Here is a 144179-nt window from a genome sequence, read left to right as displayed (position 1 = left end):
AGGATTTTCATGGCAACATAACAAAGTAGGAAAAATGTCCTAAACAGAGCGGACCTGAGTTTAGGACAGTGAGCTCATCTGAAAGCCTGCTAGAATGAACATGAAACTGCCTTCTAAGCATGGCCTACAACATGGTCTGCTTGCCTGTCAGGTTCTCAGGCTTTAATACACAGTCTCACCACTGCTTCCTCTCACAATATCCAGCTTTCCTTCTCCTCAGATTTTCCAGTTCTGTATCTGTCTAGATTTTTGTACTTAGATTGCTATTACACAGAAAGCATGAGAATGTGTGGGGCCATGGGCTGGGGAGGAGGTTTGTGAGGGAAGAGTAGACACAGATGGCAGGAAGTGAAAAAGGGAATAACAGGGAGGGGACTACAACAAGGGAGGAGAGAGAGAGGTCAGTGTAGATGGAAGAGAAGGAGAAATGATTCCCCGCTTGCTTGACAAAGCCTCAAGGAAATATGTTATGTTTACCTAGAATTATATATAATGCATGTGATGTATGTATAAACATGCACACAGGAGCATGCATGTACATGCTCACGTGCACACACACACACTTGGAAGTTAAACCACTTGGGGTAATAGTACTTCCCGGAAAAAATCATAGGCTAACAAAAACTTCTTTTTTGCAGGGTTAGTCAGGGTAGTTCAAATGACTCCCAAAACAATGTAGATTATCAGTAATCAATGTAGGCTTTGGTTGCCTCTCTGAGGTTGAAGGCGGGTCCTTATTCCTAAAGACACTGCACATTTAGCACCACACAGGACTCTAATGACTTGAGCTGGATCTGACCTGAAAGTCTCTTTCCTGTGGTCTAGCTTCTATGGTTCCTGAAAATACTATGCAAGCTGCCAAGGGAGGGAAGCAATTAAACAGTCCTACCCAAATGCAACACCTATGAACCATGACAATTTCCAGCATGGCAAGATATGCACAACAGTGTAAGAAGCAACAATCATATATTGTTGGCAACCAACAGCTATATAATTGGATTCAAGGCCAATTTAACAGGAGGGAAATTATTTCTGGTACTGGAAACCTATCCAGATTCCCTGGGTTCATGAGGCCATGGACATAGAAAACAATCCAACTTTGCTAGACCAGAATAATTACTTACCACTTTCTAAATCTTATCTGTATACTCACAGATAAGTATAGCTGTCACCCTTTCATCAAAGAAGCTTCTCTTTACAGCAAATGGAGACCGTTGCAGAAAGCCAAAACTAGACACAACATAGAGTGTAGGGAGCCCATCCCCAATGGACATCTGTACATTATGGTTCCTGTATTTATGGTTTAGGGAACATCACAGAAGAGTGGGTGGAAAGATTGTGAGATCCATACTACCAGGAAGTCTGCTGTGGAACAGTCTCTCCTAGAAATGGCTGTGTAAACAAGACTGAGACATTAGCAATATCAAATCAATATCAAAGAACATGTTAACACATAAGAGAGAAACTTTCATTGGGTCCCACCTTTAGACAGAGAACTACAGGCAACTACTGACTTCTGGGAGAAGGAGAATTTCCTGTCTCAGAAATGAGCATCCTTATTAGTTGTCCAATGCAGAATGGTCAGACTTGAAACCAAATACACACAAAGAAGAAAACAATGGACTTAGCAGACAGACAGACAGACAGACACACACACACACACCCAACTACTGCCACCACCACCAAACATGTATGTTACAAATATAATCAAAGAAAATGTGGCCATCAACTTGAGAGCAGAGGGCATGGAGGGGTTTGGGGTTTGAGGGCGACTATCTGGGAAGGGCTAGAGGGAGGAAGTGATGCAATTTTATTTCAATTAAAAACATAGAACAGGCCGGGCGGTGGTGGCGCACGCCTTTAATCCCAGCACTCGGGAGGCAGAGGTAGGCGGATCTCTGTGAGTTCGAGGCCAGCCTGGTCTCCAAAGTGAGTTCCAGGAAAGGCGCAAAGCTACACAGAGAAACCCTGTCTCAAAAAAAAAAAAAAAAAAAAAAAACATAGAACATATTGCCTCTCTAGTACTCCACATGCAGGCTGGTCCTGACAAGCTCCTGATCCCCCTTGGGTCTTAACTGAAAGTGGCGTATCAGAGAGCTTCCTAACTACTTCAAAGTCCTGAGAGGACTGCTCCAGGGACTGCTCTCTACCCATGTTTATACTCATTATCTTTGTGTTTGAATATTTAATTGATGAAACTCCAGATTCTATCTAAACCATTACTCTTCTTCCATGCATAGAGTAGTGTATGCCAGCCATATAGAATGATGTTGGATGAAAAGTCTGCCTTCCACGCCAAAGTGTGCTGGAAACTGCAAGCAAAATATGATCTGAGCCTGAGGCTGAATTGGGCTGACAAAGAGAAGGACAGACAAATTCATGTTTTCTCACTGCCATTGTGGACCTTCTTGTCCATGCAAGAAATTGTCTGCATTTATTTAAAAAGTGGATGAGGTCAATAATCCCCCAGGCATTTGGACTGACTCCACACATTTATATTCATTCTTCTTTGTCTTTCCATTCATATTTTAAAACATTGGACTAAAGCAAGATCAATAGAACAAAAATGAAAGAAGAGAAGTTTGGAGCCAGTTTTAGTTTTATATGAATTTTTAGCATTTTTGTTAATGTGCTATTTCAGTTTCATGAATAACAGGTTGGCTATTCAAGAAATGATGCCAAGAAAACTAGTTAGCCTTTGGTGGTCGGGGGGATCGTAATGAAAATCCATACTTCACTGAAATCAATTGCAGTGAGAGCGATGCATTTCATATTAAAAAGTAAAATTCCAACAATAGTTGAAGAAAATAGAAGGGAATATTTAGAATCTTTGATAGAGGACAGCTTTTCTATGCATGATATAATGCCCCCCCCCCAAAAAAAAACTACGAAGAAAAAGGTTGGCAGAGTTTTCAAAGAAAACCAAAACACCTAAAAACATTAGAAGTCTCAGTAAGGGATAATAAGTCTCATAAAAAAAATGAAGGCATAGCAAACTGGAAAGAGTTACTTAAAAAAAGCTTAGAGAAGCCTAGGGAGATGGCTCAGTAGTAAGGGTCCTTGTTAGTCTCACAGGGGACCTGGGTCCAGTTCCCTGCACCCACATGGTGGGCCAACTGTCTATAATTCCAATTTCAGGGGATCTGACACCCTTCTGTGGCCTCCATGAGTACCAAGTACCATTGGGTGTGCATACATATATTCAGTAAAAATATTCATACACATAAAATAAAAAATAAAGCTTAGAAAAGAAAACCAAAATACCCTCGATATTTTTATGAATATTTTATATACACGTACAGCACACACACATCCTTTACAATTCCAGCTCTCCTGAAGTAGTTTATCCTGGTGACTCATTCATTAGTCATTCACCTTTTCCCTCTCATTTCCTCTTTAACACTATCACCAAGTTCCCTGTACAAAGGCAGAGTTGTCCCCAGAAACATGCCTGAAGCATCCTTGAGGCAAGGGCAACAGCATGTGACTCAGTCATGGTCACTGAGATCTGACTTGCAGCCTGCCGAGTCTCCTGGGAAGTACTTTCCCCTCTAATTAAAAGAGGCTTTGTTGTAAGAAATACTACATTTTAAACCATATTTCATGAGACTTATCTGGGAGCAACATTTTGCTATGGTTGAGCACTAAGCCCAAAGCTGGAAGCTTTCAGACCAAGCTTACATACCAAAGAGTTCAACTCTATATTTAAAATAATCATTCATAAAGTTGAATATAATCCCATACTTTTATTTCTTTGAAATCCATGTACCTGCTTTCTTTTCTACCCTAGATGTCTAGGTAGATTATACCTGCCAACATCTTTGAAGTTATTATGTCCCTTATCATCCTCTATTACAGTTGACCATCATCCAGAAAGCTTAGTAAATGAGTTCACCGTTTGTGTTCTAATAGGCCTTATGGAATGTGCATTTGATGGTGTCTGAGTTTCCATAAACAAACCATATGATATGTAGTGTCCTAGACCTCTAGGATGCTTATCAACCATGCCAAATGATAAAACAAACACATACCTGAGCAAGACTATTATTTTACTACTATGCACTGCCAATTACGTTTTCATAAGCTAAAGATCTTTCTGTCTGCTTCCTGGCCATCTGAGGTCTCAGACCCCATGTCCTCCAGGCTGATCTGCACTGAAAAACTACTCTGTCTTAACTTACCAACATGATTGTCTGAAATTCTCCATCTTATTGTTCCCAATTTACTCATCAATTTGGTCCCGTTTGTATTCTGACCTCATCTTTCCATTGAAACAATAATGGTAAAACTGTAAATGTCCCTTGTCTTCCTAAATACTTTAAACAGTTAGCAGTGGTTTACATGAAATTTGGGAAGGATGCTGTCCCTCTGACTGAACCTTCTTGGTTCCTGCATCATTACATTCTTCTCTGGCCACTTGTTCTTTGTCACTTTCTTGGGATTTGTTATTCCCTACCTACCTAATAAACATTGGCTTGAACTGAAGTAATTTTCTCTTCTTGTTTTATACTACATACACTGTATCCACATCTGCTGATTAAATTACTCTCGTATGCAAATGATCCAGGTTTATATGCCTTCCAAGGTCCAGATCAGTATAAACAACTTAAACTTGATGCTTGCCTTCAGGGACTGGGAAAAGGCATCATAAAATAAATAAAGCCAAATAAAATAAATGATTTCTAGTCATTTCCCAAAGAAAATAATAATAATAATAATAATAATAATAATAATAATAATAAAGTAACACCACACACGGCAGCTCAGGATGGAGATAATGGATGTGGGGACAGGCAATGTGAAGAGATTTCACAAATGTTGTCTTGGGGTGAAAACTCAGCCTATTGCTTGGGGAGTTTTTTCTTCTCTAGAAGGAAAAGGAAACTCCTAGTCAGAATATGCTCTCTTGATATGTGTGGTGATGGAGATCCAACCCAAGGCTCCGTAAATTCTGAGAACTTCTTCTAATAGTGCTTATTTAAGGTAGCTCAAATATGATCTTACTTACTTACACACCTCTATTCCCTTGATATCTGTTGAACTGAGTAGGACTTTTCTTGATTACTGCTGAAAGAGAAAGGAGTTTGGAACAGGAGACGAGAGAGAGAGAGAGAGAGAGAGAGGGGGGGGGGGATATGATGTAGGTAAGAACAGTGGCGTAGTAGGATTTATGAACTAGTGTCAGCTCCTAATTTTTAGAATGAGGAGGAGTTATTACAATATGAAGGATACTTTTGTTCTGGGCTTTGAGTAGGTCTGTGTGCAGTAAATACTATCCTATGATCTGGGTAGGAAAATTCTACTTTTTACTCTTTGCTGTGACATGGTTTCTAGAGAACTCCAAGAACAGTGACTATACTGCATTGGAGAATTAGATTCTGATGTGCTCCCCAAAGAGTACTCTCAGCTGTGATCCTGAGACATGTTTTTATGTCCTCCCAGCAATGGATGTGGACAGAAGAAACCAGACAGGCAATGGAGAACTGGGCAGACAGCACCGTGACTTTGCTTTAAGTTACTTTGCTTTTTATTTCCAGCTTCTGCCATTTTCAGAAGTGTCTGTGGAGACCTAGGGAGATTTGTGACAGCCTGAAATCAGGGGTGCAGAGGGGAGATGGAGTTTAGAGACACTGCTGTGAAGGCTTCATATGTGAGTGAACTTTCATTTGTACTCACTGGTTCATAAGGCAATCGGAAGTTAATCACCACTCTCTCACACGGAGTAGTGTGTGGTGTTGAGTTATAGAGACACATACAGCATACCTATTGGGGGCTAGTCAGTCAACTCGTATCTTGTCATAAGACAATTTCAGTTGGTGGTGGTTGGAAGCCCACTTCCTTTGTACTCCATGCATATAATCTGAGTACTAGCCAACATGTTTTCCCAAGGTCCATTAATGGAAACACAGTCCATTTTACTGCACTGCTAAAGCACATCTTGAAAGCACATCCCATAGTCCTATCTGAGGAGTAAATGCTGCTCAGGGCTACTGTGTCCTCAGAATGTCTGTGTGGACTCCCCATTAGTGTTTAATAGAAGCTGGGCATGTGTATCAAGGAGATAACACGAAGAGCACCTGAGACTGTGAAAAGAACCCATAATATTAGGGCTTTCTCGTGGAATGGACATAAAAATGATTGAAATCCTGGTTTAAGGGGGAAAAAAATCCATGTATTCATTTTAACTGTCTTCTTTGGTGGTATTTATAGAAACAGTTTTTATTCTTTTTCCAGCAGTTTCTTTAACCGTGGAAAAAATAAATGATCTCAGTATGATTTAATGTAATATATAAGCCCCCACTCTGTAGCTGTTCCAAGTGCTCCTCAGCTATAATAATATTCCCTGGAATCTGGAAGACTGGTTATAGTGGATTACCAAAACTTGATTTGAGTTGACAGGATTAAAAGATTCCTGTATATGTCTTTGTACATATATTAGTACATATAATGAGTCCTCTGTATGTCTCTGTACAGGTATTGGTATATACAAGTGCAAAATGCTCTTGTAGAATATTCAGATACGTATATAAAATAAATTACCTAATTCAGTTAGAAAATGTTGAATATTCTAAATTCTGGTTTGTTCTCTTTTCAAGGTTGGCTTATAAAAAATGCGTTGTGTTTTTTTCTCTTTTAAATTTCATCTTCTGGTTCCAGTGACATTACAAAAATAGTTTAATTTTCAGGAAACATTCTAATAAATCTGCAAAGAACTAAATGAAACTATTTTAAAATTCTGTCTCTCTGCAGTTAAGGAACCCACTGTGATGAAACCTAACGGCTTCCGTTTCGTTTTTAAAGGCACATGCCCCCAAACCTCACATTCAAATTCAGTGAAGAATCCCTTGACGAACTCTTACTAGAGGCTGTTTCTCTGAGTGAGATCTGTGGAAACTGCAAGGATTTCCTTTCTTTTGACTCCAAAAAGGCCCTGTGTACAAGGCCTGGCCTGGCTGTGGACCCAGGTGTTGAGCCATGTTTCCGAGAGTTCGGAACACTCACCTGAGGAACCAGCCTTTCAGAATTCAGGTCTTTAGAGACCCCAGGCACTCTGTTGGAAGCTGTCTTGTTACGTTCAGATAAATCAACACTTGCTTCTTGTGAGGATTTTGTCTTTGCATTTTATTCTGTACTGAGCTCAAGGTAATTAAAATTTTAAAATTTAATTTTCTTTTTCAAACACCATATGTGCTGTTTTGAATGTGTTTCTGAGATGGAATTTCATTTCTAAAAGTCAACCCTATTATTATTTAAATCTATTTAAATTGCACATCTCTTGCTCCTCATATTGGAGTCCCTTTTAGTGAATCCTGAATCAATGTGACATTGGCTACTTATATTTTCTGGAATTTTGAAGTAATCTATCTTAACTCATGATTTAATTTTCATGTAAAATTATCTCGGGAGGATTTTTCTTTTAAAAATTTCCCACAAAACATGCTAAAAGTGCCTAAATTTTAAGTATCTCACGCACAAAAGAAAGTCCTATCAGTCTAAATCCTATTTATTCCTGTCTTGACCCATTTTCCCTCCTTCGTTCATTTTTTAACCAAACTCCAAAATATGAAAACTTTCTTCTCTTTGGAGAGGTTTCTTGTTTGTTACAATTATTTCTAAATTAATTAATTAATTGATTGATTTGTTGCACGTGTTATTAAAATCTCCAGGTAATTGTTTCTGAGTTTAGGAAAGAAGAGTAAGTTCGATTTCCTCACCTCTTGCTTTCAAAGACTTTTCCAGGAGGTGGCAGTAAAGCATCATGTAAAGGTTGTGTCATGCTTATCAATTTTAAAATTACACCCACCTGGAAAGAAAAAAAAAAAAAACATTTCAGCAAGGTCAAGAGGTTGTGGTATGCAAAGAAGGTCTGTTTGCAAACAAATGAACTACCAAAAAAAAAAAAAAAAGAACACTTTTTCACTTGAAAAATCTTAACACCTTAACATTAGGTGAACAGATTAGAAATGGTTCCAATATTTAAGTAAACCTTTTCTTCTGAATAAAAGAAATGAATATTATACAGAAACGAGGATTTTGTAAAAATATGTGTCTCCTCTGGCAGGAGTTAATAGAGGCAATCTTTGTCTGCAAAGAGTTTGCTAAGTGTTGTATAAAATATCACATGAAATCTGCATAAAACTGGAATTAAAAATGTATTTATTAGTGTCCATATGGTTATGGACTCATTTCAACACGAGGGAATTGGTGTGCACACTCCAGCTCCTATTAGTGTTAATGGGAATTATATGTGTGAATCCCCAACTCCCAGTACTTGGAGACCCAAGTCTCCAAAAGGATTTTTAAAGTCTGTATTTGTGTTGCTTTTGGTTATGGTGAAACTAAAACCAAGATAGGTGTTTTTAACATCTCTAAACTTAGTAGGGATGGCTTGCACCTGAAGCAACAGCCCCAGAGTGTTATTTATTCCAGTTGAACATTCAGTCTCCTGATGATCAGTTCAGAGCCAAAAGCTAGAGCAGTTTCTTGGACTGCCAGGCCTGAGTTCTGGAACAGGGCCATCCTCAAAGAGCTACCACAGCTGTTCCCTCAGTAGCCAAGGTTGCTCTGGGTTTACCTTCCAAGAAGAGGAATCTTTTCAAAGCAAATGGGAGAGAGCAAAGCTGTTTGTTCCCTCCTGACCCTTTCTTCTGCACCGTCTTCGTTTCACACAGCAGGACTGCCGGGCATTACTGATTGCTTTCTGGTCCTTCTTACTCTGCTTGGACCTGAAACTGGTAGGCAGTGGCCCCGTAGAAATAGATTCTTCCCAGAATGCCCCAGTCCCAGAAGCAAAAGGTGGATGAGAGCTATACTACAGCAAGGAGCAAGTTCTGACTGACATTTCTGGTTTGGCACGTACCCAGGAAAGCGAAGAGAGTTTTGATAGCTGGAAGATCCCCTGCCATACAGACCTAGAAGATTCTTGTGTGGGTAAAGAACCCTTCTACCCAGGACTGCAATAAGTTAGCCAGTCTTTTCCTCAACCAAGGTGTCTTCTGGCCCTGCTTCTCTGAGTTCTGCCATCCTAGATGACTAATAAATCTGGAAGACTGGGAGACTGCGTGTGGCCTCCACGCAGTGGCATCCCCTGCTTTACTGGGTCCCATAGACTTTCCGGCCACAGGTACAAGCCTGTCTGCTCTTGAGTATGTATGTCCAGTAGCCAGTCTTCAGCTTTCTGTCGCTAGATCAGGCGATTAACCAGTGTTTGTTGAGCAGTTCCAGGGTGGCCGCTGCTGTTTGTGCCGCTTATATACTGGCTGGGTTAAAAAATTCCCACTCCTTTCCATTTACTTCTTCTTCTCCTTAAGCCTCTTGGTTTTAATTGGCTTTGAAATCAAATTTTAAAAAAGAAAATTTATTTTCTCTCTTCTAGGTGGGTGGGTTGTATCAATCACTTTGGACACTACTGGTTGTAATTGCCAAAATGGTTATCGTCGGTTTTTGGATTTCATAAGTAGGTTTCAGAAGGGTATGACTGAGTACATTCCATAGAGACAGAGTTCTCTTTGGTTTTAGGAAATGTGTTTTTTAAGTCCTTTGTGTTAACTCAAAGATTCACTCTCCTTTATCTCTTTCAGGTTTTTTATTTCTAAAGGAAAAGAAAATAGCTGCCTGCCTGCTTGTCTGTCTGTCTATCTATCTATCTATCTATCTATCTATCTATCTATCTATCTATCTATCTATCTAATCATCTATCGTCTATCTTCCTATCATCTATTTACCTCCCTAACTATCATCTACCTTCCTACCTGATTGTAGGTATCTATCTTGTATTTATGTCTCTATCTGCTGTCCTTCTTTTTTTCACTTCATATTCAGGGCGGGAGTGAAAGCTGCAGGCCTGTACTATGTGTGCAGTGATGATTTGCTTCACTGATAGAGCAAGTGACCTGTTGACAGTGTTGACTGCAGCTGACATTACCTAATAAGGGATGGAGGCTTTTTATTGATCACAGCCCCAAAGTACCCAAACTGAGCTTTGTCCCTTTACATTTATTGACCCTGTAAAATGGAGAACTTGTGCTTCTTCAGTTTAAATTTATTCTGATATTACAATTACTTTTTACTATCTCTCTATTCACACTCTCTGAAAGAACATACACATTTATTCAAAGAAAGAAAGAGATAATACTATTCCTTAGCAGGCTCTTTGCTTAGGAACACATTCCCCCAAGCAGAGAAAATCCGAAGAAAAAGATGAATATATTTTAAGTTTAAGGGACATTTTGAGGTCCTTGCTGAAATGTTTTGATTTAATGTCATTTTTTCCAAGTTGAATATAAAATAGTATTTCTGTAGCAAAGGATCTTCAATCCATATCTCATTTACCATATTTAAATACCTAATCCTCTAATACCAATTCAAATAGCAGTCCACTTACTAAATGCCAGCTTTGGGTCACCATTCAATGAGAAGTGACAGGCAGTGAGATCAGAAGAACTCACTACCAAGTAGATAATGGGTATCAAAGAAAGCCTGGATGACTCAAATGACCAGAGTTTATAAATTACCCAATAAATAAGAATTTTTCAATCATTGTGCTAGGCAGTGACGGAAGCAATCACCATTCTCAAGAAAGCATTGCTGTTTTCCAGGGGCATCTGGGCTTTGGGAAGGGAAGGCACAGGGATGGCTACAGGTACAAATAACAATATAAACCTCCTCATTCTTTTTTTTATTTTATTTTATTTTACAATACAATTCAGTTCTACATATCAGCCACAGAGTCCCTTGTTCTCCCCCCTCTCGCCCCCCTCCTCTTCCCCCCAGCCCATCCCCCATTCCCACCTCCTCCAGGGCAAAGCCTTCCCCGCGGACTGAGATCAACCTGGTGGACTCAGTCCAGGTAGGTCCAGTCCCCTCCTCCCAGGCCGAGCCAAGCGATCCTGCATAAGCCCCAGGTTTCAAACAGCCAACTCATGCACTGAGCACAGGACCTGGTTGGTCCCACTGCCTGGATGCCTCCCAAACAGATCAAGCCAATCAACTGTCTCACCCATTCAGAGGGCCTGATCCAGTTGGGCGACCCTCAGCCATTGGTTCATAGTTCATGTGTTTCTATTTGTTTGACTATTTGTCCCTGTGCTTTATCCAACCTTGGTCTCAACAATTCTCGCTCATATAAACCCTCCTCTTTCTCGCTAATTGGACTCCTGGAGCACCATCTGGGGCCTAGCTGTGGATCTCTGCATCCAGATCCCTCAGTCATTGGATGGGGGTAAACCTCCTTATTCTTAATGCCTCATGCCCGCTAAGCACCCAACATCCACCATCTCCCTAACCTTCCAAACCACCTCATGAAATATACATCCCCATCTCCATTTTACCAATGAGGTAATTAAGGCTTAGAGAGGTTACATTGCATGGCTAAGGAGTCCCTTAGTAAGTGACAAAGGCATCATTGTAACCAGAGATTGTCAGACATCTGAGATGGAGACTTTTCTCCACACCTTGCTGGCTCCTGCCCTTGGAAACGCAAATGATTAAATGAACACTGTGAGACGGTGAGGCTTCACAGAGCAGGTATCACTTGGGACTGAGGAGTACATTTTCATTTTCTTGGCACATTTCAATGGCTAATTAAAAAAAAAAGAAGCACTGGGGTAGTTACATTTTATTCCATTTCAAGTTGGGAAAATACCTTGCTTCAAAGCTTTGTTTTTTGTGTGTTGTGGGGTGTGTGTGTGTGTGTGTGTGTGTGTGTGTGTGTGTGTGTACTTAGGGGAGTGGATCATATTGTTGGCAATTTGAAGGAAATGTTTGTAGTTATACAGGCTGGGAGTCTGGTCCTTCCCCAACACATATTTTAACATACAGCAAAACACAGCCACAATATAGTCCTGCTGTTCAGAGCTTGATTCTGGGCCATATAAACTGGAGTGTGACTTTGGGAGGCAGGAGTTAATTCTCTGTCTTTGGCATTTGTAAAGTCCTTATCAGAGCTTCACGCTAACCACCTGAAGCAATTTAAACAAGATATGTATACCCTAAGAAAACCCAGAGGGGAGGGGGAGGACTAAACAAGTCTTTCCTCAACTTCATTTGAAAGGTTTTATTCATCATATATTTCAGCATCCGGGAATCTCCAGAAAGACACAGCCCCAAGGGCTGGGTCCAGATCTAGTTTACCGACTGAAACTACTGTAGTTGTGAGCCTTGCTGTGGATACAAAGACTACTCAGGTCTACACATAGGAGAAGAAAGGGATTCAACAAATTCACAAAGGAAAAAGTGGTTCATTCTATTGTTCCCTGAGCGGCCATGGATGATTCTGGTAGGGTTGAACTCTTGAGGGAGTTTTCTCTAGGTTAGTGGGAGAATTTCTTGTGGGGTCAGTCTGTAAAAGCAGACCAGGACTCTATGCTGTGTTCATGGGAGGCCGATGGAACAATAGCAACATGAAGCTCAGGAAGTGAGACCGGAGGAAGGGGGTCAAAATTGAAGGTGATCTCAAGCATGGAAGGTTTGAATGTCATGCTAAGAAGTTCTTAGGTTTTCTTTTCTTTAATCTGTGAAGAACAGAACTAAAATTTACTAAACTGTGATAGGATCACAGTTCATAAGAAGAAATATATAACTTATAAAAATATTCTTTCTTAATCCTTAAAACTGTGCAGAGGCATAGAAAGTTTAAGCAATGTTCTTGTTACCTATCCTGAAAAGAACATGTCTGTCTGAATCTGTGTCTGCTTGCCCTGGGTCCGGGCAGGGCAGCAACTGTTAAGTCAGAATGCTTTGTTATCAGTCGGTGCTGGGGAAAGAACTCATGCTATTAGAATCATATTATCAATCTGAAGGATGCCTTAGAAATACAGAAAAGCAGAGATAATAAAATCAATAAGATTATTGCAGTAGTCCAAGGAAGCATCATTTAAAGATACAGACATAGAAACAGTGGCTGAAATGAAGATTTGACTGAGATACAAAGGTAATCTAATAAGAACTCAGTTGGATGATAGAGTATTTCTAACACTATTAGGAAAATAGTTTTTAATCTTCTCTTAACATTGAAGGTACACTGTCTTCTTGTGATTGGATGGGGTCATGCAATTAATTTGCAATAAGAAGTTGTAGGAAGAAGTAAAGTGTCTTAACTCTTGCCTGCATGTTTAACCTCCAGTGCATGGCTTTTTAGAGTCCATATCCCCTCTTTCTCTTTAATATTGGAGAAGGTGAATTCACTTTAAGCCTAGTCCTTCAGTGCCTATAGGGAGTAGAGCCCTGCTGGCCCACAAGAGACTTAAATGACATAAAAACAACCAACCAACCAAACAAACAAACAAATCCCCCCACATCAATGCCTCAGGTAGGTGGGAGAGGTGGCCCTGAGGTCGTAAGAGTGGGAGATCTATCCCTGCCCTCTACCAGCTACAACATTCTGGAGAGCAGGCCTTGCACCTTGCCTGGGTATCACAATAGAGCTGTCCCTGAAGGTATAGATATGGGAGAATGACCCTGAGGACATGAAAGCCAGAGAACTGGCCCAATCCCTTGTTGACCTCTGCAAGAGATGAACTAGCCAGGGCAATGCTGAAGAGCTCACCCTGGTGGGGAAGACAGGGGAGAGCTGGTGGGGTGATCAACCCTGCAACTAACCAGGCCCAGAACCAGGGTTATGTGTTGGCCCACCCCAACATCCACCCTATCTGTGATCTGTGATCTGCTGGAGCACGGGGCATGGGGGCCAGTTTTGCAGACTCCGGACTGCAGGATCTCCCCAACACATGGCAGCAAGAGGATGTCCAGGAAGAGTCCCAGTGAGGGCCCAGCATCAAACTAGACCAGTGATTCTTTGCAGTAACCGCTTGCATGTAAAAATTTATGGATAAAGCAGTTCACTGCATGACTGACTCACTGTGTCACACTGCAGCTTCCATGATGAGATTTTCTCCTTCCATTTTTTTCTTTCTTCCCCACCCCATTTATTCTCTCAAATTTTGTTTTATTTTTTTTGGCGGGAGGGAGATGGGCAGGATTGGGAGGCATGATGTGAAAGACACAAAGAATAAATAATAAATAAGTAGAAAGAAAAAAGAAAAACAAACAACAACAACAACAAAAACCCACCCTCCAATCAGACAAAATCTGTTACAACACACTCCAGTGCTTATTTGTTTCTATGGCATACCTAACCTGTTGTGTCATATAGACAATGAGGACAATAGCTACAAGTTATTAAATACTCACTGTGTCCCTCCCAAAGGCAACTGGTATCATTATTACTCCTACGTTAAGATGAGGATCTGAGATGTGCTATTGTTAAAAGAACTTGGCTAGTGGATACTTAAATACATAGCCCAGAATGTGGACCTAGATAATTTCCCCCAAAGGCTCACTTTCTTGAACACTGTCTTCTTTGTGTATCACATGTCCTTGTCTTGAAGACTGGGGTAATGGCCATGCATATTTACTTGAAATAGAAAGAGCAGGATTCTTCACTGTGTGTGCAGAGGTGTTGTATTTTAAATGCTTTTAAGTAAGGATGGAAATTGAAGCCACAGAATCTTGGACAACTTTATATAATTTACTACTTGGGAGAAAAATTAAGGTTAGTTTGTTAGACAGAATAATGCTTTTCAAAGGTATTCCACTGTAATCACAAGATCTGTATATTTATTTAAATGACACAATAATTTGTAGATGTGATCAAGTTAAAACCTTGAGATAGATTTTCTTAGATTATTTGAACATTTCCAGAAATCAACTGAAAAGTCTCTATAAGGGAAAGAAAGAAGAAAGAAATGCAAAGATCAAAAAAAAAAAAAAGGCAGAATGTTGAAAGTCAGAGGGAAACCTGAGGAAGCTCTCCCGCTGACTTTGAAGGTAGAGGACAGGGTCATGAGCCAAGGGAAGCAGACAGCCTCCAAGTTCTGCTCTACAGTCTGAGAAAAGAATACAGCTATGTCAACCTACTTCTGACTTCAGACCCCAAATTCAAACAATTCACTTTTGTTGCTTTAAGCCATTAACTTTGGAGATGGTTTATAGTTATTGAACAACAGTAGATTTGGGTGGTTTTCCTAAGGAGACAGATACTGACACTGATTGCTGGTGAGACTGTCTGGAGAGGAATGCAAAGGGAAATGGGAAGTGCCGAAGGCTGGGCCAAGGTCAACTATAAATGTTTTCAAGAAGAAATCTATAGAGGCAGACTCAGGCCATGGCAAAGACAGGCCACCACAGCTCTGTGAGATGTGGTATCCAGCTACCTACACATCTGCTGTGAAGTAAGTGCTGCTTACCCCTCTATGGATGGCTTTTCTATGGGTGCTGGAGGTGGAACTCAGTCTTTATGCTTTCAAGGAAGGCACTTGATGGAATACCATCTCTTCAGCCCCTAAAATAAATAAGCTGTTAATAATACCCCAATAGACGTAGCCACCACAGGTGCACTCTTGTTGATCTTGATGGTTTCAGACAATACAAAGCAAACCCCAAAAGTCTGACCTCCCAACCTCATTGCACTACAAGAGAAAAGGCAGACTCACTAGAAGTGTAGTGGTATTTCTCAGTGTAGAAACAAGGGAGAGAATTCTGGGAAAGTACAGAAACCAAAGACTGTCTGGAAATCCCAGCCAAGTGAGTGCCATCAACACACACTCAGGATCTGTCTCTGTTAGCATGTATTTGCCGTCTCCTACAGTGGAAGGACTGCCTTCACTCACTACTGATCAGGTCATTTGGACTTTGTCAGTGCTTCCCGCCACCTCATGAGTGCACACTCACCACATGGGCAGCCTAGCAATGTTTCTCAAAACTCACTTCCTTCCAGTCTTCCAAATGCTCCTCCAGGCAGTCACAGTGCTCGGTCGGTTCTTCATTGTACCTTCCAGGAACACTTCTATGACAGGCTCCTGGCCCATCGTCCCACCCCCAGGTGAAAACATTAGCAGCCAAGTATTATCCATCACATTCAGACATTGTGCTGTAGACTTTACTGACAAACTAACTCCTTTCATATTCATCCACAAAACTCAAAAAAAGACAGTGTTTTAAATCCAACATCATAACTAATTCAAGGAAAGGTATTTCACCCCCCAAAACATCACATAATTAATCAATTTCATAGACAGATTCAAATCATAGCTTGAACATGGCTGTAGGGTCTGAGATTTTATATCTTACTTTCTATTTTTATCAACTCTTTTTAACTACTCTTTTCTTCAATACCAGACCGGCTTACCTAAACTACAGTCTTCACCAATCTCTATCTTCTTCCCGTACTCTGGTATTTCTAAATACTTGGAATTATAGTGTGTGTTTACTGGTTGCTGCCTGTGCTCTGCAAGGCCCATAGAAACATAGCCTTGATCTATTTGTCTAACAACCTGGTATGTAGTGACATACGCAGCTTTGATTGACTCAATGATTAAATTATTGGGTACTTACTGCAGACCAAGCATTGTTACAGATACTTGTCAGAGGATTTGAAGGGAAGAGAGAGGACAGTAATTATGACATCATAAGAAATGTTTTAGTATGGTCCATGATGATGAATTATATGAGATCACCAGGATTTATAGTAATGAAGAGACTATCAGAAAATGAAGGAAAGAGCCCCCTATGGATGAATGCGGGCTGAGGTCATGCAGCAAGGCAAAGGCCCTGATGCTGTGCTCAGCTGCAGAGTGATTTTCTATGATCAAGGGAAGGGAAGAGGATGTTTGAGTGAAAAGCTGAGTGAGGAGATAGAAGGGAAAGAGAGAAGAAAAATGGGTCATCAAGAGCCTTGGCATTGTAAATGAGCAGGATTTGCTTAGGGAGGTGACGTGAGTACGGTGGATGAATAAATGAATCAATGATGATTTAAGAAGTCCCAAATCTCCATTCTTGATGGTCATATTTAAAAATATGTGAGAGTGACTAAGTATCTGGACCTGTCTCTATTTGTGAACCAATCCATAATTATTTCTGTGGAACAAGAGTAGATCAAATGTGCTCAGTTTTTGTCCTCAAATTTTGTTTTGTCTATTTAGATAATTTTTAATAGTTTTATTTGTACCATTTGGCTATTTTGGAAAAGAACAGTTATTTCCTCAATGGTCAGAAGACAATTTCAGGTATGGTCTAGGATAATAAATTTTAACAAGGGACTACTAGGCAAACAGTGGATTCTAATTACATTATCACACTCTTTTATCTCTTTTAGTCAGTGGGAAACATTCCTTTGGCACTTGTGGCCTCAGCCTTAGATTATCTTTCATTAAAGTCACTGTTCCAGGCATTGGGAACATAAAATTAATTGACCAAGACATGCCCTCAAGAAGCTCATAGTCTAGTCAAACAAAATATAAACAAATCACATTAATACGACGTGCTGCTTGGCATAGTGGAGACACATTGCTTGCTATGGGGGCATGCTGGCTGGAGCACTTAGCTCATGTTCACGACTCAGAGCATCCCACAGCCTTGTTCACGGACTGCCTTTACCGTAGTCTCCATGAAAGTGTGTGTGTGTGTGTGTGTGTGTGTGTGTGTGTGTGTGTGTGTGTGCGTGCTAACGCACACACGCCCAGCCCATGCCAGGTCCGTGGATTCGGCATCTCTAAAGATCAGGTTCAGGGGCCGCTCTTTTGACAAGACTCCCAAGGACTTCCAACCACACTAGTATCGTTGAACTACTGCCACATTTTCTTCTCTCCTCAGGTGCTGCCTGGTAACAGGGCTGAGCACTGCACCTGTTCAAATGAGCTGGTTTTTCAGCTGAGCTGAGTCAGGGGAGTTCAGAAGGAAGTCAGTCTGCTGCAAGCTGCACAGACCTGAAACTCTAGAACTGAAAACAGAATAACACAGGCCCCCAAGCTACTCTTCAGACCAAGCCACTGCTGTGGTTCCCTGTGTGGAGAGCCCAGATAAGTGCTGTGGGTGATGTTCTTGCCCATTGTGACTTAATTATTTTGGAAAAATAATTGGTGTTTGAGAAAGTCCTTCTCTGACCACTGATATGCTGAATGCAGTTTTCCTTAGGGTCAAATAGATGCATTTATCAGAGTTAACCTGATGATCTGATTAGGGACAGAGAGGTTGATAATTTAGCTGATACATTTTGTGCAATCTGCCTGGAAAGAAAGGCAATCAATAGCTCTACTTAGCTGTAAAGCCTCTGAACCACAACAATGACCAGCATGGCAAGATATACCCAAAGGTGCAATAGTAGCATTTGCATTTTGAGTGGTAACCAACGGCTGTCTGACTGGACTCAAGGTCTACTCAATAGGAGCGAATTCATACCCAGTACTGCCAACCTCACCAACTACCTGTGGTTGGAATGGTCATAGCCCATAAAACAGAATCTACTTCTGCTATTTCTACATCAATATGGTTTCTAACTACTTTCCAAATGCTTATTCTTATGCCTACAGATAAGTGTAGCGTGTAGCTCCCATTTCCTCATAAAAAGCTTTTTTCCCCCAGAGGCTATTCCAGAGAGCCATAACTGATCAAAATATATAGAACAAGTGATTATGGGGTGCCCAGCCCCAGGTGATACATCTGCAGTGCAACCCCTGTAACCTAAGACTCAGAACATCACAGAAGAAGGGTTGAACAGACTGTAAGGGCTTGAGGAACAGGTTGCCTCCTATGAGGTTGTGTCTTCTAGACACGAGAGGGATGATACACCCATGAAATAGCAATGTGTTTTACTAACTAAGACAAGAATCATGACTGCATCACTGACATGCCAGTCTGGATAGGGGAAAGCTCACACACTCCCATTCGTAGATGAAGAGCTTCAGTAAATCAATGGACGCTGAAAGAGGAGGAATCGGTTTTGTCCAGCAATAAGTTACAGCTGGTCACCTCTAAATACGTGCACACATGAGCTACACTAAATAGACTCATTAGGTTTGGGGTATGTGTGCATGTGTGTATGTGTGTGTAGTGTATGAACACAGACATATACACATTTGCTCAGAGGTCAGGGGAGGATGCATGGTATCTTACTCTCTCACCCTTGACCTTATTCTTTTTAGCTATGGTCTCTGGCTGAACTGGCAGTCAGAAAGCCTTAATTGACCCGTGTATCTCAGTCCACACAGTGCTGGAATTGCAGGCTTATACATATGGCCACACTCAGTTTTTTTTTTTTTTTTTTTGTGTGTGTGTGTGTGTGTGTGGGCACTAGGGAATTGAACTCGGGGTCTCATGATTGTGTAGCAATCACTCTGTCCTACTGAACCACTTCCTTAGCCCCTAGGAAGTTTCTTGAAGTAGAGAATTTAGCTGAAGAAAATAATTAGGAAGGAAGAAGCATAATGAGGAGGAAATAAAGTTCAAACAAAACTGTGACAATGAGACTATCTATGATTTGATCCCAAGCTCACTCTCATTGTATTAGAGCTTTTACCGATGTCAGGCACTCCCACCTCCTTACCAGGAAGCTAAGAACTGATTTCTGCATGACTGTTTTATCTCCGATAGCAATGGCTTTTATTATGTCCTCATTAGACATTTGAAGAAGCTCAGGCTAAATAGAAAATAGTAGTTTTGGTTTTTTTTTTTTTTTTATAGAAGTCATTCTTCAGAGTATCTTAAAGAAAGCCAGATACCCACAGGAATACATGCATAAGAAATAAAAATGTGTGTGTGTGTGTGTGTGTGTGTGTGTGTGTGTGTGTGTGTGTGTGTGTTGTTTAATGTTCTTGCTATACCATCTAGTAAGTGGGTTACTAGTGGACAAGAGATTTCAAAGACTTAGTGGTGAAGGCAAAATAAGGTCAAATGTGATTTCCTTACTTCAGCCACAAATAAATTGATCTTGGTGCTAGAACGCACCATTTGACCTTATTTTGCCTTCCTTGACAAGACTCCTTACCACGGGAGAGAATGGCAATACCTAATATACCCTACTAAATTATATTCTGGTCACCTTAGGGACTTGTTCAGGTTATCTGCATAAGAATTTTTGTCATTCCAGGGAGCCCATCATATTTCTTGCCTTCTGGACTTCCTTGATTGCATGCTATCCCTCAATACACATTTTCTTTCAAGTCTTACTGTGCTAATGTGACAAAGTTAGGTGGACTTTACCATGTCAGAGGACTTCACCACGCTGATGGAAACTCAAGCCTGATCACCACTCCTCAATGTGGACCACTTGGCTTGGACATCTTGCAAGTAAGAACAGATCTTGTTTCACGAGCTTTAGAAGCTGAGGCTATAATCATGTCACTAGCTACTTTTCTTCCTTACTTGATACTGCTTTATGAGGTATATCCATTTAATTTTTTTTCTCCCCTGCATTAGCTTATCATTATTTGTAGGCAGAGTTTTCCAAGTCCAATTACCAAGTAGCAAAATTATGTACTGATACCTAGATATCCATTGTATACCTAGGAGCCACAAAGTAAGAAGCTCATGCTACATCCTTTGTCTACACAGAGATACTCTGTTTATTGTCCTGGGCAACCCAGGGTTGAACAATCCCAGCCCAGGTACCAGCCATGAGAAGACATAAGCTATTCTAGAAGTACACTCTCTAGCCTCAGTCTTTGCACCCTGATCAGCTGTGTGGCTGATATATGAGACTCTGGGCATAAAAAGAAGACAAGTTTCACTACTAGGCCCTACTAGAACTTCTGGATCCCAATGGTGGCTATATTGAAATAGAAGCGGCTATATGCTACTAAGTTTGAGTCATTTTCCTATGGATCAAGAGAAAGCCACAGCATGCTCTGTGCTCCAAGTTCTCAGCATGTATTTTTACACACGGCAAAGAATGCTTTCTCTGTCATCTAAAATACAATTACTCCAAGTGAGAAACAGATATCCTGAAAATAATATTTTAAAATAATGTATTACCTTTTCTCCACTGTCCTCTATAACACTGTTAATGGTATTTCAAAATAATGAATTGGGAAGTTCTAACATGGGTAAAACAATATGAATCAATGCAAAATAAAATCTAGATGCAAAGAGCTCAGAAATGCGTTCAAATATCGAAGAACAAGAAGAAATTAGGTTGGTCATGACACATGAGAAGTAATAGAGAAAGATTTTAGTGCAGCAGCAAAGTAGTGGGGGTCCTAGCTTGCTTTCTGCTGCAGCGGTAAAGTGCAGACCAAAGCTACCTAGGAGACAAAATGGTTTGTTTTACCTACATATCCACATCACAGTTCATAACTGGAGGAGGTCGGGGCAGGAATTCAAGCAAGGACCTAGAGGCAGGAACTGAAGTAGAGAGTTCAAAGGATGCTGATTATTGGTTGACTCCCTCTGATTTGCGCTTCTCACAGAACCTAGCACCACATGCCCAGGAATGGGACCTTCCAGAGTGGGCTGGGGCTGTCTCAATTAACTAGCAATCAAGAAAGTGTCTGTAGACATGTCCACAGATCCATCTGATGGGGGCAATTCCTCACCAGAGGTTCTTTCTTCCTTGTTGTTGACAACAAAAACTACCATGAGATAGGGTCTAAGTTTATGACTAAATAATAACTAATAAAATGATTACTAATTTTGTTGTTGTTGTCAGGGAAGTTAGGTATCAGGTGCCGTAAACATGGCCAACAGTAAAGAAGCAATAAAAGGAACCATCACATCTTGCGGTGATCAGTGTCCATTAGAACAAAGGCCATTGGATAAATGTAGAAATGTTAGAAGCATGAGACAATTTTGTAGTCAACTGTACTTAAGGATTAACAATACATTTTTCTTCTACAAACAAATGATTTCCACATTCATTCCGGGACAAGCACCTCAATAGTTAAGGAAGAACAGCCAGAAAAAGAAGGTTATGCTGAGGAACTTTCAAGAACTGGTTGCAAGAAATTTTGTTGTCAAAACTAGTTAGAGACATAAAGACACTTTCACATGACTTTTAAAAATGAATTTTGCTTTCCCCCATTATTCACAGTTCTCAAACAGATTAATAGAATGTTTTCTACCTGATGTAGCAGAATGTTGGTTTAGGGCTTCAAATATCCAGTTAATAGCATATGATTAGCAGCTAGCATGGTATGAACGCAGTCTCATGTAAGGTAACCATTATTTCACTATATTTATGGGAGGATTTGATGAGTAAACAGAATGTTTGACATACTGTAAAGTGGTGTGAAGACAGAACAGTGTCATTATGAAACTACTCAGTTAGCTTTGGGGGATTCAGAAGAATTTATCAGAACTCTTCAGTTAAATCAAGGGGTTGGCTATGGGAAAGGGGACATTAAAACTGGTCTGGTTTCCAGATTTTACATGTAGTGATTAAGAGAGGTATGTTTCAGCATAGCTTGAATATTGGGAATTCTATCAAGTATTGCAATAGAGTAGACCAACAGCTATACAGGAGCCAATGATGGGCATAAAGATTTCAAGTTATAGGTAGAAATTATGTTGAACTCAATGGTGAGAATTAGTGAGTTAGCGAAGAACACTTAGTAAAACTGACTTACATAATTGAAAGGGAATTCAGAGAAACCTGTGAGTGTCAGAAACTGAGAAACACTGGTATAGTTAATTTGTTTTATCTGTGTTCTGCTGATGTGAGCATTCATCCAGGAGTTTAGTGCAAAATTTACTTAAAGTTAAGATTTATGTAACATTTCTTTAGTGGTTTTAATTCTCAAGATTGCTGTGTCTGACACTTTGTAATAGTTATAGTCTAGTCAATGTAGTCAAATGTGGAGCTGTATTCTAAGATCCTTCAATTTCCTAAATAATCTTTAATTTTGAATTCGTTACTGTTTGCTCTGCATAATCATTTTTATGGGTTTTAACATATAGTCTTGTAGCCATTATTACACTATAATACAGAATAGTCAGTGAATTAACAATCTCTCATGTTTCACCTAGTCCTAGACCCATTTCCCCACTGCTGTCATCTGGGAACTGCTGAACTGTTTTTGGTCTTTGAAGGCTTGCATTTTGCAGAATGCAATATGAAGGAACTTGACAGTATGTATTTTTCTCTAGAGCAGATTCATCCACTTAGCAATATGCTCTGAAGGGTCACCCATGTCTTTTCTGGCTCCATAACACATTAATTGCAGACATCAAATATCCATCATGTGGCTGTACTGCAGTTGTTCACCCATCCACCTATTGAGGGACATTTTTGTGATTATGAATAAAGCCTTTATAAACATTCATGAGCAGGTCTGTGTAGACATTAATTTTCAAATCAGTTGGATAAATACTTAGGAACAGAATGGCTGGATCATACGATAAGACTGTATTTAGCTTTGTAAAAAGCTGCCAGGATTTCTCAGAGTAGAGGCTTAGTATTTCCACCAGCATGGAGTGAAAATTGATGAATTTCATTCCTGAAATATTGTTGTTTAACTTTAATATTTGGCCCTATAATCTACTGTGAGTTACTTTTTTATGTATGAGATAGCACGTGCTTCTAGTTTCTTTCTGTTGTTGTCTTTTACATCCAATTGTTCAATAACACTTGTTGAAACTGTTGTCTTCTTCCTCTTGAATTATCTTTGAACCTTTGTCAAGGATTAGCTCAATATATTTATGTGGGTCTATCTATACTTTAACCAATTATGCAGTAAGTGAACATGATCCTCACAAGACCTTTCTTACTAGCCACAAGTTCCCTTTCTCAGCTCAGATGTCTACTATGATTATCAGGATTTTGAAAATTGAAAGTATTAGTTATGTGTATGTGTGTATCTGTGTATGGTTATGTGCAAATGACTGCTGGTGCTTGTGGAGGCTCAGCATCTGATCCCTCTGAAGCTAGAGTTATGGGCGATTGCGAACCAACAGAATTGGGTAGAGGTCCAAACTTGTGTCCTCTGGTACAGGACACACTCTTAACCACTGAGCCATCTCTTCAGCCTTGTGACTATTAGTTTTATGTATCATCTTGTCTAGGCTAGAGTATTCAGACATTTAATCAAATGCAAGTCTGGATGTTACCATGAGGGCATTTTGTAGAGGAGGTTAATCTCTGCAATAAAGTGACTTTGAAGAGAGATTGCCCTATCTAATGTGGCTAAAACACTACCAATCTGTTTAAGACTCTGAGTTCTCTCCTTGAGGAAAAGAAACATCTGCCTGAAGACTGAAACACCAACAGTTTTTGAATTTCAAGTTTGCTGGACTCTTCTACAGATTCAAGCTTCTAATCCACCTTATAAATTTAGCTTTACCGGGTACTGCATTGTGTTATAGAAGTCTTTAAAATGAGTATCATATTTGAATGCATTTATATGATCATATATATATATATATATATAATCTATTTATCATATACATAGAGTTACAATGTTAGTGTTCTCAAGAAATATATCATATAATAATATATCATTTATATATATGATAAACAGATAAAAATACCCATAAGTTTAATAATGCAATAGGAAAACTATAGTTGAGGAACACAGTGTACTTAACATTATGTTTATTCTCATTGTTATTATTATTAATTATTTGAAACAGGCTCTACTATATATTCTGGGAAGACCTTGAACTTGCATTCTTCTCTTCCTGCCTTAGATTCCTGAGAGCTGGAATCACAGGTTTTTGCCATTGTGTCTGGAATGTTTTCAGGCTTATTATGGTGAAACTGTAAGGATTAAAATCAGCCAGAGAAAGCACCATCCATGGGATGGAGGGCAAGATGGGCCCTCACTGCAATGCTAGTCATCCTGTTCCTGTGGGATCCAGAGTACCCCAAAAGATATAGAACACATGTGGACTATTAGGGAAGCTCCCCTGATGGGTTAGTACATAAAGCTTCAATAGGGTCTGCAATCTCCTGTCTCTCTCAGAGGTTAGGTCAATGTTCTTATTAGCCTCTAGTTCCCTTGGCGATCAAAACCAATATGGTCTGGCCAAATTTTCAAACACAAACACGTTGTTTGACTGTTTCATGGCCAAAGACCCAATGCCATCAGAGATCTTCTAGTCAGAGAAGAAACACCTTCAACAAGTTGCTGGCAAAAGCTAGACTCTTACTTGAACCAGTTTAATTCTTCATTAAACATCATTTAATATAAGAAAAATATATAATTTTGAAATGTTAGGAAACTGAATTTAATTATGTATGGTATCTATGATATTTACTAGTGTTGAAAAAACATATTTTGAGCCTTTTAAAGGAAATTAAATTTTTTACCTTTCCATCAGAAAGAAAGTCATAAATTATGTAGGATAAGAAAGACCTCCACACTTACTCTATTATTTTGACAGAGGTATAATGAACATTAAGTACTAGATTTTGTTTATAAAGTGATTATTTGTGGATTTATTTATAGTGATTGGACTATCATAATGTGTAAGGATCTTTCATTGGTTCCCTCAATTTATAGTACATTTGGAATGTCATTTCTTGAAAACTACTTACCTGAAATCAGAGTATGTGGTTGATATATTGTGCACTAATAAAGCTTTCTCGGGGATCAGGGAACAGAACAGCTACTAGATTAGACATAGAGACCAGACAGCGGTGGCACACATGCCTTTAATCCTATCACTCAGGAGACACTCTGGATCTCTGTGAGTTCAAGGCCACACTGGAAACAGAGCCAAGGGTGGTAGCACACAGCTTTAATCCCAGCACTTGAGATCTCATGTCTTTCCTTGGGAAAGACACATGCCTTTAATCCCAGGAAGTGATGGCAGGAAGCAGAAAGGTATATAAGGCATGAGGACCAGAAACTAGGGGCTTTTAAGCAGTTCAGCTAAGGATCTTTTGGGTGAGGACTCAGAGGCTTTTAGTCTGAGGAAACAGGATCAGCTGAGCAGTTGGCGAGGTGAAGTTGGCTGTGGCTTATTCCGTCTCTCTGATCTTTCAGAATTTACCCTAATATCTGGCTTTTTTTTATTAATAAGACTATTTAGCAATTCATCTTACATTGGGAAAAATTTCTTTTTGAATTAATTTCTCCCTTTAAGATATCTTAATTGACTCACCAAGTCTGTGGACTGTGTAGAACAATAGAAGTCCAAGGAAGTTTCAAAGCGGCTACCTAGTGTGGTAGCAGACTGAGATGGAAATCCAGAGAGAGCCCACCACCTATCAGGGGAGGAGAAACCAAAGAGTCTCTGGCCCACACAGTTGGAGACTCTGGCCACAAGCAGCTCGGGTCTGTGCAATGCAGCTCAAGCCTGAGCCAGGGGCCTATAAGGCCATAAGTGGCTTTTCAGTGAATTCATCCCACAAACGTTAGGGCTCCAGATATAAGACAAATTGCTAAATGGTCTTACTAATAAAAAAAAAAAAACCAGAGCCAAATATTGGGGTAAATTCTGAAAGATCAGAGAGACAGAACAAGCCACAGCCAACCTCAAGAGTAGCTGTCTGTTTTCATTTCATCATGTTCACACTTGTAGTGTCACCACTTGCCATCAGCTGTTACGTTGAGATCCAACATTATGAGAAAGTGAGTTAGCCTAATTAGCCTAAACCAAATGGGTTAAGTTTTTGTAGTGTTTTATTTTCCCTTCAAAGTGAGAGACATAAGCTCCAGCTAAGGCTGTGTGATAAGAGGGGCAGTGCTCACGGTCTGTGTTGTTTGGGAGGTTTCAGAGGAAAACATTTTGAACATGCAATTTCTCACTCTTCCTCTATTCTCTCCAGCTGCCCCTGCTGGGTGCGTGGTATGATTACGTCTGATTCAGTAGTCTGTAATGCTCTCATCTCACTTGGAAGTGTTGCATACAAATTATCCATTAAAAGGACAGGCTGGAAGACATCACTGAATGCTGTTTTAAGATTCCAAAGATACCACTTCCATTTTATGTGGCTTCAGGGGAGGCATCCCTGTAAAGGACTTTTGTTTAAAACTCATTGGTATCCTCACTAATTCATAAAATCACTTTTCTGTAAATGCCTCCTCATCAGTTTTCTTTCCTGTTTTGTGCAAAGTAATAATGAGAGAGGGATCTGAGAGCTCTTTGATGTCGGGAGTAATGTATGTGTTTTTCAGATTACTGTTCTATCTAGCCTTAGTGTTTAACTTTTAGGTTACAACCTAGGACACATTAGTTATGAAACAAAAAGAGAATGACATAAATTAAGTTACAGTCTTATTTTTTGTCTCAATCAATATATTGAAATGTGAAATCCATTCCTACATGTATAAGCTTTTCTCATTAAATGTTTGCATTCTGATTTCTCTTGTTTCTAGTTAGACAAGTATTTTGAAATATTATTTTATAAGCAGCACCTGCTTCCCAGAGCAGTGTCAGAATGGTATGTTATTATATAATCTTGAAAATACTTGAATGTGCTTATAATGAATATTAGTTAACTCAGAGTAGAATATATGTATATACTAATATATATATATATATATATATATATATATATATATATATATATATATAATTTGTGTATACATATGGGTAAATAGGTAAAGTCTTCATATTTTTACTCGTTTTAACCTTTATTTTATTATGGCACTGATGTCTTTCATTAGCTCAGCTTATGTCATAGAATCTAGTTATTCATCTTTATAAATGCCTAGATCTCATTTGTAAAGCAATACTTAAAAAATGATTCTTTCATTTTCTTATTCTTTTGTTTCTATGTGTATGTGTGTGTGGTATGCATGCATATGTGTACACATTTTTCCTGTGTATCTAGGCATACATGTGTGCAGTTGCTTGCACATGTGTGTGAGAATGGGTGTGGAGGCCTCAAGTTGTAGTCAGGAGTCTTCCTTGATTTCATTCTACCTTATTCAATGAGGCAAAGCCTCTCAGTCAAACCCGGAACTCACCGATAGAGGCTGTGTAGTATCAGTTGACCCAGAGCTCATTGATAGATACTGTAGGGATTCCTTATCTTTGCCTTCGGAGTTCAGGCATAACAGAGAAGCCTTCATGCACACTGGCATTATGTAGGTGCTAGGGATTTCCAGCTCTAGTCTGCTGAAGTGAGAGTTAATTCTTTCAATGATGCATCTAATCTTGAATGCTGCTGTGTTTTCTCCAATGTTTTAAGTGACCTACTTCTTAAAACAACACTATGCCATAGGTTCTATTGTCAATATTCCATAGACCACTGAGACACTGGACTGTGACTTGCTAACAGTTGCAGAAAGAAGACGCCAATGGGGCCGTTTGACCACAGTCCTGGCTGGATCCATAGCACCAAGACACCTTGAGGAAAGAGAAGTTCTAACATGCGCAAGGCTGTTGTTTATTTGCACCGTCCTTCAGGAAAATCTGTGAAACTGACCTGAGTGTGAAGATGGACTTGGGGAGCATTCAGTGGCTCTGCAGAGGAGTCTTCACTGGAAGAGCAAGCAGCAAGACTATTTTGAATAATTACTTCCCTTGGGTCACACAAGGTCTCTCTGAAAAGCCGTCTGCATTAGACTGAGTGAAAGATGTAGTTGTCATGATTGCCGAGTGGGTTGAAGTGACAGAATAAATGACCTCCTCAGCACAGTGCCTCTCTCTGGGAGCCAGGATGCACACAAAAACAGGGGAATTTTAGGGTAATTTGAGCAATATTTGCAGCAGTTGCAACACATGACTGTTTCCTCACAGCAGGCTGTGGTAGCAGGGAGTCTTTTTCAGGGCTCTGTCTTATAGCCTAAAACCTCCAAAGCTTAACTGACTGCCAGGATAATTAACCCTCCTGCATCCCGAAGGTTCCTTTAGATCCACTTCCAATACATTGAGGAAAAGAAAGAAAATAATCATTTTCAGGTTGATCAGCCTGGCCCTTGGATGCTGATACATGGCAAATTGCAGCCCAATAGGAAACAAAACCATATTTCTCAAGGACAATATTGAAAGAAACCTATTATTTTTTTCTCTTATTTTGAGTGCATGAAATTGTAATATACTTTTTAGATTTTATTATTTGCAGTGCCTCTAGGTGGGTGGTTGAAACCAGAAGCATAGTATCCTGGCACCGAAGAGATCTGTTATAGTTAGCCCTCTCATTTTATATTAATCATAGCTCTGCCACAAACCTACCATGTATACTCTCTGAATAAATACTAAGGAAAAGATCCACACCTTCAGATTTCCCACTGATCTTTATCCTTACTCAAACCAACAACCCATGATGAATAACACCCATTTTTCCCTAAAATGAAAATGCCTGTGAGCTTTGCAGGTCTCAACTCATAACAATTTTCACTAAATAATTGCAAGAACAAGTGATCTTTGCTTAGGGGAGAGGGTTATTAGGTTAGTCAGTTTTCTGCTACTATATCAAAATACTGGACATAGTTAATGATAAAAAGAAGAAAAGTTTATCTTGGTCCATTCTTTCAGACTTTGTGCTACATGACCCGCTGGCCCTGCTGTGTTGCTCCTGTGGTGAGGATGGCATTACATCATGGTTATGAATACATGGTGCATTGACCTGTTAACCTCATGACAACCAGGGAGCAAATTTAAAAGAAAAGGGGGGAAAACAGACTCCCACAATCTCCTTCAGTGGTGTCTCCAATGGACTAACTTCCTTCCGTTTGGATGTACTGTCTGAAGGCTTTGCTTCCTTCTGATAATTCAGACCCACCAAGGAAATAAATAACTGTTAGCTTAGCATTTTCAGCACCACTACTGAGCCATATGGTATAGGTAATATTATTTCTGAAAAATACTGGAGTCCTGCAAATGTATTATTGCACAATTCCAGACTGGATACCAGCTGTGGGGTTTATGGTTCAACCTTAATATGGAATATGATTCAGCCACTAAAAAGAATGAATGAGCTATTAGGTAATAAAAGCAGGCAGTATAGATAATTTTATATCAAGAGCTCATATGAATGAGTTCAGTATGATGATGTGAATAGGATGGGAAATATGGCAGAATAAAAGAGTCTGTTAAAATGAGGTGCTTGTCTGATGTGTGAGTGGGTGACAGAAAGTGTGGGGAAAGACAAAGAGGAAAGCAGATACTTCCTCGGAGGCTCATGCTGTGCACTGGTTTCAAGTTGAAAGAGTGTTGGAATCCTGTCAGGGAGAAAGGGATGTGGTGCTCCTGCCAGCAGAGACACAAGTTACGGCTGTGGCTGGAAGGCACTCTGGGAAGGCAGGAAGCGATGAGTGGCCTGGGTCCAGGCTCTTTAGTCCACTGCCCAAGCACTCTGTCTCCTTCCACTTTACCCAAACAGGTAAGGGAAAGCTTGAGTGGGGAGGTAAAATTTTCTGGGCTTAGGGTCCAAACACAACAGTGACTTTCTGCACTGAGAACAGCAATAGGACACACCCAGGTTACTGTGAAAATTAAACATGGTGGCAGAATCTAGCAAAAAATTGTCCATGTCCCTTTCAGTGACAAAGTGATTTTTCTATAAACACCATTATTAGATCCAGTCTCTAACTTCTGTCATCTAATACTTATGGGTTTTAGGCTTGAGCACTGATGGACTACTTCACAATGAATCTCAGAAGTGCTGTATTATTATGCACAGTGTGTACAGTCACATATCTGTAACTCGGAACCGGGAGGTGGAGGCAGACCATCCTTTGAGATACATTGGGTTCAAGTCCAGGCTTGGATGCAGGAGATCCTGTCTTAAAAAAATAATTACAAACTAAAGTTGTAATGACTGTGGAAGTAAATAAGAACCAACTTGAGGCTTTGTCGAAGTTGGCCTTGAGTGACAGATGTACTTTGCTTGCTAGAAATCATCCCAGGTTGAAGAAGACCCTCCCCAAAGGGGTGCTCTTTTTGGCCATTCTGAATTCATAATTCATGACTTCCTCAAAGGTTCCATGCTGGGGAAATTAGACAAGTTGCGGTAAGGTTCTGGGGACATAGGCCAGTGCTAGAGTGTTTGTCCAGTGTACACAAAGCCCTGGGCTCAAAAAGTACATATAAAGGATCATAGTTTGTAGGGAGTTTAAGATGAGTTCAGGCAATTTTCAAATACAGTTATTGATTACTTTTAAGTGTTTTAATTGGCTGACATTGATTGACAAGGCTACAGAAATAGTGCTCTCATAAAGTTAGCATGTGAAGTTTGCTGGACATGCTTCCTTGGGGGACAACAAAGTGTTTGCTTCCTGACTGCTGTATACTTTTTATACTGCATATAAACACATTTTTCCTAAACACGTTGTAACATTAAACAAAGATGTGTATAAGGGATATCATTTATTTGTTATTTATAGCAGGTTTGCACAGTCAGAGGATTTTCTGACACATCTTTGTTATCTTATTATTTGAGGCCAGGAGCAAATATTGTCTGACTCCTGAGATCCTCCAAGGCCCATGACCATTTGTTTATGGAGGGAAATGAGTGTATATGTCAGTCTTCATTGGTGACTATGTGCTGTGGGATGGTCTTTCTGTATGCTGTGAATATGTGCTGCTCTCATTGGCTGATAAATGAAGCTGTTTGGCCAATAGCAAAGTAGAATAAGGTTAGGTGGTACATTCAAACTGAAGACGGAGATGAAGAAGGGTGGAGTCAGAGGAGATGCCAGCCCACCACTGACGGAGCAATATGCCAACAGACTGGTAATGCCATGGCCATGTGGCAATACATAGACTAATAGAAATGGGTTAATTTAAGATAAATGAGCTAGCTAGCAATAAGTCTGAGCCATAGACCAAACAGCTTGTAATTAATATAAGGCTCTGTGTGTTTATTTCGGACCAAATGGCTATGTGACACAGGAAAACTTCTAAAACTATGTGCTATGTACTAGGGGTTAAGAGGTTGAGTTTAAACCAGGCGGCGGTGGCACACACCTTTAATCCCAGCACTCAGGAGGCAGAGCCAGGTGGATCTCTGTGAGTTCAAGGCTAGCCTTGTTTACAGAGCAAGATCCAGGACAGGCACCAAAACTACAAAGAGAAACCCTGTCTCGAAAACTCCCCCCCCACCTCCCAAAAAAGAGGTTGAGTTTACTTTCCTAATGTGTGTCACTTTCTGTCATATGACAGAGGGAGAAACACATTTTATCACTGGGCAAGCTCTGTTCACATCCCTGGAGTCCCAGCACAGCATAACCTTATGGCTGTATTGGTGGCCTGATTCTGATGACTGTCTACACTCTTTTGAAATTGCATGGGAAAATTTCTAAACTGACTTCCAGTATGTGATATCTGACACAAGGGCCTGGAACAGCAGGATAGTGCAGTGTTCGGAACTGTTACCATATCAGCCCCATGGCCAGGAGACAGTGGATAAGTAGTGAAGAGACAGAGAACCTGGACAATCATGAAAATGTTTTTACACTTGATATGAATAGTAACTTGATCTGAAGATGTTAGTCTATAAATATTCCCAGTCTTAGTTCCCTATAGCTACCTCATAAATGGAATGCAGTGAAAAAAAATAAAATAAATAAAAGATGACAAATTTAGTGGCTTCAATAATAGAATTTTATTGTCTTGCAGCTGTGGAAATAGGAGGTTCAAAATGGGTGACTGAGAATAAGATAACAGCATCTTCATGCTGACTTCCACAGGGGTAGCAGGATCCTTTTCCAGCTGAGATGAGCCGAGCCAACTGCCAGCTTACTTCCCCCTTCTCCCCACCACCTGCCATAGTCCTGAGTTCTGAAGAGCAGTGCATGGATATTTGGGGATGGATATTCTGTCTGCCACATAGCTTTGTGTCTATTGATTGAACGATTAGGTTTTGATACCCCACTTCTACAGTACTATCCTGGAATGCCAATGGCAGTCTTCGGTCCCAGATTTAACATGTAAGAATTTGGGAGATGAAATGAAAGTGTATTGTCTCACAGACTCTAGAAATGCAAAGTCTTTCTTAGCAGGTGAGTGGTCTTCTTGAGAGCACATCCCAACCAAACAATGGCAGGACTGCTTCACGAGCTGGCTTTTTATTTTCAGGAGAGGACATGTCAGGCTTCACCCAACAGCATAGGTTAAAATCATAGTGTCCCGTGAGTCACATCCTCAGGAAGGTATACAGAACAATGACTTTCTGAAAAGAAAATCTGCTCTTCATTTGAATAAGAGACTAGACACATAGAAACAAATAGACTTTGATAGGTAGTAGCAAACGGTCAGCAAATAGATCCACTATGAATCTCCTACAGCACTCAGTGACTTCATTACAAATAATGCTTTAATGGTGCATTTTCCTGATCAGAAAAAAATTACAATTCACTTTATGAATACTTTAAATTTACAATGCCCTCTTAAAAACTGTCAATTAAAAGGAATGGTTGCAACATGAATTATACTAGTTGTAAGATTAAAAACAATGAAGTATTCAAGTATATTGCTCTAATATGAAAAGATAATTTTCACAACAGTAAAATATTGTAGACAAAATACTTCACACTCTATTTCTGCAGTACAGACATAAACAGTATTATAGCTTGACAAATTTGCGCTTTACTGACTATACATTTGAAGTCTCAATCTGAAGAATAAAAAAACATTTTACACTCAAACTTAATGTTAATGTAAGAACATACATTCTGTATATTTCATTGTAGGGATTTTTCTTTGTTTTCTTTTAGAATAGTAAAAATGAACATGGATATAGCAAATTTAGGTCTGGGTCTTTTAAGTTCAGGCCAATTCCCAAACTGCTAGGTTGTATTTTTTTTCCATTATTTTATCTTGAAATTTTCTCATCAAGTTGAGAGAAAGCCAAGTTTATTGGGATGACAATTCCTCATCAGAGAGGCTCTCTTTCTTGCTTTGTATTCTCCCCTCCAACTCTCTTATGTTCTCCTTTCTGCAACAGAACTCATTACTAAGGTGGTAGGGGACTCGTTTGAAAGGCAACATGAGTCACAAAGATATCAAGCCAGTGGTTTCCTTCAGGACATTCATATATTTCTTATGTTAGAAAGAAATCTTTCCTTGGGCACAGTGATATCACTCCAGAGAAACCAATTACTTTCCAAATATCTGCAGTACTATTTTTGACATATCTAACTATGTCATGTAGGAAAACACACTGTAGCTCTCTGGTCCACAATTTTATCTCACATTAACTACATCCTTTTTACTGTGAATGGAAACATGAATTTGAAATTAATTACTAACAATGAAAGAATGGGTTGCCTTTTACACACGGGTTATCTGAAGTTTGAAGTTTTCATTTCATTGGAGCTATAATTATCAGGAATTCTCTTTGTTTACCTTAAACAGCCAAAACAACAGGGGACATTTTTGAACAATCTATAATATTCTTCTTGAATCTTGATGAAAAAGAAAAGAAAAAACACTACATTATTAAGACAATCTCATAGCATTACTTTCAAATCACAATATTTGCTTTACTGAAGTCTTATTGCTGTTTGAATATAAGAATATACTCAAGTGAATATAAGCTATATAGCTTATATTATATTATAATTATATTATATATATTTAGTAACAAGGCTTTTTGCAAGGTATATTTGGATATGGACAGCTATAATCTGTTATTTTAAAGTAAAACTATTTTAGTCATTATAGTATATTTAAAATGGACTATAATTAGGCAATAAAAGGTAGAAATCAAAAATCTTCAAGGCTAAAAATTTTCTATCAGTTTGGTAACATGCTACACAAATATAATCTAGTTTTGACCAAAATTTTTAGAATCCTTACCTTTCTAGATAAAACACATAGGAACAAGAAAATGAACATCCCTTGGAAGGCATTGCTGATCGTGAAGAGGTAAGCTGTCACCACAGAAGCATGTACCACGTGCAGAACCCCAAAGATCCAGGTGGTACCCAGAAGGAAGAGGAGGGCAAGGGCACCTCTGGCACAAGACCTGGAGTGTGTTTGAAGAGCTTCCGTCAGAACCCCTGCAAGCCCATGGAATGCCCAGTTGCCACACATATCCAAGATATCCCCCAGTTTTTCTAAGGATTCACAGAGTAAGTAGTTTATGACCAGAAAAGTCATAAATGACTTAGATGCTGACAGCTGGCTTGTGGTTTGATGGGATATCCTTCAGGCTAAATATCTTCCTGTTCAACCTGGAATCTGCTTCAAAAATTAAGGTCTCATTATTAAAATGTACCATTTTTGAAGGAAATATTTAATTTTAAAATATTTTAAACTGGCATACTGCAGTATGCAGGCTTTGATTTCATGTCTACTGTGACAGTGGTCCTGAAAGAGCATCCTGTGTGGACGCACATCAGCTGGCACTTATGTCTTTGAAAGTGGCTTCTGGTTTATTTTTAAGTTCAATAGTGATGAAAGAATAGAGTATAAATCTAGAATTTTGTCACTGTTGCTGCATTTGCAAGGTAGTAAGCTCAAAACAAATTCATGTCAGAATATCAATGTCTTAAAATTTAAGGGAAATATGCATATGTATATTAAGCTATTGATATTTTCAACCAACTGTCAGTGACTTCAGGTAAAACAATATTAAATCTTTCTCACTGAGGACATGGCTTTGAAAATGAAGCTGCTAGGTGCCAGGTAGTGGTGGCTTTGATCCCAGCACTTGGGAGGTAGAGGTAGGTGGATCTCTTTGAGTTCGAGGCCAGCCTAGTCTACAGAGTAAATTCCAGGACAGCCAGAGTTACATAGAGAAGTCCTGTTTTTAAAAACCTAAACAAACAAACAAACAAATAAATAAACAAATGAATAAATAAATAAAACAAAAGAAAAACAAACAGACAAAAACAAACAAACAAACAAAACAAAAAGAAGAAGAAAGAAAAGGCAGCAATTGATGTTTACTGGCTCACTCTCTGATTCAAATCATCAGGGCCATTGATGCATTACTGCAGGTGTGCTAGCAACGCACCTCTGAACATGCACCATTTTGACTTTATTGAAGCAAGGGCACACATGAAACTCGTACTATTGAGAACTGAAAGAAAATAATCGCTCAAACACGTGCTAAATCCCAACTATGAATCTTCCTGGAGGTCTCAGGACGGCAGGATGCAGGGGTGTTCCCAAGCAACACAAGCTGCAGCTGCTTCCTACACTCCTACTTCAGCTTCTCCTGAACAAAGCATTTCCAAGGTCTTAATAGATCAGTCTTAGAGAGGGAGGTAAAAGAAAAATCATAGCAACATATAAACTCTGAATCAGAAGAAAGATTTGCCAAGTTCTGAGAAATGTCTTACAAAAGATAGTCATTAAGATCTATTTTTAGCTTAAAACAATTATCATCTTTTCTCTTTCAAATGGGAGTACATTTTCGAAGATGGGTTCACTTACCATTTAATCTGTGATATTTATAATTTTATTAAATGCATTAAATGCTTTTCCCTAATATATATTATAAATATGGTGAAAAAACTAATTCTTTTGAAAACATAGTGTCCCAGATTATTTGTTGTCTAGGTGATTAAGGGGCTGAGAGTGTTGCAGGGTGATTGAACATTTGCCTACCACATGGGACACTCTGTGACTGAGTCTGTTATAACCCCAGACCTACAAGAAAGAAAGAGAGAGAGAAAAGAAAGAAAGGAGAAAAGTAGGCAAGCAAGCAAGCAAGAAAAACGAGTTGCTAAAACTTTTAAGTGAACTTTAAGGACCACATACCTTATGTTCTCATAGCAACTAACTTCTGGTTTCAACCCCGCAGTGTGGCGAAAAACTTTGTATATGATAACTCCAAAAGCCAAGAGATTAACCTGGGGAGATGCAGTAATGTCAAAAGGAGATCATTTTCATAGTATGCTCTTATTTACCTAAATGCAATGAATAAGCAGTAAATTTTTCAGTAACAGATATCCCAAAGACTCATGTGGCACACACATTTGTGTGTATGTGTACATACACATGCAGATGTAGGCAAAGAAACTTCGTGGTTGATTTTGATAGTGTCAAGAAACTTTGTTAGTACACATTGTAAGCAGTGTAAGCGCTGTTTTGTTCATTGTTTCTTTGGAAAGAAATTTGGGAAACAATTTCTACAACCATTTGAAAATTTATCTGGGAAGAATTCACAGGAAATTAGTAACTCAGCAAAACACCACATCCCTGACTCTAGAAAAGCCTTGAATGCACTTTGTTTAATACAGTTCATCTGGTCATCTTGTCCTGACATCATTTTAAGATTTATTTTCCTCATGTTTAATTTCAGAAGCTTTGAAAATACCAATAAATGAAAAATGTTGGTTGAAAAATTCTTATTCTTTTATTAGATGTACTCTTTTGTTTATATTTTGTACTTTCTAAGTACAGTATTCACTTTGTTATCTTACTGTCAAAAGACTGTGAAAATACATTTTCTTCTTCTTTCCCTATGGTTTAAAAAATATGTATTCATTTTATTTTATGTGCAGGAGTGTTTGCCTGCATATGTGGCATTGCATCACATGCATGTAGTACCCAGCGAGGCCAGAAGAGGGTATCCAATTCCCGAACTGAACTGTAGTTAACAATTAGGCGTTACCATGTAGGTGTTAGAAAATGAATCAGGATCCTCTAAAAGTGCAACAGGAGCTCTTAACCACTGAACCATTTCCCAGCCCTATTTTCCTGTGTTTTTGAAATCTTACAAGTGAGACATGCAATGTCCAAATGTTCAATGCAATCCATCCTAATACAAATATATGAATTACAAAATATTAAATGTTATATATGCAATTAACACATTAATATTTTATTGGATATATGTTAGTTTAAATGGATTTTTCAAAATACATTTTGGAGTGATAGTACCAAATGCCATAATTTTAGATAGCTCTTATATTAATAATTTAGAAGCTTAGCATTATGGGAGGTTTTCCCCTATTGTAAGGTGATTTCTTTATCTATTGTTCATGATTCTGTAGATGGGGATCAGGACCTTGCACACACTGGAAGAGTGTTCTATCTCTGAGTGACATCTCTTATATCCTAAGCAGTTTTGTAGACTTTCTCTGAATTCAGTTGAGTAATTTCTATTAAAATAAGTATAAAGAAGTGGGTCAGAGAATTTCATATTGCCATTTACCCATTGAAAGCTCTTTGAGATGAAATCTTAAAGGAATAAAGGTTCTACCCATTTTTTCTGCTTCCAACTGCTCATTACTTCTAATTATATGATTAATTAATTCCAATTACAGTAATACTTCCATTAAAAGACCTTAGCAATTGCAGAGGCGAGATAAAGTATTTTTAAATTGATTTAGTTGACAGTTTCACTCTATTTGGATGTTCAAATAATGAACTGAAATGTCTATTTAATAATATTTAATAAATACGATTTAATAGTTATAAAATGAATATGTAACATTTTATACCTTTTAAAAACCATAGTTTTGCATGAAATGAGAAACCACCATGGTTAATGCCATAAATACATGGATATATATTTTATGTAATAAGAATGTTTCAAAAATTGGTTGGTATAAATGATTTATGTCACAATTGCTTTGAAACTCTGTATTTAATGATATATTAATAGTGAACTATTGTTGTCCACAAAGAGCTATAAGATAAAGTAAGTAATTAAGAATTTATTCTAGATCCATAATTTTTACCTACATGAATAGGTTGTTTAAAACATGTGGTGCTACACACATGAGAGGTTAATTACTATACCATAAGCTCACATTTCTTCAAATGTAAAGAAAAAAGTTTAAGATATCTCTACCAAAAGGTATAGTAAACATAGAGAAGTTAATGAAAAGTGTCAAGAACACTTCACATATTTTATTTTTATGTGTTGATAGCACAAATGTCTGGGTGTTAAATTTTTATTTATTTTAGGAATTTTCCCAAGGGTCTCAATCATCCAGTGTCAGATACCAGTGAGAGCTTGGTACATATACATTCATTTAAATTTTTATTTGTTTTAGGAATTTTCCCAAGGGTCTGAATTATCCAGTGTCAGACACCAGTGAGAGCTTGGTACATACAAATTCCTGAATAAAACTGACATGATCTTTTGTTGTTGTGGATTTTACTAAGAGAAGAGAAGGTAAGTAGGTAACCTGAAGATGCTCATCAACCCACTGTCAGGAGAGCAAAATGCCATAGGTTAGAATGAGGGGTTAGGCATCGTCCTTTCTAGGTCTTCCAGAACCTCATCAATTATAGTTCACAAGAGAACCAAAGGAGGAGGAAGGAGAGAAAGATGCACCTTTGTACTACCAGCTCTCAGAAAGGACATGGAGACTTATTATTGTAAGAGTTCCGCCTACAGCTTAGGCTTGTCCCATTAGTGTAGCATGAATCTTAAAAGTTCTTATTAATAAAATCAAACCTGAGCCAGGTATTGGGGTGAACACTGGAAGATCAGAGAGACAGAACAAGCCAAAGCTAACCTCACCTGGCCAACCTCTCAGCTGGTCTTGTTTCCTCAGACTGGAAGCTTCTGTGTCCTCATTCCAATGGCTCTCAGCTGAACTGATGCTTGAAAGCCTGAAGCTTAACCAGCCAAATGCTTCTAGTTTCTGGTCCTCACGCCTTATATATCTTTCCTTTCTACCACCACTCCCTGGGATTAAAGGCTCACTTTCTGGGTTTAAAGGCGTGTGTCACCATGCCTGGCCATTTCCAATGTGGCCTTGAACTCACAGACATCCAGAGGGATTTCTACATCTGGAGTGCTAGGATTAAAGGTGTGAGTGCCACCATTTTCTAGCCTTTGTATCTAGTGGCTGTCTGTTCTCTGACCCCAGATAAATTTATTAGGGTACACAATATTTTGGGGAACACAATACTACCACACACTAGCTCTTATAATTTAAATCAACCTATTTCTATTCATCTATGTGTTGCCATGTGACTTGTGGCTTTTACCTCTCCTCCTGAATGTCTTGTTCCCTCTTTGTCCAGCTAGTGACTCTGCCTTTCTTCTTCCCCAGACCTATTTGTCCCCAGAAGTCCTGCCTAACCTCTTCCTGCCTAGCTATTGGCCATTCAGCTCTTTATTAAACCAATCACCGTGACACATCTTCACACAATGTACAAACATATTCCACAACAGGTGGCTGTTCTGTGAACACAGTGGTGTCATATGTGCTGTATGGGTGAATAGAAAGGGAAAAATTTTCTCCTCTTTTGTCATAGATTTATTTTGTTTTGAGTCAGGGTCACACTGTGTAGACCAAGCTAGCCTTGAACTCATGATCCTCATATCTCAGCTTTCAAGTACTGCATTGCAGATATGTTAAATGTAAAGATAAAATTGCAGTAAAGTTAAAATGATTTTTAAAAATTAATAATTCTAGTTAGAGTGTTAGTATTTTGAAATAACTTGAATTTTTCTGCAGTTATTCATGTTTACTATATTAACATTACATTAGATCATATGGTGCAGCAGCATAACCCCAGGGGCAAAGCCTACATTTATTTCTTAACATTACTTGTACAATTTTTGGCCCATTAATATATAAATATCTTTAAATGATTTTTATTGATTAATAAGCAGTATATAAATAATCAATATTATTTAAAGGTGCTCAAAGACATATAGCTTTATGTATGTAGGGAAGAAAGTAAAGTTTAATCTCTGCAGTTTACATGGAAGGGGAAAAATATTTTATAGGTATACATCGTGAAACTGTGTAAAGGATTGGAACTAAGGTAACAAAGAGTACCTTAAAACAACTTGATATAGAATTTAAAACTCCTGATAATGAGACTCTTTGTGATTAACCTACCTTGAGATTAGATGTTAAGGAGACACTTGCATTTTGGGTTAAATAGTTGGCACTACATTATTAGTATTATGATTATGTGGTAATATCTATATGATTACTATGGGATTGAGAGCGTGAGTAATTTTTTTAAATACAAGAAGCATTCATGTTAATGTTAATTAATAAGTTCATTTTCTCATTAGCATCTACCTAAACTATTTGAAGTTTATGTAAGCTATGATTCTGATACAATCATAAAGGACGTAGCTTTCATAATTTTGTCAGTTGTAATTCCTTTGTCATTTATACCTAAGTGTTAGTTTCACAAATGCACAAGGGCTCAGGACTTATAAATGGACTTTCACTGTTGAGTTTTTGCCTTAAAGTTTAGACTTCCATCCCAGAATCCAATATACCTATATAGAAATAAACAAGCAACAAGCCCTAGATGGCAAACCAAATAACTCTAGGGTTTATTGCTGTGTGTTGGAACACAGAAGAGAGTAAAAAAAGCCATGTGTTATCAGTGTCATGAACAATTAACACTGAAGAGAAAGTGTTAGATTAAATTTAACATCATTTGCCCTTGTAAAGTGGTCTTTGTCTACACTGTGATCTATTTTTAACATCAGTATTTCAATGCTTGAAACATATATTTTATTTGACAGTCTATTTAAAAAACTCTTTAAGTGGTCTTTCTATCCTTCTAAATTTTTCCCTAAAAAGAAATTTAAATAGAGGAGCAGACAAGAGAGCAAGAGAGAACTCTGAAGGACTTGGACCTTCAGATACCTTCAACCAAGGGCTTCAAATCCACAATTCAACATGCAGCATCTCAATCAGTCATTTTTCTTTTCTTAGTCTTTCCTCAATAATTGATGAAGCCATTTATATGCTGATGTTGGATCTTACAGAAAAGAATGGGAAAATATCTTTTGCAGTACTTTTAGACTCACAGTTTAATTTTTCATTATATCAAATAAAATCAGGTTCATTTAAGACTGTGTCATGATTACAACTTACATGTCCTTTCAAATAGTTTTAATACCTTAAAAATAACTGGCACCAGACAAACATGCTTGTCTTGAAAAAACACCAGGTTTCTATTTGACTTCTGAGTGTTCATGTAAAGCATTTATTCCTTTCCAAACCATAGACCACTTTCTAAATAATGAAGCAGTTCAGTTTGAGAACAAAGAGAGTATACTCCATTAATTGTATATTAGCAAAATTAGAGTCAAAGGGTTGTAATCTTGTCTTCTGTTCACTTTTATGTTTATTGTTTATTCCCAGTTGGAATACTCTCTGAAAATGCTTCAGTTAAATTGTAAATCATACACTGTATCAGAAAAACTGGGGTATGTGGTAAGCAGAATGTCTTTCCAAGATTTTTCATACTGTAGTACTAGTATCTGTGAGTATGGTACAGACACACACAGACACACATAGACACACACAGACACACACACAAAATGATCTTCAGGTAGAAGGAAGGTTGTAGACTCTTGGATGAAGAGATGACATTGAATAATGCCATTAGCCCCAACCTAATCATGTGAGCCTTGATGACAGAAGCGGTCTAGAGAAGAGAAAGCAAGAAAGAGGAAACCTCCGAAGAGAAATGGAGGTAGAGATGCCCACTTTGAAGACAAACTGGCTGCATGTTAGGGTCTCTGTGAAGCCTCTACAAGCAGAGAGCGGCCCCTTCACACAGCCAGCCAGGATCTGGGGCTTCAGTCCTGCACTCACATGGAAGTGAGTTTGGTCAAGAATATGAAGCACCATAGAAACAAGTTCTCCTCTGGAGCCTCTGGTAGGGCTGAATTCAGGACAGAGAGCTTCTTAGAACTGAGGCAGTTGATCAATACAGACTTCTGACCTGTGTACCTGTGAGACACATGTGCATTATGCATGCTAAAAAACTTTGGTCATTTTTATGGCAATGAAGACAAAGAAATGTGGAAATCTACAGATGTATGTGTAATGTATACATACATATATATATATGTATGTGTACATATATATGTACAGTTAGCATATAATGAAAGTCCCTATGATTATGGATGATTATTGATTATGCTTAAGTAAAAATTAACCCTTATATAATATACAATCATTTATCATTAGCTCATGTTTATTATTGATATTCTATGTATTTAATTAAAAATCAATTATATAAGGTTATCTTTGTTTATTATTTGTGGATTATGCTCCTGTTTCTTAAATCAAATGATTAAGATTAATTATACTAACAGATGACCTCCTTTGAACTGTCACCCATGCTACTTGTTCTTTCCAGTTCCTCCCAATCTCCTTTGTGCTGTACTCCATTCCCAGCATTGCCTGGTGTGCTAAATATATACGTTACTTGCCAGTTTAAATCTCAGAAACACAGTGAGTATTTTGTTGTGTGTGCTCCATACAATATTTGGGACACACACAACTCATTATTTATCTAAAATTCAATTGGCCTGACACAGTTTATTTTGTAGGTTAACCCTGATTTTTATAGGCTTTCAAGTGTTCACACTGAAATTCCTGCACCACTGAGGACAGGACATCTTAGAGGAACTCCCAAGGCTGTCTCCCTCTCCACAGAGGCCAATTTCTAACAGCGTAAAAAGAGCATGTCAAAGTTTGAGGGGGTGAAATTTCAGATCCTGTCATAGAACCTAAACATGTATGTATGTGCAAAGACTGCCCACATGCTTCAAAATTAGGAAGTGGGTAAAAGCACATAAAGCCTTGAGTGCAGGAAAGAATGCACATAGATTTGACAGCATGCTTTCTCTTTGGAAATGCCTCACAGTGCATAGGAAAGCTGTGCCAGGAAGCAAGGAATTGGACTGATGAACACCTTTGTTAAAGTCTTCATTAGGGGCTGGGCTTGTGATGCAGTTGGTAGAATATTTGCCTAACATACACAAAATACTGGGTTCCATAGCTAGCACCACATAAAGTGGGTAGTGTGCACACTTGTAACATCAACACAAGAGTCATAGAGGCAGGAAGATTAGACACTGAAGTCATCCTCAGTTACATAATGAGGCTGGGATACATGAAATCTTGTCTCTGAGTAAGTAAAGTAATGGATAGACATAAAATCTGCAAATCTTACTATAAAAAGAGGTAAAAGTTTACTGAAAGTTCACAGAAACTATGACATCTCAGTATATGTTGACCTATTCTCAACACTGTGAAGTCAGCTGAGTAACTTCCCTCCCACAGAGGCCGAGACAACACCATGTGCTCCATCTGGTTTAGCACTTGTGTCAGAATAGCTACCTCAGGAATATCTACGGAGTTAAAAGCTATTCCTCTGTTAAGATTCCAACACTGGCCCAAGAGAGAGTAGACAACAGAGAAATGGAAAGACAGAGTACAATTATATGACAAAACAACTGTTGAGTTCCAAAAATATTGAAACACCTGAAGCAGTCTGAAAACATAATAGGTGCATTCAAGAGGGCTCTAAATAACATCACAAGAGAAGATCACCAATAGACCTCTCTGGGACAGTGCGTGCTTTCTGATGTTACACTAATCTCTTGAGGTTTACATGTTAGTAGGCAGCAAAGTTTTCCCAGCAGGCAATGCCTGTTGGGAAACACACTTGGAAAAAGAGTTGATCTTCGATAATGTATCTTTTCACAAGTACTTACAAGTGGCTGAAACACTGACATTCACCAACTCTGACAAAAATGCCTTTTAATACTAATATTCACTGAGTGAATAAATATTATTAGTGATCTATGTGGTACTGTTCATGACTTCTTAATTCTCCTTCTATTATAATTATAGAATTGTAACTGGTGCTGCTTTTATTAAATTTGTTTTCTGCTTAGGACATCAGAATTACAAAGATATTAAATAATTCACCTGAGATTATGGTTAGGAAGGACCAGAGGGCAGAGTCATTCCTAATAGGTTACAGAGTTTATGCTACCAAATATTTTATAAAACTATCAAACTGCAGATGAAAACCAGCAAGGAGACACTAAAGTAATATTAAGACTTGAAGACATCCATCACACAAGCATTGACTTGTAGAACTGGCCAACAGTCAGTTCATTATTGGTTTACTCTTATTCAAATTGGTCAAAACATCAATGATGGAGCCTTCTGGTGGAGACTAGGACAAGGTGCAGAGAGAGAAGTCCTCTCCTGAAGGCAAGCATCCTCTCAGTTTTCCAGGGATCAGAGAATGTGACGCTAGTCAACAAGGCTTTCCATCTGGCACACTCTGAATATGTTTTGCTTGTTCTACTGGTGTTGGGATGTGGACATATGATGTGAAAATAATCTAAACATAATTTTAGCATGGCAGCTGGTAATTTTCTAAGGATTATTAAGTGTTCACATTTAAGCTGGGAGTGTCTCTGTTGCCCTTACATGTTCCTGGCTGTATGAAGTCACAGGTCACACGAGAGTGTTGCAGAGTTTTGTTTCTCCAAGTAGTAGGTTCACCCTCTGCTGCTTTTCTCTTTACTGTAACATATTATAAGGTATGCACATGGGTGCTCAGGTCACATCATCTACCTTTAACAAGGGATCTCAGTAACACATACAGTTGAGCTTCACATGTCTCTAAGGGCATTGTGGTCAAACAGCACCAGTAATAAATATACACATGAGAAAATATCAAATGAACATTTTTCCTACTTCTAGAGTAAAAATTTTGCCAGCCAGGTTGCAAGAGTCTGCACAAGCCAATCAGTTTGATCTCCATAAAGATATGATCACATTTGATACAGTGAGTTTAATTGTTGTGAAGACAATACACGGCATAGATTTAGATGCATTTTCCAGTTGCATTTAAGATTACACAGTATTTAGTTCAATAGATACCTTCTCTTATGTCAAATACATGTCTAGAGATGTTGTATATGCGTCTTCTTAATTAGTCATTTGACTAATGTTCTATTGGTGAAAAGTGCTGGTCTTCATGAGGTAGTAAACTAACTTAAATAGTGCATGGAAGAAAATCAGGTGGCAAATTTAAGTGTATTTTTTCCTTTAAATTTAAGTAATGCCAGTAAATTTGGTAAATATCATTTCAAATGCTAAAAGACAGCATCACTGAAGATGTTAAGGAGTATTGGAATAGTCTTCTGTGATGGAGTCTGGTACACAGTCACCTGAACATGAACATTAAATGCATCTGTGTGAGACTGGAGCTGAGTGAGTCTTCTAAACAAAGTAGAAATATGAATGCATCTCAGAGGCTTGCCTAGGTAAGCACAAAACTCTGGGTTCAATTTCCAGCACAAAATAAAAGCAGAAAAACACATTCTACTTATATAATTTAATTACTGTATTTATAACAAAATAAAATTTCAATTTCAGATAATGAAATTTAAATATCTTAGTAGAGTATATATCAAATGCATGAAGCATTTTTATTTCATGTTTAATTCTTTAATGTTTTCAAGAATGTTTTATAATCTACGTACTACATAGTGTTGGGCAGTGTGCATAAACCAGTAACAGTTTTCAAGATGTGAAGACACATTCAATAAAATGTACACTTTCTTATGGATGACTCAACTTCTAAATAGAATACATGGCTCCTAGAGCAGCATTAAGTTCAGTTCCAGGCCTGATATTAACTAGATGGCTTGTTGAGCTGTCTTCAGTTGGCTTTCTTAATACATAAACCTGAGCAATATTAATGTTTATCTTAGATATTTTTGTCTGAATAAAATTATACAGTTATTGTAAGGTTCTCTGAATTATACTCAGTATGTAAGTGTCCAACAAATAGTGAATCAATAATGGCTCTTGGTCTATAATCCATGACCCATAAGAATAGAGCTACTTCTAAGTTTTGTTTTTGGAGTCTCAAGGTCAGGAATAATGATTTGTATCTAACAGGCTCAATATTCACATGTTATGTAGAAACTAAAATTCTAATTAATTAAAAAATTAGTATTCTACACTTAAGTTACCATAATCGTCTGTATAAAGAAGCCATCAACTGATCAGCTGTTAACTGAACAAATGTGTAAAATGACCATACTTTGTCTCACATCTTGATGATTTTGCTACAAAAGTTTCTCATTAACACTAAATTATTTGAAGACAAAAGTAACTGTTGAAACAGAGACATGAATCATCAAAATGTAATGATGCTGGAGTGTAGTGAAGTAATGGAGCACTTGCAGAAGGTTCTCTAGACTCTAAACACCAGAGTGAAAGAAAACAGAAACAAGTACATTGCCAGTTGTCAGAAGAGGATGACCCTCTAGTAAGAACTGAGCGAGGAGAAGGATGTGCAAAGTGGCTGCAAAGACTGTGTTCCACTTCCTGGACTTTATGGATAGACTAGGGGTGTCTCCATGTTGACACCTGTCAGGAATCACAGGTGTGTCGTCCTGTGGTGTGTACTCATCAGAACACGGCCTGGATACAAGGACAAAAGCTTTTGTACTGCAGTTGTCTGTTAGGATATATCCCCTTCCCACCCCAGCCGATTTCCTATGATAGCTAATTAAGGGCTCTCTCTTCTTGGCTATGGAGAAAATTTTGTTCTAACAATGGTGATCTTTGACAACAAGAGAACTATTTATAATTCATATTTTAGCTTGTTTCCATTAGAAATATTTTACACTACAAGGTTTTTGGTGTTTAAAAATATTTTACTAAAAATAAAAGGAGGGAGAAGAGAATGGAATACTTATAAACTAGAGGATAAAGTGACCCCTGTGACTGTAAGTAAATGTCGTGGGCTCGTTTTTATAGCTGGTTTTAACTGTAGTTAGTCACAGTCCATGGAAGCAGAGGTGAAGGAGAAAAGCTGTGTGCAAAAAGCGTTTACCACAGTTGCTCATTTCAACATCACAGCAGAAGAGACACTGTACAATGAATTCTTTTTGTTACAGTTTCAGAAATGAAACATTCTCCTTTTATACCCACTTGCAGAATAAAACGTGGCTGGAGGTTAGCGGAAGCAATAGCACCTTACATAAACGTACGGTTACTTGACTATTCATTAGACTTTAAGGCAGACTTTGCATAGCTTAATTCAAAGATACAGCATTCAAATCATTACTAAGTTAAAATTTTAAAGTTATTTTTGTTATTTTTAATCATGTGTATGGCTGCATACATAAATGTAGGTGCTCCTGAACACCCAAGATGTCAGACCTCCTGGAACTGGAGTTACAGGTGGTTGGGAATTATTTGACTTGGGTGCTGAGACCCATACTCCGGTCCTCTGGAAGAGCAGTACACATTCTTAACCACTGAGCCATTTCTCTAGCATCCCACCCCTGGAAAGCTAGGTTTTAATCTAAATGGTAAAATCAAAGTGATATAAAATTGTTTCCCAAAATATTTAATTTTCTCCTCCTTTATTTTTTAAAGGATATTCATATTCTTCTAATACCATTTGCAGTAATTCTGTTGTAGAGTTTCTGTCGTTATCCTCATCTTCGTGCTAGAGATACAGGGCACAGAAAGGGCTCCCTGAGTGTTCCCTTTACTAATTATGCTGCCTTTGAGACCTCTGGTACTGCCTAGCCAGGATTTTATTTTGTTCAGATGAATTTAAAGCACCACATTACATGTTTTAGTGAAAACATACTGCAGATAGGCTTGCTGGCCAGAGACAATAATCCTTCCTAAGAAGAAAACAAAGTAAACATGACAGATTTTAGGGAAAGTTTCCAAGTTTTACGCTCGATTTCTTTCCTTACATTTCCGCTGTGGGAAAGGAAAGAGTGCTTTTGAACAAATTCATCTTGGTGCATCACTCATTTATTTCCTCAACAGTATGACTTGAGTGATTACTGCACATTGAGCCTTAAGAAAAATATAGTGAAGGAAAATCCATAATATTTTCTTCTCACAGACCTTAAAGCCACCCAAAGAAGATAAATACTGACCAGTCATGAATCAGATGTTTAAAGAACTTACACACATTGTAAACTGGGGAAAGAATTCACAAGAAGAAAGTATAGACTTCTAATTCTAAAACCATGAGCCAAATATTTATTATAGGCCAATGAGTTAGACAAGACTTCCCTTAGCCATGTTTGAATTGAAGTATACAAGGTAAGTGGGACTTAAGTAGGAGAAAAGATGAGAAGGGATTGAGACAAAATCGTTCCATATATAGAGAGAAGTTGCAGAAGAAGATACAGAGAGGGCATGCCCAACAACCAGCGTGGTTAAACACTGAGAGGCCCTGAAAGAAAGCTGACCAGGTGGGTTACAAGATACAACGTGTCCTATGGAAAGGGTCTGCATGTTGTTGTTAGCCTGGACTGTTGAGCAGTGTCCTTTTCAGGTTAGCATTCAGTGGACATCACATTAAGGTAAGCTAAGAGAGACCCAGGTAGTCTACCTCCAGCTTCTGCCATATCTACGGGGGTACCCTGTTCTAGTCACACATGCAAATTACATTCCTTTGCATGTGGTTCAACATGCATGGAAAAACACCCCACTTCTATTTCCTTATTCTATGCCTATACAGGGTGGTTACCAAGTGTGGTGGTATCATGTTCCCCAAAATATTGTGCACCCTAATAAACTTATCTGGGGTCAAAGACAGAAAAGCCATTAGATACAAAGACTAGAAAATGGTGGCACTCACACCTTTAATCCTAGCATTCCAGAGGTAGAAATCCCTCTGGATCTATGTGAGTTCAAGGCCACATTGGAAACAGCCAGGCAAGGTGACACACACCTTTAATCCCAAGAAGTGAGCCTTTAATCCCAGGGAGTGATGGCAGATAGTACATAACGCGGGAGGGGGCATCACTTAGCTCCAGATGACTTTGCAAGTGCCCTGTGCTACTCTCAGAGAATGATCAGAATATGTACTTGCCTCTTAATTAAATTAAACAATTAAAAAAATTCATCATGAACAAATTCTTGAAGGTTTTATGACTTAGATTCAAGATAATATAAATGATTTGCTTTATTGTAATCAATCCACTTACAGAAATTTATCTGCTTCTTAAATTATAAATAGTAGAGAACCCCTCTAGGCACTTCTAAACAGATAAGTCTAGATTATAGTACCAGAGTGCAAAAATGTTGTGAAATCTGATCTACCAAATGCTGTTCCTATTTTTATTTTCATGCATTGCAGAAACTTCTGTGAGGATCAACTGAGACATATTAAAAGGTTTTGTGAAGATTAAAAGATTATGCAAATGTACACCAAGTACTAATTCTAAAGACTGTGTGGACCTACCAACACCGTCAGTGCCTTCCTCTCCTGGGCTCCCTTGTAGAACCCGGACTGCAGAAGGATGCTCACAAGGGAGCATTTGCAATCAGCATCATTTTAGACACCTCTTTATAATTGGGTTCGAGAGACTTAAGGTACTTTTAAGAAACATTTTTATTTTATCTCTAATTTTTACGTTTATCCAACTCTTATGAAATTCTCTAGCGAGTCCCCAAAGATTATCTTTGAAAGTATTTTCAGTAACAATACAGCTCCTGTGTATGAGAACATATTGAAAACCAGCAATGCATCATTTATATTGCTTTTCTTTCCCTCTCAAAAACAGCCCTTCCACTTCATGTCTTTAAAAAATTCTAGCTATCTATTGTTCAAGAAGTTTAGAATAATATGAAAAACAAAAACTGAACTACTTATTCATATATAGTATAGAGAAAGGCTGGGATATTAAAATGCTTTAAACCCCAGATATCACTGGAAGATAGAACAAAAAGCATGCTGGCATTAAATTGAAACTCTCAATGAAAATGGTGGTCTGATCTTCACAAGATTAAACTTAAAAACTAGTAACATTTCTTAGTATAGCTTTAATGTGGTTATCCTATGTACAGTGCCTACTCCTTGACTGTAATTTCTCATGTCTGTGCTCTTTGTACAAGAATACAGCTAATGTTAGTAGTACAGTCTAGACTAGAGGTAGTTCCCAGTGAAGGGAGCATGGGATATGGTCCACAGGAGACTTTTGACTCTAGAGATGTCTTTGGTTGTCTTCTGAAGGTCGTATTGCTCCTGGAATCTAGGGAGTAGGAGCTGCAACTTCCTCAATGTCTTGGGCAGAGTTACAATGAAGGCTTTGCCTGGTGTCAGCAAACCTGTGTTACAGTAAAGAGTGGAATCTCATTGTATGTGGATCCAAGAGCCTCCTCCCTTAAGAGTTAATCCAGTTTGGCAGGGCAATCACCTGCCCAAAGGAGCACCAATTAGGAGGACAGGTCTACCTTACGGTGTGCTAAAGAGAGAGGAGGAATAGCTCACCCTTGAATGAGATGATGTTCTTTTTCTTCTTAGAATTACACTCTTCTCTCTCTCTCTCTCTCTCTCTCTCTCTCTCTCTCTCTCTCTCTCTCTCTCTCTCTCTCTCTCATCACTCCTCCTCCCCTCCCTCTTCTCCCCTCCCCCTCTGCCCCTCCCCCCTCTCCTCTGTTCTCTTTTCTCTTCCTTTTCCTGTCTTCCTTTCCCTTCTTAACTCTATTCTTTCCCCCCAGGTAGCTGCTGAGATTCACAACTTGATTGTCCTGCAGTATTTCTTTTAAATTCTAATAAAATTTTCCTTGAGCTTCTGTTTGAGTCCATTCTTGAATTCTTTAACACTGAGACTAAGAACCCTAAGTGCGAACCCCAGTTTCTACAGTACTATCTTACAAGTACAAAGGGACTCCCCTGAAATTCCAGTAATACTTGGTCTATTGTAATCCTCTCTTTTGTCTTTATTTATTCTAACAAGATGATACCACAGTAGGTAATAATACTGAATATTGGCATAGATATTAAAATAAAGACTTTCTCATATATTGTTGGCAGAATAAAAAATCAATTCATATAATTGTTTTACAGGATAATTATGTACATTTTAAAACCTGCACATACTTGCATTTCTACCTCTAAGATATACTGCCTAAGACTTTCTTAATGGATATGCAGCTGTGGTGGGACTTGGATTTTTTTTTTAATGCAACACTGTTTTTTAATAAGGAAGTGCTAGAAACAAATATTCATCCTTAGGGAAGTTTTAAATACACACTCATAATAAGCAAGGGTAGAAATGGTAAAATCTTAGGTTCTAATGAGGAAAGACAGCTATGATATATTGTAGGCTATAGCTAATTCAAGTTTGTAATTGGGTGTGTATATACACACAATAGAAATATGATCTACTAAAATACAGAGTAAATATGAGGAAGGAAGTATAAATGACCTGGCAGAAGTGTGTGTGTGTGTGTGTGTGTGTGTGTGTGTGTGTGTGTGTGTGTGTATGTGTGTGTGTGTGTGTGTGTGTGTGTGTGTATGGATATGTACGTGTATATGGATATACATATATATTTTTAAAGAGATATTTTAAGTATAAAATTATCAATAGAAAGGCAACCAAGATATTGGAATTTTCCCAGCAGTCTCATGATGAGCAAAGAGAATCCTGGACCAGCCTGTGTGAAAACTCTCCTCTTCAGAAAAAGATTTACAGCTATACGGAGACAAGGCTGGTTAGTGAAGGGGGTGACTACACCTTGACCTGCTTTGGTGTGCACATCCTTGGCCTTCTATGTAAACTTTAATCTCACTTCAGGACGTCACTGGATCTCTTCATTCTTCCCAGTGAGCACACTGAATAAATCTCCTTTATTTGTTTTCTATAACTAACTTGGCTGTTTTTATTGGTTTCTCCAGAATAGGTGAACAAGTTTGTCTTCTTGGGGCATAGATAGTGACCCTAAGTTCTGTAAGAGGAGTGATCCACTGCAGGAAGTGCAAGTGTAAGGTGGAATATATAGTTTTATGGCATTTATAAGTTTTTCAATCTTGGACAATCATGAAAATCAAAATGTAATGACATCTCAGAACCTGTGCGTGCATACCCCCCCCAAATGCAAATGTTCACAAGTCCTACCTCATCTGAGTTATATGAATAACTCATTTTCAGTAGTTTTAATTGGCATTTCTTGAAAAGGAGCTAGGAGATTAGACACAGAAGAAGAAGTCAGAGGGGCATGCTGCAACACCTGAGTGGTACACTATTGGGGTGAATGCACACTGCAATGCTCTATTACATCAGTTTTGGTTTAAATCCTAATGAAAGATCACAGCTTTAAAGAAAATTGGAGGTCTCCATCAGGTCCTTCCCTTTGGCTTGGGAACCCTGTGGAAGAGGGGAGGAAAGATTGTAGGACTCAGAGGATGGAGAATATCACAAGAACATGGGCCACAGAATCAGCTAAGCAGGGATCATAGGGGCTCACAGAGACTGAAGCAGCATCCATGGAGCCTGTACAAGACCTCTGTGTATACGTTATAGCTGTAGCTTGGTGTTCTTGTGAGACTCCTAACTGTGGGAGTGGGTGTTTCTCTGACTCTTTGGTCTGTTCTTGAGACTCTTTCTCTCCTATTGGTTGTCCTGTTCAGCCTCACTGTGAGGGTTTTCACCTTGTATTATTGTACCTTGTTTTGTTGTGTTTGGCTGTTATCTCTTGAAGGCCTGCTCTTTTCTGAAGGGAAACATAAAGAGGAGTAGAGCTTGGGGAGAAGATAGGTGGGGGAGGTTGGAAGGAGTAGAGGGAGGGGAAATTGTGGTTTAGATGCATTGTATGGGAGAAGACTCTATTTTCAACAAAAGAAAGAAAATTCCTTATGTGGACTAGTTTAATTAGCATTTGGTTCAGTCAAGAAAATCTTAGCTGAGTGGTGGTGGCTCACACCTTTAATCCCAGCCCTGGGGAGGCAGAAGCAGGCCAACCTTTGTGAGTTCAAGGGTAACCTGGTCTACAGAGCTAGTTCCAGTACAGCCAGAGCTTCACAGAGAAATCAGGTCTCAAAGAGAGAGAGAGAGAGAGAGAGAGAGAGAGAGAGAGAGAGAGAGAGAGAGAGAGAGAGATTCTATTTTATTTTCTCTATTTTAGTTAGCTTTTTTTAGCAGCATGTACTTTAAACCACAAATTCTAGGTAATAGCTGGAACATATATTATATTTTGCCATAATTAAATACTGTGACATATTCATTAACATTTTAAAAGCTAGGATCAGCACAGGCCTACATACGCACATGTGTTGTATTTGATCACACATATTCTAATGCATATGATTTGGGGCTTTGGAAATTCTGTTTCCAAATTTGTCTTTTTGTTTGACTTTTTAGCACAAAAGGTAAAAATAGGAGAGTCATAACATAAGATTTTCTTCTGAATAATTTGGAATTTTCCTTTTTTAATTGCTAAAGAATGGATACTTTATAAAGTGTGATGTTTATTATCGCATTGCTGAGTTATTTCAGCATCATTTATCTTTTAGATTTCTAAGACACAGAGCCATCAACTACCCAAAGAAAGACCACATGGCCTTTCATGTGGCCTCATGTGTTACTAGGTTTTTATTAGAAAATTGATTAAAATTCAAAAATGATTACTAAGAACTCATTAGGCACTTCTAGGGTTGCCCAAAAATATACACAGAAAGTTACCTCATGTAATAAGCAAGTGTTAAAGGTACAACAGAAGATTAGAATCCAAACTTTATGGGAGCACATTAGAGAAATGAAATAGTTTCAAGTCTGTGAAGTGTCCTGTGAGTCTCTGCACTAGTTAATACTTCGTGGAAGAAGAACTTCCCAGAAGGTAACAAGATTATTGAAAGAAAAGACTCCCAATTTTTTTTCAAGCAAGTGTTGTGACAAGGATAAAGGCCATGGTGTTAAGAGATATGGTAAGATAAGGTTGAAAACAGGAAGTATTCCCAAGAACTCCATCATTACTCCCTGGTCGCGGCTTGTCTAGGCAAGGAGAACTGTCAGCACTAAGGCCAAGGCAGTAGGCAATGAATTTACCTTGGCTCGGACTATCCCAAAATGAGATCTAATGGCAGGAAAAAGAGATCGGAGGGAATTACAGAAGAGTCAAAAGAAATGAAAGCTGTGGTGTAAATAAAGGCAAGAAATAGTTTCACGCCCTACTTATGGAGCTGTAGCTTAAGCCAGTCACCATTTTCAAATCTTATTTTTAAATGCTCCAACGAGATAGTAAAACTATAGGCTAGCAAAGGACACAGAGTATTAAGTACTAGCTATGTGTATCAGAGTAATGTGTAGTAACTTGTAAAGCAAATATTATTAATAGAGAATTTTAGTTTTAATTATTATATAATTATTAATAAGAAATTTAGTGGGGGATAGAAAAGGCCTGATTGTTAAGGTGGAGAACTAGATAAGTTTATTTACTCAGTAACTAGTTAGTTTAGTTTGTTAGTTAGAAATGACAGTCTAGACCAGGGTGACAACTGTGGGAAAGGTAATTCTCGAATACTTGGAAGAAAAAGCCTGTGGTGGTGCCTGGTTTCAGTGATATTTCTTGCTCTGCTCTTTCCTCATTCTCCAGAAGAATCCCACAAGCTGAAAGGGCTGCTGGACAGCACCTCGAGTTCACATTTAAATCCTGTCCTGTTTCACATAAATGCACAACCCGCTCTTGCTGCCTCTCCAAGCCGTGTCCTCCATCCCGGTCAGGAATGTTGGGAGGCTATGACGGCCTCCTGATCTCTGAGTCCACTGGTGTCATTGTGCAGTCCTCTGCTGTGTGTTCTGTCTGCTTTCTCTTTGGAGCTACTGCATGCAGGGGAGTCACTGTCACATTGTCACAGTACTGCTCGTGCTGCGTCACTCTTCCGCTATCTGGGACTTTGTTACATGGTTCAGCATGTTTTCCTACCACAACATTCCCAGTGATTTTCCAAAGAAGAGGTATTTGCTGTCCCCCAATGACAAATGATAAAATTTGAATATCTGAACTGCATACATAAGGAAATCTCATCTCTGTGTGTTCACATGCTTTAACTCCCTGTATAGGACGGGGGAAGTTGCATGACTGGGTCTTGGATTCTGTGTGTTCCTTGTCCAGGTCCAGTGACTCCTCATTTGGGACAGAATGATCTGCTCACCTACTGGTAGGGGGAAACTTTATGACATCACCTTAGTTTTGTCCTTTGGTTCTTTACTTACTTATTGTTTTTGGTTTATATGATGATCTCCATGTAGATTTTATACATAGGCATTTATAGTACTCCATTTCTACACTGGTCCTATTTAATCATCAGAGAGAAGCAACCGTATTTTCGTTCAACACTTTCTCTTAGTTGCTTGCAGCATCATTTGGCCTGGGGAGCCTGTAACCCTTTCTCTTGTTTCTTTTCCTCTTGCCTTTTTGTTCTCTACTTTTTCCTTCCTTCCTTCCTTCCTTCCTTCCTTCCTTCCTTCCTTCCTTCCTTCCTTCCTTCTTCTCCCTTTTCTTTTTCAGTGTTTTATTTTGAAACAGGGTCTTCTTTTTTTAGCCTAGACTGGTCTGAAGTTGCTGCGTAGCTGAGGATGACAGTGGAGCTTTGATATTCTTGCATTAGTGTCTCAAATTCTAAGATTAGAGTTATGCACCAGTATGCCTACATATATCTCTCTGTAGAAGAGCTGAAGTTTTGTGTGTTCTCTCTTCTTTCATTTTTAGGAACATGGCATGATAACTCTTGTCCTTCTTCTCTGTTAGATACTCTAGGAAGCGTGAAGCCTGCAGGAAACCCTGATCAGAAGTGGGTGATGGTCTCTGCGCTCGCATGTGGCCTCCAACCAGGAGACACATTTTGGTGAGCTCATAAAAGTGTGTTCACCATGCTCTGCTGTTCCTGGGTGATCACTGCCTTTCCTTAACACTGGCAGCAAAAACAAAAAGGTCTAGAAACATTGCCCTTTAATGTAGCCAAGAACTCCTAACTGAACTATCTGTGTTGAGACATCAACTGCCCTATTGTCTCTTTAGAAAAAATATGTGGAGACTCAGTCCAAGAAAAAAAATTGCTGGCACACAGTTTCTCTGACTTATCATTGAAAAAGAAACTAGTCTGGGGCAAGAGGAAACAGTTCAATTGATAGCATGTTATGCCATTGCACTGCGAGATATGTAAGTGTGGCTGCAGAGTCAGGATGACTAGAATTAACTAATTCACTTCGATACAGTAATTAATAGTTTAGGGTATTTCATAAGACACAATAATTAGAATGTTATGTTATAGAGACAGCTGAGGCCTCTCACCTGTTTCTTAAGGAACCCCAACTTCTGGTTAACCTGGGAAAGATTAGCATGATAAAACTGCACGGAGGTGAACTGATTTGCTCATTCCAAACTAGAACATTGTGATGGAGTTACCTTACACTTTTGGAAAGTTTTCAGGATTCAGTTTTAGATAGTCCATCCAGAGTCTGAATAATTCACTCTGAGGTATGTATCTTCATGTATATGCAACTTTAAAACATGATTTTATAGGAAAATACTACCCCATCTTGCTTTAGAGAAACATGGTCCTATTTCTTCCTGTTTTCAGCATAATTCCTAGATTTCCATGTTCATCTAAGCATGAAGAATTATTGTTCACCAAACATTCATTTGCTTTGATGAGAAGAAATCAGTAGAACAGAACACATAAAATGTTTTCACATGAAATACTCATATAAAAACCACCAGTGAAGCTGTATGAATTAGACACCATTTGATCTGTACTATAATATGGACTGTAATACTGGAGCTATAATAAATTATATTAGCTCAAATAATTTCAGTAGATATCTAGCCAGTAGTTTAAAAAACATTTGCCTGATTAATTCTGAGAATAATAGACAGTTATCTGTGGTCATCAGGAAGCATAATTTTTTAAATATACTTGATTTTACCCATATCACTAGCAAAAAAAGCTTGATGAGAATTCTCTGCTTTACATATGAAGTCATTTCTACTTAACAGTTCCCTCACAGCCATAAAAGATTCAAGAGAAAAGAGAGAAAAAGGAAAAAGGAGAACAGTTTATGGCCAAATCATATGGGACAAAGTTATCCAAAATATTGTCACAGTTTTTGTTCTGACAACACGTTCCATTCTTACATCTCGTCAGGCCTCCCTGACTCATTGACACACTGTTATATTCAGAAGGGCCGCTGCAAACTTTGAGCACTCAGAAATGCTAGGAGACATATAAAAATGTCTTTATTTAGACTGGACCATATAATACCTGCCAAATTTGTAGGTTTGAAACCACTTTCAGTAAGAATTAAAAGGCCTTCTTCCTTGTTGAAATAGGACTATCAATAGTTGACTTGTCTGCTTGTGAGAAATAGTGGGTTCTTGTCTCTGATGTTGCAATTTAGTGTAAAATCACGTTGTGATGACAGGGTACATAAAGACGACAAAACACTAAAGATGACAGTCTAATTTTCAAAGATGACCGATCATCGATAAAAGATTAAATAACGTAAACATTTGAAATGCCAGATTATCAGGTGGTTGGCACACTTTCAGTGTTTCAGATGCAGAGACACTACTGAGGAGACAGAATGATACATCTGTCATCCTTATTTTATACTATGCAAAAACCTATCCTTCCCCAAGAAAGTAAATGAATGGTAATTGCTTTTCACTTATAAGTTATGTATTTTTCTCCATCTTAGTTCAATATGTTAAATGGTACCAAATGACAGACACAAATGTTCGTAATCAGTTTTTACAAAACAGAATGTCTAGTTTGGGAAATTTCTTCTCAACCATAGCTAACCCTTAAGTTTTAAAAGCAGTTTTTATATACATACAAGAATGATTAGACATGCTGGTCCTATGAAGCTCCAAATGAAGTTGTTTTCAGTGCTCAGCCAACATCTGAAAAGTGAGAGATAAAATCAGTAAATATGTTGCCTAGACTATAGCAAAACAGCATTCTCAAATATATGCAGAGTATTCAGTAGTGTCTTTCAAATGCTCACAAAGTCCATTTTACTTACACTTTGGTGGTACCATAATACTTGTATCCTAAGGATGCTGAGAATCCAACAACTACAGCTGGGCTGAGATAGCCGAAGATATAAAAGTTCTTGTGCAAAAACCCTTTGTTGTAGATGATTCCCACAACAATGAGATACAGGTGTATGCCTTCAATGCACATCCAGGCAAAGGCAGCTAAGAAGAAGTAGTGAAGCAGGCCAGCAGTAATAGAGCAGACCAACTACAATGCAAAAGAAGGAAGAAACGATAAGTAACATTTTCCTTAAAATTATCATATCATCCTTCAACTTTCTTCATGAATGTCACTTTATATCATGACTGATCACACTAAAATACTCATGTCTCAAAAGTTTTGTTTTTAAATGTGCTCCTTTGTAGTTGATTTAAAAGAACTATACTCCATCCATGGAAGTGTTAATGGACTCTGCAATAAAATTACACTATTGTCTGGTCCAGAAATTTGTCATTTTTATGCATTGATCTTCTAGGATAAATTGGGGACTCTTCAGACCTAAACTATTTGTTTCTCAGTGGCTGTTTGATGGTTTAAACTGATTACTGTCTGGACATAACTCTCCTTTCCATTTTGATAAAGTCCAAAGAATGTAAATTATTGTTAAACCATACAAAAGAAAGGGAGCGTCTTGATTAAGTGTCAAAACTTCAGATGTACAAATAGTATGTTTTACCAAAATACCCATTGCAGAATTGCTTCTAGTTGTAAGATTACTACATACATTTGAGGTATGTTTTAGTAAACATTTTTCATGAGTATTTACTTATTACTTAGAATTGGAATTAGATTTAAATTTACTTTTAAAAGAATACATTTGAGATATGTTTTAGTTAAACCTTTTTCATGAGTATTTACTTATTACTTAGAACTGGAATTAGATTTAAATTTACTTTTAAAAGAACGTGTGTGCTTGTATATCTAATGCAGGTGGTATCCTTGGAGGTCAGAAGAGAGTGTTAGATTCCTCAAGAATGGACTTAACAGATGGTTTGAGTCACCAGATGTGGGTACGGGGAAGTGAACTATGGTCTTTGGCAAGAACAGCAAGGCCTTTTAAGCACTGAGCCATCTCTCCAGCTCCTATAGTTAGGTTTATCAAAACTAATAAAAAAGGTAGCTAGCCATACCCTGATTATAATTTTAGGAAATAGTATTTTTGTAAATTTTAGTAATTTAATTTAATTTAGTAATTACTAAAATTAATAGTATCTATTACTGGAGAGGCCACACAACATACATACTTATTTCCCTTCTTAAAACAATATAGGCAGTGGAGAAATGGCTAGGTGGTTATGAACATTGGCTCTTGCAGAAGACAAGGTATGGTTGCCAGCACCCATGATGGCATACAACCATCTGTAACTACAATTCTAAGGGATCCAATGGCCTTCTCTGAACTCCTTGGGCTCCAGGCATGCAAGTGGTACATATACACACATGCAGGTAAAACACTTATAAAATAAATAAACATTAAAAAAGTTAAAATAGTATAATTCAAGAATAAGGAGATTACATGTCAAAATATGTTGGAGACATTTGTATAAAGTTGGGAAACAGAAAGATTTCTGGAAGTTGAAATTTGGAAGCCATTTAGGAAATTGGTGTTGAGATAGAGCTTAAAAATGGGTAGACAGGATAGGGAAGAGTTGACAAAAATACTCTATGTAATAGTTGTAAGTAAAGATAAAGGAAAGGGGGAAAGAGGACATACATACTGGAGGGCTGAGGGGTGCATACAACCCAGAGGTGTCATGAATCCTGCTGCACAGCATAGCAAAATTAGTGTAAACTAATTAAATGGATGTTCCATGATACCCAATTCAGAAGGAAAATTTAATGACCAGTTACTAGCTTCAGTCCTGGGAAGATTTCCTGGAGGAACAGAAAGGCACAGACACTTTCCTGGTCTGTGGTCCCAATAATTCATTTCTCGAATCAGTGCATGGAAGGTGCTATGGTGTCAGCTTCAGTGTTGCTCACACCCTGACCTAGGGCTGCTGTCAGCCATTGGGTTATAGACATCCCAGTTGCCTAGAGACCAAGGACGAGTCTTGTGATCAGTAAAGGATTCCTCAAAGGACTCCATGGCAACCATGATGAACTGTTTTAGAAGTGCACTGTTTTTCCTTTTTTCCTTCACTTAGGGTCAGACCTTGTCTGCTCCCTCTTCCAGCCTGCAATCCCATTTTTTCTCATGAACACAACCTTTAATAAATGTGTTATATGTCTAACCCCATTATAGGGCCTGCTTCTGTGCAAATACAGATTAATGAATTATGAAACTCTTTAGTGAGGCCCCAGGTCACTCCACCTGTTTTGTGCTTACTCTCAATCCTAAAACCAACTTCATTTCGATTTCTCTTTACTCTGTGCTTAATGCCCATGCAAAACCAGGTATTTCTTTGTTATAAAATTTTGGTTTTCCCAATAATTCACATAATGAAGGATTTTTTTTTTTGTCTAATGAATTTGACGAGTATGTCTTTTAGATATGTTAGCATTATAAAAACCTAGAAGAGATAACTCAATTATCTAGCATGTCTGACCAACTAAGACCTTTATTATAGTTCGTGTTCATGTGATTTGTTCAGTGAGAAAATACTAGAGAAAATAAGAATTAAGCACAGTGGCGGGAGGGTTGCTTACCTTATTTGTATTGATGTTGATCCCAACAAGAAAAACAAGTTCTGCAAGGAAAAGGCTGCAACAGAGGTTCTTGTGAATCGTGGTCCTGGTGCTTTGGATTTCACTGAAGAACCAGAAGGTGAAAATACATATGGCGAGGCAAATCAGTGAGATAATTATTCCAAGCTGAGTGATCCTTGTCAGGATATTATAATCTTTAATTCCCTAAGGGCAAATAATATCAGCGTTGTTAAGAGGAAGACTTAGTGACTTATCAACGGGGCTACAATCCCTAATGAACTTCTCAGGGAAGCATTAATCAAAATGTTCATAAAATGTAAAAATAAAAATGTACATTTAGATGAGAAAAACTTGTACTTGGTGCCCAGAGAACTCTGATATAAATCATGTAGCAGGCTAACAGTACTATAATTAGTGATTTTTTTTCTCTAAGCATAGTATATATTAGTACATGCCTGAATAATGTTATCACCATCAGTTGCATGATGTTGGAAAGGTCATTCATCATTGTAATGGGAAAATGGTTAATTAAAGCAGATTTATCAGTGGTAAGTCCAAGGCTTATGTCTATGAGGTGATTCATCTAAAACACATTAAACAAAGGTAAAAGAGAAATGGGATATGTGGAAGACCAAAATAGTGTAGTTGAGACTAAAATGGAGATGAGTTGTTTATTTTTTACATAAAGAATAGAAGCTTTTCCCCCTTAATACACTAGAAAAAAATCACCGTTATGATTGATATTACTTTAAACAAATATATGTGATACTTAATAAACTTCATGGATTATAAGTATTAATGGAAGCAAATCAATGACAATGATGAAGAAACTTCATCAGGTTGTTGAAGAATACAACAGAGATACAGAGAAAGAAATTCTATAAATAATAATAATAATAATAATAATAATAATAATAATAATGCAGTCTAAGGAAATACTGAGGAAAAATATGAATTATAAGGATGCTTATCTTACTTTTTAGTATATGTGCTGCCGAAGCGAGCACTTATCTTACTTTTTTATGTTTGAAGATCTTTGTGGTTTTATGTTCTTAAAGATATATGGGGTAAAAAAGTGCCAAATTTTATCAAGCATCAAAATGACCCCATTATAAAGGAAAAGGTCTCTAGATATCATGACACTAAAATGGGTGGATAGCTATTGAAACATCATGTAAATTCCAGGGCCATAGAAAGATATTAGCTTTAACATGCAACCTAATAGACATTATGGACTAGACAAGTTCTTGATAGGAAATAAACTAAAAATTATTATGCATATTATGCATATCTTAGAAGGGAATAAAAGAAACAAAGACAAAACTAAACCAAAACAAATTAAAAGCCCAGGCTTTTCAATTACAGTAAGCATACAGTTGGTCCCCAATAAAATATAAAAGTATCATTCTTTTGATGACACCAGGTAAGAAGAGAGAGAATGAGGATGATGAAGGATGGTGGGCAGTTTTGGGAACACAAAGCACAAACTTGGCTTACAATGGAGGTACTAGAAGACATCAAAATTGCAAAGTGTGTCAGGTGACTACAGCGGCATGAGGTGTGGGTGTCATTTGAGTACATCAGTTCACAGCCCTCAGATGACCAGCTGCCGTTGTTCATGGCATCGGCTGAATAGTTCCAAAAGGCACAGTGTGTCCTGTACTTATCTGAGACCTGAAAAACAGACACTCCACTCATGAGACTGTACATCAGAACTGCTTTGGTTGTGTTTAAAACATTGCTGGTAGGATAGCACAATGCTTAATATGTGAACACAGGACCACTGCTGACAAGTGATATCTGTTCTTTTGTAGTGGATTTGAAATTTATATTGCAGCAATGCTACATTGTTTTTCAATTTTGTAGAGTTGTGATAATTTTTATTAAGTGAAATCATGTATATTTCAAATAGAAAGAGCATTACAGCTATTCATATCTGTCTTTATTCAGCAAATGTTTGTTTTTTAACGATTCATTTATTTTTATTTTATGTGCGTTGTTGTTTCGCCTGCGTGTATATCTGTGTGAGGGTGCCGGGTCCTCTGGAACTGGAGTTACAGACAGTTATGAGCTGCCATGTGAGTTCTGGGAATTGAACCTGAGTCCTTAGGGACCGCTGAGCCATCTCTCCAGCTCGAAAATGCTTATTTTTATCAAACAATTGTCAGTTATACACTAAAAAGATAATGTTGACCAAAACAATGTGTGTTTACTGTTGATCTTACATTCTATTTGTAAATAAAAAAATTATAAAATGAGAAAAGCAAAGGAGAAAGAAGAAGAAAATGGAATAGAAGGTAGTCAAAGACTTTTCCTAGGAGCTGATGTCTGGTCATGCAGATACATCATATTTGTGTGTGTGTGTGTGTGTGTGTGTGTGTGTGTGTGCACGTGTGTGACAATGCCACAGCACCCACCTTCTGTCATGTGCATGTGGTTCTGAAGGATTAATTCAGGTTGTCAGGCTTTGCTCACTGAACCATTTCACAAGCTCTTAAATAACATCTTTACATCCTTAAAGATATGGGCTTGGAAATTGCCAAAATTAATAATATACTTAAAGTAAAACTAGGAAGATAGCTTAATTTTAGGACATTAAACATATGACTCATTGGCATTGACAAGAAGCTTTGGGAAGAACTAGAAATGCAAAATATTTTATAGAAAAGCGAATGAGTGTTGGTGTTGGAGTTCATTGGCAGAGGGCAAACACAGAACAGAACGACTTGGGTTCTATCTAATCTTATCACTGAAAATGAAGGATCAAAACAATATTACTTTTTTTTTGTTTGATTTCCAGTATACTTTCTCTCCAAAATTTACATATAATTTAAGTAATGCCACCCGAACATATTCCAGTTCACTGAATACATAACAACTGTAACTAACATTAGACAACAACTTACCTTTACATGACTTAGTGTAAATGTAATTTTTTCAAGTTCATACAGTGTGGGTGGATTTGAGCTAATTGAGGCAGAAATCACTGAAGAAATGACTTTTTCCTTTTCTTCAGGATTATCATTATTCTGAGGGTCCAGTAAGAAGTCATCAGATGGGGAAAGCAAGGGGCCGATGCTCTTATAGCACAGGAATGTAACAGCAACACTGCCTGTCAATCACACAAATGTAGTCAGTGGACACATAAACTGAAAGAGTATTGAAGTTCTTAACAAAACTGAGTGGACAAAAATTAGACTCCACAGAAACCACAAAAACTCGATTAGAATGTGAAGTACAATATCTCATATGCATCATCATATTACATTTGTGTCTTACATTCTTTTCCTCTGTGAACTATTTTGGCATCACCTTTCCACAAACTTTGGTATTCCTGGATAAACTGAGAGCCTGATCCTGACAGAGAGCCAGATTTTGAGATATTTTCACCCCTAAAGAAGCGAGCTTTAATTCATGTGCAGATGAATTGGACTACAGAGGATTGAGAACTGATTAAGCTGTGACATGCCACTGAGGTCAGCCTTGTAATCTCTGTAATGCTCCCTCCTAATGCTGAAAACATTCAGTTCTGTGGAGTCAGAAGATCCGTGTTTTACCTTAGTGCTGTTGAAGTGCAGTACCAGAATACAACCCATTGCTGCAGAATCACAAACATAAATATTGATATTATATTCATAAAGTACCGTGGTAACAAAAATGGGCTCCTCCAAACCACGCTGAAAAGTAACATTCCTTCCATATAATCGTGTGAGTTAGAACTTCCAAACTACATTCTTTTTTTTTTTTTTTTTTGATTTTCCGAGACAGGGTTTCTCTGTTTAGCTTTGCGCCTTTCCTGGAACTCACTTGGTAGTCCAGGCTGGCCTCGAACTCACAGAGATCTGCCTGGCTCTGCCTCCCGAGTGCTGGGATTAAAGGCGTGCGCCACCACCACCCGGCCCCAAACTACATTCTTGTTCATTTTAATTGATACAATGCCTTATCTAACCTAGATACATCACATGACCTTTCCTTGACCTACTAGCTAGCTTGAAAGACATCTATCCATAAAACATATAGATATTAATCTATGTGGTGATTAAACTTGCTGGTCAACACCTGTGGAAGAGGGAACCTCACCTGAAGAAATGATTCAGTTAGATTGACCCGTGAGCATGTCTCTGAGGAATTTTCTTGAATGCTAATTAATGTAGATGGGCCAAGCCATGATGGGTAGTGCTGTCACTAGTATGGTATGTCTGGGCTATGTGAGGAAGGCAGTCTGAGGAGCAGCCAATAGTTCCTCCAGTTTCTGCTTAGTTCCAGCCACCAGGTTCTCCCTTGGCTTCTCTTCATGGTGGACTGTGACCTGGAAGTCAAATAAACTCTTTCCTTGCCCCAGTTTCTTTTGGCCAGTGTTACAGAATTATAACTAGAACAGGCTGATGTATTTGGGCTAGTGATATCAAGACTCTTAGAAATGACCAGGATGCTAATGTTTGCTGTGGATTGGTCAGAGCTTGGAGGAAGAACTGTAACTTCAGGAAGCATGAAGTCCACTTAGAGGTATGGTTACTTCTTAGGAGTCATAGTAAGAAGTGGTCGCAATTCAAATGAAAAGTTGGTTTAAAAAAAGTATCTTTAAATTATTTTATTAATTACTGATATCTAAAATGATACTTTTTAAGCATCAAATTGTGATTTTGGATAAGGGGTGTCATAGAAATCCCCCAAATCCCCATAGTATTTCCTTAATGGATATTCTTTCAGAATTTTTGCCTTTCCAGTTCTGATGATTTCTTGCTAAGTTTATGACTAATTGACCTTTGAGCTTCCTTACAAGATGTTGGTTTGAGTGTGAACTGTTCCCTAATCACTTGTGTTTTGAATGCTTGGTCTCTAGCTGGTAGGGATATCTTGAAGGCTAGAGAGCTTTTAGTAGATACTGTCTGCCTTGGAAGAGGGAGCTCACTAGGCCTGAAGCTTTGAAGGTTGCTCTTACTTCCAGTTCCATCCTGCCTTCTCTACCTCTTGGTCTTTGGGATTATGAATTTTTCCATCCCTCCACTTCGCTCTGCCATGCACTCCTCCATGCCTTCCCCACCATGGTGGACAGACTTAGCATGGACCTTCCCAAATTGTGAGCCAAATAAATCTTTCCTCTTGGAAGTTTCCCTACCAGATATTCTGTAACTAACACAAAAAGTCTGTACTTTCTGCTAAAAAATAAGGCTCTCTCACCAACAAAAGAGATTGCAAATGTACACTATTTGAGAAGATTACATCATTTCATACTGAATTCCATCGACTCTCATTTTTCTTTTTCTTTTTGCTTATGATGTTTATGCTTTTTTCTGTCCTGTACCTTCTATATTCTGTTAGCATTAGCATATCTTTTTTCTAAGAATAAAAAACACCGTTTTATTCAATGTCTGGAACAAATGTGTATTTATTTAGTGCAAATGACTGTGTTAAAGTTCTGGAGACATCATTTTATGATATATATATATTTGTTAGTAGCTATTTTCCCTTAGATCCGTTTGTTTTGTTTCTTTCTTTGTTTTCTGTTGGAATGCTACCAGTCAATTTTTCCCCAGCAATGCAATAATGCTTTGCAACCTAGATTGCTGGAAAACCATCAGGGCGAAAAAAGTTAAGATTTCCCTTTAAATTTCAAGAGTAAGTTTTTCAAGAGTAACTTCTTAGAGACTCTTGTTCCCAAAAGTATCATGTTCTTTTATTTTTTTTTTGAGTATGCTAAATGATCTTCTCAGCAGGACATTATTCAGTGGTCTGTTTGGGCATCTGATTATTGTCCCAATTTCACAAATACTTAAAAGAAAATATGTAGAATTCCTTAGCAGAAGCCTATTACGTTTTTATTGTAAAGCCACGGTTCAGAGCACTGAATTTTGTTTTGTAACCCCATCCCTATCACATTTTTAAATTCAGCTCACAAAATAATATAAAACCCATCTGTACCTCTTGATCCCCTCTGCATTCCTATCAATGGCACCGTGTGTCTTTTCTAATGAATTTTACAAGAAAAATCTCATGCAGACATTGTTGGAAGGCAAGATAAGTTTGCACATTTGCCCTTTCCTTTAAGATTCAACCTTGAGGAAAAGATGTTTTTTCATTCTGCCTTATTGAGATCTGGTATTATCATCTCTTTCAACTGTCCATTTATGTGTGCCATCATTAAGCATAACAAAGCTACCATACAATCAGTCAGCATGGCTCTGAGATTTTAATTCTGTGACAATTTCAACATTTGTCACCATAATAGGTATTTTCAATGTGCTTTCCACAACTTCTAAACACTATTCAAATTGTCTTTGAAATTTCAACTGTTTACTAGGTTCTGTGGATATGTTCACAAATATTATATGTATGCTTCATTGATTACAGTATGACTTCGTAGCATACGAGCTAAGGGTTCAATGGCAATACATCTTGGTTATTTGTTTTGTAACTGTATGTTTCTCACTTTGATCAGAAAATAAGTAATGGTGAGGACAAAGAATAGAGAAAAAAAAACTTCCTAAGCAATGGAAAACAAAATGAAATGAAGCAAAACTGAGAAAATATCAGGAGGTTAGCTTGTAAGACGGTCATTAAAAAGAAATTCTAACTGCATACAAAGCAGTTCCTATGTGTATTTACTGTACTTTTCATCTCCATTTATGGTTATCCACATACTCTTTTCCAGTTCATGTTTACCCTCAATGCTATGCTTCTACTATTAGAGAACAACTATAGCAGGAGTTATAGGGAGGATTTTCTGTGCACATTACTCCAAGAGGAGATAAACATAAATTAAAACAGTAACTACTTGCTTGGCTCCAGTTAGGTGACAAGGAAAAGGTTGTTGAATTGATTTCTTTATTAACTTCTTCCTTTCTAGGATTGCTCTAAACTATTTGCTGATAAACATGAAGACAAATCCATTAACTTTGCACCTTAGTTCCATTATCTACCAAATGAGATTGTTAAATTAGATAACCACTAAACTGCTTGCTACTAGAATTCTGTCTTAAATTCTTTAAAGTTTTATTTGACTTAGAGTTTACTATACAAAAGCCAAGGGATGATGAATACAAAGGGAAGCTGAAGTATATGCAATAACTGAGCACTTTAAAAAGCATATCCCTTCATGTAACCACAAATTTGTTTTCAAGATGGAGAATCAAGATATTATTGGTTAAAATTTTTCTCAGACAGTCTTGCCAAAATGAATCTCAAATATAAACATGGATATTCTGTATATGAACTTAAAGTATTTCCATAGGAAATTATATGTATATTTATGACATAGCCAAGTGCATATTAATATTTATTAGAAATACATGAATATGCATAAGATGCTAAAGTCCTACCAGTTGAGTCATATGAAGTTTTTCTCTTTGGGAATATCTTTACATAGCCTCTGTCCACATTCATATGGGGATGAGCATGCTTCACATGATTTGAATCAAAAACAAAAACCTTGAGAGCTGAAATAAGATAGTGGGAATAAGAAATATTCTAAAATTAGTTTAACCAATGTAATTTTTAAGTTTAGAGACAATTGAATCAAACACCATTTCATTTAGGCTTTTGGCAGTACAGTGCATTAGCCTAAAAGCTGAAAACACTAGGAAATTTTGTTTTCTTTTTCTTTTCACTCACCATTGCATTCATGGTTTTATCTTTACTGAGTTGAAATAAAAACTAAAATCTCTACACATGCAAAAGCATCCATGCACTATTACTAAAGCAATAAGGACTACAGTGTCTTATAAGTCTGTCTGACCCACAGCCTTTAGGTTACATTCACCCAAGAAAGCTATGAATATGGCATCACATGAAATAGTAAATTTAGTTAAAACCTTAAGATTCTTTGAGACTTTTTCTGTAACTCAGTTGCTTGATTCTAAAGTGTGAACTTCGTAGATGACAACGTCCTGCCTCAATGTCAAAATAAATGTTGGATGTGCCTGTTAGACTATCTGTAATGCAAATATTACTTACTATCTAAAGATTGAGAGAATTAAAATTTTAAGTAATAATTCCCTTTTGGGGTACATTAGCACTTCTTTTATGCAGAAACATAGAAATATAGTGTGCCTACATTTCAATCTCATCATTTTCACTCTTAATTTGGGTAACTGGTGAATATCAATGAGACAATCATTCTGTCAATATACTACCGCATGGCAGGATAGTAGTCACAGATGCAATACAGACACATGTAATGATTACTTCATTAAACATACTTAGTTTCTTCAGGACAATTTTATATCCATCCTCAACTTTATCTATAATTTTTTTCCCCAGTAAACTGCATGAAGCAGGAAACTGAGCCTCATTATTGTAATGGCCTCATGTTACCACAAGGCTAAGCATTCCTAAAGAGAAATTTAAATATACTATATCCATAATTTCTGATGTAAATATTATAGGTTAAAGTCAGGAGACCACTGAGTGTATATGATAAGGTAGTGATGTCTTCTGCAAACTTTAATGCTACACAGTTTATGAATAGGAAAAGGAAGGCAATATAAGATAGGAGGAATATCTATATAGTCAATCTTTCTACTAGCATGCTTCTTCATTCATATTGCTCTGGTAATATGAACCAACATTCATTTCTGCATTGACAAAACTATGTACAATTTAGTAGTATTTCAAGAACCACATCTTACTGTCTTGTTTGGTAAACACTACTGCTTTGAAGCAAACCATTTACCTTCACGCCTTACCCACATCAGTAGAATTTGTATCAAACTGAGTAGTCTTTTGGAAGTTCTGAGATATTCTTAAGGTGATATGCTCAACAGTATGCATCAGTTTTGTGAGATGAAGTCGTCTATGATTTGTAGGTAATTGGTCCCAAATTTTAAGTGTATTCTTTTGAACAAAATTATTGATGGTTTTTATGAATTCCTATTTAAGAAAAAACATGTTTTTAAAAATACTATTATATCACACTGAACAGAAATATAGGAAACAATTTAAAGATCAACTACACTTATGGATTAAATATCAACATACTTACAGTAAGGGTTGAATTGAAACGATCATCCTTGGATGAAGTGGTGCTGTTCACATAGTCTAGAAGTGGGGATAATTCAGCAAGTACCTCTATGTATGTGACTATATCCATTGGTGAGAGCTCACCCTCAGAATTTCTGTAAATTTCTTGTAGTAAAGCCACCTGCTCCTTTATGGGTTCAATCTGAGGAAAAAAAAATGAGTTCAGAAAAAGAGAATCAGATTTCTGTTGGAGGATTTTAAGAAGAAGATTTATGGGGTGGGGAATACGGTTCAGTGAGAAAAACACTTGGCATGTAAGTTTGAGGACCAACCTTCAGATATACAGACTCTGTGTAAAAATATTGTGTATGGCAGCCCGCCTGCAATCAGTGCTTTGGAAATGGAGACAGAGGATCCCTGGGGCAAGCTGTCTAGATAGCCTGTGAGCTCTGGGAGAGAGGGAGAGGGGGAGAGGGAGGGAGGGAGGGAGAGGAGAGAGAGAGAGAGAGAGAGAGAGAGAGAGAGAGAGAGAGAGAGAGAGAGAGAGAGAGAGAGACCTATCTCAATAACTAAGGTGAAAAGTGATTGGAGAGGTCACCTGCACATGGCAGCAACATATATGAACACATGTACAGGTATGTCCACCAGACACAAGTCCATTTGCAATAAAATGCAGAATAAGACTTTTTTCAAATTTACCCAGAGGTTGATTTTCTTGTGTTATCTGGATAGTAAATTATCAGATTAGACTGAAATCATTACAAGTAACAATGAAAACAGAATTTATTTAGAAAGAATTCACAAGCAACTGGGAATGCTTTAGTATACTTCAGAAACACACAGAACATGTTTGAATGGATAAATTAAAAGAAATAACTTCCTTTTCTCCAGTATAGAATTATATACTATCCAGTGAGGCTATCTCAATATTTAAATTCATTAGTTTGTATAAGTTTTGATATCATAAGTCAGAAATTTTGACTCAATAACCTGAATCAGATTGTTTTTCAGCAAAACATTCCTCATATGTGATGAAATGGAAAAATGCCTTGGCTGAAAGTTCACTCCTCATAGTTTGATTCACCCATTCAATCACATAACAATTTTATGAATGTCCTACTTTATTTGCTCTTTGAAGTGTTCACTTTGAAGTACAAAATCTAGTTGCATTTAACTACATCTCTTTAGAACGTGGGACTGGGTTTGAGCCAATGTGTGTTTTTACCATTTTACTCAATAACTTCCTTTCATGTTAAAAATAATTTTCCAATATACCAAATAATGAAAAAAGAACACAAATTAAACAGGATAAAGTCTTCCACAATGCTTTGGAAAGTTTCAGATTAGTCTATATGCAATGTAAGTAATACTTACACGGCTGTATGCAAAGAGTGTCAGTTCCACATGAGGTTCAGCTTCTAATGTTTTCCAATAGGACCTTGGTAGCACTTCTAACTGAGATCAGAATGTCAAAATAAAATATGCTTTAACCTAGAGTGTCTACTTACTCTCTTTAAGGTTTTGTTAACATTTGCAGCAATGCAGGCGAGCTCCAAGTGGCAATTTGAACTCACACTTTCTGTAGAAAAAGAAAACACATTCCATAGTCAGTCTACAAACCATTTTTTCCTAAACTGATTGTGTTGACTTGAATAATTTTGTGCACTTAAACATTAAAGTGTATTCTTTAACATTTGAGATTCCATTTGAGTTCCGGAATATATAATGTATGGCAGAAAATGGAAGAAAGTAGTTTAAGAGGGAATGAATGCGAACTACATTAAACACGTTGCTTCCATCTCCCACTAAGTGAAACAATACACCGTTCTTAATTTATTTTGTCAATCTTAGTGAATCCTGGCACAGATCTTGGAAATGTAGCTCTTTGATACTTCACAAATGTGTGGCAAATATTTTGTATAGTTTAAGATTGAAGGCGATAAATCACCTTGGCAGGAAGAGCCATCGTTAGGTGTGAACTGCGACTTCCCGGTGGAGGTCTGGTAACCTTCCCTGCAGAAGCAGTTAAATCCTCCGTTCACATTTTCACATACAGCATGATCACCGCAGACAGCCGACTCACTGCACTCATCTATATCTGAAAATTTTTCAAAAAGTAATTTCTTAAATTACTGTTCTTTTACTTTCTTGTTTCCTGATAACAATATTACATATGGTTAGTGATTTCATATCAACTGATGCAAGAAAGCGGGGGAAATCCCATCATTTGGGAAAGGAGAGAACAATCTCAGCTGCATGCATTTCTTAACTCTAATTTGGCCAATCCATTCTGACAGAGTATTGAAAATGTTATTCATGGGCCACACTCTCAAATTGTTTTCTGAGTAGCATGATTCATCAACAAAGTCAGTAAATCTATTCCCATCATCTAAGATGTAACAGTTAGTTCTAATTTAATAAAGACTCATTTTTCAAAGTGCACTTAAAATTATTTGCCTGCTAGTCTTAGGCTAAACTGATGATAACTCAGTTTAAAGTAATCTGGAGGATAAAGATGGACTCACTTTCTCTTTAAAGCCTCATTTCTGCATGTGACTTAACTGAAAACTGAGGTCCAGCACATTATGTTACTCAACTCTCTTAAGATTTATCACGATTGATTACTTTTGTTCACATTACATTTGGACCATGATTCTAATATGCAATCATCATAGTTGAGTATGGATGAAAAAATAAATTGCACAGAATTAAGTCTGAGGTTCTCAGTAGCTATATATTGACACTGTAATAAAGGTGCTGGGTTTTTAGGTTCACATCATTTATATTCTTAATTTAAAATTTTACACACTGCAGTGAAATGTGCCTTAAAGTTATAAATACAATTTAAATATGCTGGCAGGTTGGGGAATGATTCCAAGGAACTGAATAGTCCAGATCATTACCTTAAACTAATGCAAAGATTTTTTTTGTGTGTGTGCTGAGCCCAGTTCTGGCATCTTAGAAACACTTTCTATTAGATTAATGAATGAACCTGCAATTTTAATTTACAATTTGATTATTAAAATAACAAGATGGCATGTTACCATTTACCAGTATGAAAAGGAAGGGAGCTATTAAAGTCTAATTTAAAATGTCATCAGGCTGTTGTCTTAAATTCAGCTGTTCCCAGTTTTTCACTTAAAAATGCAGTGAAGGCACAGAAAAACATGTGACTCAAGCCACGGAAAAGAAAGTCAGCACAGAGCCCTTTGTCAGGTTCCTAATGAACTTTACATTAGCTAGAAAGGTGATGATACTAGACTATAAAGGACATTATCAGAGTGAAAGGCTACAAACCCCTGTGCTGATGAGGTCTACCTACCTATGATGTGTATTGCCTAGAAAGCTGGATATACAGTCTATAAAGGAGCACCCTTCTTGCTTATTTTAATTTGTATATATGTTCAAAAACTATCATCCAATGCAAATGAATGCTTACTAACTAAAAATGGAAAAGCTATAGGATGTTGACTCCTGTATGGAAGAACCATCCACCTACGCTTTCTAAGCTGAGTGGAAAGTGGAAGGAATGAGGCCCGGGTGAAGACAAAGTCAATAAAGTGCAGAATGTGGGGTACAAGCCCAAGAGCCTTTCACTCTTGTGTTGACACAAGGTTCTTTCTCACAGTGCTAGTCTGGAGCTCACTATGCAGCCCTTGAATTCATGACACTCTTTCTGACAGTCTTCTAAGTTCAGTGATTGCTGCCTGCCAGTCACCAAACAGCCCTCCTCTCCCAGGGCTGTTTTAGAAACACAGGTTGCACTCCAGTGGGAAAACAGCCCAAATAAGGCTGTGTGCAGACCCATTAAGTATCACAAATAGAATTATGTAGCCAAGTTGCTAAACGGTCTTATTAATAAAAAACAAACAAACAACAAACAAACACGGAGCCAGAAATTGGGGCTAAACCTGAGAGATCAGAGAAATAGGACAAGCCACAAGCCAACCTCACCTCACCTCAATGACCCTCTGCTTCCAAAGAGACCTACTTCCTGTATACCCGCACATATTTTCCTTTCAGTTCTGCTAACTCACTTCTTCTCTGCTCAGGTACATCACTTCCTCTTCCAGTCCAGCTCTGTCACTTCCTGTCTGTCTGTGCAGACCTCTAGACCTTTATGGTTAGTGCTGAGATTTAAGACATGTGCCCCCACGCCCAGCTCTGTTCCCAGTGTGGCCTTAAACTCACAGAGATCCAGACAGATCTCTGTCTCCCGAGTGATAGGATTAAAGGCGTGTGCTACCATTGCCTGACTTTTGTGTCTAATATAGCGGCTGGCTTTTTCCTTTAATCCTCAGATAAACTTTATTGGGGGACACAGATAAAATATCACCACAGAATTATTTCATGGGTGGGGCAGTTAAGACATTCTTTGTATATCTGTATTTTGTCATGTCAGAGGCTTGCAAGAATTGATTTCTTAAATGTGTAACATTATCGTGAACTCTATGTAACACCATATGAGCAATATAAAAAAAAAAAACATTCCTCTGTAAAAGCCACTTTCTCCATAGTCTGCACAATGAGTTTAAACACACTTGGTGATTATACCTCACTATTACATTTTTTCCCCATGTCTCTTCTGTGTTGGTTTGGTTCTATGTTGGTTTGGGTTTCTCTCTTTTTTAAAAAAAATATTCATTCTTTGGATATACATTTATATTCTATACCTTGATCATGTCCACTCCACTCCACTTCTCACTGAGACTCTCCTCTGTCACATTTCTCTCCCAACTCTGTCTCCTCTCTGTCTTTCTCTCTGTCTGTCCTCTCTTTCTCCCTCTCCCTTTCCTATTTCTTTTTACATGTTATATTCCACTGAATCCAATTAGTGCTGCTATATCTGTATGGGTGTGGGCCATCCACTGGCCTTGAGGAAGCTACCTGAGGTCAAACTCCTAAAGAAAGTGACTCTTCCTCCTCCAGTAACCATGAACTACCAATATCTCCTCAGACAGGGGCCAAGTCTCTGGAGGCCCTCCCCAGTTCATGGTGGAATTTTAAACTGGCTTAATTTTGCAGACATCTTATGAAGGTCACCACAGCTGCTGTGAGTTGGTGTGTGCAATAGCTGTATCATGTCCAGAGGGCAGCATTTCACAGTGCTATAGTTTATCCTTGGATGCTTTCATGCATGCTCACAGCATACCCTGCTCACTCATCCTCTCATCTCCGGATTTCACTACGTAGTCTCTTCCCCCAAACAAGTCACCCTCTCATCATTTTTGTTTTGTTCTTGATTTTGTTTTGTGACCTTGGCTTGTTTAACTTTGGGAATGTAGCTCATTGATACTTCACAAATGTGTAGTAAGTATTTTCATAGAGTTTAATATTGAAAGATATATATATATATATATATATATATATATATATATATATATAATCACCTTGGCAGTTAAAGCCATCATTAGGCATGAACTGCGACTTTCCTGTGGAGGTCTGGTAATCTTTCCCACAGAAGCAGTTAAATCTTTCCTTTACATTTTCCCACACAGGGTGATTATCACAGATAGAAAACTCACTACACTCATCTATATCTGCAAATATTTCAAAAAGTGTCTTCTTAAATTAATGTTCTTTTACTTGCTTCCTGATAACTCTATTATATACGGTTAGTGATTTCATATTAAATGATACAAGAAAGAAGAATGCTGTTGTTGGACTTTTTCTCTTTTGGGGGGCCCACCACCACCCACCTCCCAAATTAATCACACACAGAGGCTTATTCATAATTACAAATGCCTAGCTTTAGCTTGACATATTTCTTGCTAGCTTTCTATAACTTAAATTATCCAGGCTACCTTTTGCCTCTGGGCTTCTCCAGTTCTCTTACTTCTGTAACTCTTACTCTTACTCCACAACTTGCTGTGTAGCTGGGTGGCTGGCCCTTGGCAGCTTCCTCCTTCTCTGGCTACTTCTGGATCTCTCCTCTCCCAGATTTCTCCTTTTATATATTCTCTCTGCCTGCTGGCCCTGCCTATCCTTTCTCCTGCCTTGCCATTGGCCATTCAGCTCTTTATTAGACCATCAGGTGTTTTAGACAGACACAGTAACACAGCTTCACAGAGTTAAACAAAAGCAACATAAACAAAAGTAACACACCTTAAAATAATATTCCCCAACAGAGGAGAGCTATCCCCTGGAGCTCACTGAGAAGCAACTCCCCAGTCACCACACCCTTGAGTACAATGACTCCCCTTCCCTCAATAGCCTTCAAGGCCAACAGCTTCCTGAGAAGGGGCTGGAGCCCAGAAGCATTCCCTCTGTTCATAGCTGAATGTTGATGAGTCTGGTCTTATGCAGTCTCTAAGCAGGAAACCGAGCTTATCTGAGTTCATGAGTGTCATGGCTACTAGGAACCTTGCTCTACTTGATGGCTTCCTACTGCTGTTCCCTCAGATGGTTGCCATCCCATCATCCTGGACCAAATAAGGCATTTCAGCTTCTGAATTTATTGAATGGCAATGTGATGATCCAATAATGGTAAGAATGGCAGTAGTGTCCTGGGATGCTAGTGTTCAAGATTAAGCTCATGCAAAGTTTTTATATTTAACATCTACTTTTTAATGAAATAATATCAATTATCCTATCAAACTAATGCTTCTTAAACTTTAGTCTGATCTATACATTCACTTCTATGTCACGTAGAGAAGGCATTAGCTAGTATCAGGCATTCTGTTCCTATGGCTCTTACAATCACGCACAAATTGTTACACACACACACACACACACGTGTAACATACATATAAATGCAATCATATATATACAATTTTCACTAAGAATGAGGAGGTCATGAATTTTGGTAAGAGTCGGGGGTGGTGATGCAAGAGGACTTGGGTTGGGACTGAGGGAGAAGTGTATTTTCCTGAATTTGATATTATTGCTCCGGGGTTTCCTGGTAGTAGTGCTCGTTTAACCCAGTAATAGCAGGTGATAGTCCAAATGGATTGTCTGAGCATTCAGAAGTACTTCCATTGTCTTTGGGACATCACTCTGTGCCCCTCTTTTACCTAATATTTTTTAGAAACATCCTATCCCATAATGGGCTAAAGCTCCCATAGATAAAATAAATAGTTTTTATCTATTTATTGTAGCAAGGTCCATGCTAATGTTGCCTGCTGTCTCTTATAAGGCCCAAATGGCTTGAACCTACTACATCTACACTGTTTCTATTTTCCTACAGTTATACTCATGGGGATGGCTAGGTTTATATCCTAACCCGCTTACACTGTAGCTGTAATACAGTAAATAAATATACCCAATGCAGAAGAGGCGTGTATCATAACACACGAGGGAATGCATTGAAGCTAACAGTAGTGCCAAGGCTACAACTGATACCTGATCTGAAGCCTGGAAAATCAGAGTCAGTGATTGATTCTGTTCCTATCTGCAGTGCCCCTAATTGCAGGAGCCCTGAGAGTATGTATACTCAGGATGCAGAGGAATGTGTTGGTAGGTTGTCATGTCTTGGTAATTATCAAAGTTGTCTATAAGAGAAAACGAACACTGGCCTCCATCCTAAGGAAAACTAAATTGCAGCTATGTCTGGTTAAGATTGACTGAGAAAGTTTAATAACTGGCCCAATTTCCCTGCTATTAACAGCTCTTGCCTTTGTACTAAAAATTCAGTATTACCCTGAAAGAAGCACAACCTTTACAACCTCAAATTATCCATTAATTTTAATTTAAAAGGCCATCTATGATTGGCAAACCCAGCAACATTTTTACTATAATCTTCTTTCAAAGTGTGATTATATGATGTTTTTGATCATATACTATTTACAATAATTGTTAATAATGTAGTTTTCTAATGTTGTGTTATAGAATGTAGAAGGCAAATGTTTAATTATTGGAGATAATTCACAAAGGTAAGATTCAATTTTAGTTCAATTTCAAGAAAACAAAAACCACTATAGTTACAAGGAAAATCCAAGATAAGTAGAACATGAATGAAAACATATATGTGGTAAGCCTGGCTCCAAGCAGAGGGGTAGAGGGAGAAATGATGCTTTCTACTCTCCAGCCTTTAGTCACTTTGGCTTCTGGGTACTTAAGTTTTCCCATCTGTGAAATGTAGGGCTTCAAAGAGTCTTTTCAGGGTTGAGTAGCTGACATTCTGTTTTACTCTGACTCCAAGAGGAAAAAAATAATGCATTGTACTCTCAACCTACACCTGCCTGAAAAAAACTACCTTACATGTGCAGAACTGCATTTATGTATGTACTAAAGTTAAAGAATTTTTCTTCAATCATTTCTTCCTCTGAATAGGAAACTTCGTTTTCTTTTTATTGATGTTTAATGACGTTTCTATATATATTGATGTTTAATGACCATAATCACTGCATACATCGCATTTAAGAATTAACTGAATTGCAGACCAGAAGCTCTACATTAAAAGGTGATAATAAGACTAAGAGGGAATAGATTTATGGTTCTGTATGAACTCTCTGAGGATTATCAGAGTGAACAATGAAAATTACTATAGAAGCAGAGAAAATGGAAGGGGCTGCGCAATAGCTCCTCAGAAAAGCATAATCCTTATGGACAACAAAATTGGTGAGAAATAACATTTTTCCAGGGAATGAGTTTTTCACTGAATAATCCATCATACGAAACAGGTAAAAAATAGGACTCAGGACTGGGGATTGGGTTTTGATACAGTTATTGTGTTTACAAACCTCTTAAAAGAGCTACAAGGGAGTTAGCGAAGGCTTAGGGTTGTTCTGCAAAGTCTCAGTAGAAATGAAGATTGGAAGAAATAGTTTTAAATTACAATGATCACAGTGATCACTCCTCTTACAATGTTGACAATCATCCTCTGTGAGTAAGTGAGTGTGTGTGTGTGTGTGTGTGTGTGTGTGTGTGTGTGTGTGTCTGTTTTCTCTGGTGTCTGTGAAATAGAGCCTTCATTGAACTGAAGAATATTTAAAATAAACCTGATCCAATGAGAAGATAGATGTCTTCTGAAGACTGGAGGCTACAGAAAACTAGAACACAATTAATTTTTTCTTTAATTACAGTGTTACCTGATAGGCCTCCCTCCCCACTCTACTCATGTTTACTGAGGTACATAATCAGTAATTAACTCTTAACAATGAAGCATGTTATGTGACATTCTAAGGAAATCAGCAACTGGAACGTAGGCTTGAGAAGTTCAGTCAGCATTTGAGAAGAATAACATTGTTTTACAGCCTTTGTACCTGGGTAGGGCTTGATTCACCACACAGTAGAGCAGAGTAACAATGAAATGTCCCACCCCATTGAGTCTCAGATGGAAACAATAGTTTCTGGGTATAAGACTGTGAGTGTACTTCTCTCTTTATCTGAAATGTGTCCATGTAGAAGACTCTTTCACTGTTCTTGGGCATAAGCTAATACTTTGCCCATCTATATCTAATTAATTATTCTATATAAATCAATTATGATGCAACTATATATACATACTTAGAGAGCAGAAATATGTACATTGCTGTACCTACATAATAGAAATAAAAGCATCCATCTATTTATCTATCGTCTATCTATCTATCTATCTATCTATCTATCTATCTATCTATCTATCTATGCATGTATATAACAGAAATTAAACCACTTCATGAAAACTGAGAGGAGTTCATAAATTGCATGCAATGCATCTAAATTAGGTTAAAGAAAAATATTTCACCCACATTGGGTTTGAGTCAATCATTTAGTTACTCAAATATTTATGGAGCCATCCAGTTCCCAAATGTGAATGTCTATATTGGGAAATAAGTAAAAATTAATCAAAAAGTCAGGATCTGTGCCCTCCTGTCAGAGTTCACATTCTGAAGGTAACTTACCACACAAGCAGATAATTGAGTTTTTATTAAAATAAAAGTTTTCATTTATATCTCTAAATTTGAATCCTGTTGCGGAGTGTTGGGGGAAGTTTATATTAAACTTTAAAATAAATTGTGTTTTCATATCAGTTATTGGTGATATAGAAAATGATGAGGATTGAATCCCATGTGGGCAACCACTATGAAAATAATATGCAAACGTGCGTAAGAAAGGGTTCTCTAGATCTGAGGTCCTAGCCGAAGTCTGTGCAGTTGAGCCCCTTATACTGCCCAAATGAGTAGTTTTGAAAATAAATTAAAATATTAATGTGCTATTTAATTCCAACACATCTTTATTAATATTGTACAACATATTCACAGAAAAAATTGATATTTAATTTTGTATTGTTCCTTGAGAATAGCTTTGGACACTTGACCTTTTAACTTTCTTATCAAGAATTAGCAAATTAAAATATGTGCTACGTTCAAGTCTTGCAAACTGGATATATAATATAGACAAATTCCCCAAAGTTCCTAATCAAATCTTGTTCAATAAAATACCATTTATCTGAAAGTAACCTTCAGATAGTGGATAGATAAGAAATTATTTTTTAGAAGTAATATATAAATATGAATTATTTAAGTACCCTTAAACTTTTCAGTGGCAGTGACTAGTTTTATATTAATTAACCATTAAAGAGAAATATCCTTTAGATGGCTAGACTGTAGAAAAATAAAAGCTGCTTCTTGGGTTGGAAGGATTGCTCAGTGGTTAGGGGTGTATACTGTTCTTGCAGAGGGCACCCATATCAAACTGCCCACGGCCATCTGTTTCTCCAGCTCTGGATGGACCTGGCATTCTCTTTCAGCATCCATGGGTACCTACACTCATACCAACACATGTCCACATACAGAAACATGCATGCACATAATTTAAAGCAGTAACACAAATACATGTTTAAAACCTGTTTCTTTTGTTCTCATTTAATACTCTAAATTACAGATATTTGCAGTGATTCTATGTTGAATTTATCTCTATGCTAATTCTTCATATTTATATAAACATATTTGTACTGATATTCTTTTAAATCTCTCATAAACATTTAATTAGAGAAGACTTTAGAATTAAAAACTATTAATAGGGAGACATATTTAGCATTCTTTCAGTAATACTTGTTGGCCCATCCTTAACATAATGAACTGAGTATGGCAAACTCCAAGGCACACACAGTCCCCAATAAAGGTATGCATAGCCATTGGAAAAGATGTATCGAAGACCTAAATTGCCAGAGTGAAGTGTTTGTATCAACTGTGTGAGGTCTTTAGTAAACAGCGGTATTACTAGGTTACAATGCAGAAAAGGGAACGGCTTCCTTAGGCCAACTTCTGGATATAAGGATTTATGTTATTTGCAAAGATTTCAAGAAGAAAGTGAAGCTGGAACCAGGAATTGCATTGTAATTAAGAGTTTAGGGAAAGAAAAGTCACCGTGACAATACACTCAACCAAAGAAAAGAGTTCTCATGACTAGCTGGCAGCATAAAAAAGGAAAATTATATTATTGAAACATGAAATATGGAGAGGTATCATCAACACTGGGGAAAGACATGTCAAGCATTTGGAACTAGGTCAAAGATGGTCTTCAGCAGATTTTATGTAGTAAAAGAATAAGCTTGAATTTGAGTATCAAAGCAGTTTTGAAATATAGGAAGTACTAATGAAGATTTTTGTGGAACCTAATGCTTGAGGATGACACCAAACCAGAGTGAAGAAAGAGGCACACCATGTTTTATAATTACTTAGAAGTTGAAGTTGATGGCTTAGAAAAAAGAAAGTGGGTGGAGTCAGAGCAGAGTAAAATAAGTATTGAAAATTGTTTCATCTGGATGATGGTTAAATGCAGATTTTTAGTTTTGACTAAAGTTATTTCATAGTGAAATACCATTTAAGATATATTTTTGCTGTGATTGGTTAGTTACTTTTCTTCAGGTCAGATCAAACATTGGATCAACATGATTTACACCAATAATTCAAAAGCAGGAAAGGAACATGTGTTTCAGTTACTCTTGACTGGAACATTTTAATGACTTAATTATCATGATAACAAAATGCCTAGTTATACTAGGAAACTACAACTGGGATAGTTTAAATGATGCCAGTACAGAGGTAGAATCAGGTCGATGTAGCTTTTATCCTCAACTTCAAAAACAATGTGTTTTCATTGTTGAGAAAGGTATTTTTGTCATAAACAATGTTTCTAAATAAGGCACAAGCAACAAGCATCTAAACCTCCAAATCCAAGAGTCCTAAGTACCTTAGTGACTGCAAACTTGAGGCCTCAAACCGTGTGACTACAGTGGTTCCACATGTAATAAAACAGAATTTTACGGCTTTTATAGGACATGGATACTGTGAAATACTAACAGGATTTTATTTTGCATCGTAATTTCAAATGTAGCTACCAAAGATGAGGAAAACTGACTTTAAATATTGGCAAGTCTCAAAATTGATGATAACAACTTAAAAGGCACAGACTTTGAACAGCAGCTTCATCTTGGAACCATCATCTCTGGTCAAGACCACTAGTAGTACTCAGCAAATTGGAATACTAAAATGACCATAACCATTATGTGATTCTGCATGACACAGGTCCTGTGTGTCTAAGTTGGAGCAACACAAAAAGCTTTATCTGCCTTTCATCCCGGTGCAGCTGCTCAGTTCATTGTTTTTTTTTTTTTCTTTCTAGTGGCACCAGAAAATCTCTTACACCTGGTCCTCTAAGGAACTTAGAAAAATTACCATCACTCAATGCCTCAATTTTGTCCATTCCATGGACTGTGTTTTCCTGGTGATCATCAAGGCAAAAATGTAGGTAAAGAGGTAAGCGGGATGGAAAAGTCAGCCAAGAGGGAGGAGGGAGGGAGAGCTGCAGAGAAAACAGTGAGTTCAATCAGGCAAAGGAACCAGCAGACTCACTGTGTGCATGGCACAACTGATATCCTTACAATGTGCACACCACAGCTGATGTCCTTACAATGTGCACACCACAGCTGATGTCAATATCCTGGTCTATGAAAGGCCAGGGAAGGAGAGGAAAGACATAAACTTACATCCTTTTTCCTTTTCCTCTGGGACTTCTTTGACCTCTCAATATTCCAGAGAAGGAAATAATTCAATACAATGCAAACATAATCCAACTCTGCATGAATATGTACTAGCACCTGCAAAGATTATTGATTGACAAGACACATGAAACCATAAATCCAGTACTGAAGGCGATGTGCTCCTCTTTCCCACTGTTGAAATGAAGGATTAGTGTAAGTTCACATTTCCTTGACCATGGATTTTAGTAAGTCCAATTTACTAAAGAAAAGGTCAGGAGCATCAAGTGAAAAAAGTTACAATTTGCAAGGTAAACAAAGTAGAGTTACACAAAAATAAAATGTTTGTGCTGGGTGTTTGTTCAGATCTTTTAGTTTCTTTAATGGAAATGTGATTTTTAACCTGTTCAAAACAGCAACTATTATTCCAAGATCTTTTGAAAAGAAAAATATGCCTTTGACGATGGATCAGCTTTTGAACGGAATGCAGAAGCTGGGGCGGGGAGGGCCATGACAAATAATACATGCACAAACATTCTCTGAGGCTGTTTTTGCAATTACTTTTTTTTAAAGGAAAATGTAGCACTTAAGAAAATACTCCCATTTTCTGCTACTATCATTTTTGGTCTTCTCTTTGTCAGAACTATTAATGCACACATATTATAAAAACAAGCACACTGAATACAAGAAGAGGAGGAAAGTGGAAGGAAAAAACAACTCTATTTTTCTACACACTAGAAACCATTTCTCTTGATCATTGGATACAAGGCTGGGACAAAATTCTGACACATTTCTTTCAAACTATCAATCAATGTTTCTGCAACATTTTCATTCCCTTGTACCCATCAGCTCTGATAGTAAAGATGAGTAGTATTCTCATAATCTCCCTGGGACTCAAATGATGGTTATGAAGTCGATTCTGTGAAACTCATTTTATTGACTTTTGTTTCTAATCATTGAAATGATACATATGCAATGGGGGAATCAAATCATTGATAGAAGGTCTTACAAGCCCTCAATGCAAAAACCTTGATGGTTTACAAAGGAACGCTGAAAAGGGGAGTTTCAGATTATGCAGCTTGGAGAAAGTAGAGTAGTATGTGCAAGTTACTGAGATAAAATGATTCCATTATTCTCTAATCAGCTAAAAAAAGGTTTCATCTTGCTGAAAGATACAGGGTCACACAGCAACTCACATATGAATTATGTTAGGAAATGTTAAAGAAGGCATTGTAAGGAAATGCCAATCATTTCAGAAGACAGACCTCCACATAAAGGTTAGATAGTGTGGTATAAGTCATAGGTAACAAACCTTAAATGTATAATCTCACAGGGTTGATGACTGTGTGATTATAAAGACAAAATCCATCCATCCCTCCTTGTCTACAGGGGGTATGCTCCCACTGAGGCCCTCGCTTGACATCTGAAACTTTTGACAGTACTATACATGCTTTGCTTTGTCCTGTATGACATGAGAAAGCGTCACTTAAAAATTAGGCACAGCCGGGCGGTGGTGGGGCACGCCTTTAATCCCAGCACTCGGGAGGCAGAGCCAGGCGGATCTCTGTGAGTTCGAGGCCAGCCTGGGCTACCAAGTGAGTTCCAGGAAAGGCACAAAGCTACACAGAGAAACCCTGTCTCGAAAAACTAAAAAAAAAAAAAAAAAAAATTAGGCACAATGGGATGTGAAAAAAGTCATAGTAATAAAACAAGACAGTTACAATATTCTGCAGTGGAAGCTATGGGGATATTGTTTCTGTCAGAATATCTTATTGTACAATAGTTCTTGGCAACTTCATAATAAAATATTTTATATGAACATATGTGATTATTTTTTCTTCCTAAAGTTGTAAATTTTCTCCTTTCCACTTAAAGAAAGTGCTCTATGGCTTCTCCTTGATATCTAGCATCACTATTTTACATTTTGTAATCACCATGAAGTAAAATAAGGGATTTTTGAACACAAGATCTCAGATGCCCCTGTACTGTTGACCAAGATTGCTAGTGAGTGACAGGATACACTCAAGGAAAGGCTGGATGCAGGGATGATGCCCATCTAAATGGAGATGCTTGAAATATTTCATCAAACTACCCAGACTCCTGCTCAGTTTGAAATTTGTGAGTTACTCTTCTGTGAGGTTTCCCATTTATTTTCTCAATACCACTGTTAACCAGTGTTAACTAATCACAGAAAGAGAAGCTGCTTCCCCAAGGGAATTTCTTACAGGTGCTAATTAGCATGCTAATGCATTCCTAGAGGAGAGGATACTAAATACTCTGGATACTATAGGTTCCACGGGCTCATATGAATTTGGTCACTGGTCAGCATGGGCCAATATATATGTGTGTGTGTGTGTATATATATATATATATATATATATATATATATATATACATATATATATTAGATAGAACTGCATTTTCTATCTTAACTTTTGAGTCTGTACTAGCTTTTTTACTTCTAAGAATGAACAGCTATTGAATGCAACATTTTGAAAAATATTGGCTGACTTCCTATATAGTTTAATGGGTGAAACATCTGAAAAGCAAAGATGAGCCCACCTCCTACTTCTTATTGATTGCTTAAGGGGATCACCCACATCTTTCTTCAGTGACACTTAGGGGCATATTGTCACACAGACTAATTCTTCCAAGTGCAAATGTGGCATTTGTTTTTGAAGAATAACCTTGTATCATGATTTTTCTAAAACACGACATATTTCAGAAGACTTGATATTTTAGCTGCATACATGATATTTTAACTATCTCCATGTTGGTTTACACTATAAGTGATGTGAATAATATTTATCATTTAAAATTACAATCTAACCATCAGAAAAAAACATTTAGCTTCTTGATAATTATAAGACATTGGAACATCCCATAGGTATATAAAAATTGTGGTTCTTTCCTTTTGAACAATACATATGGCTTTGGCCACTTAACATAATTATTAAAATTATCCTCTATCTTAGACCATGAACACAGCAAGGCAAACTGGTTCTGTGACATGGTATAAGAAAACCAAATATATTATTTTAATCTTTAATCTTTCCTTTTTGGATAATATTTCATAATTTTTGTCACAGTCCCATAATTACTAACTGCTTATGTACACTACTTCAATCTCTGCAAAATTCATCTGTGGAAATTCACTTCCACCCTCAGTGTTTTCTGGAACTGAACATGGCAAGTTGTAATATAGAGTATTCTTCTTCATGAAGGCATTAGGTTGCCTTGTTCTTGTTCTCTTGTTCATGCCATAGTTCCACCAGCCTCCTCTGGGTCTGTGCTTCTCTCATCTCTGTTCTTCTCTCATCCTGTCCTCCCCATATAAACAGAAATTTATTTATTTCTTTAGATACTTCCCACAAATATCTAAGCACCCTTCAAAATGGTAGTACAATGCCCTCTGTGTATTATGTTTTCTAACTGTATATAGGTAGAAATATGTTATATCTATATGTTCAAAGAAAATAATATAGAAATTAGAATTCAGTGATTCTTTTCTGTCTCTGCCTGAATTGGAATATTAGATTGCTTTATACCTGTAATAAATGCCACCCAACAATGATCTCTCTATCCACAAAATGAAGTATAGTAATAGTGACATCATATTTAAATTCTGTGGCTGTGTAAAATTAATAAAACACTCAACCCTGATTAGTATAAAATGAAGTTGCCAATCTACTTAGGAGAAATGGCCAAGGAAGTTTAGAAAAGTTATATTCAATTTATGCTGTTATAAAGGGTCTTCTTGTTTCTTTATTATTGACAAATGTTTTGTCAATTTATGCTATGTGAAACTGAGTTTCTCAAGTAAAAAGGCCATAAAGTATCTGTTTGTCAGGAATATGTACATAGCTGTCATATCAAGATACAACAAATTCTAGCCCACTGAGGGAATCATAATGTTGAGTTTTCTTGCTTGGGTATAAATCTGGACACGTCAGGTATCTATTGTCAACTAGCTGTTTTACCTAAGTATCAGTCCATCATATGTTTCACCCACAAGGCAGCCAGGCTGTGCTGCTCAGTAAGCAGTCATAGTTCATCTTCCCTTTGCCTCAAACATCCTTTACTGACTTTGTTACCTGACACCAGTTCCATCGAACCCTAGAAGAATCTGAGGAGAAATACAGGGATGGGAGCATTCTCACTCCAGGATGCAGTCTAGGTTGTCTTTCATTGTCTTTGAAAACTTCATTGACAGAACCATCTGATTGAATTTGTCCATTTTAAAACTACTCTGGGACTACATCAAATGAGTTTTGCATCTAAAATTTCTCATATGCATGCTAGTAGGATGAAGTATAACATTTGTTTGTTTCTTAAGACAAGTGCCAAAAAAAAAAAAAACTATTGTTTCATTATTTATGTCTGGCTGGTCTCAAACTACCAGTCCTATGATAGTCCTATATGATTCCTTCATAGAATTGGTTGAAAGTAAATTTTCACATAAAACCAAAGCCTAAGAAGAAATTAAAGCATGCAAAAAAGCCCTGCCTTGCTTTCAAGGCTGTGGACATTCCTTCCATTTTAGAAGACTTCATTGATTTCAAAATTGTTACTTTTCAAAAAAGGCATTAGTAATTTATAGCTATTTAAATAGAAAACGGTACTGAGTGTAGACAAATTTCAGGTTTCCAAGCCTGAAAATAATTGCCTCAAGGGTCAGTTGGAAATTGTTTTCCTCCAACAGTTTTGCAGCCTGAACCACTGGCAAGGGAGGCCCAGCCTTGCAGAGATGATTCAACTAATACCTCAGACTCTGGGAACAGACACGAGGCCTTATTTTCTGGACCAGTGATCTGGACCCAACATGGGGTGGTAAAACTGATCCTATACCTTGAGATATGAATTCTTAAGTGCAAAGGGGACTGATTCAGAAACACTGTACAACTTGGAGATGATTGCTCAGGATCAGAGTGATTATGATAGTACCCGTGAAATGTACACTTCTTTATCACACTCTGGTGCTTTTCTACCTCGGAGTGTGCAGTTACTGCATGTTTTAATATTCAATAACAGCATTCTATGGCAATCCACTGAAGTTTTAAAGGTATCTTATTCTTATTCTACATGTTATTTTTTATCAAAGTACACAGCAGGAAAGGTTGCAGAGCAGCCTGAGAATTAAGTGGTTTCCATCCCTGTTTATGATGGAAAAGCAAGCGAAAAGAAGGACATTGGAAGCAGTTCATGAGTCTGAGTTCCTACTATCTGCTGAAGATGTCTTTATGCTTGTTTTTCCCCTAGCACTATTGTTAGGGATGTCGTTTCAGAACCTAATAAAATCCTTCCACTTAAGCTCTTTTCTCCTGCGGCTCCTCATCAATCACAACAGAACTGTGCTCTGTCATGGAGTAATTGCAAGTTGGCAAGCTAAAAAGGGCATCTTCATGTCCCATCCCCTTATCTTTATGCAGGACAAGGATGACAGCCAATTTATTAGTTGAGATACTGTTAAACTCATCAAATACAATAGTGTATTCCCCCTTTGTGATGTGTTTTTTTTTTTTTTTTTTTTTTTTTTGTTATGGAATCAAGGTCCTTCCTTTGAAATGCTTGTTAAAAGATGGCTGCAATAGCAGTGAGCTATGCATAATGATTCCTTGGGTACTAACTTACTGCAAGTGAGCACTTCTAGTTAAAGGGCCCAGATTAGGGACTTTAGAAGAAGAAAGGTATGTGATCCCAATGCAGCTTTGCTTACTAGTGTGATGTCTTTGAGTTGAGATCAACCCCAGCCTTGGTTTCTTTACAACATGTTCTTTTCTTTATTTGCTCCAAGTCCTTTAGCTCTATGTTGTATCTGTTTTTTAAATCCTCTACAAAATTAGGAAATAAATTCTGTATCTTTAAGTTTCTGAAGTGTTGCTTTCAGAATCAAGTGAGATAGAGATTAAAAGTGGACCCGGAAAATATAAATCAGTGAAACTAAAATATTACTAGCATTTTATTATCTAAATACTTAGGCAACCAAGGCAGGTAGATCTAGGAGTTCAAAAATAGCCTAAGTTCAAAAACAACACAAGAAGTTTCAGGCAAGCCAGGGCTACATAGTGAGACTCTTCTTAAAATAAAATAAATATTGATCTCTAAAAAATGAGAAATTGATTAAGTCATAAAATAGAAATCCACTTGTTGCTTGTAGTTATCAAATCCAGTTTTCTAGTTTGATGCATATATTTATTTTCAGAGTTGTTTTTAAACTTAAAGACTAAAATATTATAGCTTAGCATTTTTTAAAAGGACAATTGTCTGTACCAGGCTTTCTTTTTTTGGGGCCATCAACCAGCTCCCAAATCATGATACACACTTACTATTAGTCATGAATGCTCGGCCTTAGCTTAGCTCTTATTTTAGTCTGTTTCTCTTTATCTACATTTTGCTTCAGGGCTTTTTACCTTTCTTTCTGTATGTCCTACTTTCCCACTTCTCATGTCTGTCTGTCTGTCTGGCAGCTGGGTGGCTTCTGCCCCCGGGGAAATCCCTCTCTTTCTATCTTGTTTTCTTCACTCTCTTGTTCCCTCTCTCTCTCTCTCTCCTAGATTTCTCCTTCTACTTATTTTCTCTGCCCACCAGCCCTCCCTATCCCTTTTCTGCCCTGCTCTTGGTCATTCAGCTTTTTATTTGACCAGTCAGGTACCTTAGGCAGGCAAGGTGAGACAAATTTTTACATCTTTACATGCAACACATCTTTACATAATTAAACAAATGCAACACAAACAAATGTAACACATCTTTACATAGTTAACAAAGGGAGCAGAAACAAATGTAACCTCCCTCTCACATAGTTAAAGTAATATTCCTCAGCATGAACAAATGTAACATATCTTTGCTTAGTTAAAATAATATTCCGCAACAATTGTCCTTAAAAATGACTCTATAAAACCATTTTGTAGTAAGAACAGAGAGGTGGATCATCATTTAATGTTTCCTATGCTAGAACAAAAACTATTTGGAGCATTGCCTCTTTGTTCAGGCTTGTTTATCCCATGTAAACCTGGCAGGCTAATAGAAAAGTAAATATTAGAGATCAACATGTCAACATTTCAGTTGCTCTAAGTGTTCCAGGGACACTAGAGCAATTAAGTGTTAAGAAAACAGTAAGGTCTACTGCTTACATCACAAATCTATGACTTTGTAGCAAGCAACACAAATGCCTACAAAAAGAAAATATAACTAGAGTCTTCATTGCAATAAAGATACCTAAAGACCTAAAGTTTTAAGCAGCCAGGGAACATGTGTATCAAATCTTGCTGAATCAATTCCTACCCGTCACATATAAGACAATAGTTGATACTGATGGAGCACTTAAGTCCTAGGCCAAACTGTTGTTTAAACATGCAAACAAATCTCCTCAGTACTAAACACATAAATGAGATACTGTGTACCTCAGGGCACAGCATTAGACTATTGGAGAAAGCTTTTAAATCTGACCCCTGATCTGTGTAGACACTAGAAAATGTTTGGTAAGATTTCCCTCAAATATACATATTTCTAAGAGAAATATTCTTCAACAGGAAAATAATAATTATTTTGTTTTGATATGACTAGCAACACAGAAACATTCTCAAATAATTAAACAACGCACATGTATATTTCTGGTTGATAAAGGCCATCCTGAGCAAATGTGGTTCTCCAGATTTTCTTTGTCTCCACAGTGGATACCTACAGTAAGATGATCTGAAAAACTAAGAAGCATTGCGAGTCCTTAGGTAGTACCAGGCAAACCATAGGGGCTGCATCAATGCGGAGATGATAAACCTGGCCAGCTGCTGAGTCTTTGTGTGAGAAACTTCACCATCATTTTTAATTTACAGCTGGGTTACCAAATCCAACTCAGTTGATGCAAACTGTGCTATTCATTCCATGTCACCATCATGGAGCATTGTGAATGGACTTGATATCAGTATGAATGTTTACATTCAAGAGGGACTCTTGACTGAGGCAGTCAATTGAGAGTTACAAGTTTTGAAGTAGTTCTAAGATTCCAATTAATTAATCTTACTCATCATCAGCATTCTATTATATTGTTAGCACAAATGAAAATTACAAATAGGTGAAAAGGGATAAAATCCAAAAACATGAAAAAAGATTAAAGAAGAGAGAGAATATAAGAAGCAACAAGCCTTATTCCTATAGTTAGACGCTGAAGTTTAATTATAGTATATATTCACTACTAGTGTGTTGACACACATTTATCAAACATAAAAATATACAGGTTGGGAAACAATTTTTTTTGAAAATGTGAGAAATGATCTAGACTATTTGGTCTCATAAGTGGAATGTGTTCATCATCAAAGCACTCCTCTGCTCCTTGCTATTCTATTTCCTGATTCAGCAGTGGTTCTATTCTATGATTAATTTCTCAAATTATAAAACTTTCCACATAACTTCGTGGCCAGCATACATCTGTGTCTGGTTCCCGGCAAATGTTTTTTTGTTGCAGCAGGGCTCCATCTGTTGTTGCCGTCTATCAGGGTGCAGAAAAGCGTGGGAAGCTGGGTTGAGGAACATGATTGCCAGTGGACCCAGCTCTTGCCAGGTGCAGGCCCCTCAGCTAGGGACATCAGACAGCATTCAGTTGCAGAGCACATATTTCTGTGTTTTTTAAAGGAAGCCAGACAGGTGGTCCCCTCAGGTTTTAGCATTTGCATTTTTCTCTCAAATGTCATTTTCTCTGCTTTATTTCTCTGTTTCCCTCCTGATTTAGCCATCCCTTTGCCCCCATGAGCCAGTTTCAAAACATTGGAAAATGGCTACTTAATTTTGATTCCTAGTTCAGAATTAAACAACAACAACAATAACAAAAAACAAAAAACCCCACTTTTTTTTCTGTCCAACCCATGTGTCTTTTTATTTATATTTAAGAATTTTTCTGTATGGAGTTATTTTTGTTTTGACTTTGATAGAAGGGTGTGGGTGGTGAAGCGTGAGCCCATGGAGGCCAGCAGAGGGCATTGAACCCCCGAAGGTTAGAGTTACAGGCAGTCGTGAGCTATCTGATGTGGGTACTGGGAACAGAACTCCGAACTTGGTTCTCGACAATGCAGCAAGGTTTTTAAATGCTGAACTTCCTCTCCAGCCCCTTTGTATTTTATTTTATTTGTGTGTATAAATTTTATGCATGAGTTTATTTTATCTCTAAATGACAGGTTAAATACTTTTTAAATCCATGTGTATTTTAATGTATCTAAACTTATATATTACTTATAGAGATGTGTGTATGAGCATTAACCATGCTTGCATATGTCCACATATATGAGACAGAGAGAGACTACCTTTAGTTCTGTTTAATTATTTTTTACTGTTTTCCCACACATAAATCAAAATGTTATTTAAAACATATAAACATAAACAGAAGATAAAATTGGAATCTTTCATGACAAATGCAGGTATATAGCTAAGTGATAGACTTTGCCCTACGTACACAGATTCTTAGGTTTGATCTGCATCACTTCCCTATTCCAAACATTGAACCAAACATGTAGAACAAGTAGATTTCTCCCACTTGACTGTTTTGAAAGCAAAATGATTCAGCTATTTGTCTCTATGCTATACAGTGGAATAGGTAGTTATCCGTGAACTGGCAGTTCTACATCTCAGCATTTACTTAAGAGGAGCACCCCTATAGGCCTACACTGAGCCATGTACTCAAATGCTCATAGTGTAGCCTTCATAAGTGTCCCAAACTATAAATAATTGGGATGAGTATCTACAGTATGATTAAATCACATAATAGTTATGCTAAGAAGAAGTTGTTGGGTCATAGAAATAAGATTGTGTGTATTTGATATAAATGCAGACTAGAGTTAGAAACTCTCAGAGCTGGTTTGGAATTTGGGAAAAGACTGATGTAGAGATATAGGAAGGTTTCGAGGTGATGAGACAATCCAGATATTGATATTGAATCAATGTTTTAAAAATTTTATAGAAGCCCATTAAATAATGAATTAATGCTAGTTACACTTAGTAAAAAAATAAAATACAAAGAGATGCTTTTATAATATACTCATGAATATAGGAAAACAAATTAGATGACTTCAGTAGTGACAAGACAATATTGAGTTCCATTAACTAAGACAGTGTGGCACTGTTACAAAGACAGATGCAATAGAAGAGGTACCCAGACAAAAATTCACATGCAAAAGTGAGGTGTGTTTGTTGGGATAGTGTGGAGATTCTGTACTGAGTTTCAACTGGCATTATCAGACCCTAGCTGTAATCACCCAGACACACCAGCAGATAGTGTTTTGTATTAACCATCAGCTTAATATTAAGTCTATTACTGGGAAAAGTCCTTTCCAGCCTGGTAGACTCTCACCCCACTGTGTAACTGTGGTAGCCAGTTCTCACAACTAAATGTAGGCTGGCAGATGTAGAAAGAAACTCATTAAGCAACGAAGTATGCTTTTCTAAATCACAATTCAAAACTTTAGTACTCTAAACTAAATTTGCTTCTGTATAATTATCTACATGCACCTCCAGTATTTACCATGAGCACGTAGTAAAGATTTGGGACCTGCTCTTTGGTATGCAGTGCTGTGAAGTTTGGAGACTTAGTGTGAGGACTCTGTCTCCTGTATCAAATTTTCCCCTCATTCCAATTTCCTCCCCACTGGAAACATCTCTGAACATATGGTGTCTGCATCTACTTTAAGGCTCTAGAGTTCTGGTGATTGTAGGACTATCAAGGGACTGTCCAGCCCTCTGGAATTGAACATGTAATAGAACATTTCACTTACAATGCTATTTTTATTTTAAAAAACTTGTTGCCTACCACATAGGTGGAACTGTGAAAATGAAGCATGTGTCTTGGCCCAGAACACAGGAGATGAAAAGCTACAGTCGACAAGTAAAAACATACAACATTCAACACTTCATTCCATCTCTTGTGTAATTATCCAGGCAATCATTGGATATTTACATTTCTAATTACTATATGTTCTTCACAACAATACTCAACAACATACATGGCACACACTTTTCTTTGAGGATCTCCTACACAACCTCAATGTATGCTACAAACACAGAGAGAGGGTTATTGCAGTGGCACTCCAGCCTTAGATCTGTGCAGGCTCTACACTCGCTCCTTCAAACGGTCCTCATGAAAAATCTTGTCCTTTATATTTTATGAATTGTTTCACTACTTGGAAAATTGGAGTCAAAGTCATAAACTTTAGGCCAAAAACGTATTCTTATTTCTTTATTCATATTATAGTATTTATAATAGATTGATGATCTAATGCCAGTGTTTCACATTTTATTATTTTTAAACTAAGAATTCAACTGGTCCCTCTGATACAGGCCTGTAATTCCAGCTACTCTGCAGAGTAAGATAGGAAGATTTCAAATTCCAGGCCTTCCTAGGCTACAGCCCACCCTCAAGGCTAGCTTGGGACACGTAGTTATAACCTGTATCAGAATTTTAAAAGCATAAGAAGTGGCTGGGGATATAGCTCAGTAGCCAATCACACATCTTGAGTGTGCAGCACCACTACATTCATTTTTGTAGACGGCCACATTAGTTTGTAGAATTGCTTACAGGTTACAAGTGCAATCACTTCTCCAAATACAGATAAATAAGGACACAGAAACACGTCAGCGCTCTCTAGACTCGATGATTGTCCTGCACACACTTCCTAAGCAAATCAATCCAGTTTACAAGGAAAGCTGCTGAATGAGGAATCAAACCCTCAAAAATAAGCACTGTTCATGAAAGCAACAATGAATCATGCCTTTTTCTGACATAAACAAGCTATATTTCAAAACGTATATATTCAACAACAACACTCTTCTATCTCTCTCTCTATCCTTCTGGCTAATCTTCTAGGAATGATTGAGAATCTTCAAACATCTCATGTCCCTCATCTTTATAACAATTAAATGTGGTATTTAAGTCATAAAGAGTGCCAAATTGTTGGTCTAACTTCTGATCTGTACACACACACACACAAACACATAAACACAGCACACAGATGCACACACACATACATGTAGTAGAATATTATTTTAAGGTGTGTTACTTTTTTTTTTTTTTTTTTTGGTTTTTCAAGACAGCGTTTTTCTGTTTAGTTTTGCGCCTTTCCTGGATCTCGCTCTGTAAACCAGGCTGGCCTTGAACTCACAAAGATCCACCTGCCTCTGCCTCCCAAGTGCTGGGATTAAAGGCGTGCGCCACCACCGCCCGGCGTGTTACTTTTGTTTATGCTGCATTTATTTAACTCTGTGAAGCTTTGTTATTGTGCCTATGTAAAACCCCTGATGGTTTAATAAAGAACTGGCTAATAGCAAGGCAGGAGAAAGTATAGGCGTGGCTGGCAGGCAGAGAGTATATATAGAAGGAGAAAACTGGGAGGAGGGATATAAGATTGAGCAGCCAGAGAAGGAGGAGGACTCCAGGGGCCAGCCACCCAGCTATATAACAAGCTATGGGGTAAGAATAAGATTTACTGATATTAGAGAAGGGGAAAAGCCCAGAGGCTAACGGTAGTCAGAATAAGTTGAGGAAAGCTGGCTAGAATCTAAGCCAAGATAAGGCCGGACATTCATAATTAAGAAAAAAAATCTCTATGTGTGATTTATTTGGGAGATAGGTGGGAGACACCACAAAAGAGTAAAACACCAACATCAATGCACACACACACACACACACACACACACACACACACACACACACACACAGAGCTTTTCCTCCCTCATGTGTTACCTTGCCTCACTATGCTTACTCATGCTGAGTTCCAGACATATTTATTTACATTTGAAATTGCCATTAGTTTGGAACACACATGTAAAGAATTGTAAAGCAAAACACAAAACTCTGCTGTTTATAGTATCCCCTTGGACTGAGAGCTAAAAATCAAGTTCATATTAGAGTCTTATTTTTAAACAGTGCTAACTTGTACTAGAATAGTTTTACTTAATACTTGTGAAAGAGGAAATTTTACAGCCACTGAGGATTTGAAGTTTATAAAGTCAGAAAATTTAGAAGAAATCCTTTGCCACAGGTTACTATTGAGAATGCTAACTGAAGTTTAATGGAATTTATGAGCAGTTTTTAGGGAATATTTTATTTCTTTACAGAATTGCAAGGTTGGGAATGACATGGGAAGGTCATGCGATGTATCTCTAATGTTGAAGTCACTGCACAGAGATGAGAAACCGTGCTATTTATAAACACCTCTAGAAGGTGTAGGTGAGGCCTTCTCCCTCCACCGTTTCAGCACTTAACGCCATTCATACCAAAACTCCTTCCTTGAACTTTACCTGAGCTGCTCGTGTTATACTTTCATCCTGTTTCCTTTAGCATAGACATCACCCAGGCTCTGAGGCCAGCAGGGTGGTTAACCGCTCAATGTGCAGCTACCACTTTTACACACTATCCCCTTTACTGCATTCTCTAGTAAATCCTTGTCTCAGGCTAGATAGTCATTTCCCAATAGGGTGTTAATCTTTTCCACATCTGGGTGTTCTCGCAGAAGCCATCAGCTTCCCTGTGAAGTAGCTTTCTGATTTTCACTCTTTTCTCTACATCATAAACCTCTCCACAGAGCAGTTTTGTCCTCATGTCACTGGGCAAAGCTAAAGGAGACAGGAAAAAAAAAGACCAACTGGCCAATAAGCTGGGAAAAAAATCACCAGGTCAAAGGAAATCAAAAGTTCAGTGTTTTAAGTACTAAGATGGATTAGTTACGAAGTGCTTGCTTCCCAGGATGAAGAAGACTGGAAACCATACTAGTTGTTATGAAGTCATGATTTTTAATATGCCAATTTGCTTTATATTTCTAGTTATTTTGTGTCAACTTATCACAACCAATTCATATGGAGAAAAGTTACGCTTGTTTTTCTCAACTACAAAACACACTAAAACCTCTGGTCACAGAGCTGATGGCCCTATTGTGAGCATGGGTAGTAAAGCTATTGTATTCAGTAGGTGCTCAGTAAATGTTGTGTGGGTTTATTTATAATAATTCTTTTAATTTTTATACTGTTAATAATTCTTTTAACTTTTACACCACAAGTTTATGAGCATCCTTGTATTTTTTTTTTTACTTTCATTTTTTATTTTTTTGGACAGGATCTCATGTAATGCTCACCTTGAGGTACCTGAACAGCAGACAGTGGCTTTGAACTTCTAATTCTCTTGCTTCTATGTTCCAAGTGTGCTGTGGGACGGTCTGTATGTGAAGTGTGTTGCTGATTGGTCAATAAATAAATCACTGATTGGCCAGTGACCAGGCAGGAAGTATAGGCGGGACAAGGAGGAGAATAAAGCTGGGAAGTGGAAGACTGAGTCAGAGAGACACTGCCAGCCGCCATGATGACAAGCAGCATGTGAAGATGCCGGTGAGCCACGAGCCATGTGGCAAGGTATAGATTAATGGAAATGGATTAATTTAAGCTGTAAGAACAGTTAGCAAGAAGCCTGCCATGGCCATACAGTTTGTAAGCAATATAAGTCTCTGTGTTTACTTGGTTGGGTCTGACGGCTGTGGGACTGGCAGGTGAGAGAGATTTGTCCTGACTGTGGGCCAGGCAGGAAAACTCTAGCTACACAAGTGTGCCATCAAACTGAGTTTAAACCATATAAATTCAGTCCTACTGTTTAAGGAAAGCTAGGCAAGCTCTCTACCAATTGAGCTGCATTCCTAGGTCACATTGTATAATTTTAATTCTAAAGCAAAACATAACAAAATGGAGTATGAAATAATGAGGAAATGCACATAGCAGAAAAAAGTCTACTTGATATCCTAGTTTTCTTCAGTTTTACAAAAGTACAACCTAAGCATAATTAAAATATCTGTTTTGTATTTTGAATTAAGTTTGATAAATTATTAATGCAAAATAGAGTTTAAATACAAATTAGATGATTTGCATTATTACATTTCTTCTCTCTTGCCCTTCATCCAACTACAGAACATTTTATCATTTTCAGTTTATGTTCAGTATATAATGTAATTATTAACTTCACTATTACACACATTTTTATAGTCTTCTTAAAAATCAGACTCATTTTGCCTGTCTTTCATTTCCAATTGTGTTCAACACTTAAAATTTTTTAAATAGAATGTGGAAAATTGAGATAAACATAATTTTTCATTGATATATTTAAGTATTTTTTAAGGTTGCTGATTCATTATAGATTATGAACTTAAATTTGATCTCAATAACCAAAATAGATTTATAGCAAAGCCCTATTTATATTTCCTATACTTTCAAGCAACCAGTCTAAAAATCTGTGCACTAGTTTTTATTTGTCCTGGTAGAATCTTTGTTTTAACATTCTGCATGAAAGGTAAGTCAGCAATTTCCAGCACTATGGTCCTAAGTTTAACATGTAAGTGGGAAGAGTTAGTGACACAAATGAAGAAACTCATTTTTGGGTCATGAAAAATGCTGTTCACTTAATGTAATGGAAAAGATGTTTTTAAAAATTATTATTAGTTATTTGAGAGTGTCATGCAATGTATTTGGATCACATTTGCCCCTCCCATTAGCTCATCAATCCACTCCACCCTCTACTTTCCTACTATCCAACAATGTGTCTTCACTTCAAAATAACAACAACGAACAGTTCGTTTTTGTGCTGTACATACACTCTTGGGTGTGTACACATCCACCCAAGCATAGTTGACCTAACAGGGTTCACATTCTTAAGGAAAATGGACTTTTCCAGCTGTTATCATTTGTCAATAGCTCCTCAGCTAGGGGTGGGACTTCCTGCCCACCTCCCTTCCCCAACAATGCCAGGAAAGCCTACTTCAAAGTGGCTTAAACGTAAAACAATCATATAAATCAACTATGGGGTTGATTAGCAGAACATTCAGGTCATCAAGGTTTTTCTCCTGTCTTTTCTGTCATTTGGAGATTGGTATTTTCCCCTGGACTAGCTAAATGCATTCCTGGTTATAACATGATTTATAATGAGTTTTGATTTCATAGTCTAACAATGTGAGAGAAAATCTTAAGAGAAAGTTAAAACTAGGCAGTAAAACAAAGCATCAAAGACTTTCAGGACAATGATGATTTTAGTGGCCCTTTGGAGCTTGGACTGAGGCATCTGCCAAAAACCAAGACATCAAAGGGCAGCACATCCAACCACAGCAAGGCCAGGAAAGAGATCAGCACCTGGGAGAGGAGATAAAATTATTTGGCATGACCCAGGCTGTGTGCGAATGGATGTAGGCTAGACATATAAGACTTAACAATTCCATAAGTGTTGCTATAGGAACTCCAAGCTTACAAAGAGCAGAAACAGACCTATAGGTGTTAGGATGGATGGAGCAGCCACTGGGCAAACACAAATGTATCCTTATCCTGCACAGAATATCTTTGGTGTAAGCATCACAGTTCCCCCAGATACAAGGTCTAGAGTCAATCTTTTTAATTGAAATTAAACAGGCCCATAAAAATTCTACCACTTTCAAGAAGGGCAGAAACAACAAATAGTAAATTTAGAGAATTTTAATAATAATAATAATAATAATAATAATAATAATAATAATAAATAGTATAAGCTATGTTTAAACATCAATGAGGTAAGGGATGGATCTTAAAATATGTGAGAGAGTTTTCCATTAAGAAGTACACTAGGATATTAAAGAATCAAGTAGTGCTTGAGTGAAAATACCTAATAATTAATTAATTTAGTTTAAATTAAAATTAATATTTAAGTGGTTACATGATTTGAGACAGCTCCAAAAATGTTTGAAGTGAAAGACATGGAGCCAAGCAATGAAAATGGTGAAAAACTTAACAGAACAACAGGAAGCCCACAAAGGACATTTGCTTGTGATCCTAGTCTGGGTAAACAAGGGTTAGTTTAAGGAACTAATGAGGAATAAACTGGCATAATCTGAGCCCCTGGGAATGTGAAGCAGAAAAATTGCCTTGAGTTTGAGGATATCCTGGGCAACAGAGGGAGATCCAGTTTTGTATAACTGAAGAATATAGATTTGATAACGATAATATTAAAATTCGGGGAACATAATTCTTAGCAAAATTAAAAGAAATCTAAACATGGAGGTAACAATGAACAATTTCACTGTATCCTTCAGCTGGTGCTATAAGCAGCTATGGAGAAATGGCAGTAGAGGGTATTCTTCTTAAACAACAGCATCTAGACTGTGATGAACCACATGCCGTCAAAGATTCAGGAAATGCATCTATGAACTAAGGGTATGTTCTAAGGAACAAGAAAAATTAGAATTTCAGATTGACAAACATTGACAATTTGTGGTTAAATTTAGGACAAAGACATGTTGAGCTCAGTTGGAAGCAAAGGTGAACGTGAAGGGCTGGTGGGCAGAAGTGTGTAACGATCCAGGTCGTGGTTTTGGCAGCACTATTAAGCCACCACAATGTCACTAATCTTAGGAAATACAACAGTTTCTGTAACTGAAAGCAGACTCTGTGAATTATATAAGTGAGATGCCAGGCACAGAGTAGGCAGCTTTTCCTAATTCTTAATGTTATTATTTCTTTGTGTGTGTGTGTGTGTGTGTGTGTGTGTGTGTGTGTGTGTGTTCACGTATATACAAGTGAATGTGTGGGTGCATGGAGACCAGAGGTCAACCTACAGTGTTTTCCCTCAGGATCCATCAACCTTATTTTTGAAAAAGGGTCTCTTACTGGGATCCTGCTTTGCTGATTAAATAAGACTCGCTGGCCAATGAGTCCTAGGGCCCGTCCTGTCTCGGCCTCCTGAGTCCTGGACTTGCAAGTGGACTACCACGCCGCTTTTCACACAGATCCTGGATCTAGAACGCACGGCAAACACTCCATTGACTGAGTCCTTCCCTAAGTCTCTGTAGTTAGTTACTTAAAAATAATGTTAGAGGAAAGAAGAATAAAGCATGTTTCTAGATCACAATAACAAAAAGGAGTTACAGTTCTTGGATTTTGAGGTGCATAAAAGTACTAATTCTAAAAATTGAGAATGTTATTAAACGACATGGCAAAGGAAAATGCCTAGCAAGACCTTATCTGCATCGGTTCTGGATGTACCCATGTCAGCAGAAATGGTGTGTCACTGATGAGAAACAATGCCAGACAGACCTCAAACGTTGACAGGATAACTGTCAGTGCTCACATCTACAAATTATGGTTTACAGAAATTAGTTTGACTTGAAATGATGTATCCTGACAAGGTCTCCAGGTATAAAGGGTAAGACACTTGCAAATATAGATAAAAATAGAGTGAGAATACAGTTAGGCAAAGATAAAACACATTTAGTGGAGGAATTCCTAGATGCTGGAGTGTAGGTCAGATGTAGAGCAATTGCCTACTATGTATTGGATTCTGAGCTTTATCTCTAGCTCCACCCAAAAGATAACATTAAAGAATTTAATCGATGTATTTTATTCACAAAAAAATTTCCATAGTGAAAATGGCTCAAAAGAGACATTGATACCCTTTAAATGTAAAATCGAAACAAAACTACAGAGTAGAACAGAATATCATCAATACTATGACCCTCATTACGTACAAATATACATGAAACGTGTGACACCAGCATAGGCAATTCGAAGAGAAAAGAGACTAAAGCAGAAAATATTAACATAATGAACAATAATTCCTGCTTGTATCAACTGACCAAACAGTAATGTCTGAAATCAAAATGAATGCTTAAAGTCATGTAGCTATTCTACACATTTAGCTTACTTATTTTGAAATTATTTTTTATTGTGGATAAAAATAGAAATCTTCAATCATAATTCTTTTCAATTTAATTTTCTCTTTCTTCTGGTAAAATGAAAGTGGCCACCTTTCAGTGAAAGATGGTTTGAGTAACAATTCAATTGTTATAGTGGCGTCTGTCTATCTATCTATCTATCTATCTATCTATCTATCTATCTATCCATCCATCATTTATCTATCATCTATCCTCTACATTACCCAGAATATCTGTTTATCGGTTTCTATGCATGGAAATGAAACTAGCATGATTTTATTTAATTTTTAAACTGAATAGAGGGATTGGAGATTCTTGTGATGGTTCGCACTTCACTTTTTAAAAGGTATGTATTTTCTATGATAAATAAATGTTACTCCTATAAATACATTTTATAAAGTAAATTATAATCAAAAGAATATAGCTCATTCTTAATTTTATCGATCTAAAAGTAACATCATAGTTCTGCCTTTTAATGGCTGTTGCACAGTGAGAAAAATATTCTTCCTTCGATAGAATTTGTAGGCAGTTGACAGATACCATGTGATCTCTTGGTTCCTATCTACATTGATTTCCTTTTTGATTTTATTTTTGGTATAAATTATTAAAAATTAAAGAGATTATGGGGAAATGACCAAAAACCAAAACAAGTCCAACGTAACTACAAACAAATGAACAAACAAACAGAAACAAAATCAAACCCACACAACTGACATGTGCCTTTGAACAGCAAGTATGAGACACAGATTGTAAAATTTTTTCCGATTACTAATCTGGTCTTGCAAACTAGCTACAGTCATGGAAGGCTAAATTTAGAGGTAAAACCAGACAAAATGTTTATTTAGAAACTGGATTCTTCAAGTCAGAATACAGAGAGCAAAACAAAGGTTAAGCAATATATGAAAAGCGTGATTCACATTTCTTACTCAGCAGAACTATGAGTCCTTGTCTCTGTCATTCGTGTGACATGATCTGCAGTGAGGGTGCCAGTTTAAAAATCGGTATGCATTCATTTCTTTTCTCCAATTCAGAGCTTTTAAAGTTTGGATATGCAATAATATTTTGTAGCTAATGAAAAATGAAATCCAATGCAAACTGTGTTTCTGCTCAAATTCAAATGTTTTCCAAGTTGTTGAGTCATCACATCTTAGAGCATCTGGTGTCCTATCTGAAATTATCGCAAACAATCCAATCCAGAACTCCCAAAGATGGAAAAATACATCTTAGAAAAGAGATCGGATAAGGAGTCTAAAATTGAATTCGACCATAAGGGAAGTGTTTTAAAAATAAGATGTTTCAAAGGCACTTTAATATTAACATGTGTACTATGCTACAAAAATAGATAAAAATATTTTGCAAAGTGATATTAGCGCTGTTTTCAAATTCCAGGTTTTTATGATGTTTTAGCAATCAAGAACATTAATTAAGAGGAGCTGCAATATCAATATCTAAATCCTCGTCTGGCAGGGAGCATATTAATTACCATTTTAATACAATTCAATACAGGATTCATTTATTTAAACCTTATCTGAATCTCAGAAATGTAGCACGAATCTTAAAAGGTCTTATTAATAAAAACAAACCTGGAGCCAAGTATTGGGGTGAATGCTGGAAGATCAGAGAAGCAGAACAAGCCACAGCCACCTCACCTTGCCAGTTTCTCAGCTGATCCTGTTTCCTCAGACTGGAAGCCTCTAAGTCCTCATCCAGAATGAATCTCAGCTGAACTGTTTGTTGCTCAAAAGCCTAAAAGGTTAACCAGGCTAGTTCCTGGTTTTCACGCCTTATATACCTTTCTGCTTTCTGCCATTACTGCCTGGGATTAAAGCCGTGAGTCACCATGCCTGGGTATTTCCAGTGTGACTTTGAACTCACAAAGATCTGGAAGGATCTCTGCCTCCAGAAGGCTAGGATTAAAGGTGTGAGTGCCACCATTTTCTGGCCTCTATGTCTGTCTAGTGGCTGTTCTGTTCTCTGACCCCAGATAAATTTATTAGGGTGCACAATATATTGGGGAACACAATACCACCATGCAGAAAGGATATACTGTTGTCTCCACAGCCTTATGAAATCATGCCATTCTAAACTGTACTTACCATTTCTCTCCACATACATTTCCTTTTGCATTAAAATGGTGTCATTTTATCCACACAGTTGTTCACATTATAAGCAAGCCTAAGGCCTTTTTGTCACATCTATTTTTCTCATACTCATAATATACAATCCCTTATGATGATCTTGGGAGCCCTTTATTTTACAGCTCCCTCCTGTTTGTCTCCTATCTTCTTGCAGAGCAACCCTGATAGAGCTATATTGATCCAAGGTAGGCATGGCGGCTTACACATGTAACAACAATGTTTGAAGGCTGTTGCAGTGGACCTTGAGTTTCATGTCATTTGGGGCTACCTAGTGAGCTTGAGGGCTACTTGGGTCATAATGAGATCCTGTCTCAAAAAGTCAACCAACCAACCAATTAAATATACTGTTGTTTCTTTCTGGATAGTAGAATAGACATGTACCTAATCAGCCAGCATCAACACTTCACTAGTTTCCAAATAATTTTCTTTCTGTAAAAACTAATGTAACCTTGAGAAATGTAAAAGTACGTAAAGATATCTAGCTTACCTGTGGATAATACAAGTAGGGTATATAATATAGCAGCTGATTAACATAGATATACCAAAGGCAATTACATCGCAAACTTACTGTATTTTTTCTTTTATTAAACCGTATATAATGACCACTATCCCTCCCTTTACTCCACAAACACATGGTTTATGGATCCAATTCACAGCTCAACTTTCATGACATCTTTTCTTGTGAACATTTCCTACTCACTCAGATCACTCAAATGTGTACTTCTGTAAGCAAGTTTTCATCGCTCTACATCATTCTAGAATCAGTGACAGAGGAGGCCTCATAGCTTGCTTCTTGATTTATATTTAACTAAGCAAATTGTCAGATATATTGTAGATGCTACACAAATATTTATTGAATGAGTGAGGCATGAGTTAATGAATGATAAATTATCCACGGGAGTTTCCAATTTGATTCAGCTTTATTATTTTAAAAAATGCAATATCATTAACTAAAGAATGGACTTTTTGATTTATGGTAGAGCATTATTTATCACGGTTCTGTTAAAAAATACTATAAAAACCACAGTTACTATTGCTATAATTTAAGAGTATCGACAAATTAGAATAAAATCTAATAAAATTATAGTTACAATTTAAAAGCAATGGTATTTCAACCATAACACTTCTTTTTTGACAAAATAGGAAATGAAAGTAATGAAGTACAAATGTTGTCATGTCAAGAGTTTAAATATTTTGTTTCAGAACATTTAAAAAAGTTAATTTGATCATAAGCATCATGACAATCATTTTGAAAAGACAAATTGGAACTGATGATAGGAAATTTAGGCCTGGAGGATGTTGGTGGCAGTTTCTATTAATGACCAAGTGCTTAGCTAGCTGTTTTAACAATTTAAAAGTATGTAATTGATCTGGGTGTGGAAGTAAAATCCTGAAATACAAAGACTTCAGAGGCAGAGGCAGGGCAATCAGGAATTGAAAGAGAGTCTGAGCTACATAGAAAGACCCATGTTAAACAAAACAAGACAATACACAACACAACAACAAAACAGAATGAAAACAAGTAACAAAAAGTAAATATTCTGCTTACAAAGATACTTTGCAGTCTTAACTGGATTTATATTTTCCATCCAGGGATTTATTAAAAAGGTTTCTATGTTATTAGTTGGCCTTTCCTTAGTATAAAATTCCTGAAACAGATGATTTTTCAGAGAGGACAGCTTTCTCTGAGCTCACAGTTTCGGGGGCTGATGAGCATGGTGCCTGCTACAGCACCCTTCTGCTCCAATTCCCTCACTGCAGTCAAATCAAGACACACAGGAAGTGAGTGAGAGAATGGAGTTCCCAGGCCTCTTCCAAGGACATGACCCAATGGCTAAAGACCTCCCATCAGATCCTACCTCCCTCACTGACACTCTGAGGAAAAATCAAGCCTCAAGTCACCACAGACTCTCAGGAAACACAACTAATCACAAAAGAACACCAAATCCATGGCAGTTTCTAAGAAATTACGGTAGGTTCAAATGCCATGGTTAAATACTTGGTCATCTTGAACTGATGTTTAAACCATAACTCAGAAATGGTGCTGAAGTGGAAGTGTTTTAGCATGTTTTGGCTCAGATCTGTCTTTCCCAGGGATAAGAAATCACACTGGAAAAGTCAGACAGCTTCTAACCACTCCTCTGTTGAGTTCTTGTCAAGGCCTTTGAGTTATTTCAAACACTGAAGACCCTATGAATGTGGTCTTATCACACTGTCTTATGCTTCCGTGATGTTTCTCCCCACATTTAAAAGTGTGACAGGGGATTTTATACACCAACTGGGAAGCACAATTGTGGCTAGTAATTAATCCTTCCACTGTACAAAAAAATTTACCTCTCATTTTCCAAGAATCATCTTGATACACACACACACACACACACACACACACACACACACACACACTCATATATTCTAATGCCATTTGTGTGAGCATATGCTGAGGCTTTGTCAAACTTTCAAAGTAACGCTTTAAGAAGGTTTCATAAACAGACATACATATCATCTCTCTATCCATCATTTATCTTCATTTTTAATTTTTTTTTTCAAGACAGGGTTTCTCTGTGTAGCTTTGATGCCTATCCTGGATCTCTCTCTGTAGACCAGGCTGGCCTCAAACTCACAGAGATCCGCCTGGCTCTGCCTCCCGAGTGCTGGGATTAAAGGCATGTGCCACCACCATCTGGAATCATTTTTAAATTTTTACATTTGTATTAATTTTTCATGTGTGTATTTGAATACATATGAACACCCTATAGATATAGAAGTCAGAGGGCAATTCGTGGGAGTCAGTTATCTACCATGTATATCCTGGGTATTGAACTCAGGCTGTTAAGCTTGTTGACAAGCACCTTTACTCACTGAGCCCTTTAGTTAGGCTTCCTCCTGTATTTCTATTAAAGACTTGCTTTATTTTCGTGTGTGTGTGTGTGTGTGTGTGTGTGTGTGTGTGTGTGTGTGTGCATATATGCAAGCTTTGAATTCCTTGGGACTGAAATTTTGGGTGATTGTGAGCTGCCCAGCATGAGTTCTGGAAATCAAACTTGAATCTTCTGCAAGAGCAGTGAATGCTCTTAAGCACTGAGCCATCTCTCCAACTGCAAACCTTCCTTCATGTATTTTCTACAAGCTAACTTCCATTAGAGATTTTTGGGCACTAAACACAAATATTTAGAATTTTTAAACAGGTTTTTTTTTTAAGTTTTCATGTAACCTTATTTATTTCAATCAATAAAACATATAAAGGGTATTAGTATGTGTGGTAGTTAATTTTAATAAATAATCATTACAAATTAACTAATTGCTGAAAATTCACACTTGTTCTTTAAGATTTATTTTTATTTTTAGTATGTGTGTTTGTTATGGGTAGATGCTCATTAATGCTGGTGCCTGCAGAGGCCAGACTTGCCAAGTCCCCTGGAGCTAGAGTTAGATTACCTTTGTCTGACTCCCAACATGGTGCTGGGATCTGAACTTGAGTACAGTGGCAGAGTAATATGTGCTCTTAACTACTGAGCTATCTCTCCAGTCACAAATTTATACTATTTAAACATGTATTTCACTGTAGTTTAGATCTCTCATTAAGGATCAGGCCTTCAATGCTACAGCACTGTTTTTCCTGATTCCTTAACTAATTGATATGTATATACACATACACGCACACACATATAAAATTTGGATTAACATTATATATATTTAATGTAATTATATAATACACTATAATATGTAATATAGCAGATGATTATTGACATCAATGCAATTATATACGATTTAGGAGAAATTAGTTTCCAGATATTTCTTTGTAAAACTGCTTTGCCTTCAAATGCAGGCTTCCACCATACTAATCAGGTAATCCAAACAGAGAAAATGTAAAGAAACTCACTCTTCAGAGAAAGGTAACTAATAGTCAAATAGCTTTTTTTAAATTGCCTTTGGCCATAAGAAGCATAAATTGTAACTTGAGAATTGACAGGTTGTCGCTGTACATAAATGGAAGTGAACATGTGTGTTGTTCTTTGGGGAAGGCAGGGAAACGTCTCCTTGTTGTGTGATGACACTAACTTTGAAGCTTGTGGCCCAGTCTACTTAGCTCAGTGGAGTGAGAAGACAAAGTATGTGCTTAAAAACACTTTTGATGAATGAAGGCACCATGGGAATAGGAAGAAGCAGAGTGCTAGGGAGGTCCCCAGGAATCCACAAAGATGACTCCACCATAGACTGCTGGCAATGGTTGAGAGGGTGCCTGAGCTGACCTACTCTGGTGATTGGATGGCTGAATACCCTATCTGTCATCATAGAACCCTCATCCCGTGACTGATGGAAGCAGATGCAGAGGCCAGGTCCCAAGCAGAGGTCCAGGATTCCAATCGAAGAAAGAGAGGAGGGATTCTATGAGCAAGAGATGTCTAGACCATGATTGGAAAAAGTACAGAGACAACTAGCCAAACTAGTGGATACACATGAACTGTGGACCAATAGCTAAGGAGCCCCCATGGTACTGGACTAGGCCATCTGGATAAGCGAGACAGTTGTTTGGCTTGAACTGTTTGGGGGGCCCCCAGGCAGTGGGACTGGGACCTGTCCCTGGTGCATGAGCCGGGTTTTTGGAGCCTGGTGCCTATGGTGAGACACTTTTCTCAGCCTTGGTGCAGGGAGGAGGGGACTGGACCTGCCTCAATGGAGTGTACTGGGCTCTGCTGACTCCCCATGTGAGACCTTGCCTTGGAGGAGGTGGGAATGGGAGTGGGTTGGGTGGGAAGCCTGGGAGCTGGGAGGAGGGAGGACAGGGGAATCTGTAGTTGATATGTAAAATAAATAGAAAATCTCTTAATAAAAAAAAAACACTTTAGACAGTAAGTAACTGGCAAACTTACATGAACAACAGTCTTAATTTATTGAGAGCTTTCCATAGGACCATTTTAATTAAGTGTCTAATTTGTATTATCTTCTTTAATCTTCAAAAATGACTTTGATATTGACAAAATTGTGTATATTCAATAGATGTAGGCACTGAAAAATTCTAGGATGAGGATTCAATCCCACAGATGGCTTCCTTAGAGGTTCTGCTTTTCACAGTGCACTGTAATTCATCTTTTTACAGATTAGAGGACAGTTTCATCAGGCTTCAATCAATTTGGGCTGTAATCATACTTTCTAAGTCTAAGGTACTGAAGCTCGTATTTCAGTGGAGTGTCTCACCATGGAATTCACCATCTGAAACCTGCCATGTCTATACAGTAGCCATTGTTTCTTCTTTATGCTATTGTCTGCCCTTGATGTCCTGCTTCTGAACACTGATCATAACTCAAACCTTAGTTTTAAATGCCAATGAATGAACAATTTCGTTAATAAAGGAACGTATATCAAGATATTAGAAGCAGTTGTTAGGAATCAATAGCTTCTGGTGAAATTATTTCACTAAAATTTGATAAGATGTAGGTTTTATTATTATTTTTAGCATGATAATGCAGTTTGTACTATGCATTAGGAATAGAATAACAAATTGGGAATTGTGATGATATTGTGTTCCCCAAAATACTGTGCACCCTAAGAAACTTATCTGGGGTCAGAGAACAGAACAGCCACTAGATACAGAGGCCAGAAATTGGTGGCACACACACCTTTAATCCTAGCATTCCTAAGGCATAGATCCATCCAGATCTCTGTGAGTTTTAAGCCACACTGTAAACAGCCAGGCATAGTGACTCACGCCTTTATTCCCAGGAAGTGAGACTTTAATCCCAGGAAGTGATGGCAGAAAGCAGAAAGGTATATAAGGCATGGAAACCAAGAACTAGCCTGGTTAAGCTTTTAGGCTTTTGAGCAGCAGTTCAGCTGAGATTCATTCTGGATGAGGACTCAGAGGCTTCCAGTCTGAAGAAACAGGATCAGCTGAGGAATTGGCGAGGTGAGGTGGCTGTGGCTGGCTCTGCTTCTCTGATCTTCCAGCATTCACTCCAATAACTGGCATTGGGTTTGGTTTTATTAATAAGACTCTTTAAGATTCATGCTACAGGGAACCCTTAATAGCTTTTACTGCAATTATTTCACTGGAATTTGGTCATATTTGGGCCTTTTGTGTTTTTTTTTTTTTTTTCCAGCATAGTAGTGCAGTTTGTTCTATGGTTACTCTCTGAAACTCTCCCTCTCTTTCTTCCCCCTTCTCTCCTTCAATTTCTTCCTTCCTTTCCATTTATTATTAGTGTGATTATGCAAGTGTGTGTGTGTGTGTGTGTGTGTGTGTGTGTGTGTGTGTGTATGTGCATGCAGTGTACATACTTGGGGGCATGCATACAATGGTGGGCATGTGTAGAGATCATTAACAAGCTCACAGAGTTTTTCTGCATTGCCCTGGGCTCAAGTAGTCAGGAATACAGAGCAAGCACTGTTATTGGGTGAATCATTTTGGTAGTCCTTTTCTTCCTTTTTTGAGACAGGGTCCCACACTGTAGCTCAGGCTGCTTTGGAACTTACTGTGTGTTCCAGGCTGGCCTCCAACTCACAGCAATCCCCCTGCCTCAGTGTCCTGCGTGCTGAGATTACAAGCATGATTTATCATGCCCACAGTGTCTAAAGCTTTTCTTAAATTCAGACTCACTCTGTGCTTGTTGATTCGTCAGGCAGCCATCTGAATTTTTCCAAAGGATAAGTATAAAGGGATTGTTGACTATAAAACAACAATTAATGTATCTACTGAAAAATTTCAGACATGCTTGTGTCCTAATGAACCGAAATTCAAAGTCCAAAACACACTTTACTGATCATTCTCCTCCACATGGTGTTCCATTACAGAGCTGCTGCAATGAACATAACATTAGTTGAACAAACATCTCAGCCTAATCAAGCATCTGCTCGCCGTCCCACTTTGCGGAGCTGCAGAGATCTGCCGCACTTTCTTTAGTATTCTCAATGGGTTTCTGTGTTTATAAAGGTCCAGAAATAATCTCAGAATTTCTTCTCCATATGGTGCCAGGAAAATTGGCATAAGATTCTTTCTGACAGAAAGCATATATGGCTCTCTTATTTCAGAATATCAAAAGTTTGCCACAAAGGCAAAACTATCAAACAAATGTTAAAAACCACCCTCCACTTAATCTTATCACACTGATTTAGGTCCTGCATGTGTCAATTTTAGTGCAATGGAAACAAACAAAAGTCTGTGTATCCTTCTCTACTTTAAGGCCTACTTGCTAAGCACGACTTCAATTGAAATTTTAGTATTAATTTCTTCAAGACACAGGCTGTATTCTTGTTTGGCAGAGGGCCAGAACACGAAGTCATTCTGTGGACATGATCTATGTTTTGGTACTGATTACATACACAAAAGAGACAAAGAGAATAGATGTGGATGGTTATTGAACAGATAACTGGCTCAGTCATTTAGCCTAAAGAATCTCATGGATAATATGTGTTACAGTTTCACAACTGCCTCAAACTTCTGAAATGATTTTACCCTGTGTAAGTGAAACCAGAATCAAAACCTGTTGAAGCATCTAGTACACAAAGAACGTAGACAAGTACATACTAAATTCTACATTTCAAACTTGCAAGTACACACACTCTACCATCTTTAAAAGTGTATTATGAAAGTGAATGACTAAAACTGATGTCACTTTTACTATGTCTGAATACAGTCATCAGCAAATACTTCTGTGTATGACTTAATGAATAGAAGATTTAAGATATGTTGAGCCAGGCATAGTAGTGAGCACCTCTAATTCTGGGATCTAGGAGGCTGAAGTAGAACTATATGTTTGAGACAAGCCTGGAATACACAATGAGTTCTAGTTCAGCCTGAGTTACAGTGTGAAACTGTCTCAAAAACAAACAAGAAGCAAGCAAGCAAAAAATCAAGAACATATATTAAAGCTAAAGTATTAGAAAATATAAAATAGTATAACCTTTGATGATGTCATTCTTAAGTTTCAATATTGATTGGAAACTAGACGGAGTGCACGTTGTATAAAAGCCAGGCGGCATTAGGCAGTAGTGAGCATTGGCTTGGGCAGTGTCCTGGTAGTAAAGTTTGCTTCCTTATATGGTAATGAAGAGATTTAACTTCGGAGCTCAATATGAAGCAATAATATGGTTCCAAGTACATATGGTCCCTTTAACCTGGTCGAGACACATTGCCAGATACTTCAATTAATGTGCACCAGGGTCACAAAATCCATTTCTTATCAGCCAAAAACACTCATGCAGTAAATTTTATTTTCAAACCCCAATCTCTAAATTGAATCTGTGTACCTAAAAACTAGAGCACAGAAGCCTAGTCATTGGGTTTTCTCCCCGATAGCATCTTCAGAAATGGCACACGGCTTTGTATGCTATATTTAGCTACAATATTTGGTTAGATTCTCATCGTCCCAGAAAAAGTCACCATCTCTGTCCATGGCAATAACAGACCCAAGCGTTAATTTCCTCCTGAGTCTAGGGACAAGGTTTGAACTCTCCTGACATTCTCTCTCACAGCAATGGTAATTTATTTGGGGACTTTAAAACAATTGTAACATGGATCTATGAGCCTGTATACTAATTCACATTTCTTAGTGGTATAAATTATGTATCTGAACACAAGATTGTAGAAAAAAATCTTGTTAATATGGAAAATAGCATTACCATGCAGTAAATCCCAGGAGAAGCGATGTTTCAGGAGTGGGGCTTGTCTGACCAACGCCACTCAAGATAATCACATTTTTAATGAAAATTCTTTGACTTGAATATTAAATACTATCATCTATTACACCCGGGTGCTGGAACACTCTCCCTGTATTCCAGGTGTTATAAACACAGTTTTGTTTTTTTGTTTTTCTTTTCTGTATAACCTCCTTCTCATCATGGTGGTTTCAATCCAGAGCCTCTACCTGTGGCCAGAGGGAATGGACCAAATATTTAATTAACCCAGTCAAAACGTTGAACCAGTCTTGCTTAAGGATTTAATTTTCAGAAAAATCACAATCTCTACACTAAAAAAAGTATGCTTTTATCCATTTTTAAGAGCAGCCCAAATGTTATGCACATTTATGTCCCTGTTATATAATGTGTGATATACCATGGAATCTTCTCATGAAACCAACTAGAAAATTATTAAAATCCAATATAATGTCAGACCAAGAATTGGATGTTTCATAAAAAGGAGAACATAAAATTGTTTCACAATCATGAAAAAAATTCAGAGATATTTACAATTTTTAAACTTATCCCTTGCCATCCTCCTGAACCAGTAACCTTGTAGTTGATTATATCTCTGCTAAATAGAATGGAATAAAACCATTTTTAGAGGAAAGGAGTCTGAGGTGGCATACTTATGGAGTATACAAATACAACTTTGTATTTAAATAACTTTTGAGGGTGGCAATAGAAGTTCTTTTTATAAGTTTTATATTTTGTCAAGAATCACATAAAATGACTTGAAGTTGTAGAGAGAAAGAATGTCTCATTTCTCCCCAACATATTTGTGTTCATTTTTTCCATTCAGTCAAACTTATAATTGGGTAGGAACATAAAATATTTTAGTAACTAATTATAACAAAATCAAGTTTTTCACACTGCACATATTAATGTAAAAAAGTAAAACCTGATCTTTGGTAGTTTCTTAGAAATAAACAAAGCTATATGTTAAGTTGTATTTATAAAAGGTTGGGTATAGAAAGGAGGGAAGGGTATTAACTCTATGAACAATACAGGAAGTTCTTTTTATAACTAAAGAAAAACTTTCAAAGCTATTTGCAAATTAGAAACAAAAGGCTCATTTTTTTTAAGTGCCAATGATTTCGTGCTTCTTAGAACTGTGAAAAAAAATCAGGTTGATAACAGAAAATCAAGCAAGAAAAAAATAATCATTTTGATCCTTGGGCTTCTCAAAAGACAAAGGCCAGGGCTCCCTTCCTCAAACACAAGATCCTAGCAAGACCTGAGTGTCAACAGTGCAGCTGCCTGTGCCAATGCTAACTGGTCACTAACCTCTGAAGAAGTTTCCAAAGCAACAAATTAAAACTCAGGCTTGCCTGATTGATCACTCAAAATGAAACAGGAAAACAAAAAAATCAACCTGAAATTTTGTGCTTCCTTTGATTATTTTTTTATATATAATCTTCAATTGACTATACTGAGTATTTCTTTCTAGTCAAATATTTGTGTTGAAATTACATATCAGAGACTCTCTATTTATACAATTATTAGATAGTGAATAAAATTTAACAAAGTTAAGTACTGGACTAAAATAGAAATTCCATTCATGGTGCTCCGTGGTACTCTTTTGTTTTTAGTGTGTGTGTGTGTGTGTGTGTGTGTGTGTGTGTGTGTGTGTTCATATCCATGCTAGGATATGTGTGCATCTCTGTGTCAGCATACACAGGATAGAGGCTTACATGGAGTCTTTTTCTTGATAGCCCTTCACCTTATTTGATATCTCTTCCTCATTCTTTTCCATGCTTCCATAATGACTCATGAGGGTGCTGGGAATCTAAATTCAAGTCCCCATGCTTGTGCTGCAGGCACTTTACCCACTGGGCCACCTCGCTAGCTCACTATTCACAATGTCTTAGCAAATTCCATATGTGAAAGGCACCAGGTCCTCTGCATATATGTTATGGCTGCCAGCTTGGTGTTTTTGTGGGACGCCTAACAGTGGGAGCAGGTGTATAGCTGACTCTTTTGCCTGCTCTTGGGACTCTTTTCCTCCTATTGGGTTGCCTTGTCCAGCCGTGATATGAGGTTTTCACCTTGTCTTATTGTATCCTGTTTTGTCCTGTTTGGCTGTCATCTCTTGAAAGCCTGCTCTTTTCTGAAGAGGAAAAGGGTGGGGAGAGTGCATTTGGGGGGAGTGGAGGGGAAAGGAGCTAAGAGGAGTGAGTGGGGGGAAATAGTGCTTGGGATGTATTATATGAGAGAAGAATCTATTTTCAATTAAAAAAGAGAAAGGAATAGCAATATGGGAAGGCATTGTTTACAGGTGAAGCATGTTATAGATTGACAAGACATTTTGTTAGTTTCTAAGAACACAAACAAGAAAGAAAAAGTCACCAGGGTTTTTAGTCACTACTGAAATGCACAGACATTCTGGAAACGCACTTCAAAATGTATTGATCTAAAACAAAATGAAATCGCTATGACATGAAAAAAAACTGTAATTCATAATAAATAGAATATTTTAGTCTTACAAAGAAATTGACTTATGAGTTGTGCCTTAGACAATGAATATTAGTTTATACTATTCCCAATATTGAAATAACTCGGTTTCTACCATGAATGCTAACTGATCAATCTGTCTCATTCACTGTGCCTGATACAAAGATATGTGTATGTGAGACAATACCTATTGCCTTACATATGCACACATTCCACAAAGGGTAAACTCACAATTGCAGGTGATGATAACTATATTTCCATAAGTAGGTAGAAAATTACAAAAATCTGCTTTGCTAATTTATTTGTTTTTATTATTCAGAGATGCTAATGCAGTACGTGTTTCAGTTATCTTATTATATTTAGTAGCTTACATTTTAGTATTGTAACTGTGATATATATAGGAAGAATCTCTAAAGACTGACTCAAAAATTCTTTTACAGGGAGAAGGCAAAGAGTTATCAGCTATACGCTAGCCTCGGCTGATTTACAGCACATGCCTGGTGATGATGAGAGATGATCTGAGGTTACATAGGGCTGATCAGAAAGTAGCATCTGTACCTGGGGCCTTAAGTGAGGAGGACATGGTACAAGAAGATGAAAATGTCTTTTGCATTGGCCATGCCAGCTCCAAAGTTTAGCTAAAACAATACTCAGTGATATATGCATGAATTTTATATTTCTGTCATCTCTATTCTGTGTGCTGGCTATTTTCATGGGACAAGAAACCCAGGAGTGGGAGACTGTAGTTTTAATCTTCTGGTATTTTACTGTTATCACTATACAGTATGGTGCAGTGTGCACGTGAAGGTCAGAAAACAGAACTGGTTCTCTCCTTCAGTCATGGGTTCTGGAGTTTTAACTCAGGATGTTAGTCATCCATGGAAAGCATTTTCCCACTGCTCTACCTCCCAAAGCCTCTTTACTGTTTCTAAACACACTATGCAATACTGGAATTTCACCAGCTGATTGCCTTCACGTCCTTGATACTGCAGAGGGATGTGAAGAGAATCTAGATGTAAGAAGGTGAGAGACACGCCAGGTTTAGGACATATCACCTGAGGATGTATTTGGTATGCCCACTCATTCATATTTTGACACCTATTCCATTTTTCGCAGTTTAGATGCAAAATTGGTTAAGATTTTCTCGAGCATATTTATATTTAACATTTTCCCTTGAAACTGTTCCCATTTTATTTCTCAGGCTGTTTTCCTATTTATTTCCTTTTGGTATTGTCTTTTCTTCAGTGACTGGTTATGGTTCAATGATGGTTACATGTTCAGTTATAGAGTAATGTGATATTACATATAACTTGGCTCAGATCTTTTTCTATGAGCCATAATAGCCTGTTTAATATAAGAAAATTCACAGAGTGTACATGATGGGGGAATAGCTTTCATTTCTCTGCATTATTCCAGTATCATAGGTGGTAAGAAAGCACAAATTTGGCATCAGTTTCCACCAACAAGGGCTCCAATCATCACCAGAAGATGATTAAGTTTCCTTTGGGAGCATTCATTTGGTTTTATCTGGGCTAATCAATGGTAGATGACAGTCTCCGATGTATGTAGCTTTTGGAAAATGGTGTATTATCCAATCTAGACACCTAGATTTCTACTGCATTTACTGAAAAGTGAAGAGTGCCATTGCTACAAGGGCAGTTTATCGTCTTGAGGCACTAATCTTTGTGTGCAGCCAGTGGGCCCTTCAGAGCCTCCGTGAGTTGAGTCTTCAGTTTTAGACATCTCATGTTCCCCTGTGAGTTCTACAGTGTGAAGCTCCTGGACTTCCAGGAGTGTATGGAAAATAGGTAAACACTTACACTTCGTTTATGACTTTTACTAATGCGGTAAAAGTTATAAACATTGTTTAGTTCCATTAACTTATGCTGTCAGTTTATACTTTCAATTCACTGAGACTATTGTGGGTGGGATAAAGTTGGTGAGGGCTATGCTAGAATTAAAACTATTTACTTTTACTTCAGTGAGATTTAATTTCCTTATTTGTGAGCCTACCTCATTCAGTAGTTTGAAGATTGTCTAAAGTGACTGTTGGAATATGTTTTCCCTATCAAATTACTTATCTATAAATTGGGATAATACTAGCTCATATTTCTGAGAGTTATTTTGAGAACTGAATCCATGAATATGTGTGAAGTCTTTTGAGTAGGGTATAACTTGTAGAAAACATTAAAGTTAACATCAGTGTATCACCAGTTTTGTTAAGCTGTGATCCTGAAACAATTTGAGCATTATAAAGATTAACTCATGTAGAAGAGAAAATATATAGTAAAATAAAGAATAAAATATGTGTGATTTAGTATCACGCTTTAAGTAGGCTACAGGTAACTGACATTCACAGAACAAAGGAAATGTCACCAATTATCCAAAATAAAGTGGGATCATTAAAGAATCCAAGAACAATAGAACTGTGACACAAAGCAGAAATCTGGATGAGGTTATTTGATGATATTGGAGGCATTATATTTTTTAAAAAATGTATTTACATCTGGTAGAGGTCTAGTATCCAAAATATATAAAGAACTAAGAAAACTAGATATGAAAAAATAAATAACACGATTAGAAAATGGGATACAGACCTATACAGTTAATTCCTAGAAGAGAAAACCCGAATTATTGAGAAACACAAAAGTATTTAGCATTTTTAGTCACCAGGAAATGCAAATCAAAACTATTTTGAGATTTAACCTTATACCACAAGAATGGCTAAGATCAATAAAACAAGTGACAGCTCATGTAAGGATGTGGAGCAAGGGGGACACTCATCTACTGCTGATGGGACTGAAAACTTGTACAGCCACTATGGAAATCACTGTGTTCCCCAGAAAACTGGGAATAGATCTACTTCAATATCCAGCTAATCCATTCTTAGGCATATACTCAAAGGATGCTTCATCCTACCAAGAGACACTTCCTCCATTGTTTACCTATTCATAATAGACAGAAACTGGAAACACCTCAGAAGAATGGACAAAAAAATTCTTCATTTATACAATGGAGTATTATTACTCAGTCATCAAAAATAAAATCATGAAAATTTCAAGTAAATGGATGGTACCAGAAAAAAAATCAGCCTGAGTAAGTTAATCCATATTAAGAAAGAAAAATATGGTTTGTATTTGCTTTTATGTGGATATTAGCAGTTAAGTCAATGATAAGCAAGCTTACAATTTATAGAATCACAGAGGTTATGTACGTGTAATGTGTAATTACATTACATGTGTAATGTAATGTGTAATCACAGAGTAATGGAATAGGGGAGGGGCAGATAGATCTCATTAGGAAAGGGAAATAGAATAGATAGGGATGAATGAGAGAGGCATGGAACAGGAGGATCAAATGGGGAGAGGTGGGTGAGGGAGGGAACACAGGGAGAGGCAGCTAAAATTAAGAGCTATTGGAGGGATACTATGGAAACCTAATACAGAATAGAATATTCCTAAAATATATACCCATATGAAGGCAATTTAACTGAAATCACCAAATAATGAGGGAGACACAGCTCCAGTGGCCACTTCTTGTCACTAAATGAAGCTTCTGGTCCCAGGACTGCATAACATCCAATTGAGTTGTTGGCCAAAGGAGTCCAAGGAAAATCCCCAAACAATCCAAGCTGTTGTCAAAATTATAGGTTGCTCTCCACAAACTGATTGCAAGGCCCCATTGCTGAAGATAACACCTAAACAATACATTGAACATGGAGAAATTGAACTGATGCCCACATAGAGCCTTCACCCCTACGTGCTAGCATCATTGATATAGGAAGGTACTCCACAGTCTCCAAAAGAGAAATGTAAACATCAAGCCAGCCACCAATTCTTTAATCTACAATGGTGTCATGGCTACAAGATATGCTGTGGCAATGATGGCACAAATCTTGTGGGAATAACAAATCAATATATGATTTTGCTTAAGGCATATTCTATGAGAAGGAACCTATACCTAATGCTGCTTGGTTGACCAAGAACTTGAGACTATATAGCCCAAGGTCTTTGTTTAAAAAAAGTAGCAATAAAATAACTCCTATGACATTCTGTTATACTCATAGATCAGTACCTTGCTCATTCAGCATCAGAGAAACTTCCTCCTGCAGCAGATGGGAACCAATGCAGATACCCATAGGCAAACATTACCCAAAAAATGAGAGACCTTGGAACACTCAGCCTTTAAAGGGATGTCTCTATCTAATCCTTCCCTTCAGAGCCCAAGGAATCATCCAGAAAAGAGGCAAAAAGAGTGTAAGAGCCAGAGGGGATGGAAGACAACAAGAAAACAAGACCCTCTAAATCAATACGCTCAAAGTACATATGAACTCACAGAGGCAGAGGCAGTGTGCACACCCTGCATATTTCTGTACTGGATTCTTTATGTATATATTATAGCTTCCAGTTTAGTGCTTCTACGGGATTCATGAGTGTGCAAATGAGTGGTCTCCACTTCTTGTGTCTTCTCTTGAACTGTTTTCCTTCTGCTAGTTTGTATTGTACAATTTTGATGTATTATTTTTGTTTTATCATATCATATCATATCATATCATATCATATTATATTATATTATTATCCCTTAGTAGCTTATTTGTTTTGAAATGAGAGACTAAAAATAAGTGGATCTGGATGGGAGGGGAGGAGCTAAGTGGACTAGATGGAGGGGAACTGTTCAGGATATATTATGTGAGAAAAATATGTATTTTCAATAAAAGGGTAAAGAGTATGGATGTTTGCCCACATGTATGTGTGTTCCACCTGTGTGCCATGGACTGGGGAGATGGATCAGTAGTCAAGAGCATGTCTTACTCTTGCCTAGGACTTAGGTTCAGTTCCCAGTACTCACATGACAACTCACATTCTGTAACTCTAGTTCCAGTGTCTCGGACACCCTCCTCTGGCTTCCTGAGGCACTGCAATCACACATGCACATACACAGAAGTAGACAAACTGTCACACACATTAAAAATATCTTTTTAAAGAAAGGAAAAAAGGAAGGTAGGACAAGAGAGTAGAAGAACGAAAAATGGGAAGATGGGGAGGAGGAAGATAAGAGGAACTGAGGGAAGAATAGGTGTCAAGAACAGCTCAACTTTCTGCTGAAGTTCTAAGTTTCCCACAAATACAATTAACATTTCTTTTATTTTATTCCAGCAGGAATTATGCTTGTGCCTTGGACTGAATACTCCTTCCATATTCTGATTCCATGGATTATTTCATCTCAATCCTTAGAAAGCTCCTGTAACATTATTTGTATACCTTTGCTGGTGTCATATTGCTCTTCACATTATGATAGCATTCTTCCAGTAGAGTTCTATAAGCATCAGTGTGCTCCTTAGATAATGATGAAAACTCATTTTATAACTTATTTATTTTTTAATACATTCATTTGTTATGTGTGCATGTGTAGGAACAAGTGGCCACAGAGTCTGTGGGAAGGTCAGAAGACAACTTGCTAGAGACAGTAAGTTATTTCCTTATTTTGTCCACCACATGGGTCCTGGGGATGAGACTCATGTCATTGACCTTGGTGATAGGCTCCTTTACCAGTGGAGCCCTCTTGCTTGCCATGAATGCTGCTTTGTGAAGTGTGTCACATTTATAGTACAAACCAGTACTTCCTTGTTTTCCCTGGGTTGTTTGGTGATAGACATGTTCCAAGCTATGAAAAGATGTTTATACATGTGCGCAAGCTGTCCACATTGCATCTTTCCTGACACTTCCTGTCCCCACCTGGGACAAATTGTTTGTCTCATTCAGATTCCATTCAAACCCCAAACATTGCTTTACTTAGTGAATGTTTCTGCCAGGAGGGAGCCAGTCTCTCACATCCATTTTCACACTTACACAAGCCCTATATTGTATAAGTGTTGTTTAGACATACTACAGAAAATCCATATGCACTAAACCTTCTCCTATTACTTGCTTTTCACACTTTCCTCCTTATTTCACAGTGACTATTCTCTTCTTTCCTATACCTACAATAGTGGTGCACCAAAGTGCAACCAAAAGTGTGTTAAAATGCATAATTAATAGCAATATAGATAGCAAAACTAAGAAATCCTGTGTTAGGATTAAATAGTTTCATGAGCCTTTTTATTGTACACTAAAATTTGTATACATATTTCTTCCTTTCTGAAAGTAATCTCAAATGTCTAGGCAATACTAAATTTCAAATAAACTATGACCATTATCTCCATATGTCTATTAAATATCTAATTTCTGCTCAAAGGTATTGCTCTCTAGACCTACCCTTAAAGACTCTGCTAGCCTAATTATGTCAACTGGTTAAGAATATGTTTGCATTCTTTCGCTGTCATTGTTAGAAAGTCTCTGTCCCAGGGTCTGGGTACTGTCTCTACCAACTATTCTTACATAATATGGAGATCACATTTCCATGGCTCTTTTTTTCTTGTGCACAAAAAGCTGTGGCATGGTGCTTAATAAATGTTAGTATGATCAGTTATAGTGGAACATGGAGGTCAAAATAGTACCTATTCTTTATGTTTAAAAAAAAAATCTACCTTAAACCTGAACATGAATGGGGTAGAAGTACATTACCTGTGATGTGTTGCACAAACATATAGTTCTGATGTTTATACAGGTTTCTACAATGATTCATTGTCATACATTTGCTTACTCTACCATATAGGTTAATCTTTTTAATACACAAAATTTATTGTGTAACTCAGTTACTTTTAGAATTTCTAATGTCTCTTCTTTGCTAATCAAATTATATTCATAGTATCAACATCCTGACTGGCCCTCCAGTTAATGTATTCTACCATCATGCATGAAGTACTTGGAGCTTCTGAAAAACTTCAGATATGTTCAACTTCTAGTCTTGTTTACTGCTTTTTGTCATTTAGTTTATTCCAATGAAAAAGAGAGTTACATTACAGAAATTGTCCAGATTCTTTATTGGTCAATATTGTGCATTTGCCTGCTTTCTCATTGCTACTTTGGACATCTTGACAAATAGAATTTACTTTTCTATTATTAGCCTCAATGTCATTTTGACTTGTCATACTTCTACATTCTACAGATTCACTTTATAGCACCACTTCAAAACCATTTAACAGATATTTAACTGCTCCACTACATACTTTCTACGCCAAAGACAATCGCTTATTTATATTTTCAGTCTAGGGCCATGGGGATATTCCTAGCCATCTACCCATGACTAATGAAGTCATAGAACTTAGAGGAAAACCTATCATTGCTACTCCCTTATACAAGTAAAATTTCTTCCTGCATTCTAAATACTTATCCTTTTACCCACTAGTAAATATAGCTCTTAACCTTCATGAATGAAGCTTCTTTTGAAGCATATGGAGACAATTACAGCCACAGATGGTTAAAATGCAGAGAACAACTCACCATGGGGTGCACAACTTAAGTGGATACACCTACAACATAACTCCTACACCCAAAGCTCAGATAAAACACAAAAGAGCAAACAGAAAGCTTGTAAGAGCCAGAGGACTAGAATGTCTGCTGAGAGACTGTGCCTTCCATATAGGACCGAAAGGCTGCATCTATGAAATTTCAGCAATATGGTAGACTATACAGAATTTGAAAAATGTCAATATCAGTTGACATGCCAATATGGATGAAAGAACACTCACAAGGCCCTATTCCTACATGGAGAGCTACAGTCGATTAATGACGACTGACAGAGGGACAATTAAACTTCCCTAGGTGGGAGTAAACTTAGTTGATTATACATTACCAAGTGGTCAGCCATAAAAACATGTACATGCAAGCAACACTAAGTGGGCTGAATTCAGGAAGATTATATGTATGTATGTATGTATGTATGTATGTATATATATATATATATGTATGTATGTATTAATATTTAAAGAAAAAGTTACAGCTGTTGAATAGGACAACATTGGTAAAGCAATTTTTTCACCACTTCTTGGCTGCATCCCTTGATCTGTTCTCCAAAGATAAAAGGGATCTTTAACAGGGGAGGCATTGTAGTAACTCATGCCTTAGAATCAATGTGCAATAGTTATTATCAGTCTCAGTGAGGATAGTGATGAGGATAATGATGATAAAGGTGACCAATGACTACCTGTCAAGTAACAAGTTGATTAGGTAAGATTAATTTATTATTGCTAAATCTTGTTTGTTTAGAACCATGTAAGCCATATTCTGTGTGACTTGTTTAAAATGGACTTTTGTCATACAGTTTGTGGGAGTGAGTTATCACCAAAACATGTATCTGGTATTTTTAAAATAAAATCAAAATTCTGTATTGATTATGATGAGGATAGTTATGATACTGGGAAAAAAAAACAACTTCTAATTTTAAATCACTTGGCATCTTTATAGCTTAAATCTTATCCAGACATTTCTTGCTGACATGGTGCCAAGCTTGCAAAGACACATAAGAAATATGAGATATATCTATTTAGAGATAAAAAATCCAACAAAACCATCTTCATAGTCAACCTATAATCTACACTTTTCAGTAACTGAAAATGTAATGCTTTAAGTTTGATTCTAAAGAACATATTAGCATACCTGCTGAAAAGATGTTGAAAAGAGGAAAATCACTCTTTAGCACTTTTAGAAGACATTACAAACTCAGACGATGACTGCTGAATCAAGTGAACACGAAACTTTCTTTAAATAGAAATGGCATTTAACTTAACGAGTTTTTTAAAAAGAAATATTTTCCATTACCATTTGTGTTCAGAGTGAGAAAAAATTGCAAGTCACAGTTCCTTCTGGTTTTATTTTTTTTCTTTCAACAGTAAATATTTTCTTTCTTTCAGGCAGTGGAAGCATAGACAACACTGTGTATCAGAACTTATATTTTTCAAAGAAGTCCTGAAAGTCATGATTATCAGCTCATTGGTTGTCAAAGGCCCAAACCAAAAATCTGTTGACATTAATGATGATAATCATGACAGTAAAAGTATCTAAATCACAGAAAGGCAATGGTGTCTGTTAGTGCTATAGAACAATTTGTAAGATTAGTGGGAAAGCATGCTGATATATTGGAAGCAATATTTTGAAGGTCATTCAGCTATCAGCTTGCCTTCATGCTATTCAATTAAATACACACTAAAAAAATCTGTGATTATTTATGGAAAGCAGTTTGTAGTGCTTGTAGAATAGTATATTACAAACTCTGGCTAGATGTAAGAACAGAAATGGCTGATCTAATGCACCATTAAGCAAACTGCATCTTTGCTGTACATTTTTTAAGCATTAAACTAATTATGATGAGGTTTGAATTTTACTATATGCTGCATATTTAATCTTTTTAAGAGCCTATCAAGTTGAATCACGAGACACAACTTGTTTATGCTATAAGCAACAACATGCAATATTAACAAAGCACAATATCCTAGCTTAATTAGAAAAAGTCCATGTGTTTTTAAATACATTTAGAAGTATAACGCCACATAGCTCTAATGCGAACTTAGTATTTAATTATATTTGAAACTAATTTATATGGCTTGCAACATTTTTTCCCCTTTTCCATCTCTCTGTACAGAATGTTCCACTAATGATCTACTTAAAAGTAGCCTCTGTTGAGGATCATGGGAAACAAGAAAGAGGAAGTGAGTCTTGTTAGCAGGGAGAAACACTGGCTGAGGTGATCACAGGGTGGAACTCTGTTCAGTTGTATTACCAGGTGGCATTCGTTCATACTATCCAATCAATTCTCTGAACTGCATCTTACAAAGACCTTTCCCACCAGGCTCCGTCTGGGCTCCACCATGACATTCTACAGCAGAATCTACTCAGAGAAGAATCTGCTTTAAAATTCCCTTCACTTCTCCTTCCTTCCTTCTTTCCATACTTCTAACCCTCTGTCTTCCCATTTCTCTCTTTTCTGTAGCTTTTCCTTGCTCTCTATACCTCACTCTCCTTTTGTCTTTTCTTATGAGAGGATCTGTATTGGGCAGGCTGCCCCCAAACCTGCTATCTTTCTGTTTGTCCTTTCACAAAGCATTCTGATTACAAGTGTGCACCACCACAACACAATTCTCTTTCCTACGCTTAACATCAAACTTGAAACTAAGTAGTTAACTACTACAGAAAACACCCAAGGAACACACATGTCGGTATCGACTGGGCTGTGGGAACTTTCAGGGCTATTAACTCTCTTTTTTTGTGCTTGGACGTTCTGGCTTAATGACAGAGCAAGGTTTAACTTTCAAAATAAAAAATATGATGGATAATCAATATCAATATTAGAAATGCATTTTGACATAGGAAATTCATGCTTGTTGAGCAGTTAACTTTCTTTTTTAGATTCATATGAGCTTCACAGCACAGGTGAAGTAAGAGAACAGAGAAGAGTCATGCAGAACTGAATCCATGAGCAGATCAAAAGAGATCAAGACTATTTACCTTCACAAATCGTGACGCCATTTCCAGAGAACCCCACACTGCAGAAGCAGGCTTCCACACCATTGTGAATTTCACATTTGGCATTTGGGAGACACGGTGTCTTGGTGCAATTTTGTGTGTAGCAACAATTCAACAAAGTGGAGAAACCCACTAAATAAAATCAAGACATAGATCTTGTCAAAAACAAGAGACTTCCCATCCTTGTGTTAAAGATCAACACCCACAAATGCGCTTATTTCTCTTCATCTAGAAAGGTGAATTATGAAAATTTCCCAGTGACTCATTAATTAAATCATAGAAGAAAAGTGACTAAGCCTAAAGATTAAGGAGTGTATCATGTAAATTTCATAGAACTAAAACATAATGGGGAATCCAGCTTTATAATAAAATCTATGAGGTTATCCAGTTCTGAAAACTCAGTATCTCTTGTCACTGAAGTGAAGTGCTTACTTGCAAAGGTGTTTCCTGACTGCAAAGCAATTTCCCTTCTCCTGCTCTGGGAGTTACCTTCTCCCTCCAGAAATCAAGGTAAATTGAGTATCTGGATCTGCACAAACTAAAATCTTTTATTTTTAAGATGTTACTTGTCATATCTAGGAGGAGAAGAAACGCATGTCCCTTCCCATCTGCTAGTCTTCTGGCAATTGTCGTTCTGCCCTTTTCATGACAAAAATGCCTTTTCTGGTATCTTGTATTAAGAAAAATTAAAACAAAATTCAACATACTGTTCTACAATTGATCTCTCAGCCACAGAACACCTGCTCAACATGACAAACAAAACTATGTTTGAAGACTGTTAGGAAACGATAAGCGAAATCATAGAGTGTTTCTTTTTTATTCTCTTGTTCCAAGCCCACTTAAGAGCAAGCTTGGGCCGGAACAGGGATGAATCACAAAGCCATTGTTTCGAAAACAGTTATCTTGGATAAATTGTCCTTATCTGGTACCTAGAGATTTTTACACAGTCAATTCGAAATCCCAGCCCTTTATAAGACTATATGTACTTCTTAAACCTGGATTAATTTGCCTTCAAAGAAGTGATTTATTATCTCTCCCCATGCATCACCAAAACAGGGTTTTAAATGAACCCAAAGTCCAGGCAGGCAGTAGCCTTAAAATGTCAGGAAGTCTCTCTCTCAAGTATTTGTGGTTTAGATTTCCCAAGTTTCTTGGAGGCGATCACAAGAAAGGTCAAAGTCTGAGACTTCGAAGACTTTCGAGATTTCTCCAGGAAGAATAAATAGGTAAAAGCTCTGGGTCGTAAGGAGCAAGATCCAGAGTGGAAAGGCCAAGCAGAAAAACATCCTGTGAAAGCCCAAGTCTGTTTTCCTTGGAGACCTTGCCAGACACACTTAACACTTGAACCCCAGCTGGTGAAAAGTCTCCTTCCCTGCTTCCCTGCAGGTGGGCGCTCTGCAGCCTCCCAGGCCCAGCCCATACTCACCTAGAAGCGGGAGGAGTCTCATTGGAAGCCACGGGGCTGGCGCTGAGGGTTTGAGGCTGGAGTGCGGGTCTGTCCGGGAGCTGGCCAGGCGCGGCCAGGGTCCCGCTCAGTCCCCTGTGACGCACAGCTTCCTCCTGTCACTTTCCGGCCTCTTTTGTGTGAATATGTACACAGCCCTGAGTCTGCAGGCCATGTCCGGCGCCAGGCCCCTTTACCCAAACAGCCTGGGCTCCATTCCCAGGCTGTGGCCACAAATTCCCTATAGGATTACAGCTGGGACTCTGATGTGGCTTCGCATTGCTCCAGGAGCAGCCACCAGAGTGTCCTCAAAGCTTGTGCTCACATATCTCACAGACCTATTGGGAGCTCTGTCTGGGATAGTGTCCAGAAGAGAGCACTCACGTTGCAGAGGGCCTCTGACTCCTCTTCTGTTCACTGATAGCTGTCCTAAGGAAAAGGGGCTAAGATGGCAACCAGAGTCCACCCTCTCTGCAGCACTTTGTCAGTGCTCAGGTTTTACCTGATGGGAGATCAAGGACCCAGGAGTAAAACTGTGGCTAAAGAAAGAGTGAAAAGTAAAAACACAAATAATAATAAAGGTCAAGTTTTCAGCTAAAAAATGTGGAAGCACAAAACGTTCTTTTCTCTTTTGGAACTAAATATGGAATACGATTCACCACTGCACCCCCTCAACTCATCACACCCCCAGGACAATCTGTGCATCGTACTCAACTTTTTTGTTTTAATTGTTTGTACACGAGTCCATTATGTGAGTGACTGTCTGTCAGGTTGGAGAATAGAAACGGAAGAAAGATAATAAGACCCAGAGATGGCCGATGACTCAAAGGAAACAGCGTCTTCAAGACGCAACAAGACTGACACACATGTGAACTCACGTATGTGACAGCATGCATAAGACCTGCACAGGTTCAAACCAAACTCTGGACGTTAAGTCCCACCCCTAAACAAAAAGCTATTTGCAAATGATTCCTGCTGGGAAAGGGAAAATCCGTTTTTTCCAATGAAGTATCACTAAGGTATATCAACCACAGTCCAAGGCAGGCCCCATACTCAAGAGCTGCCTACACAAAAAGACTATACACTATTTTATGGGCTTTTTGTTTAGCTTTGTTTTGGTATTTTTTGTCTTATGAGGTTTTAAAATTTTTTGACATCAATTTTGTTCTTCTCTCACACATTCTATCCTGACTAGAGTTTCCCCTCCTTGCATTCCTCCTAGTACCCAACAACCTCTCACCCTCCCTCTCCCTCAGAACCACCCCTCCTCCACTTCTCTTGATTTTCATTTGTTTGAGCATGGAAGAGAGGAGAAAATTAGGTTGACTTAATCAGGGCAGAGAGATGGGGAGGATCTGTGAGGAGCTCGAGGAGGGGAAACACGATCAAAATTTCAAACAAATAAATAAATAAATAGAGCAACTCAAACAGAAAAAAAAAATAATTCTAGCTTAAAATATAAAAGTAACTTTCCGACAAACTAATTTATAATAACAGAAAGTAGACACGCATTTGCCTGAGATTGGGACAAGCGGGCCGGGCTGCAAAAAGGTGCACTGGGTATCCTCTACTGAACTGGAGATGACGTGAATGTGTGTGACTGACAACGTTTATCGAGAGGTGTACTTAAACTCAGTGCGCCCTACTGTGTGCAAGTTGAAGAAATGGTCTGTGTGAAGTGGAGGTAAAGAAATGACTAAAGTACATTCCATTAGCACAAGGCATTTTGCCTTACGAGTAGGGCACCACTCTGACGCACCTGGTGTTTACCAATTGATTGCTGAGAATCTACCTTGTTTGTACAGAGCATCTTCTCCTAATGAACATCAATGTTCCTCAACTCCATGGATATTACAATAATGAGTCAGCTTTTGGAACCAGCCACTAAGGTGCAAGAGTTTATGGATGGATCACATGTCCCTTGTCCTTTACAGCATTCCTGAGATCCTTCCTAGCTTAATTTAAGGTGAGGTAAATAAATAAGTAAATAATGAATAAATAAACATTGTTCCTGAGAATGATTCCACCACATGTTAAGAAAACGAGGACCAGAATGTCATGTGACTTCCCCACAGCCCCACAGCTAGCCCAAGGACCTGGCCCAGCTGAGGATGACAGCTGAGGATATTTTGCTTTAAGACCATGTTGTCGGTGGTCCTGATTGATATATAGCCTTTCTCTCATGGTACTCCCCTTTGAAGATTGTGTCAAGAAGGTGGAGATGTCAGAGAATGCAGTCAGGGAGGTTGAAGGGATGATTTGGGTGCTAAAATTTCATGAAAAAGATGTTTGTTAATTTAAAAAATAGTTATGTTTTCTCTTTTTAAGCACTGGATAGCAATGTAAAGGGCAAATTCTAGGACTGTCTGAATGATGAATCCCAAAGAACTTTCCAAGGCAAGGAGCAGTCTGCACATAGTTGAAGAAACAGGGAGTGACTACCTGGACAAGAACAACATGATGGTTCTGGAGAGACATGGGCAGATTTCTGAAAGAGCTGGAAGAAGCCAGAATGATCCAGCTGATTCGTGCGGCCATGCATGGGTGGTGATGCATTCTAACTGTAGCTTGGTTTGAATGCCTTTGAGACAGAGGGTGTGGAGGTGTTCAATTTGTTTTAGGTGGGAGAGGTTAGATTCTTTTACAAATGCAAGAAAGCTGGGATGAGGACTCATTTTGAAAGGAGAAAGGAAGGAGCCTGCCTTTGTGTTACACTAGAAGCTTTCTAGTGATCACAGTCAATCTGGGTGGTGTGAGTTTCTTAGGTTAAATGCAGCTGAATTTCAGTGTACATTTACAGAGACTAACTTCAAAGGGCTTAAATATAGAACTTTATTATTTTATGAGAGAAATTATACACTGAGACACAATACCTATTTGAAAAAGCCATTAACCTAAAATCATTTACTCCACCTATCAGACACACACATTTAACCTTCGGTTTTTCACAAAGATAACAGAAGATAGCAAAATCTTTGAAAAATGTTATTCTTGCTTTAAATATTAACAAAAGCAAATTAACACTTGAATGTTGTATATAATATGTTTTCTCTGTTTTTATTAAAAGTGAGGCTTATTCATACTTCAAAAAATGATATCATACAGAAGACACAGAGTGTTTAATAGTGCTTCTGGTTTTCAGACCACTCATCGCAAGATCAGAATCATTTTAAAGTGCATTGTTTGAGAAAGTCTGTATTGTGTGATGGGTTAGATATCAGTTCATTGGATGGCTGGGAATCCATTGTCTTTGCAGTACTTCCGAAAGACACTAAGAATTTTCAATAAAAATATTTTGTCAGTGAAAGAAAAATCTATTTTAGAAGCAGTGATTACAAAGGAATTGTGTGTGTGTGTGTCTGTGTGTGTGTGTCTGTGTGGCTTTATGTATACATGAGTGCAGTGTGGATGAGGGCAAGAAGAGGGTGCCTGGTGATTGCTCTGTAGCTGGAGTTACAGGCAGTTGTGAGCTACCTGTGGTAGATACTGGGAACTGAACCTCAGTCCTCTGCAAGAGCAGTATGTGCCTGTAACTTGAGTCATTTCTCCAGCTTCATGTTTAACTTTGGAAGACAGCAATCATATGTGATTTTACTTTGTTTGAAGTATAGTGCATGGAAAGAAGTCACTATAAGCTTCCTGTCTGATCATGGCTTTGGGGAAAGACTGGTGCATTGGTGCATTCCACCTTGAATTGTGAGGTTTGTCTTAGTGCTTTATCTTACTTCCGTCTGCAACAGGACAGCCTTGAGATGACCTTGGGAAGGTCAGACTGTGAAGGTCTTGGCTGAGCACTTCATTTCATATCGAGTGGAATCTGGAAATATTGCTGATTATCAGTTGATTCCATGTCATGGAAGCAACACCACTCACCTGTTAGAGGACAGTGTACATAACACAGTATGTTACACAGTATGTTACACACTACATACCAAACATATCTAAATATAAGACATCAGTACACAGTGGGTACGAAGACATTCTCTGGAGCCATGTTTATTGTTTCCACAAAGGCCAGTGCTGGGAATCCTATGCCCTTTCCTCATGCCTTCGTTAGAGTAACCTTTTTAGTGGAAACCTTGTGATTGGGTTCTTTTCCAGGCCTGTGATTATTGCTCAAAACATTGGTTATTTTCTACCTTTCAAATTTGCTAACATTAGTGAATTTTGTCCCCAGTTTATAAATTGAAGTAATTCATTATGACTTCACATCATCTATTTCTTTAGATGTTCAATAGAATACAAGTTTCTATGTAGTTTTCCAAAATGTTCAATTAGCTTCAAAGGCAGCACTAACAGGATCTGGGGGTGTGACTCAGTTGGTAGAAAGCCTTCCTAGTGTGCATGAAATCTTGGTTCAATTCCAAGCATTGCATAAGCCAAATATGCTAGCACAGGTCTGTAATCCCAGAACTCTGGAGGTGGAGAGAGGATCAGAAATATAAGGTGTACTTGGCTATGTTGTAATTTTGAGATTAGTTTGGATAAGTGATACTGTCTCAAATAGAAAACAAGACCGTGCCCAAATACAGCATTCACAGTCTACACTTAGCAAACATGATATAGAAAAGCAAAGAAAGAAGGAAAGTGAATTATGTGTAAATGACTAATTTGATACAGTATGATTAATATTGAAAAGTTCAAAAGCTTTAGTTGTGTCTCAGCATGGACAGCATATGACAGTTCTCAAGAATAGATAAGGACTGAGGTGACACACAATGGACTTATCTGTTTAAGGTTGTTCTTAACCTGGTTTCTTGGAATGCTAAGGTCAGGGTAATAGTTCTGTAGTTATTTCTTTCATACACTACATCAGTGGGATAGTTACATAATTAAACAATGACTGATTATTAGGTGCTGTGGCACATGGGAGGCTGAAGTAGGAATATTGCCTGGAGTTCTAGGTCAGTCTTGCCTACATCGTTCCAGGCTGGCCTGGTAAGACACTGCTGTAGCACAACAATGACAATAAAACAGTGGCTCTCATTGACTGACTCAATAAGTAAATGCTTTTATACAACAAATCAAGAGTAAAATTTGTTCAAAATGCTATTTTGTTTTGAGAGACTAGTTGGAAATGCTTGCCTCAGATATCTTCAGTGTTCCAGATGCATTTTATGGCATTGGAATTGCCAAGGCCTACATTTTCCTCAACTAATTAAAACAACAACAACACAAAAACCACAGATAAACTTAATTATTTGAACAGGAATTCATAGTTTCTAAACAGGATGTGGGAGCACATCTTTCCCTTTTTGTCTTCTATTCAATTTATGAACCAGCAAGAGAATGAGGAGATATTGTAGTATTCAGACCTAGATACTACAAGCAAATCTCTAAATGTGTGTCCTTTAGAGGTTATAATATATCGGATCTTTATAAATATGTTATATCAAAAATAGGGATGGGGAGACAGCTGGACTGATAAACCTCTTGTTATTTAAGAGTGGAGATAGGAATTCAGACTCCAACACTCATGTAAATGCAAAGTAGGAGTGGGGGGAGGGGGGAAGGGCAACTAAACTCCAGCATTGGAGGAGAAAATAGGGTTCCCCAGGGCAAGTGGGCTAGGAGACTCGCTGAACTGGTGAGCTCTGGTTTCAAGGTGAGAGACCCTGCCTCCATGTGTATGGTGAAGAACAAGTGAGAAAGACACCCAGCATCAAACTCACTATCCACACATAGAAACACACATGGCCTCCTGCACATGTAAACACATATACACAAGCATACCACCCCCCAGATATGTAAAAAATTATTGTGCCTTAACATACATTTGTACTTAAGTATCAGTCATTTCTTCATCCAGTTATCAAGTATTTTTGTATTTAACAGAGCATTTTCAAAGCTGGCTTCCCAAATGTGAGCAGGAATACTTGCCAGTTTTCTAGCTGGGGATTCTCTCAGTAGAAAGGGGTCAGAGCATCTGAAGATTTTCAGTGTTTCATGGAATGGAGGGGTCGAGAATTCTTTCCCAGGCTGGTCCTACCCTTGTTTTGTGACCTTCAGAAAAATCACTGATCTTTTGAATATTCTAAGTAATAATTTCCTGTTCTTCATGGCTGGTTCACACTTAAGGTTCTACTTCTGAAGGTTTATAAACCAGCACCCAAACTTAGGAACAGTGCCTTCTGAACCAGACATAGAGAAGGAAGGGAAGGCAGAAAAAGACAGAGGGAGGGAGGGAGGAAGGAGGAATAGTGAGAGAGAGAGAGACAGTGACAGAGAGAGAGACAGAGAAAGAGAGAGACAGAGAGAGAGAGACAGAGACAGAAAAAGAGAGAGACAGAGACAGAGAAAGAGAGACACACACAGAGTCACATCTATGCTAATTATTTGCCTTTTGTCAGATTTCCAAATTGTTTCATTAATTTATCTTCCTTTGTTTGAACCTTTCCCATGTCATACAAATATTAAAGTGACCTCATCTTTTCAAAGGGCAGCACTTCTAAAACAGATATCACAGTGAAATAGCTTTCTATTTAATAGTGTTGAACATTTTAACTCTGCTTCCCACATGTCATAGTGCTGATTCATTCATAGCTGATTGCTCTGGTTCATCAAATTGCTCTGAATAATATCTCAAGAGGTCACCAAATCCATCAGGATGTATGAGTAATTTAAATCGTTTCTTTAGGTTTGCAATACAGTGTACATTATATTAAACTTCCTCTACCTTTGGGCATTTCAATTGTTAGTTTATTTTATCTTCTTATAATTCTTCACAATTGATCACTTATTTCAGGAAAATTAAATATTGTAATTGAGTAGTAAGAGCAACTAGCATCCATTGTTCATGACGAACACATGAAAGATACAAGTCTGCAGTTCAGAGCCCTGGGGAGCATCCTTTGAAACTTCCTGTCACGTTGGGAATCATCCTTTTAGACACACTCTTTCTGCTTTGTCACACAACTTTAATCTTGGCCAAGATTTAATTTTCCTTTATAACATGTTTTATTAATATCCTTCAGGAAGGGATATTGGCTGAAAAAGTGCTTTGGAAATCTAGGTTGCATAAACTGATAATCCTTTGCACTTTATCTTATTTTATTTTATTTTTTGAATAATGGGCATCAGGTTCTTAATTTTCTTCATTTCTCAGTCTATACCATAAATAATCGTAAACAATATCAACTCCATTGATTGTAAATATACCTTTACCCATAATGAAGTGATTAGACAAATTCGAAGGTCATCATCTAATCTTTCAAAAATCCTGATACCACATATTATTGTCACATAACTCATAAATCAGCATCATCAAGAGGCTCTCATGTAGTTTCATTTTACTGATGTATGTCTCATATTATTTTATGAACCAGTTGTACCATTTCTCTGAAATGCTTTTATAATTTATGGCTTGTCACTTAATTATACTGCATAATCATTACTCTAGTAACTTACTCTAGATCATTATTCTAGTAACTATGTGGTGCAACTGTTTTAAAAGTTGTCAGTACCTTTATGTTTCTTCTGTGTATGATTAACATTGTTGTAGTCACTCACTCACAAAGATGCTATCAGGATTTAGTAGTATTTCCAAGAGCATTTCCACAAATGAACTTCTGGGGGCCACAAACACAGTTACAAACTGCATCTTTTGAAAGTGGGCTACCTTTGTGGATTCCTGGGAACTTCCCTAGCACCCTGTTTCTCTCTATTCCTTTGATGTCTCCCTCTATCATGGTACCTCTTTCCTTGCTCTCCCTCCCACTCTGTCCCTGTTCCAGCTTGACCATCCTGTTCCCTTATGTTCTCATCCCCATCTGCTACCCTCCATTGCCCCCCTCACCCCCAGTTTGCTCATGGAGATCTCATCTATTTCCCCATCCCAGGGCAATCCCTCTTAGGGTTTTTCTTGTTATCTAGATCTGCCTCAACTGAATACACCAGGCTCTGCTGACTCCCCATGGGAGTCTTTGCTTTGGAGGAGGGGGGAATGGGGGTGGGTGGGTTGGGGAGGAAGGCTGGGGGGGAGGGAAGGGAAGAGAGGGGCACCTGTGATTGGTATGCAAAATAAACAGAAAATTTCTTAATAATAAAAAAGAAAAAAAAAGAAAGTGGGGCAGAGTTAAAGCTGCACCTTTTCAACTGAATCTTGTTTGTGAAATATAAGCAAAATTATTTAAGGTGTAGATGGTAATGAGGAGGAAGCAGGAATACATTACTTTACTTTTGTGGCTAAATATGATTGCCTAGGGCAGAAATTCAGAAGAAAGGGATTTTTCTTTCATTTACTTGCTTCTATTCCATTCCAAACTTGCTCATATTAGGCAAATACTCTACTACTGAGCTATATCCTCATTCCTAAGAGGTTTTTTTTAATGCAGATATTCAGATATTTACAAATCAGTTTCTTGATAAAATGCATAATTTTAAAACTGAAAGATTTCTAACTAACATTGGAAGCTAGTTATGAATCTTTTATAATAAAAGACTGAAGTTAGCCACTTACTGTCCACATAATTGACCATTCAGCTTGAGGTTGAGATTCCATTTGAGTGTGTTTATCATTTTGTCTAATTGAATTAGAAGATAATCAGATAATCCTGTTTTAAATAAACATTTCATTAATCTAGGTATTTCATATTCTTTAAAAAAACTCTATAAAAACTATTTTAGTGTTTTCTAATTTCTAATAAGTAAAAATTGCTGATGGTCCTATTAAAATACTAATATTTTTATTATTGGCCAGATTTATTGTTGATTTTATTTCATTAATCTCGCCATCCTATCAGTAGTAACATATCTTCTCTTGCTTCTCCAAATGCCCATATTTTTTAGCATAAAAAATATTTTGCTCATAGTTAAGGGAAAGGACATTTGAAAAGTTTATAAAAACGCCTGTTACTGAAGTTGTGAGTCCTTTGTTCACGGACTTCCTTTTTTTGGAAAGCTAAAATTAATTTTATGCATCACTTTTACTGTTGAAGCTAAAGTTGATAAGGTTGATTTGTACAATATTTAAGTGATGCCTCTTGTTTACCATTTGCTGTGGTCCATTACTGTAGCACTTGAGAGGCACCATGTTATTATGGTCTTAAAGGTTGTCCTGTAAATACACTAATTTTGTTCCATTTCCTCCTGTCCTTGTCAGTGGGTGGCTAAATCTCTTGTTTGTTTTGTTGTCTTCTGTTTTCTAAAGAACTTATAAGGCTGTCAAAAGTAGGGACTAATTTTGTGCTTATGTCAACATAAAATCCTCACACCTAACAAACAATGCTATTTGAATTTAAAGTGTGCTATACAACGATTTTATTGAGAGGTAATTCAGTTCACAAACAAATCTGTTCTTAGCAGAATTTTTGTGACTCCATGGCTCTGTCAAGGACTGCACAGTTTTGAACAAGGGTATGGGTGGTAAAAGGATGTGCCTAAAGCAAGCATCTTTTACAATAGTGTGGATGGCAGCAGATTCACAGTGGAGAATGAGAGACATTGAAGGCTTCTATGACAACTCCCCACACCGACAAAACAAAAACAAACAAACAAAACAAAACAAAACAAAACAAAAATCCCAACTGTTTAGACAGGAAGTCTTTGAAGAGTCCTTAAAAATTGTAATAGGGATGCTGAACTGTAGCTGTTCACAGTTGATGGCTTCTGGATGGGTGTGGAGTGTGGGGACAGTCTCAGTTATGCTTAAGAGGCTGGTCACTAAGAATGTGTCTATGCTTTAACGAATGTTCGGGCAATACAAATGAATTAGGTGTATTTTTTCTCTTTTTCATGGGGGTACACAAGAGTGAGAGGGTGGGCCTGGAATGGGAAGTGAGTTTGATAGGGTACATTGTACGGAAATCTCAAATAATCAATACAAATATCATATTGGGAAAAAAAACTAGACCCTGAAAAAAAGATTATTCAACTTCTTTAGTAATAATTCATTATTCACGTATCAAATCACTTCATCATTGAATCATATGCAAATACTATGATTCAATTAAAGCAATAATTAACTAAGATAAGGGAGCAATATAATATCATACACTTCTTAATTTCCTGCATATTATATCTACTGGATCCTAGACTATATATGTCATGCATTGGTCATTTGTACCTTGCTTCATTAGGTGAGTAGCATGAAATTTGAATTTTCAGAGGACCCCCCAGGTGACTAGTGCTTTTTAAGACAACAATTGTCAACAACTGGCATTAAAACTAAGATAATGCCTTCCTCTAAAGCTGTCAAGATTGAACTTCTACTTAGCTTACCAAAAGGGAAAGTAAGACCTTGTCTCTCAAGTGGCTAGTCAACTTCTGGAGATCGTAGAGGCCTCTGATGAGCACCTGGATGCCTGAGCCACCTTCTCTGTTGTTGACTCTTGCCTTGCATCTTAGACCTTTTCCCACCGCTTATTGCACAATAACAAAGACTCAGGAAATTATGGCGAACATCGATTTATTTTCCTCATGGCTCTGGTGTACGTTTGAAGGTACAGGTCTGGTGATGAACTTCTTGTCTTCAAAGTCTCAGTGCAGCCCAGAGCAACAGGAGAGGCAGGGACTGCCTCAGGGACCTGGCCAAGCTGGATTTATATTGGAAACACAATCCTGAGGCATTAATCACATGGGTTAATTAGTTCTTTCCTGAACATAGAGCCCTTATCATCTCTTTAAGATCCTACCTGGACCTAGATCTTCAAATTGCATAATGAGGATTCAATTTCAATTTGAGCTTCTTAGAGGACCTGGTATTTTAAGAACATAAGGACCTTGTATTAGCTTTCTTTCTTCTGTCTTCCTCCCTCTATCTTTATCTCTGTCTCTATCTATCTCTTTTCTCTCTCCCAATGTTTAGAGATTGGCCCTGGCTACATATCTCAGAACACCTTCCCAAGGGCTAAGAGTACAAACATGCTTAAGCAGGCTTGCTCCAGAGCAAATTTTAAATACATTTAGTTGGATTCTTCCCAGGAAATTCTTATTGGATTTCTGTGGAAGGAATTTGTCTCTCTTCTCCTTTCTTGCAGGGATCATGTGAAACACCATCCTTTTTAGAGGGTAGCAAATAAGTAAAGTTAGCAAAGTTTGCTTTAGACCCTAGCAGTGGGGACTGCATGGCCCTTGAGAGATTATTAGTCTTCTGGTGTGTTGTAGGGTGAGGGAAAAGACTGCCTCCTGTTGGGAAAAGGATGATCTCTTATTCAAGCTTTCTTGCTGGATGTGCATGATGAATTCAGGGGGTTACACTGAGCAATGCCCCCATATATGAAAATGTCATAATACGATGTAGTTCAGTGATATTAGAATTAGGGAAAAAATGATAAAAATTACAATGCCAGGACAATCAATAACAGTACAATGAACATAGTGTGCTCTGTTGGTTGCTTTCCTAAGAAATATTAATTTATTATTTTTTTAATAATGATGCCCTGTACTTGAAGCTGTGAACCTGGTCTCCTGAAAGATAGCTGGCACTTCCCATTCTACCCTGCAACTAGGCTAGCTGGGAATGAGTTCTGACTTTTGAAGTATTAGTATAAGCTTTGGATTTTAAATTTGGAAATCTTAGATGTTCCTTTGTCTCCTTGCCTGTTCCATCTGTTGCTTATGATACATGATTGATATTTTCCAATCTAGTAGCATCCCTGAGAAGTGCCAAGCCAAAAACAGTGTCTGTAAATTTGCAGAAGTGGCCCAATCCTTCAATTAGTAGACAATTTGCCTCACATCGTCTTTGAGTCATCATTGAATTGGGATACACTTGTAAGTATGCAAAAGCCTAACTCTAACTGATTAACTATTTCAGCTGTATCATGAGTTTGGAGTTGAGATAGCTGGGGACGAGGACAGGGTAAAGGGATACCAAGGCTGTGCTTTGTAATTGTCCTTCTGCACAGATACACAGTTACCTCTCTCTTAATAAAATATACAACTTTGACTTGATTTATCTTTGGCTTCTGATCTAATCAAACTCTCAACAAAGAAAGTCAGAGGGCAAAGAAGGAAGTATAAAAATGAGAAAAAAACTAGGAAAACTAAAGTTTGATCACAGTTGCAATTTAGAAAGTTAAACACACATTGCTACAAACCAACACAGACTGGGAAAGACAAAACAAACCAAACCAAACAAACAAACAAACAAAAACCAAAACACACACAAACACATATACCTGTAAATAGATATAAATACATGTATAAATCTGTCCAGTTTTAGAAATCAAGTAAAAATTTGAAATTATAATATTTTCACACTGAAATAAAAGTATCTAAAATTAGGATTTTTTAAGAATTGATTTTTATTTTTAATTATGTATATGCATGTGTAGGGGGTACCTACACTTGAATGTGGGTACCTTCGGAGGCCAGAAAAGGATGTCATATTTCCAGGAGCTGGAGACAAAGATTGTTGTGGGTCTGGGCTCTGCAAGAGCAGCATGTAATCTTTAGCCCTCAAAAAATTATAATACTTAGATTCCTATGACTAGTCTAGTGATTAAAATTACATTCAGGAATGTAAGCATTTTCTGAGTAGTTTCTATGGGATACTAGCTTAATGGTGTAGCCCTATCATACAAATTCTTGGCAAAAGTTGAGCTTGTAATAGACCCTTTATTTGTGAATGAATGGCTATGATAGCCCCTGACTGAAGCATCAACTCTGTTTGATAGTTTCTTCATGAAGCATGCCATGTACAAGTCACTCAACTACTCTCGATTCTCTTCTCCAAGTGTTCTACTTCTTTAAGAGAACTACAAACCTTGAGGATCTCATTGAAGTCCATCAGGATTCTGCTCAAAAGGCTAAGGAAATATTTCCATAGAGTTGACATGGTGGCTTTGATGGATTATGAAGACAATCATTAGAAACTAAGAAAGTATTTATTGAAATCATAAGAAAAGCATCCCAGCATCCTGTATGTGATAACAGAATCTATTGCTTATAATAATCACATAGTGTTTTCTGTAACAGAATTTGGAGCTTTGAGTGCAGCAAATGTGGTTTATTGATAAAGTCTCACAGCTTCTAAGTAGTTGACATCTTAGAGCTAATAACATTATTAGTAAATTTCAGGTCTGGTTTACATCTCAATTGCATCTTCAGATAATGAAAGCTTATAGATGTCAGTGGGTTTGCTTTCAGAGATGAGGTTTGCCCTTTTGCCTTGAAAAGAAGTCTACAAATAGGTTTTATTAGCTGCTACACTAAAATTTTTGCTGTACACTAAACTTTTCTTTCCATAAGTGATTTTTTGCATTGTCTAATACCCTAATTAATTAATAGTGATAAAATACATTTGAAAACAACAATCACTGACAAACATTAAGAAAAAATTTAAAGATATTTTTCAGTCATTAATAAAATAGATCTTTAATATTATAGTCTACAGAAAAGTTGAAGGAAAATAATCAAAAAGAGTCTCACACTATGATCACACAATAGTTATGAAAGATACTCTTTGCTCCCCAATTTGGAATTGCTTATGCCTTCATTGCAGAAGTACTGGTGGCTTAATCTGTCCAGTCTGACATTTATATTTACCACATCTTCAGATTCCATAAACATAACATGTACATTCTTTTCTTTCTCATTATTGCCTAAAAATATATTTTACATTATATTTACATGATACAGCAGGGATATATGTAACCTACAGATGATTCATAATATATGGGGAAACATACATGGATTACCTGCAAACACTGTCCATGCCTTTTTTACAAGGGACTTGAACATTCCTGAATTTTGACATCTAGGACACTCATGACACTGGCCCTCCAAGGACACCAAAAGATGGTAGTATTGACTATGTATCTGCAGTTAGCTGAAAGGGCAGATGTTAAGCATTCACAATATAAGCACACACATCAAAGGTTAATCACATGTACTGAAGGATGGTCACTTTCCTCCATAGAATTAATCAATCATGTATATCAAATAATTTATACACTTTAAATACATGCAGTTTTATCATTCAATCACAGCTCAATAGGACTAAAACATGAAGATGTACAGAAGGTATAAAAAAATCTATTGAATAATGGCTACTAGTGAGGAATTTGATGGGATCTGGGGTTGACTACAAAAAAACGTCTCTGGGTGGATCAGTGAGAACAGTTTCTTGCAAGGATTAGCTGCTTGAGGAGGAAGCCCTTTCCCCAGAGGGAACAACATGTTCAAGATGCTGTCCTCATATACGGGGGTCTGAGGAGTCAGGGCTGCTTGCTGCTGCCTTTGCCTCCTGAGGAAGTGTGTCTACCACTACTGCAGCTGCCATCCTCTGCTAACATCAGACTTTAGCTTGTTTTGGCATTTTTAACATGAACTGAAGGCAATAGACTCTAGGAATCCCCAGGCCTCCTGCACAATATTGGGACAGCTTCATCCCCAGAGCACTGCCAAGTTCCCTGTTGTGAAATAGTAAGTCCTCTATTCTATAGTATATATCCATTCTGCCAGTTCTGACTCTCTAGAGGACCCTGCCTAATATGACTCAGATAATAGATTGCTTAGTATTGAACACCCAATGCACAGACACAAATTCATACCCTCAATACTGCTTTTTATTCACAGGCATGTAAGTTTCAAGAGTACAGTATGCTGCCGTCCCCCTCTTCACTCTGTGTCCTAACAAGTTGTTGTGGTATTTTATGAAGTAGGTCCACCTCTTCCTGTAAGAGCAACAGGAAAACGAACTTCCTCTTTCCAGGAGTGGCCTGAAAAGGGAGCCAGATGCCTCAGCCAATTATTGTCAGGAAAACATGTGATTATCAATTATGGAAAGATCAGAGTCCTTGTACACAAAATGACCTGATATTATAATAGATAACCCTGAACTAGTTTGAGTCTTTATCTGGAAGCCTGTTTTCTTACTGACCTTCTCTAACTGACTCTCATGGTACTCACAGTACACAATCATGTGTGATGGAAACATGGGAGGCCAGAATAAATAGTTCTAGGGATATGTTGTGAGGGAATTCCTGCCTCTATGCACCCACTCCCCCACGCACATGCACACATGCACACACAATTCAAAATAAAAGGGAACATGAGTACTTTAGAATATGTAATGATTTAGAAGATGAACATGAAGAATGCTATGAAAACTCAACATTAAGTTCAGATAGATGTTGAAAATAAACATGTCATTTTCCCATAAACAAACCCATACATCAGTAAGATGTCCAATGAAATGGAAGTCTAAAATACAGCTGTCTGTCTCCATTTGTAGCAAGTACAGTGACACCATTGCTGATATGGATGCAGGTGAAGTAAGATGTTGTATTTTCTATCTACTGAACACAATACCAGCCACTCAAGAGTTCTACTCTTGGTTCTATACAGCAACATGCCCTTGGATGTATGTTCTTAGCACAAATAAAAAGGCTCAAAGCAATTCAGATTATACTATGAAAAGCCAACAAAAATAAGTGATCAGAAATAAACATTTCTGGAAGCAAACCACAGGGAGGGGAATCTCATAAATAAATAGTTACCCGCATGTAATGTGACATTGCATGAAAATGAAAAAGAATGAAGCAAACCCCAACAAATGGAAATTTCCTTAACAATGCATAGGGAGAAAAACAGTTACAAATGATAGCATCAAGTTGGATGTGATTTGTGTACATTTCAGAGCATAAAATTATTGTCTTAGATATTTTGGATGGGACTCATCAGAAGCAAGGGGATTGATAATAGTCAGTGTAGTAGTTATTTATAGATGAGAGACAAAAATAAGCCATACTGGAAAACAGACAACACACATGGTGGTAACTGGTTTATTATTTTCCTTTGTAGCTAGAAAGATTTATTCAAATGGCCTTTCTTCAGAATCAAACTTTTAAAACAAAATATAAGCATATAAGTAATGCAGTACTAGATACATAGTGCTCACAGTACATTTTAGAAGTATTACTATTATCCTACGTAACGTTTTACCTGTGCTATTGACCCATGGTACTCTCTTTTGCTTTAAATACATGAAGCATCCATAGTTCTATCTACTCACAAGGGGGCCAACAAGTATTACATTCCCATGCTTATGCTTACTTCCACTATGGGTTTTGGACTATTTGTCCCGTCACTTAACTATTCAAGCAAGGATGAGGTTCAGTGAGCAAGACTGTTTATCAGTTTAAGCATATGTAAGTGATGTGATAACTGCACATGAAGAACAATTTTCTATAAGTTCAGTAAATTCCACACCTGACCTTTTTATTGGAATTCACACATTTGTTAAACTTAACACCTCTCACATAGGAATTGTAATATACTTTATGAAAATTAACTCTTTGGCTGCCATAAAATTTCAAAATATGTTAATATTACTACATAGAGATGCATTTTAAAATATTAAGTTTTAAAAACTTATAGAAGGAAATTAGGTATAAGTTGTAATTGGAGTATTTTCAGATAATCTGGAATACATTTTTAAGCCTTTAGAAAATGATATTACTTTTTCTTGACAAGGGAATTTGACACACTTGTCTAGGAAAATTTAGAGACACTTCTGTCTTTGGTTATTATTTTGTATTACAATATTGTGGACTGAGTAAATTATTTTTTGAAATACAAGCATTTATTTGGTTGATGGTTCTGGAGGCTAAGAAGTCCAAGATTTCTGAGCCACAATTGGGAAGGGGCCTCATGCTGAGTTGCAACATTGCAAAAGGAAGGCCACTGCGAGAGAGCTGTTGGAAATGCGTAGAAAGAGGGCCAAACTTACATCTTCAGTTCTGACTTCTACAGTAAACTAATCTCACATTAAAATCATCAATCCGTTCATGAGCACAGTTGTTAAGGTTCATACCATCTTCAAGGCTCCATCTTTCTCTTCACAGGCCTACAAAGGCAATTAAGTTTTATACTGGAATTTGGAGAGGTCATTCAAAATATAGCAACTTCTATAGGTTATTTGGGCATTTAAAAATGGGGACTTTAGGTTCTTATTGCTAGGCACAGAGGAACCATAGCCTAACACTAATGATGGACAGTCTTTCTTAAGAGCGATGCATAGTTAACAGATAAAGAAGGAACATAGGCCTTGTCTTCAGAAAGTCCAACACAGGTCTCCCATTTCTACTCTCAAATTCCTGATTTAGGAGGAGAACAAACTCTATGAGCCATGCAGTTTTGCTACAAGCTTTAAATGAGTTAGTGCTTAGCAAGCACAGTGCTGACCATAGTCATTTTCAAAATGATAGTGATTTTAATTACTGATACTTACTGGTGCCACAGTGTTAATGTGGAGTACTTCTAATTGGTCCCCCTTTCATAGTGGACTTGCTTAAGGAAGGAATTAGAAAAAAATGAATTTTTGATGTAAAATCTATCCTTTTGTAGAGAAATAAAATTCAGCACAAAGACCAGAAATAGACAAAAGTATGAAGTAGGTAAATTTGGTCTCTGCAGCAATGAAATGTAATTCTTGTCATTCCTTCAGTTCATTCCCTGGTTGTAGCCCCTCATCAATATCAACTTCTATATCTGACCCAATGACAATATTATACAATGTCATGACATAGATGATATTGCTAGTCTAGTCTCTCACGCTAGCTAGGTTGCTGCAAAGACAATCTTTGATACAAGAAGCAGGGGAGTTGGTCACTGACGATGAAATTGTATGACTAAACATTTCAGTGGAGAACAGGCTAGAACTTGGAGATTTTATTCTTTATCTCTCTGGGGTGTGTGTGTATGTGTGTGTGTGTGTGTGTGTGTGTGTGTGTGTGTGTGTGAGAG

General features: G+C 37.6%; 1 protein-coding gene across 1 annotated transcript; it reads right to left on the bottom strand.

Moving 5' to 3' along the window:
• Window positions 1-32256: 32256 nt before the first annotated feature.
• Window positions 32257-126598, bottom strand: Adgrl4 (adhesion G protein-coupled receptor L4). The gene is made up of 15 exons (XM_059265048.1): window positions 126471-126598; window positions 125027-125176; window positions 71741-71890; window positions 71301-71371; window positions 69815-69994; window positions 69519-69702; window positions 68154-68270; window positions 63741-63946; window positions 62332-62508; window positions 60835-61038; window positions 58172-58392; window positions 57983-58049; window positions 36373-36464; window positions 34462-34630; window positions 32257-34067 (listed from the first exon to the last, which is right to left on the bottom strand). Exons 1-15 carry the CDS (start codon window positions 126490-126492, stop codon window positions 34005-34007), a joined length of 2073 nt encoding a protein of 690 aa, XP_059121031.1. The 5' UTR covers window positions 126493-126598; the 3' UTR covers window positions 32257-34004.
• Between the last annotated feature and the right edge of the window lie 17581 nt (window positions 126599-144179).

The sequence above is a fragment of the Peromyscus eremicus genome, chromosome 6 (assembly GCF_949786415.1).
Source record: "Peromyscus eremicus chromosome 6, PerEre_H2_v1, whole genome shotgun sequence".
Lineage (NCBI taxonomy): Eukaryota > Metazoa > Chordata > Mammalia > Rodentia > Cricetidae > Peromyscus > Peromyscus eremicus.
Note: the sequence above shows the minus strand (reverse complement) of the source record. Positions and strands in the feature narration are given on the sequence as shown.

Bases quoted from the DNA above. Each gene is read 5' to 3' on its own strand.
- Adgrl4 (XM_059265048.1), bottom strand. From the start codon at position 126,492: ATGAGACTCCTCCCGCTTCTAG. The intron at 69,703-69,814 runs GTAAGTATGTTG...TTTCTTAAATAG, and splicing joins GTTTCAATTCAACCCTTACT to GAATTCATAAAAACCATCAA. The intron at 36,465-57,982 runs GTATGTATATAA...GCATCTCCCCAG, and splicing joins CAGCATGTCTAATCATTCTT to GTTAATCTCTTGGCTTTTGG.